At 35.6% G+C, this 142,120-nt stretch overlaps 7 protein-coding genes and 1 long non-coding RNA gene across 10 annotated transcripts; 2 read left to right on the forward strand and 6 right to left on the reverse strand.

Moving 5' to 3' along the window:
• Positions 1-8,544: 8,544 nt before the first annotated feature.
• On the forward strand, positions 8,545-9,563 carry LOC132275998 (auxin-binding protein ABP19a-like). The gene has a single exon (XM_059777241.1). The coding sequence runs from the start codon at positions 8,646-8,648 to the stop codon at positions 9,291-9,293; it is 648 nt and encodes a 215-aa protein (XP_059633224.1). The 5' UTR covers positions 8,545-8,645; the 3' UTR covers positions 9,294-9,563.
• Positions 9,564-11,474: 1,911 nt separating this feature from the next.
• LOC132276001 (uncharacterized) lies at positions 11,475-12,690 on the reverse strand. The gene is made up of 2 exons (XR_009470819.1): positions 12,326-12,690; positions 11,475-11,644 (listed from the first exon to the last, which is right to left on the reverse strand). It is a non-coding gene; the product is annotated as an uncharacterized LOC132276001 (long non-coding RNA).
• Positions 12,691-16,644: 3,954 nt separating this feature from the next.
• On the forward strand, positions 16,645-17,382 carry LOC132279172 (germin-like protein). Its single transcript, XM_059781106.1, has one exon. The coding sequence runs from the start codon at positions 16,668-16,670 to the stop codon at positions 17,310-17,312; it is 645 nt and encodes a 214-aa protein (XP_059637089.1). The 5' UTR covers positions 16,645-16,667; the 3' UTR covers positions 17,313-17,382.
• Positions 17,383-19,285: 1,903 nt separating this feature from the next.
• On the reverse strand, positions 19,286-24,879 carry LOC132275999 (O-fucosyltransferase 35). Of its 2 annotated transcripts, none has more exons than XM_059777243.1 (9): positions 24,235-24,879; positions 23,043-23,207; positions 22,893-22,965; positions 22,729-22,799; positions 22,551-22,639; positions 22,208-22,340; positions 21,609-21,841; positions 20,216-20,692; positions 19,286-20,043 (listed from the first exon to the last, which is right to left on the reverse strand). In XM_059777243.1, the coding sequence occupies exons 1-9, from the start codon at positions 24,670-24,672 to the stop codon at positions 19,842-19,844; spliced, it is 1,881 nt and encodes a 626-aa protein (XP_059633226.1). In that variant the 5' UTR covers positions 24,673-24,879; the 3' UTR covers positions 19,286-19,841. The 2 variants fall into 2 exon arrangements, with proteins under 2 accessions (XP_059633226.1, XP_059633225.1); XM_059777242.1 differs by having other exon boundaries at positions 22,729-22,802.
• A 6,180-nt stretch (positions 24,880-31,059) lies between these two features.
• On the reverse strand, positions 31,060-31,623 carry LOC132278150 (ankyrin repeat-containing protein ITN1-like). The gene has a single exon (XM_059779962.1). It carries the CDS (start codon positions 31,621-31,623, stop codon positions 31,060-31,062), a length of 564 nt encoding a protein of 187 aa, XP_059635945.1.
• Positions 31,624-36,972: 5,349 nt separating this feature from the next.
• LOC132276004 (uncharacterized) lies at positions 36,973-54,164 on the reverse strand. The gene is made up of 8 exons (XM_059777246.1): positions 53,588-54,164; positions 53,418-53,476; positions 51,885-52,349; positions 51,596-51,751; positions 38,789-38,914; positions 38,550-38,600; positions 38,021-38,460; positions 36,973-37,808 (listed from the first exon to the last, which is right to left on the reverse strand). The coding sequence occupies exons 2-8, from the start codon at positions 53,473-53,475 to the stop codon at positions 37,197-37,199; spliced, it is 1,908 nt and encodes a 635-aa protein (XP_059633229.1). The 5' UTR covers position 53,476; positions 53,588-54,164; the 3' UTR covers positions 36,973-37,196.
• A 9,867-nt stretch (positions 54,165-64,031) lies between these two features.
• Positions 64,032-74,251, reverse strand: LOC132278151 (uncharacterized). Its single transcript, XM_059779963.1, has 8 exons — positions 73,119-74,251; positions 72,540-73,039; positions 71,866-72,430; positions 71,610-71,660; positions 71,096-71,525; positions 70,684-70,882; positions 70,291-70,542; positions 64,032-64,693 (listed from the first exon to the last, which is right to left on the reverse strand). The coding sequence occupies exons 5-8, from the start codon at positions 71,243-71,245 to the stop codon at positions 64,281-64,283; spliced, it is 1,014 nt and encodes a 337-aa protein (XP_059635946.1). The 5' UTR covers positions 71,246-71,525; positions 71,610-71,660; positions 71,866-72,430; positions 72,540-73,039; positions 73,119-74,251; the 3' UTR covers positions 64,032-64,280.
• A 45,513-nt stretch (positions 74,252-119,764) lies between these two features.
• Positions 119,765-136,214, reverse strand: LOC132276010 (protein ACCELERATED CELL DEATH 6-like). 2 transcript variants are annotated; one of them, XM_059777248.1, is made up of 7 exons: positions 135,717-136,214; positions 124,923-125,402; positions 124,612-124,764; positions 124,228-124,371; positions 123,708-124,144; positions 122,868-123,520; positions 119,765-120,012 (listed from the first exon to the last, which is right to left on the reverse strand). In XM_059777248.1, exons 1-6 carry the CDS (start codon positions 135,721-135,723, stop codon positions 122,909-122,911), a joined length of 1,833 nt encoding a protein of 610 aa, XP_059633231.1. In that variant the 5' UTR covers positions 135,724-136,214; the 3' UTR covers positions 119,765-120,012; positions 122,868-122,908. The 2 variants fall into 2 exon arrangements, with proteins under 2 accessions (XP_059633231.1, XP_059633230.1); XM_059777247.1 differs by lacking the exon at positions 119,765-120,012 and having other exon boundaries at positions 122,489-123,520.
• Positions 136,215-142,120: the final 5,906 nt, after the last annotated feature.

Below are 142,120 nucleotides of genomic sequence, written 5' to 3' on the forward strand. Positions count from 1 at the left end.
CGAGCTTTGTGTCAGGATTCTGGAAGAGTTTTCAGCAGGCTTTGGGTACAGAATTACACCTTAATACTGTTTATCATCCTCAGACTGATGGACAGACTGAGAGGGTTAATCAGATCATGGAGGATATGCTTCGGTCGTATGTTCTTGACTTCAAGGGAAATTGGGAGGATTATTTGCCACTTGTGGAGTTTGCATATAACAATAGTTTCCAGAAGACTATTGGGATGGCACCATTTGAGGCATTGTATGGCCGACCGTGTCGATCACCTGTTTGTTGGATGGAGGTTGGCGAAAGCAGGTGCTTAGGTCCTGAGTTCATCAAGGATTCTTCTGAGAAGATAGCTCTTATTAGGGATCGCATGCGTACTGCCCAGAGTAAGCGGAAGAGCTATGCTGATCGTCGCACTCGTGCTTTGGAGTTTTAGGTTGGGGATCAGGTTCTACTCAAAGTGTCTCCTATGAAAGGAGTTATGCGCTTTGGGAAGAAAGGGAAGTTGTCACCACGATTTGTCGGTTGATTTATGATTATAGATCGAGTTGGAGCTGTTGCTTATCGGTTGGTACTTTCGGATAATTTGGATCGCGTACACAACGTATTCCATGTTGCGAAAATTTCTGCGAGATGAGGATCGGTATCAGCATATCGATGTTGGGGAGATTGAGTTGCAACCGGATGCAACTTATTTGGAGCCACCGTGTCGTATTGTCGACCGTCAGGATCAGATCCTTCGTCACAAGGTTATCCCTTTAGTTCGTGTCCAATGGAGTCATCACAATGAGGCTGAGTCTACTTGGGAACGGGATGACGTCATTCGCTCGCAATTTCCTGAAATTTTGGAAGAAGGTAAGAACGAATTCCGAGGACGGAATTCCTTTTGTTAGGAGGGAAGAATGTAATACCCCTAATTTTAAAAGGATAGTACTGGTATTTATTTAGTTGTTTAATTGCATTTTTAATTTATTTAATTGGTTATTTGTTTGTGTGTTTGGTTGCATTAATTGTGTGTTTATTTAATGGTTATTTAAATTAGATTTTGTTTTGCTTTAATTGATTAATTATTTTATTTTAATTGATTAATTATTTTATTTTAATTGATAAATTGTTTTAATTTTATGGTTTATTTTAATTGGCTTAAGTTAAATGTTTTATTTATTAAATTAGGTTATAGTTTTAGCTGTGTAATAGAATTCATGTGTGTAGCCGACACTGTTTTAAAACGTAGGTTTTGTCATGGGCCGACAAGGATTAGGATTAGGGCTCTGTCTCTACACACACAAGGAATATGGTTTATTTACGTCTATATATATATATAGAATAGTGTGTTGATTTAGGGTTTTAGAATACAAAAGCTCTGTTCACGTCTCAAGGTTATAGAGTGAAAACAGAAAGGGGTAGGGTCTGTCAAGGGAAGATTTGGGAGGACCAAGGAGGTGTGGTGGTGGACTACCTAGAACCAGAGAAGGCTGGACAGTGGTTCGTGTTGCCGGAATAAGCAAGTTCTGAACAGGCAAGTTCTTTTCTTCCTCCTTCTATTTGCCTGTGTTCTCTGCACCTAGATAGCCTCTAGGGTTTAATTAAACATTAACTGGGATTTATATGTATAATAGATGCTATATCGATGATCTGTATGTGTTAAAATTTGTTCAATTACAGTTCGTGCATATTTGATATTAGAGTGTTTCTTAAAGCATGAAAATCTGTAGAACTTGTAGCCTCTGTATTTGGTTTCAACTACTGTAAACATATCTTGGGGATTATACTGGAAACAGTTAGGACTCTTAGGAACAGTCTAAAACCAAATAGACAGGTTGAGAGTGGCTGAAAATAATGCAGAAAGTCGTAAAAGTAGTAGAGGTTGACGAAGGCTCTCGGAGAGGGAGAGAGCCGGCTCTAGAATGTAAAGAGCCGGCTCCCCCCATTGTAGAGCCGGCTCTAGGAGAGGTAGAGCCGGCTCTACCCTCTTGGAGACGGCTCCAGAATTTTTGGAGCCTCCTCTTTTTATTTTTGGAGCCTTCTCCTTTTGTTTTTAGAGTAGTCTCTCACGGGATTTGATTTCTGAAGTGTTTAGGCGTTGTTTGGATGATTTTAATTTGGTTTGGACTGTGTGGTGAGTATTCTGGGGGTTCTTAATACCAATTTCAAGTGTGGTTAAAGCCTCTTATTGCATAGTTTATGTCTCTACACTAAAGGATGGAGCTGTATAAAACAATACAATTTAACATACTACTGATGGATGGAAGGAATTGAACTGTTCTGAAATTTTTTGGGATTTCACAGAATGATTCAAAAAGGTAATCTTAGGTATTAATAAGACCTTTAGTTGATTAAAGTTTACTTCTAGTCAACGGGACAAACGGTATAAAATTATTGAATTTTCTATACTGTTAACGGATAAAGATGGACTAATTGTTTAACTAAATTTTAGCAATATAATGGGATGTAGGATGTTTATAAAACCCATTTTAAATGCATGGTAGGGTCCTCTACATATTTATTTTGATCTATACATGCTTTGGGATGTTAATTGTCGAAATAGTAAACCTTTTCTACAATTACATGGATTACTGTTGAATTTCAATTGCTAGAATAACGAAACCTTTTATGCAATTATTTGGATACTAGTTGGGATTGTAAATTAATCAGTTATGATTTATATGTTGTAATTTACATAGATATGGAGGATTGTACGCATCGGTATGAGACAGTGACATACTAAGGAGGGTTTAGCTCAAAACGCTTAGACTTAACCTACCGGATGGAAAGAATGGATTATAAAATATTAAATCCATCAATGTGTTTAAGTCAAATCAACTGACTAAGTTGAGTGACTTCCTGGATTAATTGTTTGTAGTTAAGTCACATCAGCTGAATAAGTTGAGTGCTTATCTGGACGGTGTTTTGTATGTTTCCTCAATAAATAATTGAATAACATACTATGGTTTCGAACGGATTTTAGATATATGATTATGGTACCACAATATGAGCTTGAGTCTCAGAATCGTTGGTTAGGGTGCGTATATGCAGTGGATGCGTAGCTGGATATAGTAGGTAGGTGTACCCTGTTAGGTCTAGGTACTCATGCCCACTTTTGGATGCGTTTTCGCATGATGCCTTTTATTTAGGTTGAGACCCTTATTGTAGTCCAGTGAATGTCCTTAATGTGGATATATATATACTTATGGACTAAATAGATATGTTGAGGGTATCTAGGGTGTATCTGCGTATCGGGTTACTGTATGGATTGCAGTTAGATTAGGACTTGCATGTGGGCCCGACCCACTCTCTTATTTTTCAGGTGCTCGTCAGTTCCAGGGTTAGAGCTTGGTCGTGCAGAGCAGATACGGACTTCCATTCCACCGACTACGTAGGACTCTTTCCATAGCTTGTTGCTGGATATTTCTTTTAGTTGTTTTTATTTCGGTTTGGATTATTATTAGGGGTCCACTAGAGATGGATTCCCGAGTTGTTTAATCTATTGGAGGTTTTGGATTATTGGGATGTTATTAAGTTTTATCAATTGAGGATTTTATATTAATATTCATTTCAGCTTTTAATATTTATTCTTATTTCATTTTGTCATCTGTGTTCGTTTTAAAATATTAATTGTTGGATATTCCCTCGGATTTGAGCCTGGGCCTGATCAACCCGTGTCTCGGATCCGAGGGGTATCACAACTAGCCTTAAAATTGCGTTTCTCAACATCTATCCGTTGATATAACCAACGCATAAAATTTGTAGCCCAATAATCTCATCCTTGACCAAGCGTTCAAGTCTCTTTTAAGAGACATTCCCCAATATCCTATGCATAACATAGATGAATCATCTCTAATCAAAATACGATTTTATTCGAACAGTATCGAGTCAATTGAAAAACAAGAAGCAGATTTGATCACATCCGGATCCATCTACCATGTTTATACCTATACTTTTACCAAGTTTGGTTCAAATATTAACATGGAAATTTTCTTCCCTGCTTTGTTTTTCTTTTTCACCACAATAGCCTTTTTTTTATTTTTTTTATTTTTTATTTTTTATTTTTTTTCTTCTACAGAACCAACATTTATCATTCCATGATTAATGTTTTTTTTATGTATTGTTCTGTCTTTCTTTATTATATTTAGCCTTATACATTTTCTTGCCGTCTAGTTTATTCTTGAAACGATTCTTGCTGTCACGGCAAGATGAACTGACTCGATTTTAACTCCCTTGAGTCGTTCCCCTTCAATCACACAAAGTGCTAACAGCTGGCTAATGCCACATTTAACTTTTTGTGAATTATAATTCACCTTGAAAAGCTGAAAAAACTTAAGTAGAGAATAGATTACCAAGTGGACAAATAACTTATCATCAAATATGATTCCCTACTACCTCAAATAATTAACTAGCTTGCACATCTTATAGATGTACTCCCTCACTAAACCATTGCCATCATATCTAACTAACATAAATCATGTCAGATAATAGTATTGCAGTTGCTTCTTAATATCCATTAACTCTTTCTTGATTAAATCAAGAAGTTCATTGGCAGTATCAAAACTAGAATACCACCATGAATAATATCACCAATAGAAGCATAAATTAATCTAATAGCATGGTAGTACCTTTAGTCCACTTAAAAATGCAACAACTTTTCTACCTAAGAAGACTCTGCACTGGGCATATAGGTTTCTTCCTAAAAAAAAAAAAAAAATACAGACTCGTAATCCAAGAAACCCAATATAATATCAAAACCTGACTTCTAGGCAATATAATTTTAACTATTCAATGGTTCAATCCCTATAAGCTATCTTTAAATTGCGAAAACGTCTGTAACCTGAATAAATGTTATATTGAATAACATCACATAAACAACATATAAAATAATATGTCACAGTTTTATGGATTATTACTTTAATTCGTGCTTGCGGTTTTAAGCCAAAATTTTCAGAGTGTTTTACTATGTGCAAAAACTGTCCACCCTGCGGGAAGAGATAAAATGCCATCTAAAAATTACATTTTGGCATAATTTTAGATTTTACTTTACCTCCCAAACCTACGATAAAATCTCACATAGACCTATTTGATTATACTTGAATTATTGCTAAACACTTCCACTACCTTTTGGTAAGAGGGTTATTTAGTTATAATTCAAGTACTCTCAAATATTCTACTCACTTATCCCACACTAAGACATTGATCACTTTTTAGCAGAACAAATGCCCTTATGTAAGTAAGTGCATTGTAAGACATCAATAAGACTAATGCCTTAAAATTTTAATAAAATAATAACCTCCATGAGCGTGTCACCTTTTGGCAGGCATCACCCACTTTAGCTATTACCTTTGGAACGGTCACTTTACCGGTCTTCCTAAACCCCAAGGAAGAACTTATACTGCAGAAGTTCCATTTATTTAAGTTCAACAACTTCTTTATAATGCACATAAATTAAACCCAAATATTATGGAACACTTGATTTCACTGTAATATAAATGACTTTAATACAAATACAAATAAAGCCTTTTCATACATCTTAAGAAATTACAGTGAACAATATAATAATAACATATCAATCAAGATTTAAAAATCTCAATTCTTTATATACTTTAATTAAAATAAAATAATAAAAAAACTTGATGCATGTATATTATATATCCGATGAACAATTTAAAGTACTTAAATCTTTAAATCAATTAGATCAAAAATACTTGCTTATGGCACACAAGCCCCCATAAGTTTTTCAACTTAAAATTGAACAAATACCATGAATTACTCATTAAAAACACTGGACATAGCATGTGACTAAACCGCCACGTAGTTTCACATTAAACTAATAAATCACTTGTACATGTATATATTACATGCAATAATTTATCCATACTTAATATATACTGGTCAAATAAATCATTCCATATTGGTTCTATTATGATGCAGAGAAATCAAGATTCTCAATCTCATTATAATTTGATCACAAGAAAATTCTCAATGTCATTGTACTTTATTTGCTTTGCATAGTATATATATCGTGTATACATAAACTATTTGAGTATTAACATAGTCATACATATATTGGCCAAATTCCATGTACACAAAATAAATTCCAAGAAGAGTTTATAACATTCATATTTTAGTGTTCATCAATTACCACATGATTTATGCAATATAACTAGTAAAACCACTGCTACAAAAACTGTACTGTTATTTATACAAAATAATGCATATATATTTATAGAGAAAAGAACTTTGTTCCTTTGGCATGCAAATGGAATCCAAAAGGACAATTCCTAATCATTATTTATTCTTGCTTCAAATAAAAACTATCTTGATGCATACAATTTCCATTTCTTTGACTAGCTTTAAAGAAAATACTAATTGATCATTATAATAACAATAATCAATTAAAACCATTAGACAAAAAAATTGATACAACATTAGGTATCACAGTCGGTTTCTACAAACAATAACAAAAGTTATTAAAATCTTTTAAATTAGTCAAGCATGGTTATCAAGATACTGAAACCCAAATAATGCATCCAATATAAATATTCTGCAAAAGTAATACTGCATGCAATCAACAGTGATTCATTAATTAGAGAAATTTCTGCAAATTCAAACTGAAATTATAAATCCAAGTATTTATAATTTTCTTTTCAATTTAGTTTCAAAAGAAACAATTTGGGTCACAATATAGCAGAAGTAAACATGTTTATATGTTTCCACACTTATATCATTGTCTTCCTCGTTCAGCGTGCTTGTGTTATAAAGAAAACAATTGCATAGCAAATAGAGTTGCTTAAAAGTTTTTGTTCGGCGTGCACAAGCCATGGTATGTACGTGATTTAGCATTAAAAACAAAACCTTATATGTTTATATATAAATCAATTATTGTACAAACAAACATAATTTATTTATTTTTATTTTTTATTTTTTTTAGCCTTACATCTACTTGGTCACGCACAAAAATCCAATATTGATGCAATCAGTGCAATTTTAAAAACACCATAAATCAATCTTTACTATTTGATTTTTACAAACCCTAACTTTGCTCTGGTACCAATTGTTGGGTTTTAATCAAATTAATCCATGTAGAAATTAAAAATACTTTAATTAATTAAAAAATAATTTAGATTCGTACCTGATTGATGATTAAAACACATATACCTTTAGAATATTCATGTAATCCTCTGTGAGTTCCTGCAAAATATTAGAGCGCTTTACCCCCCTGTGAGAGTTGTCGATACGACTGGATGCGATAAGTCTGAATAAGGGTTTTAAAACCCTTATATATAACAACAACAGGGGGGACGATTTCTCTGCAAACAAACATATCTAATTCTCTCTTCCTATCATGGAAACTTAGATATCAATGGTTAGAATTAAATCACACCAAATAAGTTGGAAAACCACAATCTAACGGTATAAAACCATACTCCCAATTCGACCACCAAATTGAAAAGTACAACCCAATCCATCAAGTATCAATAATCACATTAGAATCATATTTTAGAAAACATAGTGTATAAGACCATGAAATAATTTTTATTATTTATATATAAAAATTTCCCTCATACATAAAATAAGTAGATAATATGAAAATGCAAGTGCTTTTCTGAGGTAAATTCCTCGAATTCAGCTCAAATGGTAAGATAACAGATAAAATCAACTGGAATCTACTCTGCATGTAATTAATTTGGAATCCAAATCATTATAACCCTTTTCTTTGGGAGGGTTTAACAACTATCTGTCATATATGCATAGAATTACAAATTGACCACTTCGAAGGTCTTTGGTTCATCATTTTTTACCATGATAATTGATGAAATAGTAGAACCCTGTCTCTCTTTTCTGTTTCCTTACATTCTGTTAAATGAGGATTTGGTACCAGTTTAGACCCACTTCTTTGTGAAGTTTTTTCACCGTAGAACTGAATTTCTTCCAATAGATTTTTCCTTCATCATACTCGTCAAGAACTTCTACTAAACTCATATCCTGCACCAACAAACTAATAGTAATATATTTCCATAACTAGAAACACAAAACAGCAACTAAGTAACATGAAACCTGATCCAATAATCAATTTAAAACAGTTTATTCTCTAGTAGTTGTTAGTCGACGTCAAAAATAATTAACTGCATTAGGAGTTTGACTAAACTAAGAAAGATTAGAGAAGAAAGGACAGGACTGTATGCCCTCTACCGCTCTACGTATCATTTTCATTCAAGACTTGCATCATCTGATAACTCTTCTTTACCTACGTCCAACAGATATTAGTTAGTATAAGACTTTATTCAATAACCCACGTGCCCTTATCCTACTTCTGATCCAATTGGCTGCCATGTGGCATGCCAATTCATGGTGTGAACACTCAAAGCGCCCTATGACCCTTTGAATACGCCATGTTCCCATCGATCATAGGTATACACATACAAAAACATCATCGATCACTTTGGATTAGGGCAACGATATAGTAGTAGTCAATTTGCGGGCTCTTAGCCGCCTAAAGAATGTCTTGTTATAACTTTCGTATATGCCATTTCCAATGTGCTCATGGACCAGCTTAATTGATCGGCCAACTTAATCCATATATGCTACAACATTCTTCTATAAATACATGAGCAACGTACCCTCCTGAAATACATACTGAATCGCAAACACACATATATACATAATGAAAATGTCTCTCCCAATTCTCTTCATCTTTTCACTGATCCTAATTTCCTCCTCCCCTCCTCACACTGCAGCACTAGACTTCTGCATTGCAGACTTAACATTGCCTACTGGACCAGCAGGCTACCCCTGCAAAAATGCTGCCAATGTGACCGCAGACGATTTTGTTTATTCTGGGCTAGGCATTGCAGGTAACACCTCCAATCTTTTCAAATCTGCAGTGACCACTGCATTTGTTACCGAATTCCCTGGTTTGAACGGGCTAGGTCTATCCATGGCCCGGGGAGACATAGCCCCCGGGGGAGTGATACCAATGCACACACACCCTAGTGCACATGAACTCTTGATTATTATTCAAGGGTCAGTTGTTGCAGGATTGATATCTTCTTCAGACAACCAAGTTTACTTGAAAACTCTTAACAAGGGAGACATTATGCTTTTACCTAAAGGCTTACTGCACTTCCAAGTCAATACAGGACAAGTTCCGGTTATCGAATTTGTTAGTTTCAGTGATCCAGACCCTGGTCTCCAAATCCTAGCCAATGCTTTGTTTGCTAACAGTTTGCCTTCGGAATACATTGAGAAGGTCACTTTCCTCGATGATGCTCAAGTCAAGAAGCTCAAGGCTGTTTTTGGTGGCACTGGTTAAGCTCTCCCTCAATATTAATATGGTGTTTTCTGTTTTCTTGATTTGCATGTTGTGCAAGCTAATTAAGGTATGTGTGTAGGATTCTACTTGTTGTCTGCTAGTACTAGCTGTGTCTTTGATTGCTTCATTTTCTATGTCAAATTGTAAGCTAGATGAGTGTAATTGTCAACTCTGCAATAAGCGACTTATATTTTATATTTTAAAAATAAATCCGAAGGCAAACTCCTAGCTTCCATTTGAATAAATTCACTAAGTTAGGTTTGGCGTTTATATGTTTCTTTAATCATTGATTGAGCAGAAACTGTGAGAGCTAAGTTAGCTTCCAGCTACAAAATTACAAATTGGTTATGAAGAAAGGAACACACTTATTTGTCACCCAAAAACAGTAAAAGCTCAAAAAATGATGAGCAGAAACAAGACAGAAAAAAGAAAGTGAGTAATTAAGAATAAGAATCCTCCACTAATTGTTGGAGTAAATCCTCAATAGTCACATCACAAATTAACCCAAATAATATGAACATTTTTTACAATTTTGATAGTCACAATTTGAATGTTAGGTTAACTTTGGTATTATTTGATTAAGAGTAATAATATTTAGATTTATTTGTTAAGTGAATTTGCCGGGCCTAATAGATTTTTATCCATTTAATAAAACGGATAGAGTCTAGTGTGAACCTTATCCATTAACATTAAATGTTAAAAACTCTTACACGCACAGATAGGTCTAAGAATGATTCTCAGGTCCATGTGTGGTCTGGACTTCAAAAACATGCGCTCCAAAATTTCTAAAAGCACAACATGGTATGGTCCCCTCTTAGCAGTGACTTTTCGGATAAACGTAGGACGTAGACAGCCCTGGCCAATACGGGCTTTTCGGAGAAGACATCAATTTAACTGAAAATTGGGCCCATTACCAAATTATATTACTCCATACCTATCTATAGTTTCTATAAATGAGAAAAATTATCGTCGGTTTAAATGATATGATAGGATGGATGGTTCACATATTTTTCTTTAAAAAAAAAAATGTCTCATCATGATTATCTTTTAACGGAGTAAACTAGGGGTGTTCAAAAATTCCGGTAAATCGAAAAATCGAATCAGACCGGACTGAATTGGACGGTTTGAGTTAGTTGTATAATGGTTTGGTCCGGTCCTGGTTTAAGGTCCTACTAGATCGGACCGGCCCGGACTGTTATTATGTTATATTATATATATATATATATCATATCATAAACCTAAAGTAAAGTTCTCACGGGCCCCCAAAATTATCTTAACTTTTTCTTTCTTTTGTTCTTTAAATTCCTTAAATTTCTTTTAAAAAAGCTTCAAATTTCCCTTTTTGAATCATATCTCAATTTTGTTTCCTTTTTTCTTCTTAAAATTCTTGTTTTTGCGTGTTATCAATGTTAGTTGATTTTATTTTTTTATTTTTAAGCTTTGCCCCTTTTGAATTAAAATCCTACCTCTGCCCTTGGCTGCCATGAAACCTTATATACCATAAAAAATAAGAAATTTTGTTTTTAAAAATAAAATAAAAAAGAAATCTACTGAAACCGACAAACCAAACCGGTTTTTTGCGATTTGGTTTGGTTCCATGGGCATTATGGTTCGGTCTAATTTTAAAAATAATGGAATCGTTATAAATAGTTTGATCACAAAAAAACTCCTAATCCGGTCCAAACCGGACCGTGTGCACCACTAGAGTAAACTACTTCAAACAGTGGCAAAGTCACTAGAATTTTTTTTTTTTTTTTTTTTTTTTAGACAAATTCTAAGAATTATAAAATGTCTCCACCAAACTCATAAAAAATTCATTAAAAAGCCTTATCAAAAACTTTCAAATTTTTTTAAAAAACCCCTTCATTCTCTAACTCATTGATCCAATGTAATTTTCAAAATTCAGAAAAAGGTTCATGTCTTTTCTCTTCCAACGAGTACCATAAAAATTAAAGACCCCTCTTTTACTATTTATTATTCTGATTTAATTTTTTATTATATTATTATTAATGGTTCTGTCACGACTCGGACCAGGGGTTCGGATCGTTAACCAAGTTCTTACCCGAACCCGAGGTCATTTAGGGTATTACGGTTATTTCCAATGTAGAAATATAATTAATTACATTTAACTACAGAAGTCCAGTTCAATATATATACGTATCCCAAAAACAAATTTAAACATGTTTCAAAAGAATATGATTACATTTCCGAAGTTACAACTATAAGGCCATTACATAAAATTTGCCAAAACTTTACAAAATGTACATCGTAATACAAGGTGGCAAAAGAAATCCTTTCTAGTCCCGTCTATGCCCATGGAGGATTAACATCCATCAACTATTTCCCATGACCTGAAAAATGTAGAAAAGTGAGCACAAGTCCAATAGAGATTGCCTAAGTGGCATCTCCTTAAACAATGTAAATAATCACATGTCTTACATACAATAAATAGGAAAAAGAGTAAGGGATCATGCAAGAGATTCACATGCAACACTTCTGTTCTCAATTAATCATCATTACCATCCATAAACATTTACAATGCATGAAATGCCCAATGCAACCACACGCCATGCCCACAACCTCACATCCACACCCTTAATCCACACAACCCTCTTCTATTCATGAACACCATCATGCCATACATTTAGAAAATGCTTCAACTTCAATTATTCAAAAAAAAGAAAAAGAAATCATCATGCTTTCATCATATAATTAACATTTCTATGGCCGCAACAAGACAAATTAATAATTTTTTTCAACATTCTAGAATCATCTTGAAAGTGTATAACTAAAGACATCAAAACAACCCTATAGGGAAAAATATATAATCCATCACATAGTCGCTTAATTTCATGTCATTTGCAATCTATACACATAGTTCCATCAAACACATTAGTTAGACAAAACTCATACATAAACCAAAACCCTAGAATCAATTTATGCATTTAGGCTTCAAATTTACATGCCAAAGGAGGAGAAAAACATCCAATTAACTTCTAATTATAAGGAATTTGACAATTAAACAACTCTACCTTAATTTAAAACAAAAGTCTCAATTCAGCCCTAAAACTCGAGATCCCAAAGTGCTCCAAATCAAGCTTTGTTCTGATTAAATCGAAACTCTTGTTATGCTCATTAACTTTGCCTTCTATGGCAAAGTCAAATTCTAAACGGAAATGTGTGGATCTAAGCTTGAAATTGAGAAGGAAAAAGAAAAAGAAAAAGAAAAAGAAAATAGAAATTGCAGAGAGAGAGAGAGAGAGAGAGAGAGAATGGCGCAGGAAGGGGTGAAAGGAATGGTCAGTGGTCATTTGTAATGACTTCAAATCTTATGTGAGGTCTACCTACATAAAATATCTCTTTTGACATCATTATATATATATATACACACACACACACACACCCGCACACACACATGCTATAAATAATTAAATCATACACTTATTCACATAAATATACTTCAAATAAAAATATATGAAATGTAATGATGCCGAAACATAATTCTGTGCATGAAAAATTAGGTGTTGGTCCCACCTAGTCCGAAAATTCGAAAAATGTCGAAATGACCAACAATGCATTTCTAAGAGTTCTGAACTCGAAGAAATGCCCCAAACAACTCTCTGGACTCACACGACACACCTTATGGTATTCGACAAGCAAAGCAAGGCGATGAATAATTATATTCATAAAAATCAAAAAATACCCGAAAAATGAAAAATTACGAAACGTCACAATCTCCCCAACTTACAAGGATTTCGTCCCGAAATCAACCCACCTTACAAGACAAAAATGAAAGGGTACTAAAATGAAGTATGTCTCCGAGCACCCCACACAACATGTTATACCTTACAATCTCGACCTAAAGAATCCCACGTCCCGAGTCACTCGCAACCCTGTGACTTAACGCAACATCGACCGAACAATGACCACAGTCACATGCAACATTTCCCCTACAATAACTAACTGGACGTGAAGGCACTCCTCGTGCTGAACAAAACTCTCTACCGTCACACCCTAACCAAACTCTATGACTCCATCGAGTCCTAACCACTGAGAACCATTAGAATCGTTATCCATCTAACCTGAACATACCATTAGTCGATACCGAATCCGCAAACGACAACCCAGTACATCTGCACCGACACACGCATATGAGATCAAGGAAAACACTCATTCCAAGTCAAAACTGACCCAATATAAAAATCGCGTCAACGTAATCCTTACGCAACATCTTACCAGGAAGCTGTTGGATCCTATACGAAGTAGGCTCAACTAGCAACGGCTCACGCAATCCGCGCTAAACACCCTAAAGCTCACAAGGCAGCAGTTACCAAACCGCTCAATGAACCAACATGCAAGATCAACTCGCAATCCCAAGGATACTCTTAAAATCATCTCTGACAATTATTGTCTTCAATAACTATAGCATAGGTGAACACCCACAACTGTAACCGATAAGGTCATCCAACTTGGCAAATGTACCATCACGTATCCGGAAGACTTTAAAAACATGGACGAGCCTCCAAAATTTCTAGAAACCCAACAAGGATGGTATGGTCCCCTCTTAACAGTGACTTTTCGAATAAACCTAAGCATGTGGACAGCCCTCGCCAAAGCCCATATAAAGTTCCAATACTGGCTTTTCAAAAGAAATAAATTTAAAGGAAAAATCAGTCCATTACCAAATTATGTTTTTCCATATATATCTACAACTAACAAAGCTAAAAAACCAGCAATAAGAAAGCTTATACATAAAATAAGTAGATAAAATAATATGAAAATGCGAGTGCTTTTCTCAGGAATTTACCTCGAATCTACTCTGCATGTAATAAATTTGGAATCCAAATCATTATAACCCTTTTCTTTGGGAGGGTTTAACAATTATCTTGTATTTGAATTGAATTATGCATAGAATTACAAATTGACCACTTTGAAGGTCTTTGGTTCATCATTTTTTACCATGATAATTGATGAAATAATAGAACTCTCTCTTATCTGTTTCCTTACTTTTTGTTACATGAGAATTTGGTACCTTTTTAGACCCACTTCTTTTTGATATTTTTTCACCGTAGAGCCGAATTTCTTCCAAGAGATTTTTCCTTCATCATACTCGTCAACAACTTCTACTAAACTCATATCCTGCACTAACAAACTAATAGTAATATATTTTTGGGTTAAGTGCAAAAAACTCCCCTAAACTATTGCCCTTTTACAAATAACCCCCTTAAACAAAAAATCGCCCCATGAACTATTGATTTATTGCAATTAAAGACAAATCCATCACAAAAGACTATTTTACCCTTTCTTATTAAAATTTTCACTTCTTATTAAATTATTTTTATTATCTTTTCTCTTATGTAAATATTAATTATACTATTTACCTTAATTTTATTTTTAGTATCAATTTATCATAAAAATTGAAAAAAATAGATAAATGGATTTATAACTACCATTTTCAAAATTGATTAACTTATTATTAAAACTTTATAATTTATAATAAAAAGTATCATAACCAATTTAAACATTTTTATCGTGAAAAAAAAAATATCATCCTTTTCATACAATATATTGATGAAAAATTAATAAAATACTTTTGAAAAAAATACCTTCTTTTCATGTAATATATTCATTAAAAATTTAAAAATTAATTAATTTTTTAGAAACATTTCTACCAAATTTTTTATTCAAATAATTAATTAAAAAAACTAAAGGTAAATTTATGCAAATTTAATGAAAAATTTCTCTTCAAATTAGTATGAATTTTTTTATAATTTATTTAGATAGGAAAAATATATTAAATGTAATTCAATAAGAAGAGGCATTATGGTCATTTAATGAAATATAGTATAGTTTTTGGGGTATGTTGCAACAAAATGAGATAGTTTAAGGGGTTTTATGCACAAAATATAGTTCAAGAGGATTATTTGCAAATTCAAACATAATTCAAGAAGGTTTTTTGCACTTTACCCTATATTTCGATAACTATAAACACGAAATTGCAACTAAGAAACATGAAACCTGATCCAATAATCAATTTAAAACAGCTTATTCACACATCTCTCTAGTTTAGGTAGTTCTTAGTCGACAATGGTAGGTTGGAATGTTTTCTTATCTGGACATTATAGAAAATTAAAGAAAATTGAAGAATTTGAGAGGAAATAAACAGAGAATAAAATAATAGAATAGTCCAAATTACTACATATCTTTTATTATAATAATCTCTTTTTATGTTCAATACAATGGTGAAAATCCTTTATTTATCGAAAATAACATCAATACTGAAAGATTTTTTCTCTAAAAATTTCTCTAGTATTTTCAATAAAAGGAAACATCAAATAATGGAGGATTTTTCTCCATTGATTCCTTTAAGGCTCCGTTTGGTTTGATGGAAATAAACAAGAAAACAAAAAAAATAGAAAGTGAAAGAAAAGAAAAGATATTTTCATGCATTTGGTTATGATGAAAATTTATCCAAGAAAATTATAGAAAAATATTAATTTGTCAATTTGGATAGCATGAAAGTGCAAAAAAAATGATTATGAATACCAAAACTACCCTTCCGAAGTAAAATGATGGATTATTAAATTCAAATATATAATTGTTTATATTCATTTCTATTATTTATATTTAGAATAAGCCTTCATAATATTATCTTCAATAAAACTAATTATTAGTTTAAGATAAACAAATTAAAAAAGATAAAAAAAATTAGAGATAAAAGGGGCAATACGTTTGCGAGAAAAATCAAATATTTCACCATATATATATATATATATATATATATATATATATATATATAATATGGATTAACATAGAATTAAAAAAAATAAAAATTTCTATTTATAAGGAGGATCTATTTTGAGAAATTTTACCTAAATTATCATTATATTCTGTATATATAAGTGTATAATTTTTGTTGCAAACTTACCTCAGAATAAAAGTTGTTTTGAAGAGAACTTCGGTAAAATAGAAATTGTAAATATACAAGGCTTCTTTTACGTGAAAATAAAATTTTCATGTTTTTTTGGGAAAATACTCAATGCGGAAACTAAATTTTTCATTCGATTTTTCTTTCTATCTATCCAAACTTTTAAAATTGTTTCCACCTAACCAAACAAAGCCTTAATAACAAATATAACAAGAAACATCAAATAATGGAGAATTTTTCCCAGTGATTCCTTGAATAACAAATATAATAGTAAATTTTCAACAATAAGAAAAAACATCAACACGGGAAGATTTTCCTCCATTGATTCCTCTGATAAATCTTCAAGGGTTCATCCATATGTGCGACAACATTCTTCTATAAATATATGAGCAACGTACCCTCGTGAAATACAAACTAAATCACAAACACACACATATCTTGTGAAAATGTCTCTCCCAATTCTCTTCATCTTTTCGGTACTCCTAATTTCCTCCTTCCCTCCTCACACTGCAGCACTAGACTTCTGCATTGCAGACCTAACATTGCCTACAGGACCAGTAGGCTACCCCTGCAAGAACCCAGCCAATGTGACCACGGACGATTTCGTATATTCTGGGCTAGGCACTGCAGGTAACACCTCCAATAGTCTTTTCAAATCTGCAGTGACCACCGCATTTGTTACCCAATTCCCTGGCTTGAACGGGCTAGGCCTATCCATGGCCCGGGGAGACTTAGCCCCCGGGGGAGTGATACCAATGCACACACACCCTAGTGCACATGAACTCTTGATTATTATTGAAGGGTCAGTTGTTGCAGGATTGATATCTTCTTCAGACAACCAAGTTTACTTGAAAACTCTTAACAAGGGAGACATTATGCTTTTTCCTAAAGGCTTACTACACTTCCAAGTCAATACAGGACGAGTTCCGGTTATCGAATTTGTTAGTTTCAGTGATCCAGACCCTGGTCTCCAAACCGTAGACAATGCTTTGTTTGCTAACAGCTTGCCTTCTGAATACATTGAGAAGGTCACTTTCCTTGATGATGCTCAAGTGAAGAAGCTCGAGGCTGTTTTTGGTGGCACTGGTTAAGCTCTCCCTCAACATTAATATGGCGTTTTTCTGGTTTCTTGATTTGCATGTTGTGCAAGCTAATTAAGGTCTGTGTTAGGATTCTACTTCTTCTGTACTACTATTAGCTGTGTCTTTGATTGCTTCATTTTCGGTGTCAAATTGTAAGCTTGATGAGTGTAATTGTCAAGTCTGCAATAAGCAACTTTTATTTTTTATTTTAAAAGTAAATCTGAAATTAAGTATCTGTTTCTTTAATCATTGATTGAGCAGAAACTGTGCGAGCAAGTTAGCTTGCAACTACAAAATTACAAATTGGTTTAGAAGAAAGGAATACAATTATTGTCACCCAAAAAAATAAAATAAAAAGAAGAATATGAGATATAACAATGGTGGATGGATGCTCAAAAAATGACGAGCAGAAACAAGACAGAAAAAAGTAAGTGAGTAAGAATCCTCCACTAATTGTTCGAGTAAATCCTCAATAGTCACGTCACAAATTAACCCAAATAATATGAACCTTTTTTTACCATTTTGGTAGTCACAATTTGACTGTGAGGTTAACTTTGGTATTATTTGATTAAGAGTAATAATATTTAAATTTATTTGTTAAGTGAATTTACCGAGGCCTAATTTTTTTTTTTATCTATTTAATATAACGGACAGAGTCAGGCGTGAATCTTATCCATTAACATTAAATGTTAAAAACTCTTACTCGCATATATAGGTAGTTCTAAGAATGATTCTCAGGTCCATGTGAGGTCTGGACTTCAAAAACGTGCGCTTCAAAATTCAAAAAAAACCCAACATGGACTTTTCGGATAAACGTAGGATGTAGACAGCCCCGGCCAATGCGGGGCTTTTCAGAGAAGACATCAATTTAAATGAAAATTGGGTCCATTACCAAATTATATTACTCCCTATATATCTATAGAATTTCTATAAAAAAAAAAAAAATTATCATCAATTCAAATGATATGATCTCTCCTACTAAAGGAAGGATGGTTCATATATTTTTCTTAAAAAAAATGTCTCATCATGATTCTCTTTTAACGAAATAAACTACTTGTGACAAAGTCATGGAATTTTTATTTATTTTTACCTTTAATACAGAAATTTTAATAATTATAAAATGCCTTCACTAAACTCATAAAAAATTCATTAAAAAACCTTTAAAAAAGCCCTTCATTTTCTAACTCATTGACCCAGTGTAATTTTCAAATTTCAGAAAAAGGCTCACGTCTTTTCTCTTCCAGCGAGTACCACAAAAATTTTAAGAATTAAAATTAAAAAAAAGACCCCTCTTTCACTATTTATTATTCTGATTTAATTTTTTTTTATTATAATACTATTATTATTGGTTATTCCCTCTTAAAATAAATTTCTAACTCACTTTAAATGCTCGTGATTTGATATTGAGCGAAGAATACCATTTTGTATAATAGGTGAGATGTAATAATTAATTTGCCAATAGCGCAATCAATGCCACCAATCATTGACAGTCAAGAAGAGTGGACTTCGTGTGGCGGAGAAGAAAGGGATGGAAAATGTGGGGACTTTTTTAATGAAACTTCATCAAAGAGAAAGAGAAGAAGAAAGAACCTATATAAAGAAGCCAGCCAACAACCAACATAGCTAAAAAACCAGCAACAAGAAAGCTCAAACATAAAAGATAAATGGCACTACAAAGCTAAAAAAATACACCGAACAACTGAAATCACTGTAGAAGGAGATGAAGATTAGGGGGTGTTTTCTTGCACTAACTTTCCATGAGGTGTGGACAAATTGCGTACTGGTAAACGGTTGATCACTTGAGTTCTAAACTTGTTTGCCAAGGATCGAAAAATGACTCTGTGAAAAGTCTTAGTAATCTCTTAATTTTTATATAATATATTTTATTTAAAGATAGGGCAATATTACCATTTTATAAAAATTTAACAAATTTTTTTTTAAAAAAAACACTAAGGGGGTCATTTAGCACACGCTCCCAAATCTCAAAGCCAAATCGACGTTTTTATTGCAAGATATGAACATTTGTTTTTTCTTAACCATATAGGGATGAAAAGAAAAGAAAAGAAAAAAACAGCTTTAGAGAATTATTTTGGTATCATTGATATTCAGAAGAAACAATCTGTTTAGCATATCTCCAATTCCCCTCGTATTTTCAGTGTTTTTTCTAACCACGTAAAAGTATGGTATATCACCTCCTGGAAAAAGTCACATCTCACTCTTGGAAATGTAATTCAGCGTAAAGAGATCCAATCCACAGAATGAACTTTCTGATGTATTTCATTCAAGAATTATCTACCTTACTCATCAGCAGACCCTCAAATCAAGCTGCAATTTCCTTAAACTCGTCGTAGTAGTGGTTCCATGGTACGCTTTGCATTTCTTCCCTCTGAGCTGGTACATCTCCAAAATGATGGATTGATTTTCTCTCGAGGATGAAATTATAAGACTTCCACTCCCCAAAAAAATCCTTGATTCTCCCCTCCCGCAGCTGAACTCAAAACTGTATAATCAAACAGCACGAAAGTGTAACTTTAATCTTTACTCTTTCGGTGTTGTTTCACAAATACATCCCGGAAGGGGATTCGCGTAAAAACTCTCTTCTAGTTTTGGGAACTCGCCCGACTCCCTTAAATATGGACCTCCAACTCGATCTTTGTGAAGCTTTTTCACTTTAGAACTGAATTTATTCCAAGAGATTTTTCCTTCGTCATACTCATCAACAAGTTTTACTAAATTCATCCTGCACCAACAAACTAATAGCAATAAATTTCCGTGCACATGAAAATGTCTCAACTAGAAACATGAAACAAGAAGAAAAACAGCAACAACTAGAAAAACAAAACCTGATGCAATTGGAAACAACTTATTCAGACATCTTTATATAGTTAGAAATGGTAGCTTGGAATGTTTACCTATCTGGACTGATAGTTTTCTTGAAGTCCTCAAAGCGCCTATGACCTTGAACTGCCTTCGCCATGTTCCCATCGTAGGTATAAACAAAAACATCACTTTGGAGGGCAACAATATAGTCCAAACCAGCTAGCATGTTTTGGTGATTCCTGAACTGATTCAGTTCTTCTTCTGTTGAAAGAGTAGAATGAGTATAGATGTACGGGAAGTCTTCCATGAGATATTGCATACTTCCATTCCCATAAGCTTCGCCAGCTACCAAGTATATCCTAGTGCTGGATGGGAAACCCAGCCCTTTGAGCAAAAGGGAAGTCTCCCTTGGGGTTAATGGGCACCCACCAAGCTTCCTCCTCTCTGCCCCATCAATCTCTTTTTCCTTCCAATGGCTGACCTCATACCGCATCCTGCGGAGTTCCTCATCTTCTTCTGCTGTCAAATTATGACTGCAGCCTGTAAATGCAAGCATATCCTTCTCATACCTATATGAAAAGGGAATAATGAGTGAAAAAATAATAATAATAAATAATAAAATAAATAAATCTTAAATCCAATCAACTTCTATGACATATATGAACACATTAGCTAAAGTAGTAAGTACTGCAGCTGGCAATAATGGGGGCAGTAGTGCCTTTTTTATTTTTTTGCTCTATATCTTTACAGATAATTAGTTAGTCTTAAAATTCAGGCTGTGAAAGATGGTATGCAAGCCAGTGATCAAAAGGAACTAATTATTATTCCTAGTCCTATCAGCTATCAGAAGTAATTTATTTTTTACTATTACTACTACAATTATATTTAGGTGTTTAGTGGAAGATGATCAATATGGACCACAAGAGAAAGTAATTGAATCCCAGATAAGTTTATCCAAGTTAAGAACCAACCGTATAAAACCACCATGTTTCCAGAGACCTTGTAAAACATATATACTAATTTCTGAGGTCCATATGGGGTACAAATGGTAAAGATGCATTCTCCAACGATACAACACTAAAAGGTTGATACAACTTCGTCAAATCATTTTGAAATCCAAATCATAAGTTGTGGTTCTTTTTTTGAGAATGTTGAAATCATTTTTCAGTAAGGCACATTGACTTCCATTGATTCTTACAAATAAAAGATACAACCTTATCTAACAGGTCACATTGTGAAAATCCTGTACCATAGTATGTGTGTGTGTGTGAGGGGCAGAGAGAGAGAGAGAGCAAATAAATGTCACTGATTATCATGAAATTCCCCTTACACCATAAACAGAGAGCAAATAAATGTCACTGATTATCATGAAATTCCCCTTACACCAGAAAAATGATATTCTAATCCCAGATTTTATTATTATTATTATTTTTTTTAACAAGTCTAATCCCAGATTCTTTAAATACTATAACAATCTGAAATTACCTTAAATGGAGAGCAAGATAAGGGCATCCATTCTGTTGCATTCTTGCAACCAAGATCTTTCCGAGTTCTTCTATTGGGGCTGAATATTTCAATGCCCTGTAATTTACACGGCATCTCAGTTTTTGTATGGAATGCGGGAGACCATTGTTGGCAATTCGAGAATCGGTGTGAGTAAAATACATAACTTTGTGCTGCTTCAAAAGTGGGAGAACCTCTGATTTATAATAGCTAGCCTGAACCAAAGATCGTGTGTTTACTTAGTCATTTGAATTTCATAGAAATCTAATAATGAATTGAAAAATATAGCATGGTCTTGTCAGTTGATGACAAGACATAACCACACAAATCTAGAATGGTCTGAAAGTGAGAATCCAATATTTGGGCCAATCAAATATCTTTAATTAGCTGATCCAAAATCAGCAAACAATCCATTTTTTAGGTATCCTTAATGATGCAAAATCTAAGTGCAGTCATTTGTGTACTGGCTATATTGCCATGAGACCAATTGTATGGAAGGAATTATAACAGCTATGTTCTGAGGACAGCCCCATATTTTCATTCCACTGTAGATATTAAAGGATCAATAAGTTGGTATAAACCTTAGACCAAGATATTGGTGTTTTGGTGAAAGGCTCGATTTCAGCATAAGCAGGAGGTAATGTTTCAACTATATGGATATCATCCTTGAGTGTCTCAATGAAGTATCGCCAATCAAACAGATCTTTAAAGCCACTGCAAATAAACAAAATGAGTTAACTCAAAGTAGATCACCATTAAATTTCAAGTCTATTCTCAAAGAACTTATGCAGGGGGTGTCAAACAAATCAACCTAGCAAACGTAATTATTTAGTTGTAGTTAATAATGAGAGGTATCGGTCAAAAGACTGATGCTGTAGTCCAATTCTTTAGTTATCCAAATTAAAAGTAGAAGTAGAGAAAAACCTTTCATCAGCCCAGTAGGAGGTGTGATCAAGTGAAGGAAGGACAAGTGTTGCCTTCATAATTTTAGCGACAGCAACCATATCACAGATCTGCACTCTAAAATTATGTGTTTATCAGACTATAGTTGATATTAATACTTAGCAATCAATAAAATCATCAAAACACACAGCTACCAGACCCCAAATCTCATCTGATTCAAGCCACCATTAGCATTTATGAGAAGATACCCATTTGTCTTCGCATCCAGCTCTGCTGAGAGAAGCAAAAGGAAAGATGTTCAGAATACAAGCTCCTAAAACACACAGTGGGAGCAAATTTTCCTCAAGTGCAGAGAATTCTTACTTTTGTGATTTTTTGACCGGTCAATGCACCGAGTGAAATTCTCACTGTTGGGTTTGGACCAAATACCTGAATGCTAAAGAATTTCATGCCACAATAAGGCGCTAACCATATTCTTCATAAATTTGTTTGCAACATAAATTTGAGACTTACTTGGGCTATGCTGTTCTGCCTACCAACTACACCTGATGATACCATCATTAAAGTTCGTTCCACATCACTTCCTCTATCATCAGGATCACTTTTTCCCTCCCTATATCCATCATGAGAGCCATGGTCCATTGGATCCAGACGAGAAATGGAGGATTCGGTCATATCCTAATTAGAAAAAAAAATTAAAAAGGGGGTTGAATTAAAATAAAAGAAGAAACAAATAAATGAAATGAAATGAAATGTATGTATTTACATGCTTTCAAGAATATAAATCATGTTGTGATGTAATGGTGGACAGCCAATAACAGTCAACAATATAAGAGTATTGTGCTGGTTCATGGTTTTGCATTATCCCCCATTAAAGTTATAAATCAGAATGCAATATAAGAATGTGCTAGTTCATGGTTTCTGTTAAAATTCATTTGACAGTTGAGGACTCCCATCATCTCCAATTTTTGTGTAAAAACTAAAGAAAATTCAATCTCAATTAAAACATTATAAGTTTATTAATTATTAATATAAACCGCACAAACTAATAGTCTCTTGCTTAACAAAGGGAGGTTCCATGCTAAAGGACAAACATCTTGTAGGGCTAAATTCTTTCTAAATTGCATTTTGAACCGAGAGCAACTGAATGAAAAGAAACTTGGTATTTTCATTCTTCACCAGCAATATTCAATTATCAACACTATATTTATCTATGTTATATGGACTCTCCTACCAGCTTTTGGAGACATATATTAAGATTTGGAATTCCAAGAGGCCCAGCACTCGAACACATACAGGCACCTGATGCACTTAACCGATTCCGGTAAACATAGTTTTTTATTTTTTTTAATTATTTTGTTTTAACTGTCCTTTCACTAACACATAAACGAGCAACCAACAAAGAACTTAAGAAAGAAGAAAATAGGGCTACATTTCGTATTTTCATTTCTGAAGACTATAAAAATAAGTTTTGTAAACCACCAAAACACGCAAATTCAGTCAGCAAATATAATTTCATATAAATTAAACCTACCAACTAATAAACGTTACATTTTTGCATTGATTGATTCAAAGCTTCAACATAAACAATTCAAAATGCTATCTATGAACGGTCATTTCCTAACGTAATCATTCCACACCTGAAAAACTAATTAATAAACTAAGCATATAAATATATGTATTTCAGTTCAAGAAGTGAATCAACCTGATTGGACCCGACCCTTTCAATCACAGATCCAAACCACCCATTAGCACAAATCTTGAAAACACCCATAAACAAACAAACCCCACAAAACACAAAGAACATCCAATGCCCCAACTTCTTCTTCTGTCTCAAAACCAAATCTACCGCAATTGATCCAATATGCTTCTTCACATGACCTCTCTGGATAAGATGATAATGGCTCTGCTTCTTTTCTAGCGCAGACTCAAACCCATCAACAGAAGCCGAGTTGGTGGCGAGCTCAGATCTGGGTGAGTTCAACTGGAGGTCGATCTCATGGTGGATGTTATTGTTATTGCCGCGCTTAAAGGATGGGGCTCGGCGAGTCATGGGTCCCGAGAATCGTGGGCTGTTAACGCGCTGAGAAACGCCATCGGTGGCGGTGTTGTGGTGGTGGCTATGGTGTTGATGAACACCCATGTGGGCTGTTATGAATCGATAGATATATATAATGGCTATGATGAAGATTGATCGGATGACTGTGGAGTTGTCTGTTGTTTGTGTGGGAATGTATTGGTCGTATTAACAGAGTGGACGACTGAAGAAGAATCGATCCAGAAGAATTGAACTGTAGGCTTGTGGTATTAGTACCCACCCACCACGCGACAATCTCTTTGGCGTGTCTGAAATCCGAGAATGGAGGTCTGGTGTTGAAATTTAGTACTCCGATAGGAGTGATTTACATTTACCCCTATTGTGCGTTCTAATTACGAATCTGACACTCAACAATTAATTAATGCAATTTATTGAACCACCCAATTATGAACCATATTAGTATTTTCTCCTAATCTCCTCCTTTGGGAAGAATTACTACGCTTCATATATATGGAAAAATGATAAAAGCCACTTATTAGTATAATAATTTTGTTTTAACTATCTCGGAGGAAAGAGGCTTTATCTTTATTCATTATTAATTAAGAGTTTTTATTTAAGAATGAAGTTATAAAAAATTTAAAAAAATGAATTGTCGATTGTAGCTTAACCTGATATGATATGATTAGAGGAGTGCTATTTACATTGACAAATAAAAATCTACTATTTTATCGAGTCTATGTGGTTATTTATGTGTCAAATATAGTGAGATCCATTTTAAAATATATAACAAGTAGTTATTTGTAAAGTTGTATATATTTTTGTTGGCGATTAAATTTTAAATTACTGTGTATATTAAATTGTATATGTATTTTATATATACATCACATTGCATCTCTTTAAGACATAGGTACTTAAGATTGCATCTCTTACATATAATTACATAGACATTTATTTATGGACAATATTTAGGTCATCACTAGTAAAGTTATACAATATACTCATCGATGTGTACCAAAAAGAAATGGACCCATTCTATTTTAATTACCAAATCATAAATGATAATCAAATTAATGTCTTTGATTTGGTAAGTGAATATTTACCCACCATCTTCGATTTAGTAATTAAAGATCACATATTAATTTATTATTGAGAGAAATTTAAAGAAAAATTGCAAAGAATTGAAAATTTGAAAAATATGACAATTTTTGTTCTAAATTTTGTACCAATCAAATTCTTATACTTGAGAACCATGAAAGTTGCTATGAAAACGAAAAAAAGATGATACAGTTATAGAAAACCAAAAAGATAAGGGAAATAGTTGAAAGATAAAGAAAGTAGTTATGGAAAGTTGAAAATTTAAGTAAAGGGAAATGGATGTAATTATGGTAACAAACTGAAATAATAATGATGCTTATTTAAGTTGAAATTTTATAATAACACGTCATATTTTTATCTCTATTTATTTTAAGTCGGAGTATTAAAATCATCAATAATATCATTTTTCATATGATTACATTCATGATATAAATATGTTCATATTGATGTGTATGATTAAAGTAAATTTAGATTAATAGCTCAATTTAAGGGTTCTTTAACCATTTAGAGCATCTCCAATAATATGTTAAAATACCATTTTGTGTAAAATATACAGTGCCACTATGATGTGTAAATTTTTTTCATCTCCAGCAGTCTATTAAGATATATTGCCACATCACCCAATGTGTAAATTTTATATTGTCAAATCAACATATTTCCTTTCTCATCCATTTTTCTCGTTCTATTAAAGAATCAACCATATTTTTAGTAAGTTTGTAAAAAATATATGAAATCCTGGCATGACACATAGTTAATTATTATTGGGAGATATATTTTTACACAAAAGGTATAAAACAACAGTTGTAGCTAAAATTAAATAATTCAAAATTTTTGTATAAATTTATCGTGACACATCAAATTTACACAAAAAAAAATATACACGACGGTTAGAGATGCTCTTAGTTACATTGGGCCTATTCACTTTATTAAATGAATAAAAATCCCTGGACTACAAATTTCAGTTTAGAAAACAAGTCTATAGTATTTTTTTGATATTCTCTTCTAAGGAAAATTATTCTTATAACTAAACAAACCATTGTTAATGATTCCTAAGTCCTAAATTTTTTTTTTTTTATATTCTCTTCTAAAAAGGCAAAATGATTGGACTAAACAAACCATCGTTAATGATTTCCTAAAAGACGGTTGATTTCTTTTTATTAGGGCCCTACAATAATGCGTCTAAATAACTAATTCAGTCAAGTCTTTGGAATGTTTCTCTCAATTTTACCAGCACATTTCTTTTAAAAGTTTCAAAGCAACCTAATAACATTTATTTTTCTAAATCATAAAATTCTTAATTTTATTTAGATGTGTTCGTTGCATGTAATTGAAATTGATAGAATTTGATAAAAATAACTAAAAAAAATTGAAACAAACTTTTTTCAACTTTTACAAATTCCAATTCCAATACTTCAACGCACACTTAATGAAGAATATTTGAAAAATATCAAAATTTACATCTCGTATTTCATAAATTTTATATGATTTTGAGGAATTTTTTATAATTATTTTGTCACACAAAAGACAATTTCCATCCATCACAACAAGTTCATGAACCTTGGGTGGAAATGTGAATCAGTCAAACTCCATCGACATGGCAGTCACAAGTCACAACCCCTAGTCCCAACCATAATTTTGTAGACTTGGTCCGAACGTGATGACAACAAATTAACACCATTCTTCTTCAACTGTGATTTTGTTCTTGCATGATGAGAAAGACACGTACATGCTAATTATGATATTACCGAAAGGGACTTGAGCATTACTGATTAAATTACACACAATATCTGTGTTTATATATATATATATATATATATATGTGGCATATTTTTCTTATGTTTCACATCAAACTCATTAAATTATTGGTTGCCATGACAAGGACTAGAGAACCTAATTTTCTTTAATTAATTGTCATGGATGCTTATTCTTTTCTAGTTTTGTTGTATTAATATCAGACATATTCATCATATATTTTTCAACAATTTTTTTTTTTTTTTCATTCAAATGTACAAAAGCCTGTATAAAAACATAAAGTCAAGTAAAAAAATATACAAATCTTAAAACAAAACAAATAAATGAAAAACTAGAAAGCTAGTAATTCCCACGTGAGCCTTGAGTTCATTGGTTAATTGCCTCACTGTAAAACTTCTTGTTGTCTCTGGTGGCGCTCGCTAACATTGACTTAGACTTAAAACACAGTGATGTTTCTCTTTATTGATTTGTTTCTCCCTAGCAACTTCAACCCTTTTTGAATAGTTACTCTAACTTTATAATTTTCATATATAAAAATATATGTATATAATATATTATTCATCTGGGTTGTAAATTGTAATCCTGTCAAATTGTACTAAACCTCTCTTACCATAATGTTGTACAGTAAAATACTTTTTTTATAATTACTCTCTTAAATATGAATTTTGAAAATTTGTGTTAGAGTGGTGTGACATATGAACCAATTATTTTGACGAAAATATTTTTTTGCACGTCTATTTTATCATATTTACAATTGATTTTACAAAATGAGAAGTTAAATAATATTTGTTGTGGAATTGTCTTAATAGTATAGTGAATAAGTGGCCTCTTGTGAATTTTGGAATGTTAATTATGCATATACTAATATAATTTTTAATACTTTTTGTATTGAAAAAAAAAAATAAAGTACTTCTTGTATTGAAAAAAAAAATAAAGATATTTGTTACGTGCGTAAAGATATTTTTTTTTATTAAAACAATGAGTTTATGTGTTATGTACGTTGACCCTTTTTAACACTAATTTTCCAAAATTCTTTGACAAGAGGAGTAATTTTGCAATAAATCAGATATTTGAAATCAATTGGACTTAAAATACTAATAAAAGATTTGGTATAAAATCAATTTGGATTTGATTCATTCTTCTAAGTTGGATCCACGTACTATATATATATTATTTAACCAAGGGAAAAAGTGGTTGCACTTTGTTGACTGCACCCGGTACGCGGCTTTGAGAAACAACACGGACAGTTGTTGTTTGTTGATGAACTTCAGTTTATTAAATTAATTAATCCACTTCTTTTTATTTTTTTTACTATCTTAAACAATAACGATTTCTTACAGCTCTCATGCCATCCTGCACAAGCCCATGATGAATCATGTGAATGGTGATGCCTTTATTGCACGTTTGATGGGCCCACAAGAATGAACGTGTGGAAAAATCAATTATGATATTATTGAATTTTTATTGTTTATTATTTATTATTATTATTTTTTAAAACTTCAAATTATTGACTTGAATACATAAAATGAAAAAATATATATATTTTCACTTAAACATTTTTTTTATATTTATTTATTTATTTTATTTATTATTTATTGTTTTGCTATTTGTAGAACTATGTTATTGTAATTTTTAACCAAAAACGGAATTGGTTCTAATGTTAGTGCCATCGTACGGCTGCCAAAACCTCTTGTTACTGAAAAAAATTATTTTAATCTTTTCATGCAAGTCAAAAGTTTTTTTGTTTGGTAGGAAAAAAAAATGCAAGTCTCTTTGAGGCAAAAAGACCAAGAATTCAAACATGAAGCTAAGACGTTGAATATATACATATATATATGATATATGTCAATAATGTCACTAAATTGACTATTAAAGAGCCTATTAAATTGTGATAATTAGATGGCCGCTATTCACCGAAAAATAATAATTAGATGGTCGTATAACTAGTGGTACAATCCCCCATTCACATGCTGAATTTTCCACTATTAAAAATATTCAGGAAATTTATAGGTTAGTAACCAAAGTCAAAGGTAATAGATGTAAAGTGACCAAAGTTACGTAAGGATAAATGGTTATCAATTCTAAAATTATATTGCTCACCATTTGAGGGTAATTTTGTCAAATATTTTTACATGTTTGCCAAAAAAAAAATAATAATAATTATATGATTATTTTCATACTTACACACATATCTTTACTTAGGCTTAAATCACTGACCTCCTTTTAAAAAATAAGAACCTAATAATTACTAGCCTATTGATAAATGTATGATCATTTTAAAACTATTATATTTGATTTTGGTCATTAAAATTTAATTTTTTCATAATATCCTCACTTATTATAATAGTATTCGCTAACATTTCAATACCTCAATACACACACAAAAGATAAGATTAGGATTTGTAGCTAATAATTCTTAGGGAATCATGCAATTGTAATAAAAATTGGAGTGTGAACAATTTTCCTCTATTATAATTTATAATGAATGCAATTACATGACAATTGTTGGATGAACATTCAAAATACTTCATGTTGTAATCATCATGGGTATAATTTATATCTGATCCTAACTATGCGCTGTATCTACAATCCTTCCAACCATATATATATATATATATGAATTAAACAGAATGTTAGGTGTAGATATATAGTAACATGCATGGTTTTCAAGACATGATAAAATGTGGTTTACAAGGGAGATGTCAATACTTGTATGAGAGAGATGTGTACAAACAAACTGCAAATGGTGCAATTATTGAACCAAAATCACATCACCTAACGTCTATATATAGGTTCACAGGAGGTCCCCCCATTGTGAGGAACTCTAGTCTGGATCAACTTTTCGCAGTGCGTGGGCTTGGGTCCAAAACGTGTGAATTTTTTTTTTTTTTTTTTTTGAGAGAGATTAGATTATTGCGAGTTCTTCATTTTATTGCACCTCATAAATTTTGTAAGCAATATAATAATAAATATATATATTTTCCTAATAGTGAAAAACTCACGCATTCATTTATTTTATAGGGAATTTAATTGTAACAATATACAGTAATAAGATACTTTATAAATAATAAAATACTACCCCTTCATGAATGGACTTAAATTCTAGCTAATTTTTCCATATTATCATTGAAATTCAACTAGAATGATTAAACATTTTATAATTATGTAAAAATTAGTGCAACATTTCTCTTCGCATTATCCAACTTAAGATTTTTCTCACTCCAAGATGGTTGTAAAATTAGTGGAACGTAATGGCAAGAGAAATTAGTGGAACATTTCTCTTGCCATTATCATTGAAATTCAACTTCGAATGATCAAACATTTTATAATTATGTAAAAATTAGTGGAACATTTCTCTTACCTCTATCCAACTTAAGATTCTTCTCACTCCAAGTTTGTTTGTTTTGTTTTGTTTTGTTTTGTTTTTTTCACATACTCAGTGTGAATTAATTCATCACGCGGTGAACAGATATATAATGGATTTCTCCAAAATATGTCAATTACACTTTCCATGTATAAATTTCTTTCTGACCATATTTGCACAATGTGCTAAATCTTTTAAGTGCATACAACAAAAAAATGATTGTTCCTTTGATCACTAGTAGTTTTAGATGCAGAGAACCTAAAGTTTTAGGCTCAAACTCTTCAGCTTGTTTTGTAACCTGTGTAGAAGGGACGATTTCTTTGCTTTCCGAAAATGCCGGTGCCATATGCGGAAGACACTGCATCCACGAGTAGGGGGAATTGTAAGGACACAAACAGGGTGACCAGTAGACAAGCCGATACAGCCACTGGAAAAATGATCCATGGATTTTCCTTACCAGACACGAGATATAGCGTGGCACTGAAGGCTATCATCATGGATGTTATTGAGAGGAACATGGTAACAAGACCGATAATTAACCTTTTGGGCAGAACATAAAGAAAATCATTTTCTGCATAGCGCGAGGTAAGGATGGACAAGAACAGTAACACGGAAGCTGTGGATGTAAACAGAGAGATTGCATCCAAAGCAGCAAAGATTGTGAAGGCTTGTTCGGTGGAAAAAATTGGATGACCATCATCCTTGTAGCCGCCTAGTACAGTAAGAGCTGCTGCAAATACGACAGTGGCAATGAGTGTTGCAGTAACTATGCATGAATTGACAGCGTCTTTCGTCCATTTCTCTCCTTCTATTACCAAGTTCTCGTGTTCCATACTAAATACCATTGCAGGAGGTTCTTTTTTTTATTATTTTGTATTTCTCTAAAGGCAGGGTTAACAAACTTCTCCACTTCCTGTACGATGACCATAACTTTTGAGTTATGTAACAAACTTTGATGTGTTTCTCAAAAATTAAACTATTCCATTGAAGATGATAAAGAAGTTTGTTACCTTAAACCATTGTAACTCGCGCTGCATCTGCAGAGCTGCACCAGAAACAAGATCAAGCTTATGTGGAGGTGCCAATTTTGCAGCCATGTGCAAGATAGTGTTCCCGGAGTTGTCTTTGATGTGAGCATTCGTTTTATGCTCAGTCATATGATATAGAAGGTTGAAAATATTTTCATAGCGTTCTGTGACTGCCACGTGAAATATGAAACACCGATCTTCCATCGTTTTTATATCTAGTAGAAGTTTCGATATTCGTACTCTAAATAGGTCAAAACAACATTACAAACAGACAAAAATACAGAAAACTGTTTGAGCTTCTTTCTTTTGCTAAGCTTTTTCTAATTCCTTTCTTTGGGAAGAAACCCTACAACACACACACATGTATAAGAGATGTCCAATAGAGGAGGAGGAGGGAGATACAAGAGAGACCTTGTGGCGGCTTTTAGGGTTTTGAAGATTGAAGATTCCAATTGGCGGTCCATGGAGATGACTTCTACACTAATAATGATGACATCTTTACTCTCTATGAGTAGCTAATTAAAGCATTTCTTAGGGAATTGATGTAATCCTAGTCCTAGTAGCATGGTTTGATTGTTCTTAACTTTGTGAATTTTTTTGAATTATGTATATTGATTACATGGCTGTGAGTAATTGATTTAGTTATACTAAGCAGTTGGGTTTTAATGATTATAATCAATTTTAATGAAATTAATCTTCTGTCTTAGAATTGGTTTTATTATAATTGAATTAAACTTCTTTTATTGTGAGAGATTGACGGTTGAGAGTTTCTCTTAATAGTTTAAGTAATGATCATGCAATGGTGCTTAATGAATGTGTGAATGAATGTTTTGATAATTCATACTTAGGGAAGACAAGTTGTATTACACCCCAGATTAGAGTAGTTAGGTAGATAATTCATTCCAACCGAAGATGAGTTATGGCTTAGTGTTTATTCATATATATCTTCTTAATTGAATTAAAGTGTGTTTTTAGCCACTTGGTTCCCGAATATGCATAAGTATGAATTTTCCCATAGTTGAAGCAATTAACCATGTTACGAGGCTAGTGATGAAGCTAATACCCTAATTCCCTTATCTCTTGATATCTATTCTCCACTAACTTAGTTTATTTTCAGTTTTTATTTTCATTGCGTTTAGAAATATAAAAATAACACAAATTCTCTTATCTTGAATCAAATCGGAATTAATTTCATACTTAACAAATCCACCACAGTCCTTGAGGTTCGACGCTCTCAATATAACCCTATCCTATAAGGATTTGTTCTATTGCGAGTGATTTTTATCATTGATAATACACACATCAATTTTTGGCGCCGTTGCCGGGACTATGTAACGGTTATTGTTAGATTAGAGATTAGTTCTAGTTTGATTGTTAGTTTATATCTTGTACATAATTTTCTATTGATTTATTTTTGTTTTCAAGTGCAGGAATTTAGATGCACGAGATGAAGGAGGTAGTCGAGTTATTAGATAAAGGCTAGAGAGTGACATTCCGTCTTACTAGAAACGTTAAACTTAGCACCCATGGGACACACTGTATCTTGTTTATAATTGTTGATTTCAATCATAATTTTCAAAAAAAAAAATAATAATAATAATAATAAAAAAATTATTATTATTATGTAGTTTTTAGTTATATTCGATTTTCTTTATCATGACTCTTACTTTATATATATATATATATATATATGATATATGATAGTGTGTTTATTATTTCATACCCTTTGAGGACTTGTTCACTCTCACGTGGTGGTGTCTAGTTATTTTCATTGACATGTTCTTGCATTCAAGTTTGGAGGTACCACCTTACTTGACAATTGCCTATGCTTCGGACGGTTTGATTTTGACATTCTTCATTTCTATGGCTATATTGTCTCTATGTAGTATATCTTTATACGATTTCTCATAGACGATGCCAAAGTGTAGGTGCAAAAATTTGTAAGTGTAGGTGCAAAAATTTGTTAACTTTGAAAAGTTAAAAAAATAATCGCCACACACTCAATGAAAACAATGAACATAAGATAATAAGATTCAATTGTCTCTATTTATTGGAGGTTTAAACCTCTATTTATACATGTTTGTGGAAGAATTAGAGTTGGACTGGCATTGCTTACCCCCCACAATCCTTCCATCATAGATGGTTTCCTTCTATAATTCTTCCATATAGGAATTCTTCTATAATCGCAACTCTAAGACCATCTCCAATGCAAAATGCTATTTTTGCATATCAAAATTATATTTTGATAAGTACCACAGTGTCAAAATGCTATAGTTTACCAATTCAGTTTCAATTATGCATTTCATCAAAAATGCTATTTTTTTTTATAAATTCATTATTTTTTTTCAACTACCATTCACATGCATGACCGTCTTGATGGGAAAGTATCTTATGCAATTATTTCTTCAAATTTGATGTTATTGTTCTAAGACTTGATCCTAAAAAGAACTAGCATGCTTGGAACCTTGTTTTACTCCTCAACAATATTATAAACAAGTCATCACTTAAAATGGCTCCTCTCCTAGTACTCCTACCGAGCAGCACACTTAACAATGGGAACTTCATAATACTGCTGCCCGCTAATTTTTGCTAAAATTCAGTATAGTGTGTCCTGTTAAAATGTGAAAAAACTACACTGTTACATATGTAACGGGATTCCTTAACCCCCACATGACATAGCTGGTACCATAAGGTCTTTTTAACAATCTTTCTTCTCACTTGCTTTGCATTGCAGTGTCAAATGTTATTAAACATACAAACACCATCATAAAAGCCGTAACTAAGAACTGATTTTTATAGACATCCCAAAACTTTTTGCATCAATTATAATACAATGTAAATACATTCATCTGGATCACAAATTAAGTGGTAATCACTGGTCCGTACCATCTAAAAAACATGCCACAACAGGTAGTATGACAAAAAGAAATAACCCCCCAATAATTTACATAACATTTTAGCTTATGATCTCAGAAACAAAAGCTAAGCCTGGAGTTCCACCCTCTCAATTTCCAACATAAGAGCGCACACAGAACTATGCATCAGCATCATTACACCAGATATAATATAGTTACCAAAAAATTATCAAATAAAATACAAACACTAACCAAGATCTTCTGATGCTCACATTGATAATTTTAGAGAAAATTGCCCCAAAATCCCAAACTCAATACAAGAAAATTGTGAATCATTAAGATACATATACATATATTGTATATATAACAACACTTACATGACTGATTTCAAATTGACGGTTTCAAGAAATGAAATTGGAGGGTTGAGGAAAGCCGGATCTGTAAATGCCATCTTCGACCAAGGAGAAATTGGCGGGTGGAACCAGAACGACGTCGTCTCGTTCTTCTTCTTCATCAATAATCAAACCCATTTGGGTTTGGTGCTCTGTTTTCTGGAGAGGTTTCGATTAGTGCAGGGAGGGTCAAGAAAAACAAGAAGACATTGTGGTGCTGGGTACAAAAATAGGGCTTTGTATTGAGAGTTAGATATACAAACATATATATATATATATATATATATATAGAGAGAGAGAGAGAGAGAGAGAGAGAGAGAGAGAGAGATTGAAGTCAGATTTTGGAAATGGCAACAAACTTGTCGTTGCAGATGAGAGGGAGAGAGAGACGACAGGGCAATGCAATGAAAGGGACAGAGAATGGAACGAAAGGTAGAGGAGAGACGGATATTGAGGGAGATAGAGACAACAGAGGAATTACAGAAACTTGCCAAAAAAAAAAAAAATTGGCAGCTGCTTTGAAAGTTTCAAATTTTGAGACTTCAAATGAGAGCGCACTATTTAGTCCCCTCTCATATATTTTGAGTTAGAGAGCTCAAATGAAAGAATATCGGAGTTGCTTTAAGTGGTTGGTGAAGTACACAAATGAGCTTTCTTTTTCACGGATTATGACTTGGTGGGCCGAAGATGGACAATTGGGCTGGCATTCTTATCTAGCGGGTTGAGAGATCGTCTTCCCTTTCTTCTGGCTTACTTCTTTGGGCCTTCATAATTGGGCAGCTCGAGAGAAATATTATGTAAAATTTCTCTTGACGAGGTGGTTAACTCTGATTGGACAACAAGATTTTTCCCCCACAGCCACACACACACACACACAGAGTGTTTTAGCCTAAGTTGTAATTTAGCCCAACCTTTTTGGTGCAACGGGACTAGCCCAGAATGCAAGCCCAAATGCAAACAAAAATCCCAGACCAAAACAAGGCCGAACAAAAAACCTCACACTCCCAACCCACTACAGAACCAGAGGGAAGAAGGAAGAAGTGCAGCGAATCAAAACAGGAGCACTATGGAGGTATGGCTCTGATGATCATGGGTCTCGATCTCCCTATTACAGAGAGCATGTTTTGTCAAATTGCCTATTAGAGAACTGGGATTTGTCTCTGGTTTTCAACTTGGGGTGGATAGCAACCCATGCTATAAATGAGTGTCTCATAATGTGATTCTTAAACCAAATGATATGTGACCAGTTGACCCGAGGACTAAGGGGAAGGAGAGCATTGTATGTGCTCTTAAGGTGGTATGAACCAGTGGGGGAGATGGTCCATAAGGCTTTATCAAAAATAAAGGGGGGAATTAAATTAAGGGGTTCCCATAGTTGGGGCAACAGCTTGAAAGGCTCTAGGAACTCTACACTGGGATTTGCCTAATAAGAGTACAAACTTTGGCATTTCCACCCCAATGGGAGTTTGAGCCAAGTGGTCCTAATGGCAACCAAAAGTCATACTATAAAAACATGTGTTTCCCATCTCCCACCATATGTTTGATGAAAGGCCTAGCCTTGTCACTTGATTTCAGAAGCATTCTCCAATTAGAGGAACAAATATAATTTGTTTTGAGTGTCCAGAAACTACCATCCTTTATGTAATTTATCCAATAAATAATTAGGATTCACGCTTATTTTAATTTTTTCCCCCTAATTTGGAAAGAATTCACACTCTACTCAAGTGAACAAACCATGACTGTAATTAATTAATGATCGTGGACTTCTTAATTTTTTTATCTTAGTATATTATAATTGATTTGGTGGAAATGACTATAGATGTTCTAATTCAATTAGAAATAGTACGTACTAGCTAGAAGAGAATTAATTCAGAAATTATCACATCAAACAGAAGCTGCACACCAGGTTGTTCTACATATGGGGAGAGATGGTGATGGTGTTTGGTTGCGTTCATTGAAATATAAAAGTATACAAAGCAACCAAGTGGATTGGAAACAAACCATCCTTGTTCTTCATTTGAAGCCAAAACAGATAAAAAATACAACAGGATGAGAATGCATAATTACAACAGAAGACAAGCCTCGACTACTTCTACAGCAGAAAGCAACCCAAACTTCTCTGCACCTAAATTCTTGGATGTTCTTAGTAGAATGGACGATCACTTTGCTTACCGAAAATGCCAGGACCATATGTCGAAGAGATCACATCCACTAGTAGGGGGAATTGCAAGGAAACAAACAAGGTGACTGGTAAACAGGCTAATGCAGCCGTTGGGATAAGAATCCATGCTTTTTTATGTCCAAACACAAGATAAAGCGTGGCACTGAAGGTTATCATCATGGATGTTATTGAGAGGAACAAGGTAACAAGACCGATAATCAACCTTTTTGGTAGACTATAGAGAAAATCTTGTTCGGCATAGCGTGATGTGAGTATGGACAAAAACATTAACAAGGAAGCTGAGGATGTGAACAGAGAGATTGCGTCCGACATGGCAAAGATTATGAAGCCAATTTCTTTGTTAAAATTTGGGAGGCCATAATCATTGTAGTCGCCTGGTACAGTAATAGCCGCTGCAAATACTACAGTGGCAATAAGTGCTGCTGCAATTGTGCATGAATTTGATGTGTCTTTCATCCATTTCTCTCCTTCTCTTACCAAATTCTCGTGTTCCTCACTAAATATCATTGCTGCAGTTTTTTCATCTTTGTTTTTCATTTCTCTGTAGGCAGGGATTACAAACTTCTCCACTTCCTGTATGAAAGCCATAAATTCAAAACAATGGACAACTTTGATATGTTTCTTATATGAAGTGGAATGTTAAATTTTAAAAATTAGTTTCTTTTATATACAATTCAACTAAAAACATTAGGGGTGTGAAAATGATTGCGGGGCTAAAAGTTTCATGCAAAAAAATGGAACCATCATTAAAAAAATTTGTAACAAGATAAATGAGTTGGCTATACCTTAAACCATTGTAACTCACGCTGCATCTGCAGAGCTGCACCAGAAACTAGATTGAGTTTATGTTGAGGTGCCAACTTTCCAGCCACGTGCAATAAAGTGTCACCATTTTTGTCTATTAAGTTTATCATGTACTGCATAAATTCACTCATTTGATACATGAGGTTGAAAACATTTTCATTACGATTTATAATTGCAAATTGAAATATGTAATGTTCATTTGCATCACGGGACCAAATTGCATCGGGAAATGTATCCACTAGTTCTTGTAAAACCTCATGAATACCATGCCTTGCTGCCTCAAGGGTTGGTTCGTTGAAGTTCCAGAATGTGTCGTCGAAATCAGTAATTGAATGGATTAATCCTTCGCACAAGCGTTTGACGAGTTGAAGAGCTTGATCATGCCCCGACATTTTTTCTTGAATGTGCTTGATATGCGGTACTGCAATTTAGATAGTAAATAAAGGATTTCTCTGTGGCTTTCAATTGAAACTACTATGTTCACTTAAATGTAAATTTGTCGTCTCTCACCTAATAACATGGCTTTGGCAAGTAGGACACGCAATTTATGGCGTAGCGTACCTGAAAATTAACAAAGTGGTTGAATAATTTGAAAAGAAAACATACGCCAGACTCATGGACTGGCGCATATGAAATTTAAATTGCCTATATGTATGGCATGGAATCAAACTTAGCTAGCTACATAGACAAGCGTAAATTTTTGGGCATTTTATTAAGCATTTGATTACAGATCAAAATTTATGACATACCAAAGTAGTAGTAGTAGTTTTCTCTGCCACTCATCTGCGGAGGAACTTGAGAGATGTCTGCTGGATTCTGAGTGTCACAGGTATTTGGGTTGTTGTTAGGGTAGTTCTCCAACTTCACAGGAACACCTTCAAGACAAAATGTATATATAGCAAATTAAATGAGTATACACTTATCACTTCCACCGTACCTTTAATCAAATTTGAATTATATGGTTTTCTAGTATATATACACATATAATCATTAACCTCTTCATATATATATATATATATATATATTGTTGGGATTTTGGCAGATTATATATTATTGGGATTTTGGCAGAATTTCATTAGTTGAATGATATAATTGTGGTGGTCAATTGTGTGGTCGTGTGGATTGCTTAATGCGCAAACTAAGGGGGTTTGATAAGGCAATAAGCAAACTGTAACGACCCAAAAAGATACCGGTCGACAGTACCAAAAAATAAATAAATAAATTTCGGCATAACCTTTGCAGAAAAAGTCCTACTACGACCTGCTGAAATACATATAAAATGTAATGGTCTCACTTGGCCTTAAAACTAATCTATTATGTTCCAACGCATAATGCAAATAATATACAACATTCCCAAAATCAACACATACATATAAAAAGAGTCCCATTCCTCCATCTCATTCAAACATGGAAACATAAGTCCACTACCTAGTCCCATAATCCTTTACAAGGAACGTACTTTAATTACAATAAATTACAGTCCATGAAATATAGTTAAAATTAAAAGTCCATAACTTACAACATTATACAATTTAAACTAAAATTTTACAAAATAATTAAGATTATATTTACAAAATATTAAAGTTCAATTACAAAAGATAGCAAAATATAGATCTCCAATCCCGTCTAAACTTGTGGTGGATCGTCGTCCGCCACTTCTTTCCCATGTCTTGAAAAAATTAAAGTAACGGGGTGAGCCAACTGCTCAGTAGGAAGTATCTAAGACACACCTCTTACGATCCCGTGAACCCATATAAGGAATAGAATATAAGCGAACGGGATCATGTATGCATCGGGAAACAAGTAAAATAGTAATAATATCAACAAATAAATACACAAGTCATCCGACTACCAAGTGTGTAATATATGCCAATGATATCCCATGCCATGAAATGTCGCTTTCCATTTCAGAAACAATACCGTTTCACCTTTTTAAACCGTTAGTGCAGTCCGACCCAAGATGACTCCAAGGCATCACGAGAGGAGGATTGGCTAACTATCCACGACCACAAGGCAACTCTAAGGTGTCGTATCCGTCCTAGGTAGCTCAACTACGCTAGGGTCTCTCCCTAGTCCCCTCTAGACCACATTAACGCCGCGGACCACTAGACGACTCCTAGGCGTTCGAGTTTACGCAAATACTTTTCGAAAACTTTTTTCCCCAAAACATTTCTTTTGCTTTTTAAAAACACTTTTCCCTTTTTCTTTCCCAATAAATGCATGAATGCCTCATGCTTCATAATTATTATGTCAACAATGAAATTTCATATAAGTTACTAATTAATAACCACATACTTATACATCATGCTTTCAAATAAACAATTTATCATATAGAACATACCATGGCATAAATTTAATATACTTTTCATCATATCATCACAAGAAACATGTAATTGAACCAAATATTCATATAATCCACATAATCACATAAAACATGAATTAAATAACCAAATTAAACATGCTTAGGGGAAAATTAAGAGGGAAAATTTCATTAGAACCAAAGAAAATGTGGATTAGAGCACCCCTACCAAAATTGAAGAAAAAGCCCCAAAAATGCCAAAAATTTGAAATCCCAAATGGTGGCCAAATGGATATTTGTTCCGATCAAAACGAAGATCTCGACGAGCTCTCCAACTTTGCCTTAAGTGGCAATACCAAATTCCCAAAGATAAGAGAGAAATCTTGGCTTGATTGAAGAAGAAAAAAGAAAGTAAAGGGAAATAGAGAGAACCAAGGCAGAGAGTGAGAGAAATGGTGATTCTGTAATAGCCTTAAGACCACTATAATTGTTGTATAATAATGGGTCCCACAAAATTATAAATATCTTACCTTTATAACATTATTATTATTATTATTATTATTATTATATATTCTAATTAAATTACAACCATGCAATCAACTATGTAACCATATAAAATGCATTAAATAATCACGCATGCAATGGACACGTGACATAACCCCTGTGTATAACAACCCTGGTAGTGGGTCCCACCTGGGACTTCCTAGTTTGAAAATGAAAAAAAATGCCGAAATGGCAACCAATGTATTTCCAAGAGTCCTGAACTCAATGAAATGTCCCAAACAGCACTCTGACACATCCGGCACATCCCACGGTATCCGGCACGCAAAATGAAAAAAGAGGAAAATACCATCGAAAAAAACAAAAAATTCTAAAAAATAAAAAATGATAAAAATTGGAAACATTACACAAACTTTAAGAAAAATAATTGATAAGGAATGAATTGATTTTTGTGGCGGCAACTTTGGCTTATAAATTAAGGATAACACGCATGCAAAAGATGGAGATCTCAGTGAGATCCTCCAGAGATTCAAGAGAGATATTCTGATGGTATAGTCGAAATAAGTTATATTGGTTTTTTTGTGTAAAAAAAATCCTTTTTTGTGTATAGTCTTTAAGAGAGATTTTGAGGTTTGTCTTTGGGTAAGTTTTTTTCTTATGTAAACCATATAATTATTGGAGGATTTTTTTTGAAGCGTTCGGTGAACTTTTTTTCGTTTGGTGGGTGACGTTTCTTCTAAGAAGAAGGATTATTGTCTGAAAGAACCAAAACGTTCTTCAATTTGTAATCTTCTTCTATGTATATGGTGATACGGATCATCATCGCGGTAACCCTATTTGTGAGGATGAACCATGTATAAATCTTGTCGTGTGGGGTGCTTTATGTTATTAGGATTTGCCATTATTGCATGTATTTTTGTTTGGGTCACTTCTACACAACTGATTGGTGTTAGAGGTTTTCGTTGCTGCCTAACAAATTGGTATAAGAACTTCCGCTATACCCAACATATATATATATATATATATATATATATATATATATATATATATATATATATATATATATATATAAAAGGGGTAAGTGCAAAAAACACCCTTGAAGTATATATTTGATAGCACTTTTAACCCTTATTTAAAAAGTTGTGCAAAAAAACACCCTTATTCTTTTCAATTTGTGCAAAAACATCCCTTAATTAATATAATGCCTATTTTACCCTTTTACTCTTCCAAAAATGTCCTTACCAAACATCATTTTCTCTTTTCTCTTTTAACCCTTCTTTCTTCAAAGGAGAGCTGCCGACAGACCGATGAGAAGTTAAAATAGAGGATGGTTCAGCGGTTTGGCAAGGATGGTGGCGAGCTCCGAAATTGATGGGTCTGACTGAGACAATCAATAACCCTCAAAGCACTCAACCAATATAAATATCAATCTACTACATAAACATAGTTTAGTGTTGTTACTCCTCTATATGCAATTAGTAGACAACACCAATCAGCTCTAGTCAGCGGAGAACTGATTCCAACATAGAAATCCAGATCCAGATTCACATTATGTATATATATATTGAGAAATATTACTCTCATGACCAAGATCTGGAAAACCATACATTCCATATACGTACTGTAAATATATTGAGTGTAATGTTTCCAATTTTCACCATTTTCCATTTCCTGGGATTTTCTGTTTTTGCGAGGGCATTTTCGTCTTTTCTCGTTTTGCGTGACGGACACCGTGGTATGTGCCGGTTGTGTCAGTGAGTTAATTGGGGCATTCCATTAAATTCAGGACTCTTTGAAATGCAAGGTTTGTTATTTTGGCATTTTTATGTTTTTCGGGCCGGACGGTTCCGGGTGAGACCCGTTACCGAAATTGCAGTGTACGGGGGTTATGGTTTGGTCCAATTGCATCATATTCATTTTTATTTAATGTGTTGCATGTGGTTGTGATTTAACATGTGACTATATATATATATATTAATTAGTGGTAGAAATTTAAAAGAAAAGAAATTTTTTATTTAAAGGTGGGACCCACTATTTTATTTAAGAAAAAGGGCCAAGGGGTCAATTTTTGACCTCATTTCCTCACTTTCTTTCTCTCTTTACGGGTCTCTCTCTCTCCCTTAATTCTCTTTTTCTTTTTCTTTTTCTTTTTCCTTAAAGTTTAAAATCTTGATTTCTCTCAAACCGTTTAGAGATTTTTGGTGCCGTTTGCGGCAAATTATAGAGCGCGTCAAGATCTACGATTTGATCGGAGCAATTCTTTGTTTGGTACACTTTGAAATTTCAAAATCTAGGGCACAAAATTGGGGATTTTTGCTTATTTTGAGGTAGGCGTTTCTAATTCCCAATTTCTTGTTCATTTGTGAATTTTCTTTTAATATTTGTTATCAAGCATGTTTAATTTGAGTAGATTGCCTTTAAAATGATGTAAATGTTGTGTATAGAATTCATGATTATATGTATTAATTAATTTATATGAAAAACATGCATAAGTGTTAAATTTTCATGCCTATGATGTTTATTAACTTGTTAGAAATTGTTATAAGAAAGTATGTTAATTAAATTGTGTAGTATTAATTTCCTTCATTTTCATAGTATTGAAAAGGCATGTGACATGCATTCATAGCATTGGGCATGAAAAATGGGCAAAATGATTTTAAGTGAATGAAAAAGGGATTTTTGGGGCAAGGTTTTGATTAAAGTGTTTTTATAAAAAAACCCAGTAACCGCGGAGTTACCAAAGGGTCGTGGTGTTAATGTAACCTAGAGGGAATTAAGGGAATTAACCTAGCATGGTTGAGCTATCTGGGCCCCAAATGACGCTACGGAGGTACCAAGGGTCAGGGACAGTAGCCAATCCTTCTCTCGTGTCGCTGTGGAGTTACCAACGGATGGGTTATATTAATAGTTTGTGAAGTAATAGATGATTTTGAAAATGGGGAGCGACATAGCACGGTATTGCATTGTATAGCACTATATTGCCCATTTGGACTTGATATTGATGCTGTATTTCCACGGTCAAACATGATCCCATTTTCTACATCTTTATTCTTTATTTGGATTCACGGGGTCACAAGAGGTGTGTCTTAGGCACCACCTACTGAGCAAATTGCTCACCCCATTTTCTAGCCAATCTATTGGTCCTGGACATGCACACTTATGATGTGATACTTGGGATGGATTGGTTGTCTCACTACCATGCCCAAGTTGATTGTTTTGATAGATCTATTATTTTTACTATACCTGGTCAGGATATGTATGTAGTAGTTATGCCACGTTCTAAGGGGGGCGGTAGCACCTATTTGTTTCATGTGGAGGAGGAAAATGAGGAGGGGATTATTGTGCCATTGGATAACATACAGATTGTATAGGATTTCCCGGATGTATTTCAGGAGATTCTAGGGTTGCCACCTAGTTGCGAGATCGATTTTGTGATAGACTTAGCTCCAGGCACTGCGCCTATTGCTAAGGCACCCTATAGGATGGCACCGGTAGAGATGAGAGAGCTAAGGGATCAGATTCAGCAGTTACTCAGCCAGGGTTTTATTCGTAGGAGTACATCACCTTGGGGAGCACCGGTTCTATTTGTGAAGAAGAATGATGGTTCACTTCGTCTGTGTATAGATTACAGGGAGTTGAACAAGGTTACAATTCGTAACAAGTATCCTTTGCCCAGGATTGATGACTTGTTTGATCAGTTAAGGGGAGCCACATACTTCTCCAAGATTGATCTGCGTTATGGGTATCATTAGCTGAGGGTTAGGGAGCAGGATGTTCCTAAGACAGCATTTCTCACGAGATATGGTTCTTATGAGTTTCGTGTTATGCCGTTTGGGACGACTAATGCACCTGCAGTATTCATGGACTTAATGAATAGAGTCTTCCGGGCTTATTTGGATCAGTTTGTTATTGTCTTTATTGATGACATCTTGATCTATTCTCGGTCGGAGGACGATCATGCTAGATATCTTCGCATAGTCTTGCAGACGCTTCGTGAGCACCAGTTATATGCCAAGTTCGAGAAGTGTGAATTTTGGCAGCGGGAGATGAAATTTCTGGGTCATGTGGTGTCAGAAAAGGGGATAGCAGTGGATCCGGCCAAGGTTTCAGCGGTGGTTGAGTGGGGACAGCCTATATCACCTACTGAGATTCAGAGTTTTCTCGGTCTGGCAGGATATTACAGGAGATTCATCCAGGGGTTCTCCAAGATAGCAGGACCACTCACTCATCTGACCAAGAAGGGTGTACAGTTCGTGTGGGATGAACACTGTCAGCGAGCTTTTGATGAGCTGAAAAGGAAGCTGACTTCTGCACCGGTTCTGGCTACTCCGCATGGCGGGATAGAGTATCTTGTTTACACGGATGCTTCTTTGCAGGGTCTTGGATGTGTAATGATGCAGGAGGAGCGACCGATTTCTTATGGATCTCAGAAACTTAAGCCTCATGAGCTTAATTATCCAACACATGATTTGGAGTTGGCAGCAGTGGTCTTTGCCTTGCGTATTTGGAGGCATTATCTGTTGGGTGAGTCCTTCAGATTATTCAGTGATCACAAGAGTCTGCAGTACTTGTTCACTCAGCGGGAGCTGAATATGAGACGGTGCAGATGGTTGGAGTTTGTAAAAGACTATCATTTTTCTATACAGTACCATCCAGGGAAAGCGAATGTAGTGGCGGATGCACTCAGTCGCCGACCTGTTGGTAGTCTTTTTGCTCTATTCACTACTGAGTGGAATGCTTTGAAGAGTGTAGATGAGTTGTCAGACGCTTTTATGGCTTGCGTGGTGGTTACACCTTCCATCATTCGCAAGGTTTTACAAGCACAACTCACAGATCAGCAGTGCATTGACAAGGTTGCAGAGATAGCTTCTGGAGAGGTTCCATTTTACTATGTTGGGGCTGACGGAGGTTTAAGGTACAAGGGACGGTTAGTGGTACATTCTGCTGATAATTTGAGGAAGGATGTGATGACTGAGACTCACCACTCTGAGTTCTCTGTCCATCCAGGAGGCGATAAGATGTATCAAGATATGAAACGACAGTTTTGGTGGGCAGGTATGAAGAGGGACATTGCTCTTTTTATTTCTCAGTGTAGTACTTGTCAGATGGTTAAGATTGATCATCAGAGGTCACCAGGAGCTCTACAGCCACTACCAATTCCGGAGTGGAAATGGGAGAGCATATCTATGGATTTTGTGGAAGGGTTGCCAAATTCTTTCAAGGGGCATAATTCCATATGGGTCATTGTGGATAGGTTGACCAAGTCAGCTCATTTCTTGCCTATTTGCACTGACTACATTTCGGAGCAGTTGGCGAGGCTTTACATTTCAGAGATTGTGAAGCTACATGGCATTCCATTGTCTATTATATCGGACAGGGATTCGAGCTTTGTATCTGGATTTTGGAAGAGTTTTCAGCAGGCTTTAGGTACGGAGTTACACCTTAGTACTGCTTATCATCCTCAGACTGACGGACAAACTAAGAGGGTGAATCAGATTATGGAAGATATGCTTCGGTCATGTGTTCTGGATTTTAAGGGCCACTGGGAGGAATGTTTGCCACTTGTGGAGTTTGCTTATAACAACAGTTTCCAGAAGACTATTGGGATGGCACCTTTTGAGGCGTTATACGGTCGACCGTGTCAATCACCTGTTTGTTGGATAGAGGTTGGAGAGAATCGATTCTTAGGTCCTGAGTTCATCAAGGATACCTCTGAAAAGATTTCTCTTATTCGAGATCGCATGCGTACTGCCTAAAGTAGGCAGAAGAGCTATGCTGATCGTCGCACTCGTGCTTTGGAGTTTCGGGTTGGGGATCAGGTTCTACTCAAAGTGTCTCCTATGAAGGGTGTTATGCGTTTTGGGAAGAAAGGGAAGTTGTCTCCTCGGTTTGTCGGTCCATTCATGATTACGGATCGAGTGGGAGCTGTGGCTTATCGGTTGGCACTTCCGGATAACTTGGATTGCGTTCACAACGTGTTTCATGTTTCCATGTTGCGACAATTTCTGCGCAATGAGGATCGGTATCAGCATATCGATGTTGGGGAGATTGAGTTGCAGCCGGATGCAACTTATTTGGAGCCACCATGTCGTATTGTTGACCGTCGGGATCAAATCCTTCGCAATAAGGTTATTCCTTTGGTACGTGTTCAGTGGAGTCATCACAATGAGGCTGAGCCCACTTGGGAACGGGAGGATGTCATTCGCTCGCAGTTTCCTGAAATATTGGAAGAAGATAAGAGCGAATTCCTAGGACGAAATTCCTTTTGTTAGGGGGGAAGAATGCAATACCCCTAATTTCAAAAGGATAGTCCTGGTATTTAATTTATGTTTTAATTGATTTTTTTTTTTTAATTATTTGCCTTATTTGACTTATTTGTATTATTTGAATTAATTAAATGGTGTTTGAATTTTAAATTGTTTAACTTGTGGATTGGTGTTTTATTTGCAATAATTGATGACTTGTTGTTTAATGGTGATTCTGTGAATTAAGTAATTATTACATTGTATTTTATTTTCTGTATTACGTTAGATTGGACTTTATCATTTTCTTTAATTGAATTGATGATTAAAGGTTTTAATTTAGGAAGTAATTTAGGAAGTATTTTAATTAATTATTTTTCATAATTTAGGTTTTAGTTTTTTAGCCGACACAGGTTTTAATTAAACTCTATGGGCCGGTTAGGATTTAGTTAGGGCTTGAATTAATTTAGGGTTTGGTATAACTCTATAAATATATGGGTATACGTCTGCCTAGGGTTTTTGATAAACCCTACTCACCACATTCAATAACAGAGTCACGTAATAGAGTTATTCAGAGAGTTGTGAGGGCAGAGAAACAGAGAGGGAGCTTGTATGGTTTACTGAGAGAAACTTTAGGAAATTAAGGGAGGGATTCAAGGAGGAGTTTTGGTCCTAACTAGGAGTGGCAGAGGTTGATAACAGCAAGTTGACATTGCCAGAATTTATAGAGATGGTGAATTATAGTTTCAAATCTGAAACTGCAGGCAAGTCTCTGTCTTCTCTCTCCCGTTAATTCGTGTTCTGTGCATGCCTAGTTAGACTCCAGGAATTAATCAAACATTAAAACAGATTCAACGAATGTTATAATTCATCTTGTATGCATGTTGAATCAGTATTTTGTTTCTATTGAGTTAATCTGTTTGATGTTGCTTAAAAGTTTTAACAGAAATCTTGTTGCCGATTATTTTAGCACTTATGTTAAATTCCTGTTGTGATTGGATATCTATGTTTTAGTATTAGTTTGAGATATTTAAATGAACCCTAGCATAAGTTCTTAAAACAGTAATGAAGATCACCAAATAAATCTGTTGTGGGTTGCTTAAAGTTTCAGACTAAGGTTTTGTAATCGTTGCTTCTAAACCTATGTTTTATGCATGCTATCATTGAATATCAGTGGTTTAATATGTACCTAGGACTGAGATTGAACCTAGAATGAGAATTAAAACATGTTACAGAAGCTCTGGTAATCACCGGAATTGGAGAAGACGAAGCTGGAACGGGCAACGGCGGCTAGGGGAAAAGTGAGCAGGCTCTCAAATATCTTAGAGCCGGCTCCAAACTTATTTGGAGGCGGCTCCAAGTGTCTTTGAGCCGGCTCTAAGTGGTTTAGAGCCGGCTCCAAAAGAAAAATAGAGCAGGCTCCAAATTTTAGAGCCTGCTTAATCTTAAAACGCACAGAATTGAAGTTTTAGGGACTTTTGGCTGAAATTGGTTTTTCTAAAATTATTTAAAGGCTACTGGATGTTGTAATTTAATGTTTAAGACTTGTAAAAATGTTGGGAAGCATGATTACAAGTAGGAATTGAGGACGGGATTAATCTAAGATTAAACAGTGAACCCGTATGTGGATGATTTGAAAATTAATTTCTGTTGTCTTCTATTTTTGGAACTTTATTTCTCTGCATGACTTGGATTTATAAATCATGTTTTGCAGCTGTGTTATAAGCATACTGTGATATTGTTATATGTATGCTTAGTTGGGATCAACTGGTGTTAAAATCTGTTTTACATTGCATCAGTTATGGTACTGTTTGGAGAGGTAGACTGTGTAACTCTACTTTATCAATTTAACGGACTGTAATTGGGATTCTAAATCTTATATTGAATGCATAAGTTGGTTATATACATGTTAAACTATATTTATGCTAATTCTGGAGTATGGTTGATAAATACTTATTCCTATTTTTGTCAACTTCGTTAACTGGAGGATTGTATATACCGGTATGGGACGGTGACATACTAGGTATGGACTTGTTCAAACACTGAGTTCTACCTAACTTGGATTAAGGTATGGATTAATCATATAGGTTAAGTCCATCACCTACTTGTGTCATATCAATTGAGAATTGAATGACCTACTATAGTTTCAGGATGAATTTGTTATACATATATCAGACCACTACATAGATGGATGGTGTTTTGTATTAGGAGGAGTACGGACTTTATATATATATTATATGGTGCCGTGGTATGAGCTTGAGTCTCATGACCATGGTTAGGGCACGTATATTGCCTAGGATGGATAATTGGACATAGGTGTTATTCCCAGGTAGGTCTAGGTACTCATGCCCACCTTCGGGTGCGTATTCGCATGTTGCCTTCTATTCAGGCTGAGACAGACCTACTAGACTAGCGAGCGTCCTATAGTGTGTACTATATACATATATTGACTACTCTAGATATTGTTGAGTCTTCCTAGGATGTATCTGCGTATCGGATTACTGTTTGGATTGTAGTAGATCAGGACTTGCATGTGGGCCTGACCCACTTCTTTATTTTTCAAGTGCTCGTCAGTTCCAGGGTTAGAGTTTGGACGTGCAGAGCAGATACAGCTATTCACTCCTCCGATTATGTAGGAATTTTCTCTATGTTAGCTTTGGATTTTGTTTTTATTATTTCAGTATCGTTTGGAGAATTTAAATAAGGGGTCCAATGGATGGATTCCCGAGTTGTAAACTGATGGAGTTTTGGAGTTTGAGTTTGATGGATTTTAATAATTATAATATTTTGCGGATTCGGTTTTAGTTCCTTTCAGCTTTAATTTCATTTCTTAATTCATTTTGTATTCCGTGTTCATTATAAATATTTTAATTGTTTGATATTCCCTCGGGCTCGGGCCTGGGCCTGATCAACCCGTGTCTCAGATCCGAGGGGTATCACATCGGTCGACTGAACCTCCCCTCCAGCCAATCGACACCCATACTGTAGCAGAGTCCAGAGAGCATTCATTTTGTTAATCGTTTCAGCCGGCCGACCTGACCGAACCTGCCCTGTCAGCCGGCCGACCAAGGGCCATCAGCCCGTTGATCCTTCCCTTTTGACCTGCACAGTTGATCACCTTGTAAAAATGAGTTCTTGGAGTATTTTGGGACCCTAGATTGATTCGTGTGGCAGGTATGGACACGACACAGGAAATGGATGGTATGACCTAGTTAACCTTAGGTTCGGGTAAGGACCCGGTTAACTATTCGGAACCACGGGTTCTGGTCGTTACATTGAGTATATATATATATATATATATATATATATATATATATATTAGTGGATGTATGGGTAAGATCTTTGTGAAACTAAAAGAACCTATATTTCAATGCCATTTAAAGTTCAAAGTGAAGCATGTGATTTAAAAAATAAGCTGGAATCTACTGAATTCTAACCAGATCCCAATTTGTAATAGCCGACGATTTCTAAATAAATTGAAATAAATCTTAAATTCGAGTAAATCCAAATCACTCTTACCTTGAAAATCAAGGTTTTCCCAATACGACCAGCAGGGTGATTCGTAGCATACTCATATCCCTGGTCAAATTCCTCTCAATCGCCACTATATCGCCGAATACATTCTGAATTGCGGTTGAGGTCACCAGTGCCAAATCGAATGGACACAATTCCATTTCCAAAGGCAAATGCACATTCAAATCACAAACACCCATCAGAGCCCTCGCGCATGGCACGAGCCGGAGCAACTCTTTGGTGCTTCCGCTCTTGCTGAAGAGCACCAAAGATTGGAATTCGGCGATGATTTTTGGGAAGCGGAGGACTGGAGAAGGTTGAAGAGGTAGTGGAGGTGACCCACGTCGGCGATGAGGACGCCGGAGAGATTAAGCCCAGAGAGGTTCTTGTCAGATTTGATGCTCTTCCAGGAACTTGGCGATTCGAGCTCATTAAAGAGGTTGCCGGTCAGAGAAATCTGATGTTTATGGGTTAGTTATGCTTGCAATCTTGCACTTGAAATCTGCCAGCCTTGTTCGTCTTCATAGATTGGAAACCTAGATCATGATTCCAGCGCCATCATCACAAATTTTTTATTTTTTTTAGCTACCCTTTTTAGTCATTTCACAAAATATTAATTATATATATATATATATATATATATATATATATATGGCATTTTAGTCATAAATGTATGAGTAGGACCTATTTGCACAAATGTCATAGTTTAGGGATATTTTTTGCACGCGAAGGGTGCAATATACACTGTAAGCATACTATAGAGTGTTTTTTGCACTTCAGGCTTCACACGCATATATATAATCCATTCTGTTCATAAAGCATCTAGTAAGTGTTTGCAATACTGATCGATCAGTCAACAACTTCCAAGATAAAGAAGGTGATTATAACACTATTGTGCAAATTGATTCATAGTCGTACTCTCTTTAGTAAAAGAAAGATGTGAATATATAATTAATAGAAAAGAAGAAAGAATTGGGGTGGAGATCAAGAAATGAACTAACTAGAATAGATGAAACGCTGCCAAAAGTTGAGGCGACATCCACTCCTGAATGCAGATGCCTTTCTAGCTATTGCTTTTAGAGGATAGTCATTATTTTCAATTCTCATGAATTTTGTACTCAAATCAGGGTGGTGATGAACCAAATCCAGAGCCACGTCTGTAAAAGTACAATTAATTACTTACGTACACAATTATATTGATCATACATATATATATATATATATATCAAATCAAGTTACTAATTGATTAATTGATTTCTTGAAGCTAGAGAATAAATCTTGCTTACTGACCATAGAATCCAGAAACTATTAGTTGAACGAGAAGCAGGACACCAGAATAATGGTCTGCATACGGAGTGGGATGGTGATGGTCTGTGGTTGCCTTCATTAAATATAAAAGTGTTTCCTTGTGGGCATACAAGGCAGCCAAGTGAACTGGAAACAAACCATCATTATTCTTCATTTGAAGCAAATCTGGGTTTTTGTCCACCAATATAATTGCAGCTTTTGTGTTGCCCAACCTGGCTGCAACACTGAGGGCTGTGTCGTTTCGAAGATTTTGTAAAACAAGTGCCTCCTTTGGCATTAGTTCTACCAACTTCTCGACAAAATGAATTGATCTACCTGTTCCGACTGCTCTGTGGAGTAGTGTTTCGTGGTATCCATTGATATACGCTGTCGCCATATCTTCATCTTGGGCCCTCTCCCAGTCGTCTTTCATTGTAGCTTTGTACACTGCCAGACGCCTTCTTAAATCTGATTAATTTATTATTGTACCAAATAACAATTAATTAATGAGAGGTCATTGGCGCTCCAAAAAACAGAAAGACAAATACTATAACCTTCAACTTTCCATTCAATGTAAAACTTTGGGATTTTTTTTTTTTTTCCTCTCTCTCTCTCCTGTCTTTTTCTTTCTCCGTCTGAATGATTATTCTTCTTCAACAAACCCATCATCTATTTAATCAATTAATCACCTTTTCAAATAACTCAAGCCCACCTTTCATGATGTCCAAATGATTCTTGTTCCTCTTTAGCTCTCATGTCGTCCCTTTAATAATCGTTTTTTTATTTTTTATTTTTTATTTTTTTGACTTTCTTCTGTACGACATTAGGTCGTCACCATCTTTATTTTGTTTAATTCTCTTATAATAAAAAATGAAAAAAAAAAAAAAAAAAATCCAACTCTAGAAGAAAATAAGTGCACAAAGTGATTTGCAGTTTGCTTGAATGGAATGGAAGAAGATGGCTGTAGTTTGATTAAGATTTGGATCTTTTGAGTTTCAAGTTTCAATCTTTCCAAAAAAATAAAAAATGAAATCAGACAGCATACATGCATGCAGCATAAACAGGAAAAGAGGGGTCACCGACGCTAACTAGTGGATTTTTAAGGGAATACTTAAGGGGTACTTTTGTTATTTTATTATTATTGTAATTTTTTTATTTTTTTTTCCTTCGAGCACGTGCCCCACAACAGACGCATTATCCAAATCAGGAGTGCAATTCGAGAACAGGATCTTAAAAACTTACTTTCCGAATCTCTGTCAACCCCCCAGGGACTCTAAAAGTTAATTTTAGAGCGCAAATATCATTATCTTAATTATGTAGATCTTATATTTAATTTTCAAACAAAGAGTTCGACTTTTTTGGTATAAAAATTCATGCTAAAATAAGTTGACTACTTTGACATTAAATTTGTTTTCTGTGATCACTTTAAATTAATGAATATATATACAAGCACATATATACTTCACCATAATTAGTACTATAACGTTCTCAAATTAAAAGTAATTTAAGGAAGCAGGGATATATCAGGCAACTTACCAGGCGGACCACCGATATGGGCGTGAGACGGTTGTTTTGGAGTGGAAGATGATGCCATTCTACCTCGCAAGTAATAATCAATCAGTCCTACTTACTGGGTGTGTGTGTGTGTGTGTGTGTGTGTGTGTGTGTGTGTGTGTGTGTGTGTGTGTGCTGATCGAAATTTTTACCATATAGAAGCACCAGGCAACAAGCCTACGAAATGGGGAGTTTGACAAAGAGTCCCAATAATGATGAAAGATGCACCAGGCAACAAGCCTACGAAATGGGGAGTTTGACAAAGAGTCCCAATAATGATGAAAGATGTTTTTAATCTTAATCAGCAAGCAAGAGAGAAAACATTTATCTATATGCGTGTGAAATGGAAAGTACGAGGTGGGATACAAGTAGTGAAAGGGAAAGAAAGAAAGAGTGACAAGGAAGTGAAAAAGAATAGGAATCAAATAGTGAAAGGGAAAGAAAGAAGGAGTGACAAGAAAGTGAAAAAGAATAGGAATCAAATAGTGATAAAAAAAAAATAATAAATAAAAAAAGAAAAAAAAAAAGAAAAGAAAAGAAAAGAGAATCACACTTTCTTTCTCTCTATCTGGACTCTTTAGCTTAAATACTCCGTAATAGAGAAACAGAATGAATCCCATGACATTTTATTTTATTTTATTTGATAACAATGTATACTTTTAGAGAAATTATTTAGTAGCCCCGAGGTACCCATCAGCGTGCCTATATGCTACCCCATCAAATTAAAACATGCCATCCGGTTATATTTCAATATCAGCACCAAACTCAACATGGCAGCAAGCCCACTAACGGAGACATCAACTCCGTCTAAAAATTCAAGTTTTCAATCTACCTCTGCAAATTCAAATTTCAATTCAATCTTAAATTTCGAATTTAAGATTCAAACCTAAATCTGCCCTCCATCTCACTTTCTCTCTCTCATCGATATCTTTTGAGCAGCGTTACATTGCCAAAAGACAACTAAAGAATTTTCAACGAAATTCTTGCTTGCGAAAGAACAATGGGTACTGACGGTGAGTCCCGTTTCTCTATGTTATTATGTCATCACTCTATAATGAAGTTGGGGATACATGAGATTTCCAAGTTGTTAGGATAATGGCTAACATGTGGGAGCCACCTGTAACGACCTGAACTCGTGATTTCGAATCACTAACCGGGTCCTTACTCGAACCCGAGGTCAATTAAGGATACTACCATTGTTTCCTATTTCAATGTATATTATACGTGTTATTCCAGGGTTTATAAATATATAATAATAATAATAATAATAATTAAATGAGATCATAACTACAAAGTATATCAAAACAGTCCACTAAATCATCAAGACGTGTGGAGGAGCGTCGTCCGCCAATTCTTTCCTGTATCCTGAAAAATGTTAGATAATGGGGTGAGCTAAACGCTCAGTAGGAGATGCCTAAGACACACCTCTTATGATCCCGTGAATCCATGTATAGAATATAAATCAAGATAACGAGATCATACTATACCGGGGATACAATCCATAACCACAACGTCAAATATAATCACAATTGTCATTCAAGTCACAATTATACCATGTATGCCAATAAAGTGCAATGCCATGCCCATGTCGTTCCTTATTTTCCGAAACATTACCGTTTCAACTTCTAAACCGTTAGTGCAATCCGACCCAAGGCACCTCCAAAGCATCACGAAGGGAGGATTGACTAACCATCTACGATCACAAGGCACCTCCAAGGCGTCGCATCCGGCCTAATTAGCTCAATCTTTAGTCCCCTCTAGACTACACTAACACCAAGAACCACTTGGCGCCTCCTAGGCGTTCGGTTTTCATAAACACTTTTCAAAAACAATTTTCTCAAAACGATTTCATTTGCTTCAAAACCACTTTCCCAATGGATGCATGAATACTTCATGCTTCTAAACACAATTCAACTTTTGAATTTCACACATGTTTTCCATAATAAATTTCAAAATGCGTAATTCATGCTTTCATTCAACATTGATTTAACATAGTAAACATACCAGGCACAAATTCTATTCCACATAGGCATTCATATATACGAAACATCAACTAACACATAATCACATTTCTTATATACATCATTTAAGCATGTTTTCTCATCAAATAACAATTAACACATAACCACATTTCTTATATACATCATTTAAGCATGTTTTCTCCTCAAATAACAATTAACACATAACCACACATCACTTGTATAACAATTAAGTCACCTTTGCAAGAATTCATAAAATTTAGGCATGCTTTACAACAATTAATGAAAGATAATTCACTAAAATCCAAGAAAATGTGAATTAAAAACCTCTACCTCAATTTTGTAGAAAAATTCTCAAAATGGGTCCTAAATTTGAAATCCCTAAAGTGCACCAAAATCACTTTTGCTCCAATCAAATCGTAGATATCGACGTGCTCTTCGTTTTGCCGCAAACGGCTCCCAAAAATACTAAAAGATGAAGGAGAAATCAAGAATTAAAATTTTGTTTTGAAAAGAAAAAGAAAATGGATCAAGAAGGGGGAGAGATAGAGAGCTTACGGGAGTGAGTGAAAATGTGAGGCCAACATGGCCTTTTGGCCACAATTTGTTTAAGTTTTTTAATTAAATTTTTTTCTTTTTCTTTTTATTTTTACACCACAATTCTATATATATATATATATATTCATACACATAACAATTCTCTACCACATATAACATATTAAATAAAATAAATGTGATGCAAATGGACCTAAACAACACCTCCGTACACGACAATTCTGGTAGGGGACCGTCCGGCCTGAAAAATGAAAAAATGAAAAAATGCAAAAATAACAAACCTTGCATTTCAAAGAGTCCTAAACACAATGAAATGTCCCAACCAACACTCGAACACAACCAGCACACCCTACGGTGTCCGGCACGCAAAACGAAAAAAGACGAAAATACCCTCGAAATATAAAAAAATTCCAAAAAATGAAAAATGGTAAAATTTGAAAACATTACACCACCATCTTTCACTTTGTGGCTAAGTATTTGGTAAACATCTGGCTCATTCTAGAGCTTACTTTGTGAACGTGCAAAAAGTATGTTTGCGAACTGAAATTCTTCAAGGCAGTCCACAAATGTTGACCGGAACATGTGGAAATGAACAACACCAAAAACTCGAAGGAGGTACAAAGGCGGTTCAGAAACCTATAAATATAGGCACACTCTGTAGATGGGAGATAACACAAGATATCATAGCAGGGCAACAACTTTTTGTGAAAAGGTTAGTATTTGAGAGGTCATTTGTGTGGTATAACTGTATTAAAGAATTCTTGTTTAGCATTTAATATTTTATTTTATTTTTTTGTGAGTGATTGGGTATAAAAAGGTTGACGGTTGAAACGAAATTTTTTGTGTAATCCTCTATATTGTTCATTTTACGATCTCTAGTGAAAATCCGACTCTTCATAGACGTAAGCGCATTTTGTCGAATCACATAAATTTATTTATTTTTGAGAGAAAGAGATTAGATTATTGCGAGTTCTTCGTCTTATTGCACCACATAAATTTTGTAAACAATATAATAATAATTTTTTTTTCAATAGCAAGAAACTAACAACCATAAATTGCTCATGGAAAACTAAAGTACTAGATTGCAGAAACTAACAAGCATAGATTGCAAGCTGCCAGAAGTTCAGGTGACTTCCGTTTAGGAATGCAGATGCTTTCCTAGCTATTGCTTTGAGAGCAGAGTCACCATTTTTTTTTTTCCAATTTCAATTTAGCCATACTAGGGAAATCATGAACCAAACTCAATACGATATCTGCAAAATACAGTGGAATCATCAAATCAAGCTAGTTTTTATATATTTCAGTTCTCTGTCAATGCCAACATATATATATATAGAGAAATTTCTAGGAGTTCAAGTACTACTCACCAATTAAACCAGAAACAATTACATGGATCATAAACTGCACACCATATTCGTCTGCAAAGGCTTTAGGATCTAAAGGATAGTTGGTTTTGGTTTCTGATAGCAAGTATGAAAGTGTCCCCTTGTAGCCATTTACAACAGCCTTGTGGACTGGAAATGTTCCTACCTGGTTTGGAATATGAAACAAAGCTGGGTTTTTCTTCACCAATATAACCACAGCCTTGGTGTTGACAACCATTGCAGCTACTATAAGGGCAGTGTACGTTCTTATAACTATCTTAGACAACAAGTCTCTCTAATGGGGTTAATTCCACCAATTTTTCCACAAAGTGAATTGCATTTCCTGTCCCAACTGCAATGATAAGGGTTGTTTCCTTGGCTTCTGCAATATTGGCTGTGACTGCTTCTTTATCTTGAGCCAAGAATTTTTCAGCCTTTTCCCAATCCCCCGTCATTGCAGCATTATACAATGGTAGGTACCAGCTTATATCCTTCTCTGCTGCTTTGCTTACTGTACCCATGGATGACTAAACATCATGTTTAATCTATGTTATAAACAACACTACTTATACAAGTGGTTATATATATATAGACATGGAGAAAAAATCAGATGGAAAGTGAAAAGCATGACATCCCTACAAAGGCAAAAGATAGCTGCAAGGATACCATTCGATGAGAACATCACTTAGAATAGGTATGTAAAGTAAGGACACCTTAGGCGTGAATTTAAGTCTAGTTGAGATTGCAAAACTAGGATTTTTAAGGGAAAATTTTGAACTTCCGCAAATTTCCACCAGTCACACTGCAACTTTTGTTGTTCATGTTTGATACTCATGTGGTGTTGGAATTTAGTGCATATTTTGTAAACTAAATTGGAGTACTGGAAAGGTTGTGTTGAATATGTGGCTCAATTTGAGGCTTGCATCACCCATAACATCATCTTCTTGGCCTCTAAGTATATGTGTTCATCAAGCTTTATTCTTGGCCTCCAAGAATATGTGCTCAGTAAGTCTTTTGAGTGGTCACCAAGTAGCCTCATTTTGGTGTCCCATTTTGGCTTTAAATAGCCTTGCCCTCTATGGTGTTGAAGCATCCTAAATCAATTGAGTGAATTTGTAATATCAGTGAGTGAGTGAGAGAGTTTTGGGTGTAATTGGGTTTTGGGTGTGAGCCACTTTGCCTTGTATCTCTTTATTTCAATAGTGAAATATTGTTCTGTCTTCTCCCCGTGGACGTAGGCATAGCCGAACCACGTATAAATCATTGTCTCGTTTGTGTGCGCTTTATTTTTTTTTTCTTGTCATTATTTTTCTCTTGTTCTCATAAACTCCTATTTGATCCTTTTTTCAAAGGAGTTGAGGAAAAAGGTGTCTGAGAATATTAGAGATGAACAGGCCGATGGTCTATTTATAAGAAGCAAGGTGGGACAAAGGGTTCTGCTAGTAGGGGCAAATCTAGATCTCATAAAAATGTGAAATGTTACTACTGTCATGAGCACATCATCAAGCACTGTCCCAAACTAAAGGCAAAGAATGGGAATGGCAAAGAAAAAGTTCAAGAAACAGCTTCTGTGGCAACTGCTACAACGAGTGATTCGAAAAGTGATAAATATGTTCTCATGACAACCTTGTGTTCAGGTACGTCATTTAATGACAGTTGGATTCTTGATTCTGGTTGCTCCGTTCATATGTGTCCCAGTTGGGATTCTTTCTCTTCTTATAAAAAGGTGAAAGGTGGTTCGATTTTGACGGCGGACAGGAAAGCTTTCAAAATTTTGGGAATTGGAACAGTTAAGATCAAGACGCACAATGGGTTAGTGAGAACATTGTCAGATGTGCGGCATATACCAGATTTGAAGATGAATCTTATTTCAGTAGGTGTGCTAAACTCCAAAGGTTACAAGGTTGTAACAGAAGGTGGAGTAATGATGGTCGTGATGGATTCTCTTGTGGTGCTACAGGGCACCAATGTGAAAAATTTATATCTTCTCCAAGGGAACACAGTAATAGGTGGAGCTTCTACAGGGTCTTTTACAGTTAGCAGAAATCTGCGTTCGGGTCTTGGCAAAAGAAGAATTAGAAAGAGGAGTTACGATCCTAGTTCTCAAAAGGGTTGTGAGTGGACTACACAACGTGGTGGGAGAATGAAATCCGTTTTTAGATGGCAACCGAAATTGCAGCAGTCCTTACAAGGAGGCAGACCCATGAGGACAGATGTGATATTGACTTGCAATAATCTTGGTGGCAATGAGATAGTCTATTCTAGTGCCATTAAGATGCGTGGGAGGCAAGTAGTTGGTCACAACAGAGATGCGAGGAAAAGTCAATGACGTCCTATTCTCCACAAGGGTGAGAAGATGATTTTTCATTACCAGCCGGTGGTTTGTGGGCGGTTGGAGAAGGTTGTTAAAGGAGATGTTAAACTTAGAATTTTCGAGGTTACTTTTGGTGAGCATTTAGAGTTTGACAGAAATACTGGAGGTATGCTTATGGCTGCGCAAGACATGCATGGGTTGAAGAATGAGAGCCCGAGGGTTAAGTTTGAGGATGACTCAAACTTAACTAAAATTCTTAATTAATTTGTTTTGTGGAGAAGACAGTTTGTTTTGCAGAGATACAGTGGCTCATTTGAATTTTCGCCAAGGTGGAGATTTGTTGAACATGTGGCTCAATTTGAGGCTTGCATCACCCATGACATCATCTTCTTGGCCTCCAAGTATACATGTTCATCAAGCTTTATTCTTGGCCTCTAAGAATGTGTGCCCAGCAAGTCTTTTGAATGGTCACCAAGTAGCCTCATTTTGGTGTCCCATTTTGGCTATAAATAGCCTTGCCCTCCATGGTGTTGAAGCATCTTAAATCAATTGAGTGAGTTTGTAATATCAGTGAGTGAGTGAGAGAGTTTTGGGTGTAATTGGGTTTTGGGTGTGAGCCACTTTGCCTTGTATCTCTTTATTTCAATAGTGAAATATTGTTCTGTCTTCTTCCCGTGGACGTAGGTATAGCCGAACCACGTATAAATCATTGTCTCGTTTGTGTGCGTTCTATTTTTTTTTTTCTGGTCATTATTTTTCTCTTGTTCTCATAAACTCCTATTCGATCTTTTTTTTCATAACAAACTGGTATCAGAGCTCGGGTTCGTATATATTGTGTATAGATACTGTTCATACGTACGGTATTGTTCACATATACTATTTGGGTACTGTTCACAAATACGGTATTTTCACTGAGTAATTTTTTGGGGAGTTTTTTTGAGATGTCGACCAGATATGAAATTGAGAAATTTGATGGCAAGATTAGTTTTAGTCTTTGGCACATCAAGATGCAGGCCCTGTTGACTCAACATAGTCGAAAGAAGGTGTTGTTCGGGAAGGACAAGTTGCCAGAAACTATGTCCAATGAAGACAAGGATGAGGTAGATGAAAAGGCGCACAGTGCGATTCTCCTGAATCTTGCCGATGAGGTGCTGCGTGAAGTTATTGATGAAAACACAGCGGTAAAGTTATGGCTAAAATTGGAGAGTCTGTATATGATGAAGTCTCTCACCAACAGACTTTACCTGAAACAGAGACTCTACACCCTTCGTATGAAGGAATGTATGTCTCTTAAGGAGCATATTGATAATTTCAATTATATTATTATGGATTTGAAAATACTGATAGTAAAATTGATGATGAGGATCAAGTCCTTATTTTGTTGTGTTCTTTGCCTCCTTCATATGAGCATTTTGTTACCACATTGCTCTATGGAAAAGACACTATTAGTATGGAGGTTGTTAAATCCTCATTGAACTCTCAGGAGTTGAGGAAAAAGGTGTCTGAGAATATTGGAGATGAGCAGGTCGAGGGTCTATTTGTAAGAGGTAAAGGTGGGACAAAGGGTTCTGCTAGTAGGGACAAATCTAGATCTCATAAAAATGTGAAATGTTACTACTGTCACGAGATAGGGCACATCATCAAGCACTGTCCTAAGCTAAAGGCAAAGAATGGGAATGGCAAAGAGAAAGTTCAGGAATCAGCTTCTGTGGCAACTGCTACAGCGAGTGATTCGGAAAGTGGCGATTATGTTCTCATGACAACCTTATGTTTGGGTATGTCATTTAATGATAGTTGGATTCTTGATTCTGGTTATTCCGTTCATATTTGTCCTAGTAGGGATTCTTTCTCTTCCTATAAAGAGGTGAAAGGTGTTTCGATTTTGATGGCAGATAGGAAAGCTTTCAAAATTTTGGGAATTGGAACAGTCAAGATCAAGACGCACAATGGGTTGGTAAGAACATTGTCAGATGTGCGACATGTACCGAATCTGAAGATGAATCTTATTTCAGTAGGTGTGCTAGACTCCAAAGGTTACAAGGTTGTAACAGAAGGTGGAACAATGATAGTCGTGATGGATTCTCTTGTGGTGCTACAGGGCACCAAGGTGAAAAATTTATATCTTCTCCAAGGTAATACAGTAACAGGTGGAGCTTCTACAGGGTCTTCTACAGTTAGCAGAAATCTGCGTTTGGGTCTTGGCAAAAGAAGAGTTAAAAAGAGGAGTTACGATCCTAGTTCTCAAAAGGGTTGTTAGGGGACTACACAACATGGTAGGAGAATGAAATCCTTTTTCAGATAGCAACCGAAATTACAGCAGTCCTTATAGGAAGGCAGACCCATAAGGATAGGTGTGATATTGACTTGCAATAATCTTGGTGGCAGTGAGATACTCCATTCGAGTGCCATTAAGATGGGTGGGAGGCAAGTAGTTGGTCACAATAGAGATGCGAGGAAAAGTCAAGGACGTTCTATTCCCCACAAAGGTGAGAAGATGACTTTTCGTTACCAGCCGGTGGTTTTGGAGAAGGTTGCTGAAGGAGATATCAAACTTGGAATTTCTGAGGTTACTGAAGGTAAGCATTTAGAGTTTGACAGGAGTACTGGAGGTATGCTTGTGACTGCACAAGGCATGCATAGGTTGAAGAATGAGAGCCCGAGGGTTAAGTTTGAGGATGACTCAAACTTAACTAAAATTTTTAATTAATTTGTTTTGTGGAGAAGACAGTTTGGTTTGCAGAGATACAGTGGCTCATTTGAATTTTTGCCAAGGTGGAGATTTGTTGAACATGTGGCTCAATTTGAGGCTTGCATCACCCATGACATCATCTTCTTGGCCTCCAAGTATATATGTTCATCAAGCTTTATTCTTGGCCTCCAAGAATGTGTGCCCAGCAAGTCTTTTGAATGGTCACCAAATAGCCTCATTTTGGCTATAAATAGCTTTGCCCTCCATGGTGTTGAAGCATCCCAAATCAATTGAGTGAGTTTGTAATATCAGTTAGTGGGTGAGAGAGTTTGGGTGTAAGTGGGTTTTGGGTGTGAGCCACTTTGCCTTATATCTCTTTATTTCCATAGTGAAATATTGTTTTGTCTTCTCCCCGTGAATGTAGGCATATCCGAACCATGTAAATTCTTGTCTCGTTTGTGTGTGTGCCTATTTTTTTTTCTTGTCATTATTTTTCTCTTATTCTCATAAACTCTTATTTGATCCTTTTTTCATAACAGGTTGAATGGAATGTTTGCTTTTATTTTTAGTAATATGATAATTGTATTTGTATGTGCAAGCCACTCACCAGATTTTGTTACGGGAGGAGGCTTCCTGCATTTATCTTTGGGGGCATGAGTCGTGTGAGGATATCCTTAACAAAAGAAAATTAGATTGACAGAAATGTGGTAAAAGTGCAAGTAGAAGGAAGACAATTGTAATTATTCAAAACACATGAGAAGTAACTGTAATTATTCAAAACACTGAGAAGTAAGTACAAGACCCTTAATTAAAGTAAGATAAGTGTAATTTAGCCTTAATTAGTCATGTGTCGTGATACAACGTCCTAATTGAGAAAGCGAACCAATGAACACTTAGCTTGTTCATACTAACACGACTACACGAGTCTGGCGTTGAGGCTTCAAGCGACTAGCGAAACATTAGAGGCACGGAATCCAAGTTCTCAAAGGCTTATATGGTTTCAAAAGACTAGAAGGAAACGATTTGGACAACTTTATAATTTTAAGCATTTTTTCTTCTCAAGAAAACGGTGAATGTATTTTATTTTTATTTTTATAATTATTAATTAGCATCTTGCTTACACATCTGAATAGTGTAATTAATTTGAAACCTAACAAATTGAGACACGGCATTAGTGCGTTTATTATAATTCAAATATTAAATATGGCAGTCCTCATTTCCCTTTTTTATACATCTTTAAAAATGTGAAAATTAGTTATTTTTAATTGCTAGTAACAACAATCTGATGCAATGACCTGATTTACACGTTTTTGCATTATATATATATATATATATATAGCTAGGAAGGTCATTTGTAATGTCAATGGGTTTGGCTTCACAATTAATTGTTCCACATATTTAATTTTTATTTTTTTCTAATTAATTTGAATAGAATTCACACTCGATCTACTCGTGTGAACTATAATTAATTAATGGATTTCTCCTATAAACTATGCCCTCCCTGCGACGCAAAGACTAGAAGAAAAGCATATGGATGTTCTTTCTTTTTTGCATAACTGAACGAATAATATGGATAAGAGTAGGGAACAGTATGTGCTGCTGAGAGGGGAGCAAAAGAGTAAAACCAGCGAATTAAGGAACAACCAAAGCACAAAACAGCCACAGATTGCATTTTGCAGCAGAAAAAAGGCCACAGCAACTTCTACAGCTAGCAGAAACCAATCCAAGCAGGGCCAAATAGAAAGCAGCAATTCTAGCCTGAATGCGGGAACACCATATCTACACATTTCTTTCTGGATATGCACGATGTGCAAATTAAGTCTTTAAAGTACTACGTACTATTAACAAAGACTCTTCCAGTGATCACTTTGTGGGTTCAAATGCAGAGTACCTGAAGCTGCAATTAACCCAAACTCACTCGTTCACCTTAATTCATTGATGTTCTTAGTAGAATGGACGCTCACTTTTCTTACCAAAAATGCCAGGACCATATGTTGAAGAGATCACATCCACCAGTAGGGGGAATTGTAAGGAAATAAACAAGGTGACTGGTAAACAGGCTAATCCAGCCACTGGAATAAGAATCCACGTTTTTTTGTGGCCAAACACGAGATAGAGCGTGGCACTGAAGGTAATAATCATGGTTGTTATTGATAGGAACAAGGTTACAAGACCAATTGTCAACCTGTTGGGTAGAGTGTAGAGAAAATCTTGTTCTGCATAGCTTGATGTAAGGATGGATAAGAACATTAACAAAGAAGCTATGGATGCAAACAGAGATATTGCATCTGATACTGCAAAGATGATGAAGGCAATTTCTTTGGAAAAATTTGGGAGGCCATCCAAATTGTTGCCACCTGGTACAGTAAAAGCTGCTGCAAACAACGTTTGAGATAAAGCCTCCACGACCCTCAAATGGAAATCAATTCAAACTTTTTTTCAAAGATGTAAAGGAAGTTCATCACAATCGATTCAAAATCAAGCTTTGAAGCTCACAAACTAACAAAGGAAATCGAATCAGATGATACTTTCTTTCTTTTGTATAAGAATATCTCAAATGCTTGTACTCAATTTTTATAAAGCAATAAAATTATTATTTGCTCTATATTTCGTTCTTTAATTTAAAGAATGAAATTTGTGTGTACAATGGCTGTCTTGTGTTGGTGAAAATAGTGCATAAAAATCATGCAAGGGGATGTGAGAAAAATTGGTGTAAAGAGTGAAAAATAAGGTTTTTAGAGAGAGAAAATTGTGGTGTCAAATGTGTGCATTGTAAGTTGGTGGCGTTACCAAACATGTATTAGGGCAATTTGGTGGTTATTTTTGGTAAGTTATGGGATGTACTAACTTTAAGGATGATTGTGTGCTATGTGGGAGCGTCATGGGTGCATGATAGGCATGAGCAAAATGTGTGCAAAGTTTTTTTTTTTGGGATAATAAAGCAAATATATTGATGATTAGAGAAGTACATTGGGCCCAAGAGAGGCCCAAGGGAAACATTTACATAGCAAGAGGAAAGTAAATACAGCCTCAACAAGACTAGGAAGCCCAACCAGGACCCAAGGCCCAGAACCAAACAGATGAGGATAGTCGTTGCTAACAATGAAGGCCGCTAGAAATGGATATCCCATCAAACATTCCGGTGACAAAGTTTCCCATAAGGCTTGCTTTTGGGCTTGTAAAGTGTGTGGAAAGCAAGTGTCATGTGCAAGTTATGGAAAGTGTTTAGGGTGTGCAAGGGGACTAAACATAGCCTTGGGATGGTCATGACCCAACATTACCTTAAAGAATGATAAGGTAGGTTTTATCCTTTTGAAGTGGGAAATGGAATAAGAATGCAATTCAAACTCCACGAGTGCAATGTAGGGTTAAGAACATGTCCACACCCTTCAAGTCCAAATTAGATCGAGTAAAAAGTTAATTTTACTCTCTAATGTGTTGGTGTGAGCGAAGATGACCACCATAACCTTAAGATTGCTCAACTGGAGATTTGAGAAGGCACGGTACATGGTAATTTTGGCCAGTTAATGAGGAGGAAATGTGTGTAGAAATGAAACTAAGGATATGAACTCTTGCCTAATCCTATGAAATGTTTGTGGGATAGGGACAAAAGTCTTTGTCTGACACTAGGAAAGGTGTCTATGCAATTTGAAGCTAAGGATAGATCGAAGTCTCTGTCTCACCCTTGGAAAATGTGTGAGTAATGTTATTATAAAGGTCTTCTCATCTCATGATGATTTCTTCTTACTTAATGAATTCATTCATTTGACCTTTTACAGATTCCAACAACCATGGTTCAATTTAGTGATTAAATAAAGAGAAGTCATAGTTCAATGACATTATTCATGTTGAAACTACGAATAGAATTAAGTCACAGTAAACCCTTGGAAAGAGCGTGTAGGAACTAGGGATAAAAGTCGGATAATGTGTGTTGGAACTAGGGATAGAAGACTGAGTCTAACCCTAATAAATTGTGTATTGGAATTGGGGATATAAGTCCTAGCCTAACCTAGGTGGAACTAGGAATAGTCTCAATCTAACCTAAGAAAGTGCCAGTTTTGCCTTGGACTTAGAAATACGGATAAAAACATGGTTTCAGCCCGATTTGCACTGTTTTTTATATTGTATTGCAGTACTATTATGTATTAGGGTTGGGTATTGATTGTTACCTGTTTTAACTTGCAGAGTATGAGGGACTGGTGGCGGCATTGTTACTGGCAGTTGTGGACCTGTTTCCACTTGTAGTGCAGGAAAGACTGGTGGTGGCAGTTGTGGACCTGTTTCAACTTGCAGGAAAGACTGGCGGCAGCAGTTGCGGACATGTTTCCACTTGTTGGGCGAGAAAGACTAGCGGCTGTAGTTGTGGATCTGTTTTGACTTGCAGGGAAAGACTGGCATCGACAATGTTGGTGGCAGCTGTTGACCTGTTTCAACTTCTAGGGTGAGGGGGACAAATCAACAGTGCATTAGAATAAAAGAGGAATAAGAAGAGAAAAAAAGAAGATTATTGCACATAAATTGAAGAAAAATGAAATTTTTGAGGAGAAGAAATAAGACGAAAAAAATTTGAGAGAAAACTTTGAAGGAAAAATAGGTTTTAAGAAAATGCCTAGGTTTTTTAAGAGAACAAAAATAAATTTGAAGGAAAAGAATTAAAGAAGTTTTTAGAAACAGATAATTTTATTAGAGCTAATTTATAAATTTTAGGGAGGCATTTTTAAATATTTACAAATTATAGGCATGGAATAATATAAAATTTAGTGGTCTCAAATGAGCCCAAGGGCATAGGGAATATTTTATCAATTTGAGGGTGGGGGAACCTTTCTCTAATCCCACCCCATAACCATGCTGGTTCTCAATCCTAACTCCCATTCCCGTTCCAAAATCATTTAACCACCTCCATAACTTTTTTAAATGTGCGGGATATTTTGCCATGATTGCCATCCCTAGGTGAGAACCACTACAACACTAATGAGTGCACAAGTGAAAAGTGGAGTTATGCTGATCAAGATCTTGCACGAACATAAGCAACATCTTGATTTCGCACGGGAGTGACTAAAGTGTTGGAGTGACTAGAGTGTTGGAGAAACTAGGCCCTTGACACTTATCTTCGTTCCAAAGAAGCAATAACAGGGGACACAAAAATATACTACGTCTCACAATTTTGAAATGCCAAATTTGAAACTGTGGGTCTGTTTCTGTCAAATTAATTAAATGAGAAACAGCAAGGGATAAAGGGAAAAAATAAAATAAAATTGATTTTGTAAAGGAACTTGCCTCCTCGTAGTTCATCATTGACTATACCTAGATTTGTTGCACAAATGGTTTCATGAATTAATAAGAGCATTCTATAATTGATAAACCAAGAATTTTAATTTTGCAAATTTTGAAGCATAAATTGTTTTCAACTTACCAAGCATGCTAGCAACTATAGCTGCTATAGCTGCTGATATTGCTATTGTGCTGTGTTGGTGACGAAGATGAAGCTATCCTTGCTGGAAATGATCACCCTCTACACTCTCTCTGTTTGATAGTGCGTGGCATATGTGTGTGTGTGTATATATATATATACATTTAGTCCAAGTTGTAGACTTGTATAGCTTCCTGTCAACTCTTTCGTACATTAGACACAGTTCGGGACACGAAACAGGATCCGGATTCCTCTAGACGTATGCAAGTTTGTGGACTTTCAATGTGCATTTAAAAGGAAGTGATAACGTATCAACACGTCAATTGAACTGCATCATCCCGTTGACACGGAGTCCAATGCGTTGACACGTTTTTGATAATTATTAAAAGTATTTTTAATAATTATTAAATTTAGAATATTTTTAATAATTTATTTAAATATATATATTTTTTACACTGTCATATCAACATATTTCTTTGTTTATTCATCTTTTTCATTCCATTAAAGAATTAACCATATATTAAGTAGGTTTGTAAAAGTTACGTGGGCTTCTAGCATGACATATGATTGGTTGTTATTGGGAGATATATGGTTACACGAAAGGTATAAAATAATTACTGGAATAAAAAATAAATAATTCAAAATTTTTGTGTAAATCTATCACATCACATTAAAAAAAAAACAAAAAAAAACAAAACGGTTGGAGATGATCTTAGTACAGTGAAGCGTTTGAATGAAATTATAATTTGGAACTATTAAAACTGCGTTCTAGAGGTTGAATATTTTATTTAATTCTTTTTTATTAAATTATTTTGTCCTCTTTATTTTTTATAAAGACAATTTTATGCATTCCTTAATAAAGTTACTATTATTAAATATGGTAATATCATATTAAAAGATATTATTTATGCATTCCTTAATAAAGTTACTATTATTAAATATGGTAATATCATATTAAAAGATATTATTATAAAATTAATAAATAATTGAAGTGATTAATAAACAATTGAAGTGTTTTAAAAAATTTATTACCAAATAAATTAATAAATAATTTAATTGTGAAAAGTACTTATTATAATGTATCACCAAATACCTAATATATTTTTTATTGACCGCAATTTTTTTACAGTTTTATTGATATATATATATATATTTCCTAACAACAATTCCAAACAGATTCTAAAAACTATGTACATGAATTTTTTTTTTTTTTTAAATATTTTTTTTTTTTCGGTGATGTAGTGATTTTCTATACCGTTACACTTGCATTTTTTTTTTTAACCAAAGTGTTAAAAATTATTGATATAAATGTGTGTATAACAGTGATGAGTTGTGTTACATTATTGAATTAAAATGCATTACATATTAGTCGAGCTCAAAGTCTAGAAAAGAATATCCGAGTGCATATGTTTTACACTACATATTCGAAGTCACAGGAGTTTTTGGTAGAATTAATTAATTGAGAAAGCAATGACCAGTAACCAACTAGCTATTCTATATAACAGAAGCATGACTTCGACGAATTTATAATTGTTTTGAATGAGGGACTGAATATACAACTAAAGACATGAACCGGCCGGCAATGAGGAAGCCCTTCTTTTATATATACCTCACTAATCAGAGTAAACAATCATCTTGATGCGTGCGGTACCTACTAGGGTGGTAAACACCTAGTGGAGGTAGCTCGCAATAAATTGGTATCTACAGAGTGAAGTTACCAATACGCCCACAGGACGTATAACAGGAGTGAATGGAAGAAACTGGGCCACAATGCAAGCGATGTTGACACGAGTCTCCATAAAAATTGATGCGTTTGAATTGGGGCTTTCCTTTTTCAGAAATTTTGGATGGTCCATTTGATTATTTGGTGGATTAATTTTTTTAAAAAAGTTTCTCTTAGACGTTATTAAAAAACGTTTAATTTGACTTAGATTAAATCCTCTTCTATCCCTTGCGGGTCTGGGTCAAGGTTCATAGTCCGAGAAATTATTAAATGATGTTGGTTCATTTGATACTTCGTGAATTAATTTAATAAAAGCCTTCTCTCAAAAGTTGTTAAAAAAGTTTGATTTGATTCATATTAAATCATTTTTTATCTCTTGTCGAGAAATTATTAAATAATCTTGATCCATTTGATGCTTGATAAATTAATCTAATAAAAATTAATAAATTATATGGTACGTTATGGTCGAGTTTCTGTCAATATACAGTTGTTTCTTCAAACCATATAGTCACAATCAGCGCACAATACAACTGTATATTGACAGAAAGTATATCGCTCTGAGGGGCAACAAAAGAATAAAGAACCAGCAAAGGATATAACAACATCGCACAAAAAAAGTCACAACTGGATTAAAATATATATATACATACAACACGATGAGCATGCTTGATTGCAGCAGAAAACAAAACAAGCAGAGCCAAATAGAAAGCAACATTTCTAGGCTTAATGTGGAAAGTGGATTCAGATGCAGAGAAGCTGAAGCTGTAACCCAAACTCCTTCACCTTAATTCTTTGGTGGTGTTAGTAAAATATACGCTCACTTTGCTTGCCGAAAATGCCAGGACCAAACGTTGAAGAGATCACATCCACTAGTAGGGGGAATTGTAAGGAAACAAACAAGGTGACTGGTAAACAGGCTAATGCAGCTACAGGAATGAGAATCCATGCCTTTTTGTGGCCAAACACAAGATAGAACGTGGCACTGAAGGTTATCATCATGGATGTTATTGAGAGGAACAAGCTAACAAGGCCGATTGTCAAACTTTTGGGTAGAATGTAGAGAAAATCTTGTTCTGCATAGCGTGATGTGAGGATGGACAAAAACATTAACAAGGAAGCTGTGGATGTGAACAGAGAGATTGCATCCGACACGGCAAAGATTATGAAGCCAATTTCTTTGGAAAAATTTGGGAGGCCATACTCATTTTAGTCGCCACTTACAGTAATAGCCGCTGCAAATACTATAGTGGCAATGAGTGCTGCTGCAATTGTGCATGAATTTGCTGTGTCTTTCATCCATTTCTCTCCTTCACTTACCAAATCCTTGTGTTCCTCACTGAATAACATTGCTGAAGTTTTCTTGCAGTTGTTTTCTATTTCCTTGTCAGCAGGGATTACAAACTTCTCCACTTCCTGTATGATAGCCATAACTTTAAAACAGTGGACAACTTTGATGTGTAATTCTTATATGAAGTGGAGTGTTAAATTTTGAAATTATATTTTATTTTTATATACAATTCAACTACGGAAATTTGGAGAGTGAAAATGATTTTGGGGCTAAAAGTTTCATGCAAAACAGAGAACCACTATTCGTAATGTTTGGAACAAGAGAAATAGGTTTACTACCTTAAACCATTGTAACTCACACTGCATCTGCAGAGCTGCACCCGAAACAAGATTGAGTTTATGTGGAGGTGCCAACTTTCCAGCCAAGTGCAATATAGTGTTACCATATATGTCTCTAGAGTGCGTTGTGTACTGCTTAAGCTCACTCATCTGATAGATGACGTTGATTTTTCATTACGGTTTATAACTGCAACTTGAAATATGTAACGTCGATCTCCATAATGGGCCCAAACTGAATTGGGAAATGCGTCCACTTCTTCTTCTAAAACCTCATGAATACCCAGCCTTGCTGCCTCGAGGACTGTATCTAGGACAAAGTCCCAGATTCTGTTGTAAGGACATGAATGAATTCCTGTGCACAAACATTTGACAAGTTGAAGAGCTTGATGATGCCTCAACATTTTCTCTTGGATATGCTTGATATGCGGTACTGCATGCAATTTAAGGATGTCACAGCAGCAGGTTTCAATTGAAAGTACTATGTGCACTTAAATGGAAATTTGTTGTCTCTCACCTAATTCCATGACGTTGGCAAGTAGGACAGGCGATTTGTGGCGTAATGTTTCTGAAAACAAAGTGGTAGAATAATTAATTTGCAAGGAAAACAGCAGATTCATGGACTGGCACATATGACATTGCTAATCAAGTAATTTAAATTGCCTATATGTATGCCATGCAATCAAATTAGCTACACAAACTTTAAGTTTTAATTTGGGCATGCATATAATCTGGCATTTGATATCTTAAACAGAAATTTAATAATGACAAACCAGGGATGCAGAAGTAGTTTTCTCTGCCAGTCATCTGCAGAAACACTTGACAGTTGTCTGCTGGATTCTCAATGTCACAGCATTTGGATTGTTGTTAGGGTAGTTCTCCAACTTCACAGGAACACCTTCAAGACAATATATATATATATATATATATATATATATCCTGAGTATACACTAATCATTTTCACTTTTAATCAATTTTGTAAGGTTTTCTGGTATAAATAATCCCTTGATCGATCATTAAGCTCTCCATACATCTAGTCCATTCTGTTCATAAACCAACTAGTACGTGCAATTTGATTCACATGCAGTAGGTAGTACTCCTCTTGTCTGCAAAAGTAAGATTGTGAATATATAGTTAAAAAAAAAAAAGAAAGAAAGAATTGGGGTGGAGAAATGAACTAACGAGAATAGATGAAACCCTGCCAAAAGTTGAGGCGACATCCACTCCTGAATGCAGATGCCTTTCTGGCTATTGCTTTCAGAGGATGGTCACCACTTGCAAGTTTCTTTGTTGTAGAGGCAAAACTAGGGTGGCGATGAATCAAATCCAAAGCCACGTCTGTAAAAGTACAATTAACCAATCATCATATAAATTAAATCAAGTATTGATCATCCATTTCTTGATTTTTGATCTTAGTATATTATAGTAATTGATTAAGCTTACTGACCGAAGAATCCAGAAACTATCACCAAAACCAGAAGCTGAACACCAGATTGGTCTGCATATGGACTGGGATGGTGATGGTCTTTGGTCGCGTTCAGTAAATATAAAAGCGTTTCCTTGTGGGCATTCAAAGCAGCTGAGTGCACTGGAAACAAGCCATTGGAGTCCATCTTTTGAAGCAAATCTTCGCTTTTGTTCACCATTATAATTGCAGCCTCTGTGTTGCCAATCCTGGCTGCAACGCTGAGGGCAGTCTCGCATTGGGCATTATGTAGAGCAAGTGCCTCCCTTGGCATTAGTCCTACCAACTTCTCCACAAAATGAATTGCTGCTTTACCTGTCCCAACTGCTCTGTGGAGTAGCGTTTCTTTGTTGACATTGATATAAGCTGTCAATGCATCTTCATCTTGGTCCAACAATCTTTTCGCGCTGTTCCAGTCGCCTTTCATTGCAGCTTTGTACACTGGCAAATACCTTCTTAGATCCTGCTCCTCTGCTTTTGTTCTGCATGTGTAATATAGATGATCACACCGATCTAGTTTAATTATATTATAATTGCAACAAACAGGGGTATACAACTTACTAGTGTCAGACGGTTGTTTTGAGATGGAAGATGATGCCATTCTTGTTCACAAGTGATGATCAATCACTACTACTGGTAAATATATAGATATATGCTGATAGAAATTGGTACTTAATATGAAACACGTACTATTCTACACAAAGATATATACACATATATCATCATCTGTTTACAAGCCATTGAGCGAATCGGGTTTGAGTGAGCTTCAACTGCAAGCTGCATCTGTTTCTGTGAGAAGGCCAAGTATTTTCATTTTTATAAATCACTGTGAAAAGAGATGCTCTTCTTCTGCTATTCAAAGGATATTATATATACGGTTTTTCCTACATGATGATATTGAAGTGTCCAATTCCTGCTGGGTAGTGAAAAAAACTCAGAACACAATTTGTATGCTCCATTTAACAGTGTCCGTACTAATAACAATAACTACCATTCCTCCCTCCCTTTCAACTCTCTTTTAAACTCATGCTCCTCTATCCCAGACCTTAAACGAATCCATGCTCTCATGATAGTCACTAATGGGTGCCCCATGCATGCACTAACCTCTTCTTGCTGTCTAGCCACCGCCTTGGACTATGCCCGGAAATTGTTCGACGTAATGCTCCACAGAGATGTGTTCCTTTGGAACATCTTGATTCGTGGTTATGCCGATTTGGGTCCTTGCCAAGAAGCTATAATTCTTTACAGAAACATGCATCAGACTGGAATCTTACCCGATAACTATACTTTCCCCTTTGTTGTTGGGTGTTGCCGTGGTGCTCTCCAAAAAATTGAGGCTTCACGCTTAATTGTACTGTACCATTTATTTTATTATTATTTTTCTTCCTTCAATAGAATTCACAATCTAGTCTACTCAATATTTGCTGAGGATGGAATATATATATATATATATAGGGGTAATTCCACCTACATCCTGACTTTTGCCTATATTCCACACATACCTTTTTACATTTAATAATTCCACCCATACCCCATGTCAGTAACCACCGTACAGTTTACCAACGGAAATGTGTGATTTTACTGTTTTACTCTTGAATTATATATTATATATATATATTAAAATTTATAACTTAAAGGAAATGACTTTAACACCCTCACACATATATACATACATACACTATATATATATATATATATATATATATATATATTTTTTTTTTTTCTTTTTTTCCTTTCTTCTTCATTGTTGCCGGCGACGAAGAAACTATGCCACCGATAGAATACACAAACAACAACAATAGAAAAAGATGGTTCTTATCACAGTCGAGCCATTCTCTTTACTGCCCGGTGTTCAATTGCAAGGACAGTTCGCTGGTTCTTATCACAGCCTCTATCCTCCGTCGCGAGACCACCAACGTGTAGTGAACAAACCGTGAAGCTTCACCGTACTGAACTGGGTCGAGTTAGCTGTGAACTTCGCCGCCATGGTCTTTGATCTGGCTTACCTCGTTCTTGTCTAGCGTTACGACGATGATTACACACTCTCTTTGTATCACAAAAAACTAATCTTCTCAAGCTCATCACAAATAGAAATAGGGACTTTAAAGCACTGAAATCCTCTAGCTTTTCTTCCATTAGGATGATAAGTGAAAGGACCTATAAATCAAGCTATTTGTTTTCCCCTTTGAAACCTTGCATATTTGATATATTTTCTAGCAAACAACCCAGAACCTGGGTATCAAGTGATGAACCCATCTTTTCCGGCGACGGCATCTTCAACACCGATGGCAAGAGCTGAAACTTCCCCAGCATTTTCCAATGGTGCATCTGTGCTATTACAAACTAATTGAATCTTTGAATTCTTACTGTTTGAGTCATTTTGGAAGGGATTTCATCATCAGAGTCCTTGATATCACTAAAAGATTGCCGGCTGTCGACGGTGCACCACGGACTACTTCATTCCCCAAGATCGGGATTCGCCGCGCCTGAAATTTTCTTGAGCAAACCACTGAGGAAACTTCTTGTTTTTATCTGGTCAAGGAAAAAAACACATGAAAGAGAGAGTGAAAAAAAAGTTGAAAAACCCATCTTCTCTGGAGATGGTATCTTTAACGAGGACGGCGAGAGCTGGAAGTTTCATCGTCTGTCAGTTCAATCTCGCCATTTCTCACCATATTTGCCCCAAAAAAAACTCCAACTTCAAACCCAAACGGCCAATACCCAAACTAAAAGCCTTTTCTCACTGTATGTAAGTAAATTGTTCCTGTAACGACCCGTACCCAAGGGTCTGAATCACTAACCGGGTCCTTACCCGAACCCGAGATCAACTAAGGGCTCTACCGTCCTTTCCTATGTCAATACATAATATACGTGTCATCCCAGGGTTTATAAAAAAATAAAAATAATAAATAAATAATAAAATGAGATCATAGCTACAAAGTATATCAAAACGGTCTACTAACCCATCGAACCCTGTGGGGGAGCGTTGTTCTCCACTTTTAGTCCGTGTTCTGAAAAATGTTAAATATAAGGGGTGAACAAATTACTCAGTAGGAGGTGCCTAAGACACACCTCTTATGACCCCGTGAATCCACATAGAGAATAGAAAGCATGAGAACGGGATCATATCTCGGGGGTCGAGTAAAACCACTGTATCATCAACAAACATACATATATCAACCAACTACCAAATGCACCAAGTATGCCAATGATCGCCATGCCATGCAATGTCACTCCCCATTTCCGAAACAATATCGTTTCAACTTCTAAACCGTTAGTGTAATCTGACCCAGGGCACCTCCAAGGCGTCACGAAAGGGGGATTGGCTATTCCACGACCACAAGGAACCTCCAAGGCATCGCATCCGGCCTAGTTAACTCAATCCTTAGTCCTCTCTAGACTACACTAACACCATGGACCACTAGGCGCTTCCTAGGCGTCCGATTTTCACAAACACTTTCCAAAACAATTTTCCCAAAATTATTTCATTTCATTTCAAAACAAATTTTTCCTTTCTTGCCCAATGCAATGCATGAATGCTTCATGCTTTGATCACCATACCATTTAAGTTCAGAATTCCATACAATTCATCTATTTCTCATTTGCATGCTTTTGGAAAAATTAAATTAATAAACTCTCAATTAACAATTTTGACAACATAGTATTTAACATTCAAGTATTCAAGTGCATATAATCAAAATCAATAAATAATACAAGCAATTTTTATCACTTTCAACACAATATACACCTTGTCATGCTCATTATACATAAAATGTCTTTAACCATAAACAATACTCATAATTTAATAACAACTTTTATAAGAAAAATCACAAAAGTCGAAGAAAATTGTGGATTAGAAACCCCTACCTTGAAAAAGAATTTTCCTCGCTAGATCATCAAAGCCTCCAACTTCCAGCCTCCTCTGCAACTTTCGGACCTTTCCCTGTCTGTTCATCTTGGCTTTCTCGGCTCACTCTCTCTGCTCACTCTATCTTTCTCAACTCACTCTCTCCGTGTTCTCTAATTTATCTGAGTTTCCCTCTCTGTTTGCTCTCTCTCTCTTATTCCTCTTCTCTGCATTTTTTTTGTATACTTAGTGCACACAATAGCTGAACAAATAATGCAAATCCGCCGACCTCAGCCAACAAACCCACATGTATAAAGCACAATTTTGACCCAAAAAGTCTTTAGTGGACCCCCATTATCGCCATCATCTTATCTTCTTATCATCTCGCTACAACACCCATCACCTAACCACTAACTATCACTCCGAAACTTACAACCCACGTGAAGAAATTAGAAGCAAAAGAAATGTTGCCAAACAAAAATCCTTGTGGGACCCGCCATCCACAAATTCCCATTTTCTTCTCCCATTTTCCCACGGCTGGCAGTGCATGGCAGCCCATCACTTTCTCTCTCTTTATCACATAACCACCTTCGACTGATGCATGCACCAAATGATACACCACAAATATATATATATATATATATATATATATATATATATATATACAAAAAACCAAATTCAACCCAAACATCATCTAGTGGTGGACCCCACTTCATTACCATTTCTATCTTTCTTCTCCTATTTCGGTACCTACTTGCATTCTTTATTACCTATATATATGTTGCTACATATCAAGCATCCAACAATGAAACCCACTAATTTAATGAATAATAATAAATAAAAAATCCACAAAGAACAATTACTAAGGACACAAAATAATAATAACCCAAGTTTAATCCTTATAAACTCTCCAATTAAATAGTCAATCTCCAATTTAAAATTAAAATGATTAATTTTGTCATCTAAAAATTATGGGATAAATGTAATTTAAATTCCTAAAAATTCGGGTCATCACAGTTCCTTACAGGAACCGGTCCATTTGATGACTCCAAAGAATCAAAATCGCCAAGGGAAAATCCTCGAGGGACGAAGGATGTCATGCTGCCATGGAACCCACACCTTCGTCGCGGCGGCGGGTTCAGTCATCACCGAGAAGGCCTCTTTGGGTATGCTCCTAGAACAGCACGTGGGTTGCCATCTGTAAAGTGTGCTGGGTCGGAGGTTCTTTTAGCTTCGACATACTGATGGCGGTATAGGAGGCTGTTGACGACGGCATCAACGTCGGCAAGTTCATTATCGTCAATGAAGAACTCGAAAACATGATTGAAGGATTCGACCGCCTAACCACTGTCGCTCGTGAACTTGCCGCCGCTTCGGGTTCACGTGGAGGATCACAAGGCGACGATAATGGCCGGAATTGAAGGGCATCCTCGTCTCGTGCTCCGATGTTATCCTCGAGATCGGTCCCGATACTGAAAATCTCATCGAGAAGCTCATCAACGCCGGCAAGTTCATTATTGCCGTTGATTTTGACCCTCGTAATGTCTTTGAGTTGTAGCGTGTGTGTACAATGAATATTAGAGAGAGACCCTCGATGAAGCTCATCAACGCTAGTGTGTGCGTACAGTGAATATATGTGTGTGTGAGAGTCAGAGAATATATGAAGCGTATGATATATTGTTGTTCTTGTCACAAGGGTAGTTTTGTAACTCTACAATACTCTATGAGGTTAAAAATGTCATTTCAGACATTGTGAAGGGCAAAATTGACCTTGCACTCATTTATTCCTCCTAACATCAGCACTAGCCGTCTATTACTTAACGGCAGGGGGTAACTTGGTACGTCTGGTCAAAGGTTAGGGGTTGTGCATGGAATATTAAAACCTAGAAGGGGTGTAAGTGAAATATGGTCAAAGGTTAAGGAGTGTAGGTGGAATTAACACCCCCCCCCCCCCCCCCCACACGCGCGCGCGCACAAGTAAAAAAATATAAGCTGGCTAAAGAGATATGCATGTCAGTGACATGCAGATTCCAATTTTAAGATCTCATGTGTTCTGTCTCCTTTAAATTATGCCTATTCGCCTTGCTTCCGCTTTTCCACATAAATTAAAGTTATTCGTTTTAGAGCCTGACCCATTTCCTTTTTTCTTTTTCTTTTTTTCTTTACAAATAACCTTGTCCTTTTGGAGAATCAAACTCTGCACCTTCTTTTAAAAAGAAAAATAGATAATACTCGTAGTTACTTATTGGTGTTTTAAAATGACAAATTATATTTAGGAATAAAATGATTTTGTGAACAGATTATGTTTCGATAGCTAGGAGGGTCATTTGCAGCGTCAAAGGGTTATTTGTAAAATATTGCTAATTAACATAGGAATTTTTTTATTTATTATTTTGTTTAATTAAACAAAATAATGAACATATTAGTTATTGGACAATATCAATACTTAGGTCCTCTTATTGGAGGATAATCCGCCAGTTACAATTTAGACATATGTTTAAAATTTTAAATTTTTTAAAAATAATCATTACCTATTTTCTTACGAGTTAAACCGAATCCCAAAGTTTTTTTTTTTTTCCTTTCTACAATTGTTTCTATACCCAAATTGAAAAATTACTAAATTTATTTAAAGAATGTACTATATCAAATGTTGAATAGGAAAAGAACAAGAGTTTAAAATATTATATGAAAATTTGATGTTAACATATACATGAATAGAGCTTTTCTTGTATATATATATATATATTTCTTAGTCAGAGTTAGTTTTTCTCATAGATCTCAGCTAGATCTATCTTTAGCATCCCTTCCAAGTTCCCAACACCTTCAATTGATAGGGGTAAGGGTTGGTTTTTTTTTTTTTTTTTTCATTGGTGGAAAATATGAAAAAGAAAAATTAAAAGTTTAAGAAGTTGGATAATAACCATTAAAATTTTGTACATATATTTTAATTGTATTGGACCACTTTAGGTGGGAGGATAAAGTTCATCCTCCCATGGAGACCCAATAATGATGACAGGTTAATGTCATGGATTGATTTAGTTGGTAGTTTGTTTGCAATACAAAATGGTTAGTTGTAAAATATTGATACTTACGCAATTTAATCCAATATATATTCAACCAACAAAGTTAAATACAATCAAGTTCCACAGCTCTCACAAGAGATGGATGAGAGCTGGAGGGAAGGAATGTGTAAAAACCATGGTTATCAAAATCGCGATTCTGAGTCGTAGAATCGCACGATTCTACGACTCAGAATTCAAAATCGAGTCAAATCGCAGCAGAATCGTTCAATTGGTAGAATCGGGGGTAGAATCGGAGGTAGAATCGTAGATCGGAGGTAGAATCGTACGAGTGTACACGATTCTACCGATTCTATAAAATTGGTTGTTTGGGCCTTCAATTTTGGGCTTTTTTTTATTTTTTGGTTGGTTTGGCTACAAAATAAAAGAGGTCTGGCCCAAGTATAGTATACAAAGTTAAATATTTATTCTATAAAATATAAATTATTTTTCATTAGTGGCAAAAAAAAAAAAATATATATATATATATATATATGTATATATATCAATTATTTTTACCATGCATGTGGATGTTCCATAATATATTTTTGTGTTTAATTATAAAAAATTAAAATGATCAATTATATCTCGAGGATGCATACTCGTGACTAACAGGTTTAGGCAAATTTTAGTTTCATGATCAATATTTTCATTTGACTAATTTTTTTTTTTTTTTTTTTTTTTTTTGAAGGCTTATCATATATATTAAAAATTAAAAATAATTTAAAAACTTAAAAGACTTGCCGGATATGTCAGCCAAGGTATAATCTTGTAGTCTAAACTGATAATATAATGAGATCGAGTTAACACGTGGTTCATTAATTTTGTTGTGCTAACTCTTGATTAATTTCGTACTTGTGACTAATAAGGTCACATATATCATAACACTTGGATAGGTGGACAAAAATGCCTTTTTATTTCTTCACTTTTTGAAGGAAAAAAAAAAAAAAGAAGTTAGTCACTTTTTGGAGATGGATGAATAAAGATTTGAGATTTGTAAACTCATATTATTTTGAACTACATTCTCTTTTATTTATATTCGGATTTTAAAATATTGTTAGGATTTGAGATTTGTGAACTCATGGATATATAATATTATGTGTTGTGGCCTCATTTTTGTTATATTTTATAGATCTTATTGTTTAAGAAGCTAGTTTCAATTATTTTTTCACAATTTCGTAGAATCTTACGATTCACGATCCGAGTCTACGATTCCGATTCTACGGAGCCCAACACGATTCTGTGTAGAATCCCGATTTTAACAACCTTGGTAAAAACACAGACTAGCTATAGATTGTAAAACAAACTTAGCCAATGTGTGAGCACAAACATTCCCTTCCCCATACACAAATTGAACAGTAAAGTAATCATCACAAAGCTCCAAACAATCCGTAATATCCTCCCAATAGACTTGCAAAGAAACTGGATAAAGCTGCTCACGATTCACAATTTGAACCAGATTTAACGTCCATTTCTAACTGAACCAAAGTGAAATTCTAGCTTTGAAGAACCTAGGTTTCTGCAACTTGACTCATTTGAGGATCGTACATATATTGGAAGAAAAAAGCGTAGCTGCAGCAACCAAATTCCCATTGTGGTCTCTAAGAACCAGACCACCATCAATCTCTGTTTTCAAAACATCCATAACAGCGTCAATATTGCTTTAAAAGGGCCAATCACTGGTTTACTCCACTTTCTACTCTATTAACCCCTGAAATAGATGATGGAAAATTATATAGATAGAGTATGAAACAGTATATGATGCTTAGAGGGCAACATGAGAAGAAAAAACCAGCGAAGCAATAACCAAAGCACTAACAGCCACAACAGGATTAAAAAGAAACTACAACATGATGATCATGATTGCAGCAGAAAACAGACCACAACAACTTCTACTGGACTAAGTAATCCAAGTAGAGCCAAACAGAAAGTCACAATTCTAGCCTAATGCATAAACTGTAATATTTTTCATTTTTCCTATTTTTCAGGATTATTTTCTTTTTGTCTCGTTTTGCGTGCCGAACATTGTGAGGTGTGCCGTGTAATGTTTGTGATATATATGTATATATATTTAATGTTAAAAGAAATTATTTTAATTAGTGGGCCCCACCAATATGTTAAACACCAAAAAAAAAAGGGCCTAATGGCCTTTGACCAGATTGTCTTTTCTCTCTCTACGTATCTCTCTCTCTCGTCCAGTCCAGTGGCTTCTCTTGTCTTTTCTTTTTTTTCTTTTACAATTTCAAGCTTTGATTCCTCCTTCCATTCTTGGAATTTTTGGGTGCCGTTTGCGGCAAATCGAAGAGCACGACGAGATCTACATGTGAGTACCAGCAATTTCAGTTTTGGTGCACTCTAGGGATTTCGAAATTCTAGGGTTCTTCGGCTCAAATTGGGGTTTTCATCAAATTTGAGGTAGGGGTGTTCTAATGCATGAATTCTTATATTTTTATGAATTTCTAGCTTAAAGTGATGCCTAACATGTTTAATTAGTGCTAATTCTTGGAAATAAAAGTTTAAAATAATAAGCATAGAATGTATGTGTATTTGTTAATTGTTTTAAGGTGATTTAGCATGCTTACATGTTTATATGAAATTGAATTTATATTTTAAATGCTAGTTATGTAAAGTTAATATTAAATGAGAGCTCCATCATATAGTTTATATATTTGCCTTGTATAGTATGTGTGAAAGTTATATGGTTGGGTTGATAAATTGAAGTACAAGCATTCATGTATTCATTGGGAAAAAGAAATGGGGGAAAAATATTTTTAAAACAAACGAAATTATTTTGGGAAAAATATTTTCTAAAAGTGTTGCGAAAACCAGACGCCTAGGAGGCGCCTAATATGATACCCCCGGATTTTCGGATGCGGGTTGGCCAGGCCCACGCCCGACTACCCGAGGATATCAAAATAATTAGTAATAAACGAATACAGAATACAATTAAGATAAATAGGAATAAATAAAATTGCTAAAAAGAAACTAAAATTATAATCCAGAAACCGAAACCTCATAATAAATTTTATAAATAAGAAACTCTTTTGATACATTCAACTTCTCCATTTCTAATGCAATTCGGGAATCCATCTGGTGGACTCGTAATACAACTCCAACTCTGAAAAACAACAACTGAAGAAAATCTAATGCTAAACCGTGAAGAAAAATCTTACATCATCTGAAGAATGAATAGCCGTCTCTGCTCAGCACAATCAAGCTCTAAGACCTGGAACCGTCCGCTACTTGAAAAATAATAGTGGGTCAGGCCCACGAACAAGTTCTATCCTAACTATAATCCAAACAGAGACCCATTACGCAGATACATCCTAGATGCCTCAACCATATCTATATAGTTCGTAAATATATATATATATATATATATATATATATATATATATATATATATATCCACACTACAGGACTCTCACTTTACAATTATGAGGGTCTCAACCTGAATAGAAGACAACATGCAAAACGCACCTGAGTGGGCATGACTACCTAAGCCTAACAGGGTATACCTCAACCAACACAGCCAGTTACGCATCTTACTGCATATACGCTCCCTAACCAACGATCCTGAGACTTAAGCTCATATCGCAGTACCATAAATTATATATATATAAATTTCATCTAAATACAATGTTGTCTCGGTCAACTGTTCGTCGTCTGAACACGACATATAATTAGGATTTAAATGTTTTAATTAAATCTCTATCCTTCCTAATACAGAAATATAACAACCATCCAATATATCGTTCAACTGTTTCAGTTGACAGGACATGAAACCATGTAGGATTTAACTATTTTAGTTAATCCATTCCGTATGTATGAATGGGTAGGAATTAGCATTTTGATCTAATCCGTCCCTCCATATGCCACCGTCCCATACCGGTGCATATAATGCATATGATCCGTAAATGATGCAACACTTTAAATAATACATCAAATAAAATCCCATAATCTATATAGTCGATAAACAGAATTGAAACAGTTCATCAACTAAAAATCCATAATAATATCCATGTAATTGATGAGACAAAGTTTAATCGTTCATCAATTTAAAATCCAGAATCCATCCATGTAATTGACAAGACAAGATTTAATAGTCCATCAATTCAAAATCTAGTATACATCCATGTAATTGATAGAATATAATTTACTAATTCTTCAATTAAAAACCAGTCCAACATCCATGTAAATAATTTATTAATTCTTCAATTAAAACCAAACCAACATCCATATAATTGACAAAAAATATGTAATTAATTCTTCAATTAATATCCAGGAGAAACATAGCAAAATCTAATATGTATAAGACCCTATTATGCATCCAAACCAACTTTAAAAATCCTACTCCAGTTATCTAGGTTGCTAAAATAAATGTAAGCACTAAATACTGTACATCCGTCAACCGTATGCAACATTAGCAGCGTGCAAAGTTGCTTATTTTTATACTGTTTATTCTATTTGATCTACGGAACAAAATATGCAATTAGAGAGTTTAAATACCCATGAAATTACTTTTAAAATTCTCTGTACAGTCCCTACAACAACCCAGAATAGCAAACACGTCCAAACTGTGCCCAAAACAAGTCCAGATTTCAAGTCTATAATAGAGCTTCCTCTTAAACTCGCAGAGCAGGCTCCAAACAACCATGGAGCCAGCTCCATGACCCTTGGAACCGGCTCTAGATGGGTGGGAGCCGGCTCTCACTTCCATGGAGCCGGCTCTCTCTCTCTCTGAGAGCTTTCGGTCCAGTTCTGCTCCATTTGGATCATCTGCTTCGTCTTCGGCCTCTTCCAACCTTACTGTTCTTCATTATTACTAATCTTAATAGTCTATTTTATATCCAGTATCATCCCAGTCCTTTGTTTATAACAGTGAAAAATTAATACTACAATTAAAACAGTACAAGTTTGTATGCTTTAAAACTACCGACGAACACCAAAGTTGCAAGAATTATTTGAATAGAAGAAACACATACAGATGATCAAGTTGGCACATAATAATCACATAAGATTCAATTAATGATCCATTAAAATCCTAGAGACTATCTAGGTGTACAGAACACAGGCCAACGGGAGAGAGAAAGAAAAGAACTTGCCTTTGTGGTTTTTGAATCAAAACCTCGTCGCCGTCTTCCTAAGTTTTTTCGACGATCGTGACTGTCGTCAAGGACTCCTTTGCTCTGGTTCTAACCCTCGAACAGCCCTCAACCTTCATCCTTAGTCTAGCCTACTCCGTTGACCAAAACCTTAACAGAAAATCCCTCGTTTTTCCTCACAATCCCTTACTGTGTTTTCTCTCTATAATACTGTACGTGCATAGGGTTCTAAAACCCTTTTGAAGACGTATAATAGTATATATATAGGCACCAATAAAACCCTAAACCCAATTCTAATCCGCAATGGAAAACCTAATTAAGTCCCAGTCTAGTCGACGTGAGATATAAAAGACTAGAACCCAATTTTAACATTACAATAAAAAATACTACGTTAATCCAATTAATTCCATTTAAAAAGACTAATAAAACATTTAAACAATTACAACTAATAATTTAATTACAGGAAATAAAATACAATTAAAGAACCAATTAAACAAACAAAAAATTCAATTAAAAGAAATAAAATAAGGAATCAATTAATTAAAGTAACCATCCAAAAACAAATAACAATTAATTTCTTTTAACACCTATGTAAATAAAACACCAATTACACATATAATCAAATAATTAGGTCAATAAAACATAAACATGAAATCACATTAAACACATATTCACAAAAACACCTAACATACAATAATTAAATTCCAATTAAGTCCTTTTTTAAAATTAGGGTATTACACCTAGTGGTCCGTGAAGTTGGTGTAGTCTAGAAGGGAATGTAGTTGAGTTACTAGGCCGGATGCGACGCCTTGGAGGTGCCTTACGGTCGTGGATAGTTAACCAACCTTCCTTTCATGACACCTTGGAGGTGTCTTGGGTCGGATTACACTAACGGTTTGGTTGTTGAAATGGAATTGTTTCGAAAATAGGGAGTGGCATAGGCATGACATTGCACTTCATGGTACATGTGGAAAATTTGTGATTGGATGTTATTTATACTATACTTGTTGTTGTGATTGAGATTATATTTTCCCCATGGTATGACCCCGTCCCTTTTCATCCATTCTTTGTGTGGGATTCACGGGGATATAAGAAGTGTGTCTTAGACACAACCTACTGAACTTATGCTTACCCTATTATTTTTTAAACATTTTTCAGGACATGGAAAAGAGGTGGCGGACCACGATCCACCACAAGTTTAGACGAGCTTGGGGATCTATTTTATTTTTGCTATATTTTGTATTAGAACGTTAATATTTTGTAATGTAATCTTAACTATTTTGTGAAACTTTAGTTTAATTGGTACAATGTTGTAAGCTATGGACTTTTAAATTCTAGCTACATTTTATGGATTGTAACTTGATGTAACTAAGGTGTGTTTCTTGTTTGGATGAAATGGTGGAAGGGGATTTTTGATACGTATGCAATCATTTTGGGAATGTGATATAATAAATGTATTATGCGTTGGGACAGGACAGGTTATTTTTAAAGCCCAGTGAGGCTATTGCATTTTTTTTGTATTTCAATAGGCTGTAGACGGCTTTTTCTGTGGAGGTCATGCCGAAATTTTATATTTTTATTATTATTATTATTTTGGTATCTTTTGGGTCGTTATAAATTTAATATCAGAGCGATGGTTCGAAGACCATTAAGATGACGGGTAGAGGTCTACCTAGGATTGCATGGGGAGTTGAGTTATTTGTTTACTTGTTTAATTGCATGCTTATATGTTTATGTGTTAAGGTGTTTAATTATTTGAAAGGTATGCTTAATTGTTTAACTGCTTATATGATTACGTGCTAAGTGCTTAATGTTGTTGTATATTATTAGCATGATCGTGTTTATCATTAGTTGGGTATTCTGGGAGTATGGAAAGTGTTTATGTGTTTCTATTCTTGTCAAGTCATTCATGTGAGGACTCCGTTCTCGTGCGTATTTTAGTGTCATCGTTTTGATCCGTTTCCTTTTTCTTATAGCGTCATGCCACCACGAATGAATCCCGGGGAAAGTTTTAGCTCCAATCCCGTGGAAAGAGATCAGAAGCAAGTTGAGGAATATATCTTGTTGCGTGATTTGGTCCCACCAAGTAGGGGACAAGCGAGGGGAATGTTGATCCACCTATTCAGATTAATGAGGAGCAGTTGAGGTTAGCCGTTCAGGCAGCTATTTTTGATGCATTTCGACTGGTAGGTGCATCATCGTCATAGTTTGTGCCACCACCAGCACCACCACCACCACCACCACCACCTCCAAAGACAAGTGCGTTAGATGATACTCTTTATTACATTGCAAAGTTTGTGAAATTGATGCTAACTCTGCTTGAGGGCGGCCCAGATCCGCTTGTTACAGATAGTTTCATGGATAAGGTGGAGAAGCATATTAATGCCATGAATTTGGCAACGAACAAGTTGAAGATTACATTGGCGACTTACAATTTTATTGGTGATACTGAGATATGGTGGAAGACCGTTTCTCACACCCATAATCTGGACACAATGACTTATGATACATTCAAGAAATTGTACTATGAGAAGTACTTTCCGGTGCCTAAGCAGAGGGAACTAAAGAAGGAGTTTGATGGGTTGAAGCACGGAAACATGACAGTTACAGAGTATGAGAACAAGTTTACATCGCTTTTGAGGTTTGCACCGGGGATTGCTAATGATGAGGAAGGAAAGATAGAGAAATTTACTGATGGCCTTGATCTTACTATCAGGCCAATTGTAGCTGCCTCAGAACCGATAGAGTATGCAAAAGCAGTGCGAAAAGCCTTAGTAGTTGAGGCTGAAAGCAGGAACAGTAAGGCTATCAGGGAGTCCTACAAGCACAACAGGGGTATGAGTGCTTTCTCCAGGGGACAATCAAGTAAGAAGCATAAACATGAGCAGTCAGGGTTCAGGGGATAGTAGCCAATCAGATTCGTACCCACAACTTCAGTGTCCATGGGGTTTTCTAAACCGAATGTTATTTGTTTTATATGCGGATAACCGCGACATTACAAGTCCCAATGCATTCAAGCTCAGGTAACTTAAGTGATTTGTTTCAAGTGTGGGCAGTCAGGGCATCACAAGTCTCAGTGTACTCAGATTCAGGTGGCGTCTGGTGGATGTTTCGGGTGTGGCCAGCAGGGCTATAGGGTGAAAGATTGTCCACAGCGGGGCAGTGGTTTGGGTAGAGGTGGAGGTTCACAGCAAAGGTAGATGCAATCTGCCATAGTTCAATCAGGGTTTAGACCACCACCACCACTTCAGCCGTCTCAGCCAGCCATATCAGCCCAGAGTTCTTGACTGGGTAGGGGAGCTTCTTCGAGTGTACCTACTCAGTAGTCTGGTTATCAGACAGGCGATTCTCAAGGGCAGAGGACCCAGGGTCGCGTGTTTGCACTCACTCCAGCCGAGTCACCATCCAGTCCTTCAGTGGTCAGGGGTTTGTTTCTTGTGTCTCATTCTTGGGCTCGTGTATTGTTTGATTCTGGTGCTTCCTATTCATTTATTGCTTCATTATTTGCACAGGCATTAGGGTTGGAGGTCAGTAAGTTAGACAGACCACTTTGTGTTGACACGCCTATTGGGGATTTAGTCACTCTTGGTAGAGTTTGTCAGGGTTGTTCCATTACCATTGCCGGACGAGTACTGGAGTTCGATCTCATCCTTTTCGAGATGACAGGATTTGACGTCATTCTTAGGATGGACTGGTTGTCGTCCTTTAGAGCCGTCATTGATTGTTTCAGAGGTAGAGTTTCAGTGTGTACCCCGGATGGGGTGTGATACCCCTCGGATCTGAGACACGGGTTGATCAGGCCCAGGCCCAAACCCGAGGGAATATTAAACAATTAAAGTATTTTAAAGCGAACACATAATACAAAATGAATTTGATAAATAAAGTTTAAGCTGGAAGAAAACTAAATATAAAAACCTTTAATATTAAATATACTTAAATCCCAATAATCTAAAACCTCCATAAGTTAAAAACTCGGGAATCCATCTCCAGTGGACCCCTAAAACCAAACTGAATGAAAGTAAACTGAAGATAAAATCCAAATCAAATATCTGGAAAGAAGTCCTACATCATTGGTAGAATGGAAGATCTTCTCTGCCCAGCACGAACAAGCTCAAGCCTGGAACTAACGTACACCTGGAAAATAGGAGTGAGTCAGGCCCACGAACAAGTTCTAACCTACTACAATCCAAGCAGAGACTCGATACGCATATACACTCTAACCAACTCAACAATAACTATATAAGTCGTGTATATATATATATATATATCCAAACTAAGGAACATTCACTGGACTACAGTAGGGGTCTCAACCTGAATAGAAGGCAACATGCGAAAAAGCACCCAAAGGTGGGCATGAGTACCGAGACCTAACAGGGTACACCTCAATCTACTATAGCCAGCTACGCATCCACTGCATATTCGCACTCTAACCAACGAGTCTGAGACTCAAGCTCAACTCGTGGTACCATAAACATATATATAAAGTCCGTCTAAATCCAAGGTAAGCAGTTCAACTATTTATTAAACTGACATACAATAAACCAACTAGTTAGTCACTCAACTTATTCAGTTGATATGACTTAACTACCATTCGTTAATCCAGGAAGTCATTCAACTTGGTTACAGCTGATCTGACCTAGTCACAATTAGGATTCGATATCTTTCAATCCATTCCATTAATCCATTAGGTTAGGTTTATGCGTTTTGAGCTAAACCGTCCCTAGTATGTCACCGTCCCATACCGATACATACAATCCTCCATATCCATGTAAATTACAACATATATAACAGTTCAATAATTTACAGACCCAAAACCACCATCCAAATAATTGCAGAAAAATATTTAAAGCTTCAGCAATTTAAATCCAAACATTTAACCATATAGTTGCAGGAGACGATTTAATAAATCAACAACTAACATCCAGAGCATGCATAGACCAACTTTACATATGTCAGGGACTCCATCATGCATGTGAATAGGTTAAATAATCCTATTATTATCCAATAAATTGCTAAAATAATTTCAGGAGATTGTTTAATATTTCAGCAATTTAAATCTAAGCATTAACTATATAGTTGTAGGAAACGATTTAATAATTCAGCAACTAGCCTCCTAAGCATGCATAGATCAAAATTAATAATTAAATGACCTTATCATGCACTTGAATGCATTCTAAAACAAGTTTTATAAACACATTATATTCCATCAAATTGCAGAAATTTAATTCAACAATTAATTTATCTTCCATTTGTTAACAACATAGGGAGTGTCTTAATTTTTACACTGTTTGTCCCGACAATTTAGAATTAAACACTAATCAATTTAAGGTCCTAATAACACCCAAATTTAGCCTTTTAAACTCTCTGTGGAACCCCAGACCCAATAGATTTAAAACCCATGCTCCAATAGTAAGCACAGTACGTAGAAAATTTAAAAAAAAATTAAATCAAATCATAAAATAAAAAGGGAGCCTGCTCCAAAATTTGGAGCAGGCTCTTTTTAGAGCATGGAGCTGGCTCTAAACATCATAGAGCCGGCTCTTTTAGATGGGGGAGCCGGCTCCTTCCATTGTGGAGCCGGCTCTCTCCTCTTTGAGAGCCTACCGTCCGTTTGTTCTTCATTTCAGTTTCCCTGCTTCGTCACTGGGTTACTCCTATCACTCTGTGGGTTTTTTAGAACAAATCAAGAAGCCTTATTTAAGCCTAAAATCATCTCCAAGATTTGTTTACAATATTGGAAACAGTTACAGAGTTTAAACTAAACCATTGAACTAGCATGCTTGAAGAGCAACACTGTAAACAATTTGCAATATCAGTTATGATCCAACCCATCTGTTTCTCTTCACCCCTGCACCCAGGAGTCTTATATCATCCCCACAACATCTCCATGATCCGTTTACAGAAGATAAAAACAAATATGATAATTAAAACTACAACAGAGTTTAACATGCTTTACTGAATAGAACTGAAACAAACATGCACCACCTGTAAACGTATTTGATTTTCAAGCAACCAGATCATCAACAGAGCATATAATAAACACGTAAGTTTTATTTATTAATTAGTTCATCCCTAGAGATAATCTAAGTGCACAGAACACGAGCCAAGGGAAGGAGGAAAATAAGAACTTGCCTTTGAGTTACAGACTTGAAGTTCTAAATTCCCAGTTTCTGTAGTCCTCCTTGAACTGGTCTGCCAATTCCCTAGTTTCACGCTCTGTTTCTTAGCAGCCCTTGGTGATACAGACGTAACTTTATGTTTTCTAAAACCCTAAACCCTAGTATGTCCATGTATATATAGGCTTCAATTTACTCAACCCTATTCCAAGTCTGACTATAAGTCGGCCAACGATAAATCCTAAAACCCTAAATTTAGATAAATAAAATAATTACCCCGTGAAAAATTAAACATTTAAATTAAACCAATTAAGTTAAATAAATTAAATTAAGTCAATTAATCAATTCAAACAACACCAAAACCAATTAAAATAACAATTAAATAAAATCAAAATTAATTCAAACATTCCAGCAAGCAAATAATCAATAAAATAAAATAAAATGCAATTAAACAAATAAATAAATACCAATTAAATACATGTCACATAGGTAAACAATTAAATAAAATAATTAAACCAAATAATCACGCAAAAATACAATAAAAATAACAAATAAATGCCGAGACTATCCTTTTTAAAATTAGGGGTATTACATGGGGATTGTTTCTGTTTTGTGGGAGATCGGTGTGATCTTTTCACTCATTCATTATATGGTGTTAGGGGTCGGAATCGGCAGACGTTCTTCTTGGCTAGCCTTTTTTGCCGATGATGATGTCAAGTTTTGTGGGGTTGATTATCCAGTGGTTGTGCGTGACTTTCTAGATGTATTTCCGGAGGACTTAACTGAGTTGCCTCCACACCGAGAGGTGAAATTTGCTATTGATTTGATGCCTGGTACCGTGCTAATCTCTATGGCACCGTATTGTATGGCACGGATTGAATTAGAAGAATTGAAGAAGCAACTTGATGATTTGAGAGTGAAAAGCTTCATCCAACCAAGTGTGTCACTGTGGGGTCCATCAGTCTTATTCGCTAAGAAGAAAGATGGTTCTTTGAGGTTGTGCATTGATTATCGGAAGTTGAATCATGCCACCATCAAGAACAAGTATCCTTTGCCAAGGATAGATGATTTATTTGATCAGTTGAGAGGAGTCAGTTATTTTTCAAATATTGACTTGAGGTTAGGTTATTATCAGTTACAGGTTAGAGAAGAGGATATTCCAAATACCGCTTTCCGTACGCGGTATGGACACTATGAGTTTCTTGTCATGCCCTTTGGTCTGACTAATGCACCAGTGGCATTCATGGATCTAATGAACCGTGTCTTCTATGATTACTTGGATCAGTTTGTTGTAGTTTTCATGGATGATATTCTTGTGTATTCACGAACTCGGGAAGAGCACTAGACCCATTTGAGTATAGTGTTGCAGATTCTACGGGAGCACCGTTTGTATGCTAAGTATGAAAAGTGTGAATTTTGGCTACAAGAGGTGAAATTTTTAGGACATGTTGTCTCGAAAGGTGGGGTTTCAGTTGATCCGTCAAAGATAAAAGCAGTTCTAAATTGGGAGTAACCCAAGAATGTCTTTGAGATCCCGAGTTTCCTTGGCTTAGCGGGTTATTATCGGAGATTTGTGAAGGATTTTTCCTGTTTGGCAGCTCCTATAACCAGATTGACCTGGAAACGGATCAAGTTTGCATGAAATGAGGCCTGTGAGTCATCCTTTCAAGAGTTAAAAATAAGGTTGACTACGGCTCCAGTGTTGGTGATACCCGAGCGTAGCTTGGGTTATGTGATCTATTGTGATGTCTTATGTGATGGTTTGGGTTGTGTACTGATACAAGATGGTAGAGTAGTGGCTTATGGGTCTCGACAGTTGAAGATTCGCGAGCATAACTACCCTACTCATGACTTGGAGTTAACGGCAGTCGTTTTTGCCTTAAAATGTTGGAGACACTATTTATATGGTAAAAGATTTGAGGTGTTCTCGGACCATAAAAGTCTCAAGTACCTTTTCTCCCAAAAGGACTTGAACAACAGATAGAGGCGATGGGTTGAATTCTTAAAAGACTACAACTTTGATTTGCAGTATCATCCAGGTAAGGCAAATGTGGTAGCTGATACTTTAAGTTAGAAATCTCGTGGGACTTTGGCTAGTTTAGCTATTCGAAAGTGGAAGATGCTTGAAGATGTGACTAAAATGGGATTATATTGCTTTGATGATGATGATGATGATGGCAGTGAGTCAGCATTCTTGTTTAGTCTCGTGGCTCAGCCCACTCTTATCAGACGGGAGATTGAGTCACAGAGACATGATTCGGATTTGGATGTCATTTATACTTTAATCTCTAGTGGTGAGACCGTGAAGGATTGGACCTTACATACAGATAAAGGTCTATGGTTCAGGGATTTGTTGGTTGTTCCCACAGTTTGTCGTAAGGATGTTTTACCGGAATTTCACACTTCCCGGTTTGCAGTTCATCCAGGTAGTACCAAAATGTATCACAATCTGAGACGTTAGTATTGGTGGAATGGAATGAAGAAGGACGTGGCATAGTTTGTGGCTAAGTGCCTTACCTATCAGCAGGTAAAGGCTGAGTACCAGAGACCAGCTGGTTTATTACAGCCATTGCTGGTAGCGCAGTGGAAATGGGAGGAGATTACAATAGATTTTGTGACAAGTCTTCCTAGGTCACAGAGAGGAAATGAAGCCGTATGGGTAATTATTGATAGATTGACCAGGATGGCTCACTTCTTGCCTATTAAAGCAACAGATGACGCAGAGGCACTTAGCGTACTTTATGCGAAAGAGATTGTAAGATTGTATGGAGTTCCAGTGGCTATTGTTTCAGATAGGGATGCCAAGTTCACTTCAAAGTTTTGGGAAAGACTTCAAGCAGTGTATGGTTCATCGTTGCACCTTAGTACGGCATTCCATCCATAGACGGATGTCCAGTCGGAGCGTACCATCCAGATCTTGGAAGATATGCTTTAGACCTGTGTACTTGACTTAAGTGGTAGTTGGGAGGATCACCTTCCACTTATTGAGTTTACCTACAATAATAGTTATCAGGCGAGTATTCAGATGGCTCCGTTTGAGACATTGTATGGTAGACCTTGTAGGTCTCCTATCTGTTGGATTGAGGTAGGCGAGACAGCCGCCTTAGGACCCGACATTGTACTTAAGACTACTGAGAAGATTAAGCTGATCAGGTAAAGATTGCTTACAGCTCAGAGCCAACAGAAGAGTTATGCAGATAGGCGGAGACGACCGCTATCCTTTGAGGTGGGTGACCATGTTTTTCTTTGGGTTTCTCTATAGAAAGGGTTGATGAGGTTCAGGAAGATTGGCAAGTTGTCGCCACGATTCATTGGACCTTTTGAGATCTTGGACAGTGTAGGAGAGGTTGCCTACAGACTAGCATTGCCACCGCAGATGGACAGGGTCCATAATGTTTTCCATGTATTGATGCAACGGAAATACGAGCCGGATCTGTCTCACATTTTGAGTTGGGTTAATGTGGACATTGATGAGGATGTTTCCTACGAGGAGGGACCAGTTTAGATCATTGACACACAGCAGAAGGTGTTAAGGAAAAATATGATACAGTTGGTAAAGGTTCTTTGGAAGTATCATGGAGTTAAGGAGGCTACTTGGGAGCTTGAACAGGAGGTTCACTCCAAGTATCCAGAATTGTTTTCTCCCTCAGGTATGGCCTGATTTCGGGGATGAAATCTTTTAAAGTTGGGGAGAATGTAATGTTTATGATATATATATGTATATATATTTAATGTTAAAAGAAATTATTTTAATTAGTGGGCCCCACCAATATGGTAAACATCAAAAAAGGGCCTAATGGGCTTTGTCCAGATTATCTTTTCTCTCTCCGCGTAACTCTCTCTCTCGTCTAGTCTAGTGGCTTCTCTTTTCTTTTCTTTTTTTTTCTTTTACAATTTTAAACTTTGATTCCTCCTTCCATTCCCGGAATTTTTGGGGGTCGTTTACGGCAAATCGAAGAGCACAGCGAGATCTATGTGTGAGTACTAGCACTTTCAATTTTAGTGCAATATAGGGATTTCAAAATTCTAGGGTTCTTGGGCTCAAATTGGTGGTTTTCATCAAATTTGAGGTAAGGGTGTTCTAATGCATGAATTCCTGTATTTTTATGAGTTTCTAGCTTAAAGTGATGCCTAACATGTTTAATTAGTACTAATTCTTGTAAAGATTTATTTAAAATAATAAGCATGGAATGTATGTGACTATTTGTTAATTGTTTTAAGGTGATTTAGCATGCTTACATGTTTGTATGAAATTGAATTTATATTTTACATGCTAGTTATGCAAAGTTAATATTAAATGAGAGCTCCATCATATAGTTTATAAATTTGCCTTGTATAGTATGTGTGAAAGTTATATGGTTGGGTTGATAAATTGAAGCACAATCATTCATGTATTCATTGGGAAAGAGAAAGGGGGAAAAATATTTTAAAAAGAAAGGAAATTATTTTGGGAAATAATTTTTTCTAAAAGTGTTGCGAAAACCGGACGTCTAGGAGGCGCCTAGTGGTCCATGATGTTGGTGTAGTCTAGAAGGGAATGTAGTTGAGTTAACTAGGCCGGATGCAACACCTTGGAGGTGCCTTGTGGTCGTGGATAGTTAACCAACCTTCCTTTCTTGACGACTTGGAGGTGCCATGAGTCGGATTACACTAACGGTTTGGTTGTTGAAATGGAATTGTTTCGAAAACGGGGGGTGGCATAGGCATGACATTGTACTTCATCGTACGTATGAGAAATTTGTGATTGGATGTTATTTATACTATGCTTGTTGTTGTGATTGAGATTATGTTTTCCCCATGGTATGACCCCATCCCTTTTTATCCATTCTTTGTGTGGAATTCACGGGGATATAAGAAGTGTATCTTAGACACTTCCTACTGAGCTTATGCTCACCCCATTATTTTTTTAACATTTTTCAGAACACGGAAAAGAGGTGGCGGACGACGATCCACCACAAGTTTAGATGAACTTGGGGATCTATTTTATTTTTGCTATCTTTTGTTTTAGAATTTTAATATTTTGTAATGTAGTCTTAACTATTTTGTGAAACTTTAGTTTAATTGGTACAATGTTGTAAGCTATGGACTTTAAATTGTAACTACATTTTATGGACTGTAACTTGATGTAAATAAGGTGTGTTTCTTGTTTGGATGAAATGGTGGAAGGGGATTTTTGATACGTATGCAATCATTTTGGGAATGTGATATAATAAATGTATTGTGCGTTGGGACATGATAGGTTATTTTTAAGGCCTAATGAAGCTATTTCATTTTTTTGTGTATTTTAATAGATTGTAGAGGGCTTTTTCTGTGGAGGTCATGCCAAAATTATATATATATATATATATATATATATATATATATATATATATATTATTATTATTTTGGTATCTTTTGGGTCGTTACATGCCTGGTGAGTTCTGAGAGTTGGTTAGAGCATTTTTTCGAGTTCAGGACTCTTAAAATGCATTGTTGCCTATTTCGGTATTTTTCAGTTTTTTAGGCCTGGAGGTTTCGGGCGCGACCCGCAACCGGATTCGTTGTGTACGGGGATTATTTTTCAGGGCCATTACATTTCATATATATTTATTTTATACATGTTGATGTGGTTAAGTGGTTATTTAAGTGTTATATTATCTGTATGTGTATATGTTTATATAAAGGACAAAAAAAAAAAAAAGGATATTTTTGTAATGTTTCCAATTTTTATCATTTTCCATTTTCTGATTTTTTTTTCGAGGGTGTTTTCGTCTTTTCTCATTTTACGTGCCGAAAATCGTGGGATGTTCCAAGTGTGTTTGAGAGTTGATTAGAACATTTCCTTGAGTTCAAGACTCTTAGAAATGCATTAGTTGCTATTTCGGTATTTTTTAATTTTTCGGGCCCGGACGTCCCAAGCGGGACCCGCTACCGGGGTTGTTGTGCATGGGGGTTGTGTCACAGCTCCATTGCATTTATACATTATTATTATTATGTTCATTTACTTGTTTGTATATTTAATTGGTTGTATGGTTAATATATGGTGGTTAGGTATAATTGTGCGCGCACACACACACACACATATATATGTATATATAAATTTTTAATGTTATTAAAGGAATTATTTATTGTGGGACCCACCATTAGTATGTGTCATTTGTATGTTTGGTTGTTTGCAGATGAATGGATTGATGGTAGGTACTGTGTTACAAAATAGATTGTGTTTAGAAATTGAAAACTGTGGATTGGAGTTGTATTTTAGGTTACGTCTGGATTATCAGGAGGTAATACTTGTTGTTTGAGGATCTGAAGAGATAGGCAGTTGATTAGAATGTTTGGGAAGAGTGTGATCTCATAGATTTAGCTGGTAACCCCATTTTCTGGTGGTAAATAGAGGTTATTGTGGGGAGTATTGAGGGTGAGGCATACTTTCTTGTTGTGATGGTGTCATCTTAGAGGTGCTTGAATGAAGATCGTTTAGCGGACGCTTGTTGAGTTGGTAGGACGTAAGTCTGAGTTCTCATTCGAGGATGATGGTAGTAGAGGCATTATGGTATGATGTCTTAGTACTGATGAGCAGAATAGTGTAAGTTATAATCCGAATGTAATTTAGAGATTATGAGCTGTTTGTTGTGTGTTATCAGTAAGGTGATGAGGTTGTGAGTTGTCGATGCGATTGTGGACAGTTTAGTCTTTAGAGCCAGTAAGGGCGATGTTGCGACATAGAAACCTTTTTCTTTTGACGAGTGGCGGGTTGTTGTGACTGAGGTCACGAGTCTTGTGCAGGGTGTTCGAGGCAGTATCGCCAGAAAAGGTAAAGATGAAATGAGTGGTCTTAACTAGTGGTGTGTGAGGCACGAGTTACTGAATACGGATTGTGTATTTCAGTGTCTTGTACTAGCGGTGATGGCTAGGGGATGTGTTGTGAACTGTAAATTTGAGGATGATTAGGTAATGTGATGTGAGTCATGCACTCGGATGTTTTATAGGCATTTGATTCGAGCAGTGTCTTGAGGACAAATGTCGATATCGCCTTAGAATTATATGATTAGAAAAAGTGAATGTGGGATTCCGTTGAGAAATAATAGGAAAGATTGACTTTGGTTTTGAGATCTCAGGCATGAGATAGTCGCATTGTGTGTTTTGACGAGGTAGGAATTGAATCGAGTGACGTTATGAAGTTGTTTACCTAGTATGGGTGTTATGAGGAGATTAAAGAGCTTTTACGCTGGTCGATGATTGTGACGTTTGGTGTCGTGTTATTTTTAGCTTGTTATGGATTGTGTGATTAAATAATGATTGGGATTTTTAAAACAGGTATGTGACTATATAGTTGTTGAGGTTACGTAGAGCGATGGATTATTAGTGAGTGGATATTATGGTTGTTTTGTGGATTGTGTTTGAGGTTTGAACTTATGGACAGTAACGACGTCTGTGTTGAAACCGGATTGATGATGAGAATGGTCTGCCTAACCATTTCTCTTAAATCAGTCCCTCTTTAGCACGACGTCTAGTCAAAGGTCAACGCTTGTTTCGTTTTGTCTAGGACAATGAAAGTAGGGTATTGCGCGTTGTGTCGGTGTGACAATGTAAATTTAGGGAAGTTTGTCTCGGGTGACGTGGTGTGCTAGGTAGGACCAAGTGTCCGATAAAAGGGTTATGGTACGACTATTGATTATTGATGATCTTGTTTTAAGGATTTATGTCCTGGGTACAGGATAATTTGTTTTATTGTTCTGGTGACTCATGATTATGTAGTCGTTAGGAAATTCGTTATGTAGTCATCTTGAGGTTGTTAAGTGTAATGATTGTCGAATGGTGCAGTTGGTGATCGCTATACTGATATGTGACGGTGTAGTTATGCCTTAGATAACGAGTTATTGGTTTGACAAGAATGTGTATATTTGAGTTTGAAGTTGATTGTGAGATGGATAGCGTTCTTAGTCTGGGGTTTTGTGTGTCATTTAGAGGATGAGTGGAATTTAGATGTTGTCATGTACGGTGGTCTTATGACCGTTCTTCTTTCGGGCTCCAAAGTCTTGCGTGGCAATGTTGAGTGAACCGGTGTCGATTTAAAGTTGGATGTAGTTACTAGTTGGTCTTGTGTTCTAATGTTGTTAGTGATGAGTACCCTCATTGTAACAACCCGAACCCGTAGGTCCGAACCGTTAACCGGGTCCTTATTAGGACCCGAGGTCAACTAGGGGCAATCTTGTCATTTCTTATATTCTCAGGGAAAACACAGATTATTCACAGGTTCATAGTATTTCTAAAAACATAGCTTAGAAGGAGAAGTCAAGGTGCAGGTTAATGGATAAGTTCAGCCGATTGATGGCCCTTCGTCGGCTAGCTGAAAGTGCATGTTCGGCCGGCTAACTGAGATGGTCAGCCGGCAGAAACGATTCTCAAAAAATTGCACACTTTTAGGACTTTGATAAAATGGTTATTCAGTCAATTGAAAGTGAGTTTCAGTCGGCTGATCCACAGGGTCAGCCGGCTAAAACAATCCCCAGAAATACATGCTCTTAGGACTTTTCCAAAATGAACTGTCGGCCGGCTGGAGATGGGGTGTCGGCCGAGTGATGATGGGGTTTCGTTCGGCCGAAAGACTAAATTGGCTGGCTGAAACAATGCTCTCAAATGCATAACTCACTGGAATGGCCTCAAAATGGCTTGATGGGCGGCTGACATGCCTTGTCAGCCGGCTGATGAGCCCTGGGATGCACTTATATGCAGCCCGAAAGTCCATAAATCTGGGCTCTTTGTGAGCCAAACCTGACGAACATTCAATCCCGAATTCATAGCAACCATACACAGAAAAATATCATCATCAAATACATTCAATATTCTACAAAGATAACTATCAACATCCCATTTTATACAAATCATCTACATAGTCATGAATTACAACAAAATACTGTCGGGCTATAGTTACAAAACGTGGTTAAACTTTACACCAAATAGTTATATTCCCAATGCGTCACTTTACAAAAGAATGGGATCAAAAATACAAAAGATAGCAAAAAAAATGAACTCCCGATCTCCCTCAAGCCTGTGGTGGATGTTCTTTTGCCACCTCCTTTACATACCTTGAAAATGTTAATAATAAAGGGGTCAGCACAATGGCTCAGTAGGAGGTGCTTAAGACACACCTCTTATGACCCCACGAATTCAACAATGAAGAGGAGAAAGGAAAACGGGATCATACCATACCGGGAGAAAATACAACCACAATACCAATAACAATTGTCCAAGTCATGAATAATCTATGTCGTGCTATAGAATTCAATGCCATGCAATGTCACTCTTCGTTTCCAAAACATTTCCGTTCTTTTATGGCGTTACGAGGGAAGAATTGTCCAGCTATCCCCGACCATATGACACCTCGATCCATGGCGTCGTCTGGGCCTAGGTAGCTCAACCACACTAGAGTCTCTCCCTAATTCCCTCTAGATTACATTAACACCACGGACCACTAGGCGCCTCCTAGGCGTTCGGGTTTTTGCAAACCTTTCATCAAACTTTTTTCCCAAAACCTTTTACATTTCATTTAAATTAAATTCTCCGTTTCATGCCCAATGATATGCATGGATGTCTCATGCTTTCCAATGCCATGTCAAAGGAAAATTTTACAACTAGTAAATCAACATGCTTCTATATTTCCAATTCTAGTAACTTGAACATAATAGGCATGAAAAATCATCATATAAGCATGTTTTCTCACACAAATCATCTAATACACATAGGCATATAGTTCATATACAACAGTTAAATCATTTAGAGGAAATTAACACAAATTCAACATGCTAAACCACAAATCATGGAGAAATTGAGTCACAAAGTCTAAAAAGTCATGGATTAGGAACCCCTACCTCAATTAGTGAGCAATTTCACAAGAAACCCCAAATTTCCATCCCAAGCCCTAGAATTTCAAATTCCCCAAAGGTGGCCAAATGGATATTGGCTTTGATCAAAACGACGGCCTCGACGAGCTCTACAACTTTGCCTAAAGCAATACTAGCAAATTTCCTACGGACAAGGCTAGATCAAGCCTTAAAGCTTATAGGAAAAAAATTAAAAAATAAATAAAAATAATAAAATAAAAAAAGAAAAAAAAATGAAGCAAAAGGGGAGGGAGAGAGAAAGCAACGAGAGAGAAAGAGAGGAAGACGAAATTGAGGTCAAGAAATGGCCTCTTGGCCATTTAAATGTAATAAGTGGAGGTGGGCCACCCCACAACTATTTAAAATATTCCATTTTTCTTTTCTATTTTTATATATAATTTAATTAAATTATCAGCCACACAATTGAACACATTACCACAAAATTATGCACAAATAAATATGCATGGAATGTAATGAATCTTAGACACAAACCCCGTGCACAACAACTCCAGTATCGGGTCCCACCCGGGACCTTTTGGCCCGAGAAACAGAGAAATGCCAAAATAGAAACAAATATATTTCCAAGAGTTATGAGCCCAAGGAAATGTCCCACACAACTCTCAAACCCACCCAGCACACCCCATGGTGTCCGGCACATAAAATGAGAAAAGACGAAAATACCCTCGAAAATCATAAAATTCCAGAAATTGAAAAAATGACAAAATTCAGGAACATTGCACTTATAGGATGGTGAGCATTGTGTTTTAGCAGTAGTGGTGTGTGATTGCCTGTTGACGTCCGGTGTGAAAGGTAATAAGGTTGACGAACCCATAATCTTGTGATCTTGTGAGGTGCTTCTCAAGAAGGTGTATGGCTGTGTGTAATATCCCTAATATTCAAAAGGATATAGTTGGAATTTAAATTCAATTTTCTTTGAATTATGTGTTTATATGCTTAATTGGTTAAATGTGTATTTATTTAAATTTATTATTTATTGTAATTGATTGTTTATTTTAAATTAATTGTTTAATTGTTTATTTAAATTTATAATCTGATTAATTGGTGATTGAATTGACGTGTTCTATTTGATAGCTTATATGATTTATTTGTACTTTTTACATATGTGGTTAGGTGGACTATGTTGTTTAGTCTTCTGTTTATAAATTGTATACGTCATAAATAGTTTAGGGTTTCATATTATTCACATGGGTAACCGACTTATAATGAGTTGGGAATTAGAATTAGGTTTTAGTAAATGCCTATATATATTGAATGGTATACGTCGGCTGGGGTTGAAAAATAAGCCCTATTCACGTAAGGGTTCATGAGAGAAAAAATAGAGGGAAACTGAGATAACCAATTAGGAGTTCAGTCGTGGATTGAAGGACGTACCAAGGAGGAAGGAAGGGATGGTTTATGGGATTGAAACCGAGCAGTAGGAGGTTTGCCGGTAGGCGGCAGTCGTCGGAGAATTGAGAGATGACGTTGAAAGGTTTCAAACCGAAACCTAAAGGCAAGTTTCATTCTATCTCCTTCCTGTAAACTTGTGTTATGTGCATTCTTTATAGTCTCCAAGGATTAATTCAACTTTTAAAACAGATTGTTGGATTGCATGATATTTTTAAAACTGATCCAGATTCCATGTCAATTTTAAATTACAACAGTTTTATGTAAATTGTGTAATCTTGAATTGTGATACATAATTAGATGTTTTCAATTGAAATTTATTATGCATATTGTGTAGTATACATGTTGGGAATGTGTTGGAATCTAGTTTAGACACTTAGGAACCCTAGCAATAGAAGACAGAGGGTCTGGAATATGCCGGAGAAGGGATAAATGGAGGCTGGGAGAGTGGAGACGACTCCACCTTTCAATGGAGGTGGTTCCATTGAAGTGGAGCCGGCTCCACATGATGTAGAAGCGGCTCCAAAAGGAGTGGAGCCTGCTCTACTTAAAATTGGAGCCTCCTTAACTTAAATTGGAGCCTCCTCAACCTAAAATTGGAGCCTCATCTACCTTTTATAAATGCCAGTAAGTGGTTTTGGTGGTTTTTCGGACTGCATGGGTTAAAATGCAATACTGAAATTTAATTGGGGGTTTTTAAAATAATATATATAACATATTTAAAGACCCAGTAATATTGGTTTATGATCTGAAAAGGGGTATCATGATTTTTAAAGAAAACTATGCATGCTACCAAGTAAGGGGGAAGACTTAGTTTCTAGTTTGTTGAGCAAACTAAATGGACTGGTATGAGAGTTATGTTTTAGATTTTATATAAATGATATTTATATATAATTTAATGAAGGTCATGAATGTTGGTTCATACTGTGTTAATGGACTCCATGAAATTTAACAATGATTTACATGTTGTCATGAAATATGGAAGTTTGATTACTAGTGGTTGTTCTAGCAAATTAAACGAAGTAGTATTAAAATACTATTGGGACTTCATATAATGTACTCCGTCTAGACTTCTGAGTGCCATTATACTAGGCGTAGGAATTATGATTGAGGATTAAATGGACATCATGAGATTTAAATATTAATTTGCATGCCGTCAAGAATTGAGGAGGATTTAAATGCTAGTCTTCGTTTTAGCAATGTAAATGAACTAGTATGGAAGTATTGGTTGGGAATTCTAGTATAATGTGTAGTTTATATTTCTGATAATCATTATACCATGCTATGAATGTTAATTGATGAACTGTTTAATTTCTGTTTTATCAATTGTATGGATGTGGATAATATAAATTGTTTATCATTACTTTAACAATTTATTTAGAGGATTTATGATTATAATCATATACTGGATGCATGATGGGATCTTAATAATATATGTTTTCTATTATGCTGGTTTCTAGATATATTTGATGTTCATTTGAATGTGCATCATCTGTGGATTATATGCATTATATGCACCGGTATGGGACGGTGGCATATCAGAGATAGATTAGATCAAAAAGCTAAGTCCTACCTCTTCATACATAAGGAATGGATTAACTAAAACAGTTAAATCCTACATGGATGCATGTCCTGTCAACTAAAACAGTTGAACAACATAATTAATATCTATTTTATCTTTCTACACTAGGAAGGAATTTATATATATACTTATGGTACCGTGATACGAGCTTGAGTCTCCTGATCACGGTTAGGGTGCGTATATCACGTGGATGGATAACTGGACCTAATGACGTTTCCTGGTAGGTCTAGGTGTGCATGACTATGCTATGGCGTTTTGCGTGTTACTTTCTACTCAGGTGTGATGACTATAGGTTAGTGAATATCCTCTAGTGTGTATCTATATCTATATGGACTATTTTAGATATTGTCGAGATATCTAGGATGCATCTGCGTATCGGGTTTATGTACGGATTGTAGTAGGATGGAACTTGCATGTAGACCTGACACACTCTTATTTTTCAAGTGTTCGACAGTACCAGGCTTAGAGCTTGATCGTGTTGATGCAGATACAGATACTCACTCTTCCGATTACATAGGATTCTCTTTCTTATTTTAGTTTTGGATTTTAATTCTGTAAATTTATTTATCAGTTGGAATTATTAGGGGTCCACTGTAATACCCCTAGTTTCAAAAGGATATAATTGGGATTTAATTTTTATATTTTTGAATTTGAGGTGCTTATATGGTTATGTGTCTAGATGATTTTATGGTTTGTGTTGAATTTAATTAAATGTGTGTTTAACTAATTTGTTTAAATTACATTTTTGTTTTAATTATTGTATTTAAATTGGGTGGTTTGTTTAGTGATGTTATTTAAGAGTATTTTTATTTATTTTAATTGAATTTCTTGTTTTAATTGTTTTAAATTGTTTATTGGTTTATTAGTTTTTTTTTAAATGATTTAATTGGATTAAATTAGAAGTTATTGATTATAATGTGAACTTAGGGTTATATTCTTTTAGGAATTACGGTTTGGCCGACTGGGGTTAATTAGGGTTTCTGTCTCTAATTACAAATGGACCTAGGTTTTAGTATTTCTTATATATATACTGTTATAATTCTGTATGAGGGTGGTAGAACTCTGTTTCACGAACAGTGAGTTTTTGAGAGAAAACAGAGAGAATGAGCATTAGGGTTTTGGCCAAGAACCAAGGTTGAACCAAAGAGAGGAAGAAGTGGTGTTGCTCGTGGGTTGAACCTAGGGCAACAAAGGAGTGGACGACAATCGAGAGGTCGCCGGAAAGTCTAGACAGAGGACGATTAAAGGTTTCAAACCAAAACTACAGAGGCAAGTCCTCTCCTTTCTCTCTCCCGTTGGCTTGTGTTCTGTGCATCCTAGATATCTCTAGGATTTTAATCAGATATTAAAGGGATCTTACATGCTTTATATAGGTTAAATTAAGTAGCTATATGTGTTGAAATTAAACTGAAATCATTCTGGAAAGTTTGGGTCAGTTGTTGATTTGTAAGCATGTTTGAATCGGTAATAGTTTATATGGTTCTTTTTAATGCAAATTGTTTTAACTAAATAACTGGAATGATGTAAGATGAAATTTAGACCCTTAGGTTCAGTTTTAATAAAGAACAGAGGAGGTGGAAGCGGCCGGAGACGATGCAGAAGGCCGTAGAAGTGGCAGAAACGCAGACGGTTCTCAGAGAGGGAGAGAGCCGGCTCCATGGAAGAGGGAGCCGGTTCCCCCCAAGAGTGGAGCCGCCTCTAGGGAAATTGGAGCAGGCTCCACCCTTCTAGAGCCGGCTCTAATAAATATTGGAGCCTGCTCCATCATTTTTTGGAGCCTGCTCAACTAGTTTAAGAGCAGGCTCCCCTTTTATGCGTGAAATCTGATGGTTTGGGCACTGTTTGGAACTTTAAATTGTCGCAAGGACTGAAATAAAAATTTTAAGAGTAATTTCAAGGATTTTAAACTCTCTAATTAGGAAATTTGGTTTATAGAGCAATTAGAATAAACAATGTAAAAATAAACAACTTTGCACGCTGCAAACGGATAGAAAGGACTAATTTGCTAAATCTTGTTTTAAAATTTTAACGGATTGTAGTGTAGACTCCAAATGTTATAATGGGTTGTTTTAGAGCCTAATATACATAATTAGTGTCCTTGTGCTCATGGATTTAACCGTAGAGAAGTATACAATGGTGTAGGCTGCTAACAGATAAAGGGGGTTTAATTGCCTAAATTAGTTTTAGCAATTTAACGGAATATGTATATATTTATAAATCTTGTTGGGGTGGCATGCTAGGATTATTTAATTAATAAGTTTGATCTAGGCATATCCTGGATGTTAATTGTTGAAATACTAAATACTTTTCTGGAATGCATGGATTTAAGCTTGTAATCTTAATTGCGGTAACATTAAGCATTTCACTGCAATTACTTGCATTAGGGTTTGGACTTAAATTGCTGAACTAGTACTTAGGTTCTGTCAATCTAATTGGATGTTGGCCTGGAATTAATTGAAGAATTAAATATATATTTTCTGTCAATTACCTGGATGGATGCTGGAATTTAACTTGCCGAATTAGTAAACTTTGTCTCGTTTAATTACATGGATGGATTCTGGATTTGTAGTTGATGACTTGTTTAAATTCTGTGTTTATCAACTATATGAATACTGTGGACTTTATTCGATGTACTGCTTATAATGTTGCATCATTTACGGATCTTTTGCATGTATGCACCGGTATGGGACGGTGTCATACGGAGGGATGGATTAGGTCACAACGCTAATTCCTACCCATTCATACATATGGAATGGATTAACTAAAACAGTTAAATCCTACATGGTTTCATGTCCTGTCAACTAAAACAGTTGAACAACATACTTGATGATCGTTTATATTTCTGTATTAGGAAGGATAGGGTTTTAACTAAAACGTTTAAATCCTCATTACATGTTGTGTCTTGAGCAATGAACTGTTGACCGGTACAACGTTGTACTTGGAGGGAACTTATATATATAATTGGGATATGGATTTAATTAAAACATTTAAATCCTAATTTTATGTTGTGTCATGGCAACGAACAATTGAGCGGCACTACATTGGTTTGGATGGGAATTTATATATATAAATTATGGTACCGCGGTCTGAGCTTGAGTCTCATAGTCAACGGTTAGGGTACGTATATGCAGTAGGATGCGTAGCTAGCTATGTTGGTTGAGGTATACCCTGTTAGGCTTAGGTAGTCATGCCCACTCAGGTGCGTATTGCATGTTGCCTTCTATTCAGGTTGAGACCCTCAGCATAGTTCAGTGAGAGTCCTGTAGTGTGGATATATATTTATTTATTACGGACTATATAGATATGGTTGAGACGTCTACGATGTATCTGCGTATCGGGTCTCTGTTTGGATTGTAGTTAGGATAGAACTTGTTCGTGGGCCTGACCCACTATTTATTTTTCAGGTAACGGACGGTTCCAGGTCTTAGATCTTGTTCATGCTGAGCAGAGACGGCTTCTCAATCTTCTGACGACATAGGAGCTTCTTCATGTTTTAGCAGTGGAGTTCTTCAGTTGATGATTTCAGTGTTGGAGTTTTTAGGGGTCCACCAGATGGATTCCCAAGTTGTATTAGAAATGGAGAATTTGAATGTATCAGAATAATTCTTTATTAATTTAATTTTATTCTGAGGTTTCAGTATTTGGATTATCATTCTAGTTTCTTTTCAGCAAATTTTTATTTATTCCTGTTTCCTTATTTGTATTCTGTGTTCGTTAACTGCTAATTGGTTTGATATCCTCGGGTAATCGGGCATGGGCCTGGCCAACCCGCATCCGAAAATCTGGGGGTATCACATCCACTAGATGGATTCCAGAATTGTACGGATTTGAAGGATTTAAAGGATATTAATTTATTATTTAAAGTTTGAGAATTTTTTATTTTAGATTTCTTTCAGTGTATTATTATTTTATTCTTATTTCACTTTGTATTCCTGCTTGTTTATATATTGATTGTTTAGTATCCCTCGGATCCGTGCTCGGACTTGATCACCCGTGGCTCTAGAATCGAAGGGTATCACAGTTGGTATTAGAGCACTCCAGGTTCTAGTGTCCTTAGGAGTGTCTTTCGTTAGAAGTCTTCCGTGTTGCGTCACTTAAAAACTTAGAGCCATATTAGGATTCGTTGTACTCCTTTACGGTTCGTTAGGAGGAACAGCTGATGTCAATTATATTCTATAATTATGGAATGGTTGACACTAGAAGGAGGATGGGGTCCAAGGCGATAGCGAATCAGACCCGAAAGAGTTGAGGAGTACATTATCGAGTTCTCTATCAGAAGCAGAACTTGGGATCGAAGGTTTAGTTTCGGTTAGCGCTACTTTTAGAAGTATAAGCCAAGGAGGATTTAGGAGTGTGTTTTAGGTCACCGCATAAAGGGACCAACACGATTTCAGTTGTTCTCATGAAGGAGATAAACGAGGATTAAGAGTCCGATGAGGATTCTAGTGGAGGAGATTTCAACATACCCAAGAAAGAGGGTATTGAATCTTAAAAATCAAGGATCGCGCAATGGTGATTTTGTTCACTAAAAGTCTAGTAAATGATACTTGCAGAGTTGGTAGGGATCGACCTACATACAGTTAGATTTTCGTGTTACCTTAAAAGAGGTAGATAATAAGGACTCTTCAGGGATTTAGGATTGGATGGAGTTCTTATCGGAATGCAGCCATGATTTTATATCACGTTCCGGGGAGTATGGGGATTAGGTTATGATGGTCTAAGTTACTTTCTTAAAGCTACATAAGACGGTTTGCATTCTGTGTATAAGGAGCATAAAGGTTAAGCCTTTGGAATTTGCTGAGGCAAATGGATTTAGTTTTGAGCTATGGTTTGAGCTTATGTTTCGAGGTTGGTTGATTACCTCCGAAACTGGAAAAGGAGATTGTGAACCAATCAGGTAAAGTTGATTTCTAAATGAGATTTTTTTGCAAGGAGGAATGATGTTTTACATAGATTTTATTCTGTTTTATTATGTGTGCATTATGTATTTCTTTTTTGTTAATTATTCAAGATCGGGAATACGGTTTAGTTGGGGACACAAGTGAGTGATCAGTCAACTACCATTTTGGTTGGGGCATGTGGTCATAGGATTGGGTAAGTATACCTAACTTTAGCCAATCTAATGAACCTAGACATGTGTAGTTATAGTACGTGTTCAAGATGGGATAAGTAAACCAGCAGTTCGAGTCAAATGATATAGATTCATTTGATAAACTGTAATGCCACGATGGTTTATCGGAGGAACTAACTTGGCTGAATATCTTCTCAGAAGTTTTAAACAGATGTTTCCAAGTCAGTAGGAGGATTTTATACTGGTTTAAGTACTTATTAGAATGGCACCGACTGAGAATAATAGACGGACTAACTAGTCATCAGTAAATTCTTAATCAATAATTTTAGTTCATGAGGGGGTGTCATTAGGAGGAATTGTTGGAGTTGTATATCAAGGAGGAAACAAGGTCTCTTTATTTGCACAAATAATATGGAATTTTTTTTTTTTTTTAGGTCACCATTCGCAACAAATAGTTGTTGCTGGGAATTGTTGACTATTTGGAGGATTGAAAGATTCCATATTCCTTGAAGTTAGATAAGAAGTCTAACAGACACTTATTTGTGTTAGGGAAGTAGGATGTCAAAGACTTGAAGGTCAGATTGAACATCTAAATATGGAAGCTAGTGTTACCAGACTAATGATATTTTCGTTAGACAAATTGGAAGGAGGATGTAAGGACTGGGGTTCACCACTTTTAGTTCTTTATTGATTCTAGAGGAAACATAATGCTTCACAGAGGGAAGCAAATGTTTGGAGGTAGGTAGGAGGAGGGACATAGTGATTTTGTCTCAAAGTCTGATATCTGATAGATAATTTAGATGGACCGTCAGAGATCACTAGATCCTTGCAGCCACTTCTTATGCTAGAGTGGGACTAACAGGGTAGTTTCCACAGATCTAGATGAGAGATTGCTGATTTTACACAAGGGTCCGGATCTTGATCGGGATATTATTTGATTGATAAAATTAAATCAGCTTCATTTTGTCTATTTTGGAACTGGTAAGAAATCAGTTCCTACGAATAGCATGGATCACGAGACGGCTTAGATGGATAGATGTGGTGATTCACACTTTACATTAAGTTTCATCGGGTGGAAGTGATGGGGAGGAGGATAATCTTATCAACCGATATGGTGATTGCACCTGCGGTGATTATTACGCAATCCGTTGCATTTTAGCACGTGGTAATAATAACACTTGCTATTACCAGGGAAATGGAGGCGGTCAACTTGGAATATTTGGGCTGACCCCACAGGAGGTAGTACCTTACTCAAATGAGTTTAGGGTACTAAAGGAGGATTGGTAGTAGTCTTTCTGATTCTAAGAAGGTCGGAGTGACTGAGACATAAAATGTTACGGTGCAGTCAAATAGATGGGAGTTACAGTACGACTTACCAAGTTCGTCTTGGTGAGCCGGTACGGATAGAGACATGTATATCACTATCTCTAAGTGTATCACCTGCTAACAAGGTGGAAAATTGAGGCTTGGATATCATTGGAGGTTTTAGCCACTTCCTATATTAACAAGGAAGTAAGACTAATCAGGAGGCGGATGGTTGGTAGAAAGTACCGACATTGGTTGGAATTTTAATTCTATATGGATTAAGAGTTGTGGATAAGCAAGTTCGATTGTGGACATCATTGTTAGTCGAGTTTATTTTGACGGGTCGTGTCAATTCTACATTGCACTGATAACGAAATTATAGTATGTGGTTATCTCTTGTGGGAGCTAAACACTGCTATGTCAATGAAGTTTTCGAAGGTGTTGGAGCACCAACTATGATTCGCATCTCTAGATGGGAAATTTGATCGCAATATAATATTGGATCATGGCAAATATGCTTAGGATATATATCCTAGGTTGGCATGGGTAATTGAAAGCGTTACTTAGCTTTTCAGTTATTATCTGTGTTATTGTTGGCACAAGGAGGTTAGTGCGACAATGTTTGGAATTTTGGATAGTATGTTGTACCGATCTCTTACTGGTTGGTTTGGCATGGAAGCGAGGTTATATAATAAGACCTTGACTTTATTTAAGGATATATCGGAGATAAAAACTCTTTTATGGTAATGATTGCACGCGATTTGAAGGCGGCAGTCGGATTTTGTAAACAGTTGAACTCATGTATTCAAGTTTACTTTCCGGAAATGGTTGGGCGGGATGTCTTCCATATAGGAAGCAATGTATTTTTGGAGGAAGGTTAGTTTTACGTATTACACTAACATTTCACGGATTTTGTTCATCAATTTAGGTCATAGCCTATAGTTCAGCGTTACCAACTTGTTAAGCGTTGCATGCATAGGAATTTTGTGCGTTTATTCTATGGCACTTAGAGGACTATGGATTTGTATTCTGGAATGGATTTTGGGTAAGGATGAATTGTTGTGTCATACAACCTATGTGTAGTTTTTGGTATTTCTTAAATAACGGTACCATAAAATTTTCTATAAGGATTTGGAATTCAGTGGAGCCCGTACATAAAGGCAGAATCCACAACGACACGGAAATGAATTTAAAATAAAAGAATTCAGAGATTCGTTAATTTTGAGGACGGAATTCCTTTTGTTAGGGAGGAAGAATGTAATGCCCCTAATATTCAAAAGGATATAATTGGAATTTAAATTCAATTTTCTTTGAATTATGTGCTTATTTGCTTAATTGGTTAAATGTGTATTTATTTAAATTCATTATTTATGGTAATTGTTTGTTTATTTTAAATTAATTATTTAATTGTTTATTTAAATTTATTACATGATTAATTGGTGATTGAATTGATGTGTTTTATTTGATAGCTTATATGATTTATTTGTATTTTTTACATATGTGCTTAGGTGGACTATGTTGTTTAGTCTTCTGTTTATAAATTGTATACGTCATAAATAGTTTAGGGTTTCATATTATTCACATGGGTAACCGACTTATAATGAGTTGGGAAGTAGAATTAGGTTTTAGTAAATGCCTATATATATTGAATGGTATACGTCAGTTAGGGTTGAAAAATAAACCCTATTCACGTAAGGGTTCATGAGAGGAAAAACAGAGGGAAACTGAGAGAACCAATTAGGAGTTTAGTCGTGGACTGAAGGACGTACCAAGGAGGAAGGAATGGATGGTTTGTGGGATTGAAACCGAGCAATAGGAGGTTTGCCGGTAGGCGGCAGTCGTCGGAGAATTAAGAGATGACATTGAAAGGTTTCAAACCGAAACCTAAAGGCAAGTTTCATTCTATCTCCTTCCTGTAAACTTGTGTTCAGTGCATTCTTTATAATCTCTAGGGATTAATTCAACTTTTAAAACTGATAGTTGGATTCCATGCTATTTTTAAAACTGATACAGATTCCATGTCAATTTTAAATTACAATAGTTTTAGGTAAATTGTGTAGTCTTGAATTGTGATACATAATTAGATGTTTTCAATTGAAATTTATGATGCATACTGTGTAGTATACATGTTGGGAATGTGTTGGGATCTAGTTTAGACACTTAAGAACCCTAGCAATGAAAAACAGAGGGTCTGGAATACGCCGACGAAGGGAAAAATGGAGGCTGGGAGAGTGGAGACGGCTCCACCCTTTAATGGAGGCGGCTCCCTTGAAGTGGAACCGGCTCCACATAATGTAGAGGCGACTCCAAGAGGAGTGGAGCCTGCTCAACTTAAAATTGGAGCCTCCTCAACTTAAATTGGAACTTCCTCAACCTAAAATTGGAGCCTCCTCTACCTTTTATAAATGCCCAATAAGTGGTTTTGGTGGTTTTTCGGACTGCATGGGCTAAAATGCAATACTGAAATTTAATTGGGGGTTTTTCCTCAACCTAAAATTGGAGCCTCCTCAACTTAAATTGGAACTTCCTCAACCTAAAATTGGAGCCTCCTCTACCTTTTATAAATGCCCAATAAGTGGTTTTGGTGGTTTTTCGGACTGCATGGGCTAAAATGCAATACTGAAATTTAATTGGGGGTTTTTAAAATAATAAATATAACATATTTAAAGACCCAGGAATATTGGTTTATGATCTGGAAAGGGGTATCATGATTTTTAAAGAAAACTATGCATACTACCATGTAAGGAGGAAGACTTTGTTTCTAGTTTGTTGAGCAAACTAAATGGACTGGTATGAGAGTTATGTTTTAGATTTTATATAAATGATATTTATATATAATTTAATGAAGGTCATGAATGTTGGTTTATACTGTGTTAATGGATTCCATGAAATTTAACAATGATTTACATGCTGTCACGGAATATGGAAGTTTAATTACTAGTGGTTGTTCTAGCAAATTAAACAAACTAGTATTAAAATACTATTAGGACTTCATATAATGAACTCCGTCTAGACTTCTGAGTGCCATTATACTAGGCGTAGGAATTATGATTGAGGATTAAATGGACATCATGAGATTTAAATATTAATTTGCATGCCGTCATGGATTGAGGAAGATTTAAATGCTAGTCTTCGTTTTAGCAATGTAAATGAACTAGTATGGAAGTATTGGTTGGGAATTCTAGTATAATGTGCAGTTTATATTTCTGATAATCATTATACCATGCTATGGATGTTAATTGATAAACTGTTTAAATTCTGTTTTATCAATTATATGGATGTGGATAATATAAATTGTTTATCATTACTTTAACAATTTATTTAGAGGATTTATGATTATAATCATATACTGGATGCATGATGGGATATTAATAATATCTGTTTTCTATTATGCTGGTTTCTAGATATATTTGATGTTCATTTGAATTTGCATCATCTGTAGATCATATGCATTATATGCACCGGTATAGGACGGTGGCATATCAGAGATAAATTAGATCAAAAAGCTAAGTCCTACCTCTTCATATATAAGGAATGGATTAACTAAAACAGTTAAATCCTACATGGATACATGTTCTGTCAGCAAAACAGTTGAACGACATAATGGATATTTGTTTTATCTTTCTGCACTAAGAAGGAATTTATATATGTACTTATGGTAACATGATACGAGCTTGAGTCTCCTGATCACGATTAGGGTGCGTATATCGCGTGGATGGATAACTGGACCTAATGACGTTCCCTGGTAGGTCTAGGTGTGCAGGACTACGCTACGGCGTTTTGCGTGTTACCTTCTACTCAAGTGTGATGACTATAAGTTTGTGAATATCCTATAGTGTGTATCTATATCTATATAGACTATTTTAAATATTGTCGAGCTATCTAGGATGTATTTGCGTATCGGATTTATGTACGGATTGTAGTAGGATGGAATTTGCATGTGGGCCTGACCCACTCTTATTTTTCAGGTGTTCGACAGTACCAGGCTTAGAGCTTGAACGTGTTGATGCAGATACAAGCACTCACTATTTCGATTACATAGGATTCTCTTTCTTATTTTAGTTTTGGATTTTAATTCTGTAAATTTATTTATCGGTTGGAAATATTAGAGGTCCACTAGATGGATTCCCGAGTTGTACAGATTTGAAGGATTTAAAGGATATTAATTTATTATTTAAAGTTTGAGGATTTTTTATTTTAGATTTCTTTCAGCGTATTATTATTTTATTCTTATTTCAGTTTGTATTCTTGTTTGTTTATATATTGATTGTCTGGTATTCCTCGGATCTGTGCTCGGACTTGATCACCCGTGGCTCTAGAATCGAGGGGTATCACACTGTGGGAGTCCTTTTTTAAGGAGGGAAGATTTCGGGGACAAAATCTTTTAAGGAGGGAACAATGTAATGTTTCCAATTTTTATCATTTTTTATTTTTTGGAATTTTCTGATTTTTTTTCGAGAGTATTTTCGTCTTTTCTCGTTTTACGTGCCAGACACCGTGGGGTGTGGCAAGTATGTTTGAGAGTTGATTAGGGTATTTTCTTGAGTTTAGGACAATTAAAAATGCATTGGTTGTCATTTCGACATTTTTCTGTTTTTCGGACCTAGACAGGCGGGACCCGCTACCAAGGTTGGTGTGCACGGGGGTTGTGTCATGGGTCCATTGCATTTCACATATTATTATTATTGTGCTCATTTACTTGGCTGTATATTGAATTGGTTGTATGGTTAATGTGTGGTGGTTAGGTAATTGTGCACACACACACATATTTAATGTTGTTAAAGGAATTATTTATTATGAGATCCACCATTATGTTATAACCTTGTAAATAGCCTAAGGGTCATCATAAACCCTTATTTTTTTTTCCTTTCCCCATTGTCAGTTTACTCTCTCCATCTCTATTTTTGCATTTTCTTTTTTTCTCTCTTTACAAAACAAGCTTGATCTTGCCATAACCTTTAGGAATTTGATTTTGCCACTTAAAAACAAAGTTGATGAGTGTATCGAGACCTTCGTTTTGATCGGAGCAATTTTTAGTCTGGAACAAATTCTAATTTTTGAAAATTAGGTGTAATTTGGGACTTTTTCTTCTAATTAAGGTAGGGGTGTTCTAACCCATAATTTCTTTAACCTTTATGAATTTGTCTCCCTTAATTTTGCTTATAAGAATGTTTAATTTGATTATTTGACCTATGGTGTTTAGGGTTTTATATGATAATGTGAATTATGTGAATAGTTGGCTCAATTACATGTTCCTTGAGTTGATGTGATGAAAATATATTCAATTTATACCTTGATTTATCCAATATGTTTAAATTATTTATTTAAGCATGAGGTATGTGTATATTGTTGAGAATTATTAATTTACATGAGATTTCATTGTTAATATTGAAATTGTGTAGCATGAAACATTCATGCATTCCATTGGGAAAGGAAAAAGGGAAAAATATTTTTGAAAAGCAAAATAAATTGTTTTGGGGGAAAAAGTTTTCGAAAAGTGTTTGCGAAACCCCGGATGCCTAGAGTTGCCTAGTGGTCCACGGCGTTAGTATGGTCTAGAAGGGACTAGGGAAAGACCCTAACGTGGTTGAGATACCTAGGCCGAATACGACGCTTTGGAGTTGCCTTGTGGTCGTGGATAGTTAGCCAATCCTCCTCTGTGACGCCTTGGAGTCGCCTTGGGTCGGACTGCACTAACGATTTGGAGAGGTGAAACGGTATTTTTTCAGAAATGGGAAGCGACATTTCATGGCATGGCATATCATTGGCAAATATTGTATACTTGGTGGTCGAATGACTTATATACATTTTTGTTGTTGTATTGTTGGTGTGTTTTAGGCACTTCCTACTGAGTGATTGACTCATCCCATTGCTTTAATATTTTCAGGATACGGGAAAGAGGTGGCGGGCGACAATCCACCACAAGTTTAGACTAGATTGGAGATCTATATTTTGTTATCTTTTGTATTAGAAACTTTAGTTTAATTTGTATAATGTTGTAAGTTATGAACTTTTAATTTTAACTATATTTTATGAACTGTAACTTGATGTAATTAAAGTGCGTTCTTTGTAAAGGATTATGAGACTAGGTAGTGAACTGGTGTTTCTATGTTAGGATCAGATGGAGGAACGAGACTCATTTTATATGTATGTGTTGATTTTGAGAATGTTGTATATTATTTGCATTATGCGTTGGAACATGATAGATTAGTTTTAAGGCCAAGTGAGGCCATTGCATTTTATATATATTTCTGTAGATTGTAGTAGGACTTTTTTTTACAAAGATCATGCCAAATTTTATTTATTTATTTATTATTATTATTATTATTTTGGTACCTTCCATCGGTATCTTTTTGGGTTGTTATAATTTTTATTATTGCTGGGGCCCACTTGTGACTAAGTCATTACAATGTCTTTATGGTTATCACCTGACCATTCTTTCATTTCTCTCCTCACGAAATTCTCTCCTTCCTTCTCTGTATTCTATTTTTCTTTTTCTTTTACCACAAACAAACTTAGATCTACACTCCGTCTTTAGGAATTCGACTTTGCCACTGAAAGCAGAGTTAACGGGCACAACGAGAGCTTTGATTTGATTGGAGCAAAGTTAGATTTAGATAACTTTGGTGCATTTCGCATTTGGGGTTTTTTCTTCAAATCAAGGTATAGTTTGTCTAATTGTCGATTTCCTTAAATTTGGTAGTTAATTAGATATTTTTCCCCTCCTTTGGCATGTCAATTTGATATTAATCGGATAATGCAAAATTCTAGGGTTTTGGTTTATGCATGAGTTTTGTCCAATTGATGTGTTTGATGGAATTATATGTTTATATTATGCATAAATTTCAAATGACATGTAATAAAGTGACTATGTAGTGGATTATATCTATTATTTTTTGTATGGTTGTTGTGATGTATATTGTAAATGCTAAAAATAATAATAATAATAAAAATAAAAATTATCAATTTATCTTGTTGTGGCCATGGAAATATCAATTGTGTTGTGAAAATATGATGAGTAATGAATAATTTAATTTGAAGCATTTATATATGCATGACATGATGATATTCACGAGTAAAAGAGAGTGTGGATGTGATGTGTGGATACACAAAGGTGTTGATGTAATGTGTGGATACACGAGGGTGTGGATGTGATGTGTGGACACGTGAGAGTATGGGTGTGATGTGTGGTTACATCGGGTATTTCATGCATTGCATTGTATGTGGATGGCGATGATGATTAATTGAAAATAGAAGTATTGTTCGTGAATCCCCAATATGATCCCTTATTCTTTTTCTTATTCATTGTATATAAGACATGTGATTACTTGCTTTGTTTGAGGAGATGCCACTTAGGCAATCTCTACTGAGCTGTTGTGCTCACTACTCTACATTTTTCAGGTCACGAAAAAAGTTGGTGGATGTTGATCCTCCACAAGCATAGACGGAATAAGCATAGACGGGACTAGAAGGGTTTCCAATTGCCATTTCGTGTTAGAAGATGTATTTAGTGAAGCCTTGGTAGACGTTATGTAATAGCCTTATAGTTGTGACCTTGACAATGTAACTTTATTATTTTGGGCATGCGCGCGCACATACACACACACACACACATATTGGAATGGATTCATGTGATTAAATGTAAAGTATAAAGGATGACTAAGTGAATTCGAGTTCATTTGTATTATTTGATAGTTAAACCATACACCAGTTTGTTATGCATATTTTAGATTGATATAAATGTTATCGAGACAGGTTTACAGCATAGTTGAGCTCACAAATGAGCCCAATTGCATACAAGACTTTAGACGACCTCGGGTTCGGGCAAGGACCCGAATAATGATTCGAACCCCAGAGTTCGTGTCGTTACATAAACACCGACTATGTTTCTGGGTGACGTTTCATTCTGTTGATGTTGCTGTTATCCGAGGGTTTTGATTTCCCTTGAAGAATCTTTAATTTGTAAGCCTCTAGTTCAATCTAGAGAAGACCAGCTGTAACCCCATTATTACTGTTAATAGTGGAGGATTATACCAACGGACCAGTGGCATAGCGGTATCAGCCTCGTACTTCCCAAAGGGAGGTCGGAGATTCCAGTCTCAGAAGAAACATGAGTGTGTGAGTACCAACTAAGAAAAAAAAAAAAAAGAAGAAGAAGAAGAAGAAGATAGTGGATGGTTATTCAGAGTTGGCCCATAGTTTTTTACTCTTCCATCTAAAAGGTTTTCCACGTATATCCTAGTATTCATCGTGTGATTGATTTTATTGATTGTTTGTTATCTCTGTTCTATATTTGTTAATCTTAGAAGTTTTCACAGTGAGTAAAAAGTTCCAATTCTGGGTATTCCGCATTTGACTTGGGTATTGTATTTGTTACATTGCCCTATTATATCTTTGTTTTTTCCCCAACACAAAACATCCATAGCAACATCAATATTGCTTTAAAAGGGCAATCACTGGTTTACACCATTTTCTACTCTATCAACCCCTGAAACAGATGATGGAAGATTACATAGATAGAGTATGAAATAGTATATGATGCTGAGAAGGCAACATGAGAAGAAAAAATAAGTGAAACAACAACCAAAGAACTAACAGCCACAATAAGGATGAAAATGAAACTATAACAGGATGAGCATGATTATAGCAGAAAACAGGCCACAACAACTTCTACAGGACTGAGCAATCTAAGCAGAGCCAAACAGAAAGTCGCAATTGTAACAACTCGAACCTAAGGGTCCAAATCGCTAACCGGGTCCTTACCCAAACCCTAGGTCATCTAAGGGCATTACAGTTAATACCAATATCAATATATAATATACGTGCCACCCTAAGACTTACAAAAAAAATTTAAGACCGCAACTACAAAAGATGTCAAAATAGTCCACTAACCTATCTAAACTTGTGGAAGAACGTCATCTGCCACTTCCTTCCCGTGACCTGAAAATGTTAAAGTAATGAGGTGAGCCAGCCACTCAGTAGGAGGTGTCTAAAACACACCTCTTAATGATCCCGTGAATCCACATAAAGCATAAAGTGAATGTAACGACCCAAATCCTCATGGATCCGGACCATTAAACTGGTCTTCACCCGACCCAAAAACGTCCGAGGGTAAAACGGTCATTTCACACTAAATTTAAATAACAAGGCCCAAAAGGGCAAAATGGTAAATTACTACAAATCAATAATTTAAGACTCAAGGCTATAATAGTCATTTGCTTGCATTGCATAATAAATAAAGTAAGATCTGGGACAATATAGTCTTTTCGGTGGTCAAAGTACAATTATTACATTTCAGTAAGTTATAAAATAATTACGTGCAACCTCACTTGGGTGCCAAAGTGTAATTTAAGAACTTAAATAGTAATTATTTATGTGACGTAAACTAGTCAACGTACGTCGACTGGTTTAGGTTATGAACAGTGGCAATACCCACTGCCGAGATACCGGTCGACGTGTGGGACACATCGACTGGTTTGAGACGTGCAACCTCACTTGGGTGCCAAAGTGTAATTTAAGAACTTAAATAGTAATTATTTATGTGACGTAAACCAGTCAACGTACGTCGACTGGTTTAGGTTATGAACAGTGGCAATACCCACTGCCGAGATACCGGTCGACGTGTGGGACACATCGACTGGTTTGAGACGTGCACTAAGAGATGGCTACTGGCAAGATACCGGTCGACGTGTGGGAAGCTACTCGGTCGACGTGTAGAATTTTACATCGACCGGTTTGGGTTATCCTCACTCATTTTTTTTTTGCCACTGTCCAAAGAAAAATAGAATGCATCACTTTTTGGGATCAACCACCCACGCCACTACACTCACGTATAAGTTTACATACATTTCAACACTAAATTACAATTTCAACAACTACGTTGTTAGTAAAATTTGCCACACGTCACTAAAATACAATAAAGGGTTTTGAGTGAATAAAACTTAATTACATTACCCAATGGCCAAAATTATAAACTTATTTACATTCCCCAAAACTATGATTATACATGAAATGGCCAAATACAAAATAGCAAAAAAAATCATCTTCTAACAACTTTCAAGCTTACGGAGGATTTTTATCCGCCATTTCCTTGCCATGACCTGAAAAAAATATAAGTATGGTGGGGTGAGCAATTTCCTCAGTAGGTGGCGCCTAAGACGCACCTCATGAAACCCCATGAATCCAAAACAAAGAATAGGCCAATAGGAGTCGGGGTCATACAATATAGGGGAAAATACAACATGGTTACCAATCTCTACAATTAATAAGATGCAATGAAGATGTAATGCATGCTGATGTCACTCCCCATTTTCACAATTTAATCATCACTTTCAAATTGTTAATACAGCCCGCCCTTTGGTGACCCCGCAGTGACGCGAGAGGAGGATTGGCTAGTGTCCCTGACCCTTGGTACCCCCGCGGCATCATTATGGGGCCAGCTAGCTCAACCACTCTAGGGCGACTTCCTAGTCCCCTCTAGGCTATATTAACCTCCGGCCCTTTGGTACCCCCGCGGCGACCGGGTTTTTCCAAAACACTTTCATCAAAACATTCTTTCCCAAAACTCCCCATTTTCATTTCAAAAACAATTTCTTCTCTTCATGCAACCCAATGGTGTACATGCATGTCTCATGATCTCAATACTATAAAATTGAGGAATTTAACACAACACAAGTAAGCATGTTCTCATACTTTTAATATTTCAACAATAATGAATCATCACAAAATACGATAGGGCATGCTTTCCTACACCATTCATAGCATGTGAACAATACAATAGGCATAACTCACAATATAAGCATGTTTTCCATATATTACAATCAAGACAAGTCTTCACATATTCACATATATACAATCAAGACAATTTAGGCTACAATTAACACAATTAAGCATGTTATAATACAATTCATGTAGATTAACTCACAAAGGTACATGAATAATGTGAATTAGGAAGCCCCTACCTCAAATTGAGCAAAACCCTTAAAATGATCAAGAATTTCGAAATCCAAGGGAAGCACCAAAGCTGGAATTGCTTACACTAGCGTGTAGAGCTCGTCGTGCTCTCCGTTTCGCCTCAAACGTCACTTAAAAATTCTAAGAATTGAGAGAGTTATCTTGACTTAAAGCTTGAAGCAAAAGAAGGAAGAAAAATGAAGATGAAAGAGAGGAAGAAGGAGAATAGCGGGGAGAGAGAAATGAGGAAGCAAAATAGTGGCCTCTAGACCACTTTTGAGATAGTGGTGGCCCCGCAGTTCCTTTTTATTTCTCTTTTTCTTTAATCTTCCATTTACACCACATATACATATACAATGCACCACATACAAATACCACTTAATCCACATAATCTAAAATGCCTAAAAATGCAAATGGACCCAACCACCATTCCGAACGACAAACGTGAAAAGACAGAAATACCCTTATCTCTACGAATTTCCGAAAAAATAAAAAATACTGAAAATTGGAAACGTTATAGTGAAGAAGTATGGGATCATGCTATGGGGGGATATTTTCACAACCGCAACTACGACAAGTATAAACATAGCCATCCAACCACAATTACACAATGTATGCCAATGAGATGCAATGTCATGTAAATGTCATTCCCTATTTTCGAAACAATTTCGTTTCACCGTTTCAAATCGTTAGTGCAATCTGACCTATGGCAACTCTATGGCGTCACACGAGGAGAATTGGTTAGCTATCTCCGACCATATGGCAACTCCAATGCGTCGTTTCGGGCCTAGGTAGCTTAACCACGCTAGGGTCCTTCCCTAGTCCCCTCTAGACCACACTAACGCCACAGACCACTAAGCAACTCCTAGGCACCCGGGTTTTCGCAAACACTTTTCAAAAACATTTTTCCAAAAATAATTTCATTTCATTTCAAAAGAATTTTTTTCCTTTTCTTTCCCAATAAAATGCATGAACGTTTCATGCTTCATATATGCCATAAGCCCATACTTTTCATCCTTAACAATATTGCACATTTAATAAAGAAATTCTCACAAAACATGGCATGCTTACAATTAACATAATTTCAGCAATCTTACACTTGGACAAAACCATAATCATTTAAGCATGCTTCCGGTATTTAATCAACAACCATATACACAAATTACTTACAACAAGAGAACTCACATAGATATACAAATCCGAAACATAATATCATAATAATTTCTCAAGAATTAACCACAAATAGACATGTTATATACTAAAATATATAAACAAATCACAAAAATCAAAAAAATGTGCGGATTAGAACACCTCTACCTCAATTAGAAGAGAAAGTCTCAAAACAGCCAAAAAATTTGAAATTCAAAGGGTGGCCAAACTGAGATTTGCTCCAATCAAAACGTAGGTCTCGACGCGCTCGTTGACTTTGCCTTCAGTGGCAAAGTCTAAATCCCAACAGTTATGGCTAGATCTAAGATCAAAATGTGGGAGAAAAAAAAAAAAAAAAGAAAAAAAAAAGAAAAAGAAATAGAGAGTAGGCTACTGGCATGAGAGAGACGATAATGATGGTCATCTAATGGCCTTAAGACAATTTGTAATGGTATAAAGCAAGGGTGGGTCCTATAGAATAAACAAATATTTCTTAACATTAATACGTATACATATCTATACACTAATCAATTACAACCACAAAATAAACATGTAAAGAAGCATAAAAGACATGAAATGCAATGGACCCGAAACACTATTCCCGTGCTCAACAACTCCGGTAACGGGTCGCACATGGGACCTCCTATCTCGAAAAATAAAAAAATATCGAAATGGCAACCCATGCATTCCCAAGAATCCTAAACTCAAAAAAATGCTCCAACCAACTTCTAAACACACCTGGCATATCCCACGGTGTCCGACACACAAATCTGGATTTGCACCATGTGCAAAATCTTTTAAATACTGCTATTAAAAATACATCGATAACTTTGTGGGTTCAAATGTAGAGTACCTAGAAGCAGCAACTCAAACTCCTTCACCTTCTCGGTGTTCTTAGAAGAATGAACGATCACTTTGCTTACTGAAAATGCCAGGACCATATGTCGAAGAGATCACATCCACTAGTAGGGGGAATTGTAAGGAAACAAATAAGGTCACTGGTAAACAGGCTAATGCAGCCACTGGAATAAGAATCCATCCTTTTCTGTGGCCAAACACAAGATAGAGCGTGGCACTGAAGGTTATCATCATGGATGTTATTGAGAGGAACAAGGTAACAAGACCGATTATCAACCTTTTTGGTAGACTGTACAGAAAATCTTGCTCTGCATAGCGCGATGTAAGGATGGACAAGAACATTAACAAGGAAGCTGTGGATGTGAAGAGAGAGATTGCATCTGACACTGCAAATATAATGAAGCCAATTTGTTTGGAAAACATTGGTAGGCCATCTGCATTGTTGCCACCTGGTACAGTAATAGCTGCTGCAAATACTACAGTGGCAATGAGTGCCGCTGCAATGGTGCATGAATTTGCTGTCTCTTTCATCCATTTCTCTCCTTCACTTACCAAGTCCTTGTGTTCCTCACTAAATACCATTGCTGGAGTTTTTTTAGCATTGTTTTCCATTTCTTTGTAGGCTGGGATTACAAACTTCTCCACTTCCTGTATGATAGCCGTAACTTCAAAACAATGGACAACTTTGATATGCTTCTTATATGAAGTGGAATGTCAAATTTTGAAAAGTAATTTTTTATATACAATTCAATTAAAGTGAAAAATGATTTTGGGGCTGAAAAATTCATGCAAAAAAGGGAACCACCATTAAAAACAAGAGAAATGAGTTTGATACCTTAAACCATTGTAACTCACGCTGCATCTGCAGAGCAGCACCTGAAACAAGATTGAGTTTATGTGGAGGCGCCAACTTTCCGGCCAAGTGCAATATTGTGTTATTAAAATTGTCTCTAAAGTGTGTTATGTACTGCTTATGCTCACTCATCTGATAGACGAGGTTGAAAACATTTTCATTACGGTTTACAACTGCAATTTGAAATATGTAACGACCATCTGCATCCATGTACCAAGTTGAATCGGGAATTGTATCCACCAGTTCTTCTAAAATCTCATGAATACCCATCCTTGCCGACTCAAGGTATGCATTCTCGAAGAATTGCCCGGTTCCGTAGTAATCACTAAATGAATACATTCCTTGGCACAAGCATTTGACGAGTTGAAGAGCTTGAAGATGCCTCAATTTTTCCTCTCGGATGTGCTTGATAGGAGTTACTGCAATTTAGATAGTAAGTAAAGGATGTTACATGTTTCAATTGAAACTATGTGCACCTAAATGGAAACTTCTTGTGTCTTACCTAATTCCATGACTTTGGCAAGTAGGACATGCAATTTTGGCCATTGACAGTTGTCTGCTGGATTCTCAATGTCACCAGCATTTGGGTTCTCAATGTCACCAGCATTTGGGTTGTTAGAGTAGTTCTCCAACTTCACAGGAACACCTTCCAGACAAAATGTATATACAGAAAATTAACCGAGGACACACTTATAGCTTCCACTTTTAATCAAATTGTTAGAAAATCCCTTGACCAGTATACTTATGAAAAAAACGAAGGTAATTATGACACCATATATTGTGCAAATTGATTCACAGCCGTACCCTTAATTGTTGTTGGTAAAAGAAATTAAGATTTTGAATGTATGGAAAAGAAGAAATAATTGGACCGGAGAAATGAACTAACGAGAATAGATGAAACGCTGCCAAAAGTTGAGGCGACATCCACTTGGAAATGCAGATGGTTTTTTGGTTATTGCTAGCAGAGGATAGTCACCATTATCAAGTTTAATGAATGTAGCCAGATCAGGGTCGCGTTGAACCAAATCCAGGGCCACGTCTGTAAAAGTACAATAATAAATTACCCAATCATCAGATCATATCATATCAAGTACTGATTGATATGTGTGTGTGTGTATATACTAAATTAGAAATAGTACTAGGCACGTACTAGGTAGCAGCTAGAATAGAATTAATTAATTAAGGTGGATTGCTTACCTAAAAATCCAGAATCTATAACATGAACAAGAAGCCGAACACCTGAATATTGGTCTGCATATGGAGTGGGATGGTGATGGTCTATGGTTGCCTTCATTAAATATAAAAGCGTTTCCTTGTGGGCATACAAAGCAGCCAAGTGAACTGGAAACAAACCATCGTTGTTCTTCATTTGAAGCAATGCTGGGTTTTTGTCCACCAATATCATTGCGGCTTTTGTGTTGCCCAATCTGGCTGCAGTGCATAGGGCTGTCTCGCTTGGATAGTTACGTAGAGCAAGTGCCTCCCATGGCATTAGTTCTACTAACTTCTCCAGAAAATCAATTGCTTTGTGTGTCCCAACTGCTCTGTGAAGTAGTGTTTCGTTGTTTGCAGTGACATAGGCTGTCAATGCACTTTTATCTTGGGCCAACAATCTTTTCGCGCTCTCCCAATCGCCTTTCATTATAGCCTTGTACACTGGCAGGTACCTTCTTAAGTCTAATTCATTTCATGCACGTTCAAATCACAATTAATTAGATCATCTAATTATTAATTGTGTTTCAGTATTTCAGTGCATTAATTTATTTGTTGATTAGACTTTCTTTTCAATTTTAACTTTAATTAGAAACTTTTAGCTAGATAAAATTGAGCATTGTTAATAACTACAAACCTAGTCCAATTCTACATAAAAGAAAAAGCTATTAAAAAAAAAAATTACTAAAAACAAAAAAAGCTACATTAGCTTCCGAAAAAAAAATAATAATAAAAAAAACTACATTGATCTGTATAGAAACTTTTTAGATTCCCAGAAAAGAATAAAATTGAGTATTGTTAATAACTACAAACCTAATCCAACTCTACATAAATGAATAATTCTTGTTGGACTCTTAGAAACGAAGGGTCAAAACAGGAAGACGACTACAAACATCTGGTTGTTAATAACTACAAACCTAATCCAATTCTACATAAATGAATAATTCTTGTTGGACTCTTAGAAACGAAGAATCAAAACAGGAAGACGACTACAAACATCTGGCGAGTCCTAAACAAAATCCCGCCAACACAAGCATCATATCTGTTTGTATTTTTAAATCTTTATTCTATTATTGATTTTACTTTTACAGTAACACAATTTCATATTTGTTTACCTTTGCTGTTATTTTTTATTCAAACGAAGGAATCAAAACAGAAGATGAGTTCAACAATCGACACAAACTTTATTGGATAATGCTTCAATTATGCCCATCGGGACAAATTGTGTGCTTCACACTAATATGTCTCAATAAAAGGTTGACACCTTTTTTAAACTTAAAAAGATACAAAACATGGGTCATACCCATTTTTTAGGGTTAAACCCGATTGATCTATTTTTTTTCCTCTCTTTGCTCCCATCTGTGTATCTCGCCTCGTCTGCATCTTTATTTTTCCTTAGCTCCAGCCAACAATCATTCCAAACATAGTCTTTCCTACCAGGACCTCCACCACTACGCTTTATACTGGATTTCGATTTCGTCTTAGAAAGGATTGATTTATTTTCTTGAAACAGGTATGTTAAAACATTATATTTGTCCATATAAATTTGAGGTAGATTTTGAAAAGGGATAAATATAAATGGTTAGTTTAATTTTTTTAATGATGGTTTTCTATCTTCAGAAAATTAAAAATAACAGAAAAATATAAGAAAGACAATTTTCCATTAGTGTTGTTCTCTAGAAACAGAATTAAAGGAAGATACATTCAACATTAGAATTTGGAATGATTGGTGACCGGAGTCAAGGGAAAAAAAAGATGTGGATGACAAATACACAGATGGAAATGACCAAACAAAGAGAAAAAAAAAAAATAGACATATCGAATTTAACACTAAAAAAATTAGTATAACTCATGTTTTATATTTTCATAAGTTTAAAAAGATGTCAATACTTATTCTCTATTTTATTTGAGTATGATTCTATTTATAACAAAAGTGTCTGCCTCTTCGCTCCTTATTAAATTGAGAATGTGAATTAAAGGCTAACTCTAAAACTATATCGTCATTAGAGTGGGACCCACAACGGAAAGAAGGCATACATAGCTTCGAGGTTTCTTTGCCGTTACATTTCTTGATTTTTTTTTTCCAGAAGGAATAAGTTTCATCACAATTTATGATTTTTGATGATTGTTTTTCAAAAAAAATAATTGTTATATTCTATTTGAGTATGATTTTATTGATGGTATCTTTGCTTTATTTTTTACTTTTTCCATTGAGGAATTCGATGAAATAAATTTCATCCAATTTAGGATTTTTGAATTCTATTTGGGTATAAATTTATTGATTTTACGTTTGCATTTTTTTTTTTTTTTTTTTTGTTATTTTTTTTTCTAGTGGAATTTGATGGAATAGTTTTAATCAAATTTATGGTTTTTGATTTTTTTTTTCTCTATTTTATTTAAGTATGATTATATTAATTTTACCTTTGCTTTTATTTTTTTTATTTTTTTTCCTTATAAAATTTGATGGAATAGTGCCAGACACTTATTACGTGGAATTTGATGGAATATGTTTAGTCTAATTAAGGGTTTTGATTAAGTTCTTACTTTTTTTTTGATTAATAAATTTATATTTTTTCTAATTATATTCTATTTATAACTCTTTCCATTATAATAATTTAGGTAGCTACCTTTTCTATTATATTCTATTTCAAACTATTTCCTAAATATTATTGTAATAAATTATTTATAACATTGACATAAAGTTTAGGATTCTTAAGAATAATTTTGTAAATAGAATTCTTAAGTGTACTTTATAGAGTTTAGAATTTCATTAGTAATTGATATGAAAATTTTGGAGTCTATTATTAAGAGAATTAATTTTTTATATTTATTGAAATAAATAATATTATAAAAAATAAAAGAATTATATATCAAATACTAATAAAATTTTAATCTCTATCAACGGCTTCCAAGAATCGTATAAGCAAATTTATTCTTTTATTTGTATTTTTGAGTATTTATAATTTTTTATTAGGGTAAATTGCACTCATATACCTATCTTTCAGTCAATGCACTCAGCACACGCACAAGTTTACATTGACACCTCTTAGGGTATGTTTGGTAGAGTGGGTTTGAAGAGGAAGGATAACATTAGTTATGAGGGAAATGGAAGGGAAGGATAATTTTAGGAAAAAAAAAAAAGGGAAAAATAGAAAAGGGAATTATTTTAATAAATTAACTATTATACCCTTTTATATTTTAATAAATAAATATATATATATATCTCCTATACTGCACAAGAAAAAAATAATAAATAAATAAATAAATTAGGGCAAATCATTTTAGCCTCCCCAATCTCGTCGCCTCCATCTCTATTATATATATATATGAAGAAAAAAAAAATTAGGGCAAATCATTTCAGCCTCCCCCAATCTCGCCTCCATCTCTATTCTCATTCTCAACTCTCTCTCTCTCTCTCTCTCTGCAAGAATCAAAAGTTCAAAACCCGTATGGTATATCATTTTAGATTGGTCAAAAAATCAAAACCCAAAAAGGTTCCATATATATATATATATATATATATATATATATCAGTTTCCATCGCCGCTGTTCCGGCTCAATCAAAACCCATATATTTCGCAAGCTTCTATATATATATATATATATATATTAGTTTCCATCGCCGCTGTTCCAGTTCAATCAAAACCCATATCAAGGGCAAGATTGGCATCTGAAATCACACACTAAGCCTCTCATTCCCTTTCCCTTCATTTCCTCTCATTTTTTGGAGGTTAAGAAATTTACTGTTGAAGGCACAAGTTAACCCTCCAAACCCTTCCCTTCCAATAATTTTTGTCAAACACAAATTTTTAATCCCCCTCCATCACCTTCCCTTCCCTTTCCTCCCATTTCCACTCTACCAAACTGACGCTTAAAGTTTCAAAATCTTTCTGTCAACGCTACTCAACAAATGATCAACACACAAGTTTACATTGACACCTCTTAAAGTTGCAAAATCTTTCCTACACACCCTCTTGACCTTAAAAAGACCTAAATATCCTTCAATTAGTGCCAACAAGTAGTTTTTAATTATAAAATAACCTAAATGCCCTTTGACCCCATTAATCCACTCTCTCCTTCACCCCCGATTATGAAATCAGCACAACCAGATCACCATCACCCCCAAAGCACGACGACGCCACAAAGCCAGTCCGGTGGACTCCCCACCATGTTGTGGCACCAAATTGAACCTTCATGGATTCTCGTTGACACAGATCCAAATCTCCCATCCGTTCAATGACCGTCACGCCACGATATAAGATCGGAACCGTTGAAGGATTGAATGCTCGGAGATCAACGATGACAAACTCTCTGGTTCGAATCGGAACTGTTGAAGGAGATTGGGTGAAGTGTGCACTAGCGGCGTTGATTCGACCTTGTCACATCAACAGAGGCGTAGACTGTGGTGGTGTCGAAACCACCTCCACTACGGCCACCATTGGAGGTATACTGCTCACTTGATTTCTTTGAAGAGAGATGGGTCAAGCATGCGAGCAATGCCTCCTTGAAAGGGCGTGTGTGACAATGACACAACAAGCTCCGGCTGATTCGGCGATCTTGGCCCGGTCAGAGTTGGTGACTTTGACAATTGCTCCGCCACGAAGCATTTGGGCGGGTCAGGAGGCATGTTTGGTGTGGCGGTGTGTTGTGGTGGTGGTGTATGGGTGTAAAGGTAGTTGTGGTGGTGGGTGTGGCGGTGGTTGTGGTGGTGTGTGTGTGTGTGTGTGTGGTGGTGGTGGTTGAGAGCCTGAGAGGGGATTTGTGTGACGATGACACAAGAAGCATTTGGACGAGTCCGGAGGCGTGTTTGGTGTGGCGATATGCGTAATGGTGGTGGATGAGAGGAGATTATGGAATAATATGATGATGGTTATTTTTTTCAATTTACAAATTTGATGGTAAATATGATTTTTGAAACATCAGTATCAATGTTGACTGAAAGCTTAAGAAATGTGAGTACAATTTATCCCTTTTATTATCCATAAAACAGTTCTTTACTCTTAAAAGTTCTATATCAACTATTAATAAAATCTTAAATTCTATCAACCACTCCTAAAAATGGTATGGTATATACAAAATTATTCTTATATTTTAATTTTTGATCATTTCTATTTTTTTTATTTACAATGTCCGGTAATAGTATCATAAACCCTGTTAGCTGCTCTTAAGATTTTTATCACCTTGCAAAATTATTTATATGTACATATATATATGTGTGTGTGTGTGTGTTAAGTGCTCTGCATAGCATTTTCATCTATATTTTAAAAAGTGTGCTATTATTTTTGACATAAAATAATATTTTAATGCTCATTTTGTCTTTTTAACCTCTCGAAAATGCCTAAGAGGTGTGTACTTTAGAAATTCTCATAGCAATAAGAATTTCTTAACAAATACTACTATAAAATAGAAACCTAATTAGACTAAAAATTTGAGGCACAATTCCTAATAATAAATATACATATGTATACATATATACATGTAAAGAGGCTATGTTTGATAAAGAGACATGTCTTTTTTTTTGTTTGGTAAAATGCTAAAGAAATATGTTGGTTTGCAAATTCCAATTTTAAGATCTCAAAAGTGTTTGTGCTTGCTTTGCCAAATATATAACATATGATATACTATGCTTTAAATCATGCAAATTCACTTAAGAAACACTTCTATGAAGGTGTCGTGTTCATATTCGACATCGTATCGGACGCAGATACTTCATGAATATTCCTAAACACATCTCCGACAAGTTATGGCCATATCCAAGATTTAAAAATAATTATTATTATTTTAGACATTTGGCCAACACATCTTAAATACTTTGTCGACACATCTTTGACACTTGATCAACACATTCCGGATACTTTACCAATATATCCTACACTTTGATTTATATAAAACAAACAAATGACCGATACTATTATTAACATGCATCAAAGTGTTGAACCTCTTTTTCTTTAAAAATTTAACATTAAATACATGTCACAATATATAATAAATAAAAATATAGCTATAATTAATGAATAAATAGGAGAGTTATATGATATACAATATAATTTATTTATTTATTTTTAAATATCAACATATCTTTATCTTCTAACTTATATAAATTTAGTATCAAAATTATAAATTAATAAAAATTCTATAATTGTCTTATTCAATAGATATAGAAATGAAAATTTATATTTATACTAGTTCTAGTTACGCCCATGCCGTGTACGTGTCTTATTTTTTCAAAATTTAATGTGTGACTGTATTTGTGTCATATCGTAATTTTGTCCATGATAGAAGTTTTGATCAATTTTTGTTACTTAGGGCCTATTTGGTAGTTTTGGGTCGGGTACTGTAACATTGTTTTAGGCCGCAACAAGTTTGGTAAATAATGATTTGTTTTGTACAATACCAAAATACTTCATAAATAGTGTCCTGAGGTCAAAAGACAATTCCTGTTCGCGAATTATATTGGTTTCGTGTCAATTTAAGGGTATTCTACTAAATATCTCAATCCAAACATAGCCCATTTTATAATCATGTCAAAGACCTCAACATTAACACAACCGGTTTATTAAATGGGTTATACGTTTTAGCTTATTTAATTACCTATTACTAAAATCAGATATTATATTATGTAGATTATTTATAATCCTCGAACAGACAATTAATATTAGAAAATATATACTCCCTCTGTCACATATTAGAAGTTCATTTTTCCTTTTTAGGTTGTCCCAAATTAGGTATTCATTTTGAAATCAAACAAAATAAATTCAATCTTTCCATAATTACCCTTATAATTTTTCAAAAATCTTTCAACTTAGTATTATATATATTTAAAGTTAAAAGAATAATTAATTTAATAATTTGAAAGGGAGTAATACATTAATTGTATGTCCTCTTATAAGGCTATAATATCAAAGATGTACAATTAAAATGAGACGGAGGTAATAAGTTTCAATTCAATCAAATTACTAAATAGTCTCTAATACACAAGATAGTAAATTAAAATACACAAGTAGTTATTACATAACCTAATTATTCAAGGTAAGAAGAAAAACATTGAACAACCCATAGTCGAGTACCCAACATGCAAATGTTTAAGTAACTCCAATCACTTAAAAAGTAACTCCAATCACTTAAAAATCATAAGGCGTAACATGAATACTGAAAAGAAATGGCAGCTAAGAAGCGAATGCATATTTTTGTTAAGATTTATGTTAAAATAACCTAATTGTCCATAACTAAATGAGTATAAATGGGTTGAACCCCCTCAACCCTAACACGACACGATTAATTAATCGAGTTAATCGTGTTGACATGTCTATGACCCAAATTCGATTACTTAATTGGGTTAATCGTGTTGACATATTTATGTCACAAACCCGATTAAGATTAACTCAAATTCACTTATCTTGTGTCGTGTTCGAATCATGTTAACGAGTCATGTCGAACTTTGCCTTCTCTAACTGAAACACCAATTTGTTGTTTTTACATATTTCTATACTGTACTAACACGATGAATAATATCTAATTTTTTATTGATAAATTCTGAAATGACTGTTTAAAACTAGGCATTATATTTTTCAAACTTGCAATAGTTTTTATATTTTTGTTTTAAAAATATATTGTAACAAATTTTAAGTTAACAAACATGTTTCCAATCACTATTTACACACCGCACAATAAAAACGTTGTTTCTATTTCGGATGAAAACAAAAACAGAAAATGTTTTCAATTACCAAACAGGCCCTTAATGATTGGTTTTTTGTGCAACTCTAGTAAATAATGTCTAGCAACCCTTTTTTTTTTTTTTTTTTAAACCTAGCAAGAACAAGTGTCAAAGTCATACGGCATCTACAAGGCAAGGACCAACACGTCACAAACTAAACAAGAACTACATACATAACCCCAAAAAAAAAAAGCTAGCAAAACAAAACTAACACCCATGTCAATATCGCAGTCTTGACAACAAACTAATTCTAAAAGGTGTTAGTAATTGTGGAAGTAGGAGCACCCACAAGTAAAACTAGCTGAGTTGTAAAAGATTGAGATGACTCTGAAGTATAAAAATCCACCAAATGAGCCCCAGACTTTCCAAAGGATTCAGACCGCAGTCCAACCGCACCACTAACAGCATGCATATCAACCGGCTAAGCCACATCATTGACAACCAAAGCCTTAACCTTCTTCTCCTCTCTCACACTGCAATGTGGAGAACAACCCGAGGTAGATTGCCTGCGCTTCCGACCTTTCTCAGAAGCGTACCCAAGACTCCAAGCCAGCAGAGCCACACACGTTAAACCAATTTAGACAAGAGAAGGTTGCAACACAATAAAACTCAGACCTCGATAGCATAGTTGTAGCACCGACTTAGACAAAATATTAGTAAAGTCAATGAAAGGCCCCACATCAACCAAACAAGAGCATTTGAAAAAATCTTGAGGACACGGCAGACATGACGTCACTAGATATAACACCGCCTTAGACAAAGATCGAACAAATTCAAAGAAAGGGTCCCACAACACGCAACCAATATCGATTAAAATTTTTGGAGGAAACGTCATACATGACGTCACAAAGTCGTCCTCCAAAAAACAGAAGCCAACCACCACAGCCGACCCAGCCAAAGCTCGCCTATCACGCCCACAGAAGCACCAAGGACAGCGGACGCCGGCAAACCACACAGCGTCGAGAAATCCACTTGCCATTGCCAAGTGCACCCACAAAGGAAGCACCCTAAAGAAACAACCATACAGATCCACGACCAACCATCAACCCGTCCATATCAGTCTGTTTTTTAATGGTTATGGGTGAACCATATTTAGTTTAAGGATTAAGATGGGTTAGGTAATTTTTAACCATTTAAGTTGAGGGTCAGGATGGGTTGAATATGGTTAACCATATTCAACCCATATTTCACCCATCACATAACAAACACACAACACACATTTATTCTATATTACACTCAACTCATTTCTCTTTCTAAAATTATCTCACTCACATTCCTCTCTCTATATTTGTTTCTCATCAATCCTCTCTCTCTAAGTTTATCTCTCTATAAATTTCTTCTAAAAAAAATAATTTTAAAAATTTTAAATAATTAAAAATAATTAAAAAATTTTAAAAATTAAAAATTAAAAAAAAATTAAAACCTTTCGAAAAAAAAAAAAATTTAAAATTTTTTTTTTTTGACAAATTTAACGGCAACGCGAATGAGGTGCATTTCAGGGGTGTATGGCACCGCCGAGATTTGAGATCCGGGGAAGAAGAGCCGATGGTTGGGGATGTTCAACACGGCGGAGGAGGCGGTGAGGGCGTACGACGTCGCCGCGAGGGAGTTTCGCGGCAACAAAGCGAGGACTAATTTCTCGGTTCCGAAGGAGGTGAGTGTGAGGAACATTAACAACGGTGGTGGTAAGAAGATAGATGTGATGATGATCAAGAAGAGTAGTTGTAATCAGAGTAGTACTGTGGAGTCGTCCGGGTTTTCGCCGACGCTAATGGTTGATTCGACACCGTTGGATCTGTTTTTTTTTTTTTTTTTTTTTTTTTTTTTTTTTTTTTTTTTTTGTAGTTTTCCCTTTTCTTCTGTTTTTGGAAACAGGGATAAGATTAGGTATCAGAGAAGTGTTGGAGCTTCGGTGAAATTTTTTTAAAAAAATAAAAAATAATAATTAATGAGTCCACGGGTAATAATGGGTTTACCCTGCCCATTTTTAACCCGTTCTGAACGAATTAAATATGGGTCTTGACCCATATTGACCCGTCTATTTTCAACCCAATCCAAATCCGATCCAACCCGCCCATTTGCCACCCCTATCCAAACCCAAATCCATACCAGATTCAGCCAACAAAGAAGAACATCACAAACCCCCTTATTCCCCCTCATCAGCCTAGCACGCAGGACCGATTCACCCACATCAGACAACCGAAAACCAAATCCTAAAGGAAAATAAAATAGAATACGTAACAACGATAAACTTAGTAATTGAAAGACGAAATCTAGGGTAACTACAAACCAACGCCATATCTCCAAAGACAGATCAGCCCACCCAACACAAGTATGGCGCAGAAAACCCACCAGATCTACAGACAAGAAACCCCCCATCACCTACAACTCAGACGCTCAACTCAGAAAGAGATCCACACCAACAATCAACCACCCACCACCAAAAGGATCGCAATGAACGCAAACACCAGAACTCTCGATGAAACGAGACGATCTCTCCATAGAGAAAACCTCGACAGCAGCGAGGAACCGGAACAAGACTCTTTCAATTAATCGTCTTAACAACTCTTTGTAATAAGAATATAATCTCTCTCTTCTCAAGATGTTTATCCTCATGATTGTTATACGAATGGATAACAAAATTTGATTAAGAATTGTAGCATTTTCCATCTAAGTAATGTTATCAAGAGATAGCTCTCTAGATTTCAAGAGAGATCCCTCGCCACGAGCTCTCCATTTTAACCAATAAATTAAAAAATCTATTAAATCCAAAAATAGCATTAGATTGGGAGGAGATTTTGAATTTTCGATCCTTTTCAACAAAAGTGATATGGTGCCTAATACTTTGGAACTGTGGGTCTATTTCTGTCAAATGAGAACCAGAAAGGAATAAAGGGAAAAAGAAAATAAATTTGATTTTGTAATGAAATTTGTCTCGTTGTCCTGAATGTAGTTCATCATTTGACTACCCAGGTTGGTTGCGCAAATGGCTTCATGAATGATAGCATTCTATAATCGATAAACCAAGAATTATAATTTTGAAGCATGAATTGTTTTCAGCTTACCAGACATCGTTGCGGGAAATGATCACTCTCTTGGTGTGGTGGTGCCCACACACTCTCTGTTTGACTTTAATTGGTCAATGGTCCGCCAAAGTTCAAGTTGTGCAGGTTCCTATCGACTCTCTTGTACATTTGACAGTCTAGGAGACGAGATAGGATCCGGATTGCACTGATGACTGAACATACTTGAGTTTGTGAACTTTCAATGTGCTTTTGCCCGGTGGGTTGACACGGAGAACACACGGGCTCACGGCGGGTTGGAGAATACAAACGCTCTTTTTATAAGAAGCAACTTGGATTAGTTTACATTAATAAATAAATAAACCCTAGCTATTCTATATAACAGAAGTCATATTCCAAGTTACAAGACATAACTTGGACGAATTTATAATTGTTTGAATGAGAGAGAGAGAGACTGAATATACAACTAAAGACATGAACTGGCCGGCAATGAGGACGCCCTTCTTTTATATATATAATCAGAGTAAATAATCATCTTGATGCAAGTGGTCCCTACTAGGGTGGTAAACGCCTTGTGGAGGTAGGTCACAATAAATTGGTATCTAATTAAGTTACCAATATGCCCACAGGACAAATAGCAGGAGTGAGTAGACGAAACTGGGCCACAATGCAAGTGGGGCATTCCGTTTTTCAAAATTTTGGATGGTTCATTTTATATTTGGTGGATTAATTTAATAAAAAATTATTTTAAAAGTTGTTAAAAAGGTTTGACTTGACTTAGATAAAATCCTATTTTATTTTTTATCAAAAAATTATTAAATAGTCATAATTCATTTCATACCTGATGAATTAATCTAATAAAAATCAATATTGATTCAACAAGTGTCAATAAATTATAATTTCTATACGTGCAACACAGGTTGATAAAATCTAATTTACAATAAAATCATAAATTATATGGTAGGTTGTGGTGGGAGTCTCTGTCAATATATAGTTGTTTTAGCACTTTGCACAGATCGAGAAGGAATCTGAAACATGTGCACGAGTTTTTTTCTTTTTCTTTAAAGGGCCCACGGCGGGTTGGAGAATACAAACGCTCTATTTATAAGAAGCAACTTGGATTAGTTTACATTAAAAATAAATAAATAAATAAATATTAGCGTTAGCACTTTGCACAGATCGACGACAAGGAATCTAAAACATGTGCGCATGAGTTTTTTCTTTTTCTTTAAAGGTCATGTAGTGGTGACAATGCTCCAATCTGCTGGGATAAATTTCAGTGTTGTAGTCAGTGAAGAATTCAGAAAATTATGTACAGTCAAATAGTAAATTTTTTATAATTTTCTTCCCATGGTGTTAAAAAAAATAAAAGAAAAGAATTAAGTGTAAGAAATACCTCTCTTAGATTCAAAAGGTGCAAAAAATTTCTTATTGTTTTTTTTTTTTTTGCGCACAAAGCCTCATACTCTTTGTCTTGGTGCAATTTGTCCCCTAATTAACTATTTTGACCAAAAAAAATTTCAAAAATCCCAAAATGCCCTCCCTCTAATGAAGGCCATAGTTGGCAAACTCCATTTCCAACCAAGCTTCGTTCATCCCAAAAACTCCTTCCGACCACCCCATAGTCGACAAGATTTGCCCCACTTTTTCCACCAAACGTCGGCACCACCGTCGTCCTCCTCCTTCGCCGCCCCTCCCTCATCCCTCGCTTTAAAACAACAACCGCCCCGTCGCCAAAGATAGCACCGTAAAAAAAAAAAAAAAAAAAAAAAAATTGGTGAACTGCTCGAAGAATACCAAATTTGATCATGCATGTAATTGTTTGATATTGAGAGCATGCTTGTAATTGTTATAATTAATTTCATTTGATTCATCTTGTCAAAGAATAAAAAAATGGTGATGTGTGTGTATATATATCATTTATCAGTCTAAATTGGCTCTTGTAAAGAATTCATGCACATGATTACTGATGGTGACGTTTTACATAGCTGAATTTCGAAATAGTCAAATTTTGAAATAGTGGAAACCATTTGGGTGCTTCTATATTCATCATCCTCAATAAATTTTCATCAACTAGTTTATTAGGTTCAGAATTTCAGGTACAAGTACAACTGGGAGGAAAGAAGTGGTCTCTTTGATCCTCATCTTTCTGTCTTCTTCAGGGGATTTAATAATAAACCTCTATCGATCTGTGCAATTCTAAAAATTGCTCCTAATTTTAGTTGAGACATCTTCATCTTTGCTCACTGTAGTGCTTGCCGCTTCATCACCGTCTGTCGCAGTTCATCTCCTTGCAAAGTTTCTGGGTCTGTCACCAAAATGGGTTTTTTTGTTTGCAAAGCTATCTTCCATGATAAAGCGGTGGTTGCTTGAAGGAGAGGGATGAGGAGGGGGCGGCGGGGGAGGGGGAGGGGGACTGGTGCTGTAATGACCTAATCATTTTTCTTTTGTTTCTTTTTTTCAAATTTTACGGATAATTTTTTTCGGTTGATTTTTCTTTTTTGAGTTCAGTTTCTCGTCACTTTGTGTCGTCTCGAGTGCTCGGGAATAGTTTCCGAGACTCTTTCCTTATGATTCACAACTTCCTTATGAGGACTACGTCATTTCCACATTTTCTTTTTTCGACATTTTTTATTTTTCGTCTTTTTTTCGTTTTCGTTTTCGTTTTCGTTTTCCTTTCGTGTAACCTCACTTTTTCGTATTCGGAGTTAATTTTTGACTTCACGAATTTTCATTCCAGTTGATTTCCTCGAAATGCGTAACTTTACTTTTGGAGAAAAACTCGCTGATTGTTTCTTTTTCCCGCAAGGGCGTGGTTGAAAAGATTCTTCAGAAACATTTTCTTCTCCTAGGGTATTTTTCGTAAATATCTTTTGAAAACATTTTATTTCAGGGGTTTTTAAAAAAATATCTTTTGAAATATATTTTTATTCTGGCCAGTGTGAGCAGTTATCCTTTTTTGTAAAGGTCATTGTGCAATTAATGAAAGTTATTGCAAAATGTCTCGTTTTGAGCTTAGATCATCATACGGGATTCATTTTCACTTTTTGTCGAGTTGCGTACTCTTAGAATTGCCTTCTGATAGTTTTCTCCAATTTTAAGGTTTTCGGCTCCGGTTGCCGCCCAACTTGTTCAGGACATATCGTTGTGCTCGGGACTCGGTTTTTTACGCTGTTTATTCCACTGTTCATTTTTTCTCATTTTGGTCCTTTTTCGTTCATGGTGTTTCACCGTTTGAGTGTGTCTACCTTGGATGTACAAGAATCATGATTTGGGATTCACATTATGCCTTAGATATTTTGTAGACTTGAAATATTTGATTCATGTAATTGTTGGCATGAAATGTTATTTTTGGTTTACAATGTCAAAACTTGTATATTTTATTCTAAATATGTAATGTGCACATAAGTTGTAATGTTTCCATTTTTTTTTTTGCCATTTTTCATTTTCCCGAATTTTCTGTTTTTACAAGTGCATTTTCGTCTTTTCTCGTTTTGCGTGCCGGACACCGTGGAGTGTGCCGGGTGTGTCTGAAAGTTGATTGGGGCATTTCTTTGAGTTCAGGACTCCTAGAAATGCAATGGTTGCCATTTCGGCATTTTTCAGTTTTTCGGACCGGACGGTCCCTGGGGGGACCCGCTACCAGAATTGTTGCGTACGGGGTTTTCGTTTAGGTCCATTTGCATCATAATCATTTTATTTAATGTATTATATGATGTTGTGAATTATTAATTGTGTGGTCTAAAAGAAAATGAAAATAAAATAAAAAAGAAATTAATTTTGGTGGTGGGACCCACCACCACTTTTAATGGCCAAAAGGCCACATTTGAGGCCTCAAACTCTCTCTCTCTCTTTCTCTTTCTAGATTTTTCTTTTTCTTTTGGTTTCAAATTTTTAAACTTTGATTTCTCCTTCATCTTTTGGAGTTTTTAGGTGCCGTTTGCGGCAAATTAAAGAGCGCGTTGAGATCTTCGATTTGATCGGAGCAAAAGTGGTTTTGGTGCACCCTAGGAATTTTGAATTCTAGGGCTTGGATTGGGCAAATTGGGGGTTTTTGAAATTCTTGGGTAGGGGTTTCTAATACATATTTTCTTGGGCCTTTTGTGAATTAATCATCTTAATTTGTGTTTAACATGCTTAATTTTGTAGAAATTTCATGCTATATGTATATATGTTGTGCCAAAGTTGTGACTATGTGTTGCTTGGTATATATGATGATGAACCATGCTTAATTGATGATTAATTTGTGCTCTTTGTACAGTTGGTGCTAAATTTCATGACTTGAAAGTATGAATTATGCCGTAGAAATTTTGTGAAGCATGTGACAATGTGTTAGTTAAAATTATATGAAAAAGCATGCTTAGTTAATGATCTTATTTGCCTATGGTGTGGTAATGCTAGATGTTGTGTTATGGGAGTATGATGTTTATTTTCTTTGAAATTCTTTACAAGGCATGCTATATTGCTAATGTTTGATTTGTGAAGTATATAATCCTCCATGGGCCTAGCATTGAAAAACAAGATGCATTCATACATTGCATTGGGCAAAGAATTGGGAAAATTTATTTGAAATAAATGAAAGAAAGGGGATTTTTGATAAAAATGGTTTTGTGAAAAATCAGGTCGTCGCGGAGTCACCAAAGGGCCGTGGTGTTAGTATAACCTAGAGAGAACTAGGGAAATCACCTTAGCATGGTTGAGCTATCTGGGCCCCAAATGACGCCACGGAGGTACCAAGGGTCAGGGACAGTAACCAATCCTTCTCTCGTGTAGCCGCGGAGTCACCAACGGACGGGTTATATTAACAGTTTGAAAAGTGATGGATGATTTTGAAAATGGGGAGCGACATAACACGGCATTGCATTCCATAACACCATATTGTTCATTTGGATTTGAAATTAAATTATTGTATCTTCTCCCGGCCTAGCATGATCCCGTTCCCTATTGTTCTATTCATTCCTTAAATTCACGGGGTCACAAGAGGTGTGTCTTAGGTACCACCTACTAAGCAATTTTGCTCACCCCTTATTATTAACATTTTTCAGGTCACGGAAATGAGGTGGTGGATGACATTCCTCCAGAAGCATGAAGGGGGACTTGAAGTGTGTTTTGCAACTATTTTGTAAACATGAGCCATTTTTGTAAAGTAGCATCTTGAAATGTAAATGTATTAAGTTGTATGTTATGACCTTGTAACATAATTATGAGCTTAGACTCCTTTTTGATGTAAATTTGGGACAAAAGTGTAAAGGCTTTGTATTAATTTTTATTTGAATGGAAAATGATGTTGAGATCTATTAAATTGTTGATATAAGGGACCATGGCATGTAGATCATTATTATGCATTGTGTTGGGATAGGTTTTGAACTTAGATTAAGGTCACCAATGGACCATAGCAGTGCCTAAGTGCACAAGTTCATGATTTCAGGCTTTCAGGTCATTTTTTTTAGTTTCTGGACTTGGGGAACCGGTACCACATCCGAGAACTGATTCAAGGGGTACTTGGTTCACGTTCTGGGCTCTCTATCCATGTGGAACCAGTACCAAGATTTGGGAACCGGTTCCAGCCCTCCAGTGGGTATTTTGCCTTTCATTTTTTTTTTTTTTTTTCAACTTTGATCACTTAACTTCGTTTGGTCATAACTTCTTCGTTCAGAACCCAAATATGGTCATTCTTAAGCCCATTTTCAAGGATTTTAAATAAGATTTCCAATGGGACCAACCTCATCCTCAAAATCCATTTATGTTGGGAGTTATGGTCATTTTAGTGGGACAATGTCGGGATTTTTCATGAACCAGGTAAGGGTACTTTTGGGAAATCATATCCGGTGACCGTAGAACCTTACCGAACATTATGGAATGTCTTGAATAATTGTTTTAAACTTCATTTGACTAGTTTATGGTCTTATTACCCTCTAACATTGTAAAATAACCATTTTACCCCCAGTATGTCCTCGGGTTTGGTTAAGGACCCGGTTAGCGATCTGGACCCCGGTTTGGGTCGTTACATAAGTGCACCTTTTGATATATATTTGACATGTATGTAATGAGGCCATGGGCCAAGTAATTTTTATTTGTATTCTAAGTACTTTTACTTTCAAGTGATATTGTAGAAAAATGGAAAAAGTGAATGATTTAGCTTTACTACATTTGCATGGGGTATGGGAAATGTGCTAAGGCACATTCATAGGGTCTCTTGATTTATGTGTGAAGTGTGGCCAAACGCCAAATGATCTTTTGAAACCATTTTATAATTTTAAGTTTCAAAATTTCTTTTAAAGTCCATTTTAGGCAAACTTGAACTTTGGTAGGTCAAATATTGCATCGGGCTTATATGGGGCCCATGAGTCATTCCCGCGCACTTAAATTCACTATTTACATTTGTGTTCATAATCGTTTTAGCACACAACACCATATAAGGTCAAATAAACACTTGGTGCAAAGTT

The sequence above is a fragment of the Cornus florida genome, unplaced genomic scaffold (genome assembly GCF_030987335.1).
Source record: "Cornus florida cultivar Cherokee Brave unplaced genomic scaffold, ASM3098733v1 CherokeeBrave_3.0.0_Hap2_Chr10, whole genome shotgun sequence".
NCBI lineage: Eukaryota > Viridiplantae > Streptophyta > Magnoliopsida > Cornales > Cornaceae > Cornus > Cornus florida.

Bases quoted from the DNA above. Each gene is read 5' to 3' on its own strand.
- LOC132279172 (XM_059781106.1), top strand. From the start codon at position 16,668: ATGTCTCTCCCAATTCTCTTCATCTTTTCGGTACTCCTAATTTCCTCC.
- LOC132278151 (XM_059779963.1), bottom strand. From the start codon at position 71,245: ATGAGTGAGCTTAAGCAGTACACAACGCACTCTAGAGACATATATGGT. The intron at 70,543-70,683 runs GCGACTAAAATG...CACGCTATGCAG, and splicing joins AGCGGCTATTACTGTAAGTG to AACAAGATTTTCTCTACATT. The intron at 64,694-70,290 runs GTGAGCGTATAT...TTACTGTACCAG, and splicing joins TGGCATTTTCGGCAAGCAAA to GTGGCAACAATTTGGATGGC.
- LOC132278150 (XM_059779962.1), bottom strand. From the start codon at position 31,623: ATGGTATTTAGTATGGAACACGAGAACTTGGTAATAGAAGGAGAGAAA.
- LOC132276004 (XM_059777246.1), bottom strand. From the start codon at position 53,475: ATGGCATCATCTTCCACTCCAAAACAACCGTCTCACGCCCATATCGGT. The intron at 38,461-38,549 runs GTGAGAGACGAC...TCTAAATTGCAG, and splicing joins TGCCAAAGCCATGTTATTAG to TACCGCATATCAAGCACATT. The intron at 37,809-38,020 runs GTATAGCCAACT...GCTTTCATACAG, and splicing joins GTGAGTTACAATGGTTTAAG to GAAGTGGAGAAGTTTGTAAT.
- LOC132275998 (XM_059777241.1), top strand. From the start codon at position 8,646: ATGAAAATGTCTCTCCCAATTCTCTTCATCTTTTCACTGATCCTAATT.
- LOC132276010 (XM_059777248.1), bottom strand. The intron at 124,145-124,227 runs GTAAGACACAAG...TCTAAATTGCAG, and splicing joins TGCCAAAGTCATGGAATTAG to TAACTCCTATCAAGCACATC. The intron at 123,521-123,707 runs GTATCAAACTCA...GCTATCATACAG, and splicing joins GTGAGTTACAATGGTTTAAG to GAAGTGGAGAAGTTTGTAAT.
- LOC132275999 (XM_059777242.1), bottom strand. From the start codon at position 24,672: ATGGGTGTTCATCAACACCATAGCCACCACCACAACACCGCCACCGAT. The intron at 22,803-22,892 runs GTAAGAATTCTC...TGCTTCTCTCAG, and splicing joins CCGGTCAAAAAATCACAAAA to CAGAGCTGGATGCGAAGACA. The intron at 20,693-21,608 runs GTAATTTCAGAT...CTTTTCATATAG, and splicing joins TATCTTGCTCTCCATTTAAG to GTATGAGAAGGATATGCTTG.